Source organism: Rattus norvegicus, chromosome X, assembly GCF_036323735.1.
Source record: "Rattus norvegicus strain BN/NHsdMcwi chromosome X, GRCr8, whole genome shotgun sequence".
Lineage (NCBI taxonomy): Eukaryota > Metazoa > Chordata > Mammalia > Rodentia > Muridae > Rattus > Rattus norvegicus.
Window position 1 is genome coordinate 150,421,473 of NC_086039.1, and position 144,179 is coordinate 150,565,651.

At 37.0% G+C, this 144,179-nt stretch overlaps 2 long non-coding RNA genes, 14 other non-coding genes and 2 pseudogenes across 20 annotated transcripts; 1 reads left to right on the forward strand and 17 right to left on the reverse strand.

Moving 5' to 3' along the window:
* Nucleotides 1-3,679: 3,679 nt before the first annotated feature.
* LOC134484010 (large ribosomal subunit protein eL15-like) lies at nt 3,680-8,912 on the reverse strand (annotated as a pseudogene).
* Nucleotides 8,913-11,124: 2,212 nt separating this feature from the next.
* Nucleotides 11,125-12,459, forward strand: LOC134484223 (alkaline phosphatase, tissue-nonspecific isozyme-like; annotated as a pseudogene).
* Nucleotides 12,460-22,615: 10,156 nt separating this feature from the next.
* On the reverse strand, nt 22,616-22,691 carry Mir743a (microRNA 743a). Its single transcript, NR_032293.1, has one exon. It is a non-coding gene; the product is annotated as a microRNA 743a (primary transcript).
* A 414-nt stretch (nt 22,692-23,105) lies between these two features.
* On the reverse strand, nt 23,106-23,182 carry Mir743b (microRNA 743b). The gene has a single exon (NR_032254.1). It is a non-coding gene; the product is annotated as a microRNA 743b (primary transcript).
* Nucleotides 23,183-30,084: 6,902 nt separating this feature from the next.
* LOC120099202 (uncharacterized) lies at nt 30,085-45,342 on the reverse strand. Of its 2 annotated transcripts, none has more exons than XR_005498162.2 (6): nt 40,888-45,342; nt 40,508-40,656; nt 37,711-37,796; nt 36,755-36,877; nt 32,414-32,488; nt 30,085-31,791 (listed from the first exon to the last, which is right to left on the reverse strand). It is a non-coding gene; the product is annotated as an uncharacterized LOC120099202 (long non-coding RNA). The 2 variants fall into 2 exon arrangements; XR_005498161.2 differs by having other exon boundaries at nt 30,088-31,934.
* Mir742 (microRNA 742) lies at nt 30,100-30,176 on the reverse strand. The gene has a single exon (NR_032292.1). It is a non-coding gene; the product is annotated as a microRNA 742 (primary transcript).
* On the reverse strand, nt 30,490-30,566 carry Mir883 (microRNA 883). The gene has a single exon (NR_032263.1). It is a non-coding gene; the product is annotated as a microRNA 883 (primary transcript).
* Nucleotides 41,424-41,501, reverse strand: Mir471 (microRNA 471). Its single transcript, NR_032281.1, has one exon. It is a non-coding gene; the product is annotated as a microRNA 471 (primary transcript).
* On the reverse strand, nt 42,145-42,226 carry Mir3551 (microRNA 3551). The gene has a single exon (NR_037327.1). It is a non-coding gene; the product is annotated as a microRNA 3551 (primary transcript).
* On the reverse strand, nt 43,677-43,772 carry Mir741 (microRNA 741). Its single transcript, NR_037397.1, has one exon. It is a non-coding gene; the product is annotated as a microRNA 741 (primary transcript).
* A 7-nt stretch (nt 45,343-45,349) lies between the features above and the next one.
* On the reverse strand, nt 45,350-45,427 carry Mir463 (microRNA 463). The gene has a single exon (NR_032280.1). It is a non-coding gene; the product is annotated as a microRNA 463 (primary transcript).
* LOC108349259 (uncharacterized) lies at nt 45,419-120,888 on the reverse strand. Of its 4 annotated transcripts, none has more exons than XR_010061302.1 (6): nt 120,733-120,888; nt 118,970-119,029; nt 91,726-117,359; nt 61,784-91,183; nt 56,494-56,573; nt 45,419-45,789 (listed from the first exon to the last, which is right to left on the reverse strand). It is a non-coding gene; the product is annotated as an uncharacterized LOC108349259 (long non-coding RNA). The 4 variants fall into 4 exon arrangements; XR_010061301.1 differs by having other exon boundaries at nt 61,784-90,024; nt 91,051-117,359; XR_005498163.2 differs by having other exon boundaries at nt 61,784-61,903; nt 62,194-117,359.
* Mir880 (microRNA 880) lies at nt 51,308-51,385 on the reverse strand. Its single transcript, NR_032261.1, has one exon. It is a non-coding gene; the product is annotated as a microRNA 880 (primary transcript).
* On the reverse strand, nt 52,781-52,857 carry Mir878 (microRNA 878). The gene has a single exon (NR_032259.1). It is a non-coding gene; the product is annotated as a microRNA 878 (primary transcript).
* Nucleotides 53,230-53,306, reverse strand: Mir881 (microRNA 881). Its single transcript, NR_032262.1, has one exon. It is a non-coding gene; the product is annotated as a microRNA 881 (primary transcript).
* On the reverse strand, nt 57,107-57,183 carry Mir871 (microRNA 871). Its single transcript, NR_032255.1, has one exon. It is a non-coding gene; the product is annotated as a microRNA 871 (primary transcript).
* On the reverse strand, nt 64,942-65,022 carry Mir3580 (microRNA 3580). The gene has a single exon (NR_037373.1). It is a non-coding gene; the product is annotated as a microRNA 3580 (primary transcript).
* On the reverse strand, nt 66,694-66,770 carry Mir465 (microRNA 465). Its single transcript, NR_032762.1, has one exon. It is a non-coding gene; the product is annotated as a microRNA 465 (primary transcript).
* Nucleotides 120,889-144,179: the final 23,291 nt, after the last annotated feature.

The window sequence follows — 144,179 nt, forward strand, 5'->3', positions numbered from 1 at the left end:
GGCTTATATAGGAGAGCTCTCACATTAATCATGTATCAAGAAAATTCACTGCAGCCTAGCCCATAGGAAAGTCTGGTGGGGGCATTTTCTCAACTGATGTTCCCTCTTCTCAAAACACATAAAAAACTAGCTGGCACACAGGAATTCCAACCAGCTTGTGAAACAGTAAGAAGCCCAATACAATATGCCTGTTTTCAAATTGGAAATGAATATTTACACAACTGTGTGGCCCCCTTCAAAGCTGTGAGGATACTGAGGATGTCTACTTAATAAGTGGCTGAAAATTTATTTCATAATTACTATCCTTTCATTTAAAATTTTTGCAGTGAGCTAAGGTTTGGTACGATAACCAACTGGTCTTGAAGTTCCCCTCACTATATTTACTAAGAAATTAGGTTTCACAAGCGAACTCAATTTATCTCAAGGGAAACAAGCTTCTGGATGACCCATGCTTCTTTGCACTCATGAAGTCTTTCCCCAATATTCTGAAAAGAATGCATTTGTGATGATTATACATTATAAAATACAAGATGTGCTTGCAAGATCTCTCAGAGGACATCAATGCCAGGCCCTTGTCTATAAGCAAAACATAGCGTCAGTAACAGTAACAGTCTTTGGAGCTTCCTCTTGATCTGTATCCCAATTTGGATCTGACACTGGACCTCCTTTCTCTCAGTCTCTTCTCCAGTTTTGTCCCTGCAGTTCTTTTAGACAGAACAATTCTGAATCATAGTTTTGACTGTGGGATGGCAACCCCATCCCTCCACATGATGCCCTGTCTTTCTACTGGAGGTGGACTCTCCTTACTGTTGGGCATTTCATCTGAACTCTCCGTTTTTGAGTCCTCTCTAGTACATTCAAGAAAGTTGGTTCTCCCAGCTTCTACCTCCCAAGGTTGCCTGTTTCCATTTTTTTCTACTGGCCCTCAGGACTTCAGTCCTGTTTCCCCACCCCTAATAGCTGATAATGCTTCCCTTTTCCCCTCCCTGTCTGCTCTCCCACCCAGGTCCCTCCCTCCGTCTCCCCCCTTCCTCCATGATTGGTTGCTTTCTTTTACCTCCCAAGTGGAATTGAGGCATTCTCATTTGGACTCTTTGCCTTCGTAACCCTCTTGGGACTATCCTTTTAATAATGCGTTTTAAAAACTTTTCCTTTACTATAAGAGTTTGTTTTTGGTCTTGCACTTGCCTCTCACTATCTGGTTATCCCTGTTGTTTGCTGCTCTGGGTGACTCTCTGGAGTCTGCCTCTTTTGTCCCTGGGTTGCTTCAGGTCTCCTGATAGTCCTGAAGTCCTGGCTGTAGCAGAACTCCTGTGGAGCCTTCCAACTGGTGGGTCATCAGAGGGGCAGAGAAGCTGCTGATCTGTTGTTGCCTTTGCTGCAGCAGCTCTCCTGGGAGGCCTACAGACTGTGGGGTCTTCAGAGGAGCAGTCAAGCTATGGTCCTGTGTGAAGCTGTTCTCTAGGGGTGTCTGTGAACTGTGGGGTCTGTTTCCCTGTGTGCAACAGAATTCCAGGAAGGCTTTAGTCTTTTGGATCAGTTGTCCTGTATGCCACTGAGCTCCCTGGACATCTTTAGACTGTGGTGTCTGTTGCCTAGTTGCCCTGTGTACAGAGGTACTACTGGGACGCCTTCAAGCTGTGGTGTCCTGAGTGCAGTGGCTTTCTTGGTATGTCTGCAGCTGTGGTGCCAGATGCCCTGAGTGTGGCAGATCTCTGGGATGCCTCAGGATATGGTGTCTTTTGGGGAGCAGAGTAGCTAGCAGTTTGTCCCAGCAGATAGGAATGGGCAGAAAGTAGAAATTTTTATATTTTTTCATGGGCCTCAAAAATTCTTCTTAAGCATATTTTTGATAAACACTATTTCTGTTATGAATTAAAGCATTGTCTAGTATCATTTTAAAATTAAATACCAACATAGACAAAGGTGTGGTAATATTTATTTATATATTTTTTAATAATTTATAATCTGCTTCCTATTTTATAAGGAATATAAATATTTCTAGTAACTCATGTGTATAAATGAAATAAAATACCCTCAAAACATGAATAAGGTATGCTTGCTTTATTTTTACATCTGTTAAATCAGTATCCTCACCATAAAATTAATTTTTATTTCTAAAGACTTCAACTGATTAGATAAGGCCCACTTAACAGAATGGAAAACAATCTGTAATACATAAAGTCCATTAATATAAATGACAATTGCATCTAAAAATTACATTTACAGAAGCATCTACAAGTAAACATCATAGCCTATAAAACTCATCAAATTAAACATGTTAGAAGAATGATACAGAAAATGTGGTTCATTTATACAATGGACTACTACTCAGCTACTAAGAAAGACTGAACCCCCAGTGAACTAGATTGTTGGGGGTGGTCGGCAAGGGGGGGAGGATGTGGAGGGGAACGCCCATAAAGAAGGGGGGAGGGGGATGTTTGCCCGGAAACCGGGAAAGGGAATAACACTCGAAATGTATATAAGAAATACTCAAGTTAATAAAAAAAAAAAAAAAAAACTGTATGGTATTGGTACAGGGGCAGGCAGATAGACCAGTGGAATAGAATTGAAGACCCAGAAATGAACCCACACACCTATGGTCACTTGATTTTTGACAAAGGAGCCAAAACCATCCAATGGAAAAAAGATAGCATTTTCAGCAAATGGTGCTGGTTCAACTGGAGGTCAGCATGTAGAAGAATGCAGATCGATCCATGCTTATCACCCTGTACAAAGCTTAAATCCAAGTGGATCAAGGACCTCCACATCAAACCAGATACACTCAAACTACTAGAAGAAAAAGTGGGGAAGCATCTCGAACACATGGGCACTGGAGAAAATTTCCTGAACAAAACACCATTGGCTTATGCTCTAAGATCAAGAATCGACAAATGGGACTTCATAAAATGGCAGAGCTTCTTTCTGTAAGGCAAAAGACACTGTCATTAGGACAAAACAGCAACCAACAGATACCTGAGGAAAAGAAGGTCCAGTGACAGGCCCAACGTGGGATCCAGTTCAAGGGGTGGCCCCAAGGCCTGACACTATTACTGAGGCTATGGGCCATTCACAAAAAGGGACCTACCATGACTGCTCTCCAAAAGATCCAACAAGCAGCTGAAAGAGTCAGATGCAGATATTTACACCCAACCAATGAACAGAAGCTGCTGATCCCTCTGTTGAATTAGGGAAAAACTGGAGGAAGACGAAGAGGAGGGTTACCCTGTAGGAAAACCAGCAGTCTCAATTATCCTGTAAGGCAGCACACACCAGCTCATATGAGGCCTCCAATACATATACAGCAGAGGACTGCCTAGTCTGGGTTTAGTCAGAGAAGATGCACCTAACCCTAAAGAGACTGGAGGCCCCAGGAAGTTTAGAAGTCTGGTGGGGCAGGCTGGGCGGGGACATGTGGGGACATCCTCATCAAGACTTGGGGGGTGCATATGCAGGGAGGAGGGATGGGATGTGGAACAGTCAGAGGGTGAACCGTGGACCTGAAGGGAAATAAAACCTGGAGTGGAAAAAAATTAATGAGTTTTTTTATTGGCTATTTTATTTATTTACATGTCAAATCTCCTTTCCTGGATCCCCATCCATAACCCCCTATCTCACCACCTCCTTCTCTCAGGTTGTTCCCCCTCCCCAACCACCCACCCCTTCCCACTTCCCCTTCTTGACATGCTCATACACTAGGGTGTCCACCCTTGGCAAGGCCAAGGACTTCTCCTCCCATTGGTATCAACAAGGACATCCTCTGCTACATATGCAGCTGGAGCCATGGGTCTGTCCATGTGTACTCTTTGGATGGTGATTTAGTCCCTGGGAGCTCTGGTTGATTGGTATTGTTCTTATGGGGTTGCAAGCCCCTTCAGCTCCTTCAATCCTTTCTCTAATTCCCTATTCTCAATTCAATGCTTTGCTGCTAGTATTCGTCTCTGTATTTGTCATGCTGTGGCAAAGTCTCTCAGGAGACAGCTATACCAGGCTCCTGTCAGCATGAACTTCTTGGCATCAGCAATATTTTATGGGTTTTGGTGGCTGTATGTATATGGACTAGATCCTGAGGTGAGGCAGGCTTTAAGTGGCCATTCCCTCAGTCTCTGCTCCAAACTTTGACTCCATATCTTCTCCTGTGAATATTTTAGTTCTCCCCTTTAAGGACTGGAGCATCCTCATTTTGGTTGTCCTTCTTCTTGAGCTTCACGTGGTCTGTGGATTGTGTCTTGGGTAATTCGAGCTTTGGGGCTAATATTCGCTTATCAGTGAGTGCATACCATGTGTGCTTTTCTGTGATTGGGTTATCTCACTCAGGATGATATTTTCTAGTTCCATCCATTTGCCTATGAATTCCATAAAGTCATTGTTTTTGATAGGTGAGTAATATTCCATTGTGTAGATGTGCCACATTTTCTGTATCCATTCCTCTGTTGAAGGGCATCTGGGTTCTTTCCAGCTTCTGACTATTATAAATAAGGCTGCTATGAACATAGTGGAGCATGTGTCTTTGTTATACGTTGGGGCATCTTTTAGGTGTATGCCCAAGAGAGGTATAGCTGAGTCCTCAGGTAGTTCAATGTCCAATTTTCTGGAGAACCTCCAGACTGATTTCCAGAGAGGTTGTACCAGTTTGCAATCCCAGCAACAATGGAGGAGTGTTCTTCTTTCTCCACATTTTCACCAGCATTGGTTGTCACCTGAGTTTTTGACCTTAGCCATTCTGAGTGGTGTGAGGTGGAATCTCAGTGTCCTTTTGATTTGCATTTCCCTGATGACTAAAGTTGGTTTGTAAAATCAGAATGGAGAAATAACATCTTAAAATTCTTAGCATCAGCCACTCACTTTGTGACTTTACAAAAATTCCAATCTTCTTTTACAGTCATATTTTCTATGAAGCAGTGGTGGTAATAACAAAGATAGAAACATTTACTCAAGTCTCAATTCACTGTCAGAAATGTGAAATTATCTTTATAGAAATGGTTGTATATGTATGGAAATCATATATATGGAATATATAAAAATCATGCATATCTGATACCAAAGTTGGTATTTAGTCTATTTTGTAAGATTCACACTAGTATTATATTAAGCAAAATGTGAGAAAATCAAACACTTGCAAATGAAAATGTGATTAAAAACACAAGTAAAATTTCAGTATTTACATTCTTCTTGATTCCACCCAAATATATTCATTGCAAATTTTATTCTTGAGTTCCCTATTCTTCAAAAATATAAGTAACACTTGCTTTAAGATAATTGGTGGGGTGCAGAACTCACTCAGCAACACAAAGTTTTATTTGGTTGGGAGTAGGAGAAGAAAAAGAAACAACTTAGACAACTGTAATGGCTATTCCTGGTTGTCAACTCAACTATATCTGGAATGAACTACAATCCAGAATTGGAGGGCTCACTTATGAACCAGATCTTGAGGCTGGAAGACACAAATTTCTGACCTGGATCTTGGTATGGAGATCTTGACACAGTGGCCAAGAAAAGGTTAGGCCCAGGCAAGGTAGTACATTCCTTTAATCCCAGGAGACTGAGACAAGCAGATCTCTCTGAGTTTAAGGCCAGTCTGAGCCAGAGCAAGTCCCAGATCCAGGTGTGGTGGTACACACTTTTTTTTTCTTTTTTCTTTTTTCTTTTTTTTCGGAGCTGGGGACCGAACCCAGGGCCTTGCGCTCGCTAGGCAAGCGCTCTACCGCTGAGCTAAATCCCCAACCCCGTGGTACACACTTTTAATATGGGCCACACCTTCTGTTGGAGGCTTACATAAGGACATTGGAAGAAGGAAACTTCACTCTTTTTGACTGCACTTACTTACCAGCACATCTGTTGAAACTTACAGAAGACCAGCTGAAACAACTAGACTTGTGGGACAGAGTAACTATTAGTTTCTTCCCATTTACATCTGTCCATAGTTGGACTGCAGACTGTAAGCCATCATAAATTCTGTGACTCTAGAAAACCAAGACTAATACAACTTTTGTTGTTTCTGAAAATTTTATATCTAAAGACACAGTTTTCAAGCTCCCTCAAATACAAGCATATATGGGTGACTAAATGTATAGGACAGATAGACAGTAAATGATCAACAATATTAAACTGTGAAAACCTCAGAAAAATGTAGAATGGAATGAGGGGGTTGGAGAGCATAAGACACTGATAGAGTTGAATACTGAGATCAAGGTAAGCCTGGGTGAGCAGTTAACATTGGGCTAAATTCTTTTACATTATAGGAATCAATTTAATTTCCCCTGGGAGAAACAGGTAATATCTGACTAAAATTTGGAAGATACTGGCAAAAATCCTACTCTGAGAAGATTAAGGGCTTAGATTCCACAGCAGTTCTAGTAGTTGGAGTGTGACAGTATGGCAGCCTGCAAGCAAATAAGTCTTGTAACTTTTTGAATTTAAATTACTCATCAAGGTAGTATGAAAGGACAAATAAGTTTAATTTAGCAGTATATACATAAGAAGTTTATTACTAACTTGGAAATGTCCCCATTAGCCAGAAAGAAAAATCATTAAACAAGTTATATTATCATAAAATAAAATATAGAATAAATAGACAAGCAGAAAATAAAAAAATAAAAAATTCATTTGTGACTTTTACATATTTTACATCATTGTCTGAAGACACCACAGCCTATAAAAACAGTACTTAGAGATACTGGGCTGGAACTAACGTGAAAGCCTTCTCCGTGAAAACTAGTCCTCATATTATATAAACGGTCTAAGCAAGCTGCCAAGGAAGAAAAGCAATTAATAGTCCTATCCAGTTGTAAAGCTGAAGTCAAAATAATAATAGTGACAGTTTTATCTTAGGGAAAAACCAAAAAAGGTCTAATAATATTTAACGTCTACCTAGTGGGAAAGAATTCATGCTTAGTACTGTAAACCTAGCCAAAAAATGGGCAGTGAAATCATAAACACTAGAAGAGAGTAGACATTGGAAATGCATTGAAATAAAAATGTAAAAAGAACATTCGAGTTTTTTAAAAAGATGAACAAAAATGATAAAATGAGCTTAGAAAAGAGAGATCTGAAAGAAGTGAAACTACAAATGAATGAGGAAACAACTGATAGCTCAGAAATACAAATGATCAGAAGAATCTATTAGGAAAAGTTCTCAAATTTTTGGATACCCAAGGAAAATAGATAAATTCCTGGAAAGATGTAACCTACCATGACTACATTATAAAAAATTAACAGACTAATAACAAAGAAACTAAAGCAGAAATTTTAGAGAAAGAAAACTCCAAAGAAAAGAGAGTTTCAATGGATAAATTGTACCAAATATTTTTACTACAAATCTTTTTTAATCTTCAAAGACTGAAAAGATACTACACTACTAAACTCATTTCAAGAAGCCATCTTTACTCTGATAGTAAAGCTAGACAGGGACACTACATTAAAAAAAATGTTACAGACCTGTGGTCCTTTGTAATACCAAAACATAAATATTCAACAGTAAATGCACAAATTGAAGAGATCATAAATTATCAAAGATATCTTGAAAAATATGAATATTGAGATATCAAAGTTTTCATATTAATTTTGAGACTAACATAAATGTAAACAATGTGTTTTCACCAAATCTAACCCCCATTTCCTCCTTCCAAATCTTCCCATAGCACTTCCACTGTTTTCCCCTAAACTTCATGTGCTATTTTTGACTGTCCTAAATTATTTATTGGATATGAATTTTACAAATATTACATGTATTATCAGTAATGGTGGAACTGGAGAGTACTGTGCCTTCTCCAGGTTGCACGGTTAGATCCACCAATAGTGTGGTGAAACTTGTGGCCCTTTCCAAGGCTCCTGCGGCCAGCAGATGTCAGCCCACACATCTCTCTGTGCTTTTGGACTGGTTTGGTGATCCGCTGGGTATCCGTAATTTTTTCTGATAACTTTATGAAATGGATCAATGAGGATAACCTAAAAAATTTTATATGTGGAAACTTCACCAATGCAGTAGGAACTCAGGACTCTCAAAGCCCCACAATGATGCCCAGCTCTCTCCTCAGCAACAGATTGAAGTCTTCGGGCAAGTTTCAGCTGGTTAACACCATGGTGGACAGGCTTGCCGTAAATTACACCCTTAGGAACCTGGTGTTTGCTACCACCACGGCAGACAGAAATTCTATAAAGGACATAACCTTGCTTAGTCTTGTATCCCAGCCTTTGCATTTTATCAGGTTGGGGGAGCCCTGTGCAGCACAGAGAGCTGGCTATATTGCCAGCAGCAAACCCTCACATCGGACTTCTTCCTCCATAGCTCCTGGATATATTTGTATGTACCCATCTTGGCTCACCTGATGGTTGCCATCAGAGGAAAGGAAAAAGGCTTTCTCTCATACGCTATTTTAAAAAACTCATAGAGCTCATTTAATGTTACCAATATAACTGTGGGTGTAATACGAACCTCTACTGGAACATGGGTAGTGTTTCAGAGGATGCATCTCTGGGGTAAAATGCTTCCTTTCAGAACATTCCCCAGTTGTCAAAGATAACTCAGGTAGAGGTGAAACTTCATGACTACCTCCTCCTTTAGCTCATATATTTTTTTTTTTTGGTTCTTTTTTTTGGAGCTGGGGACCGAACCCAGGGCCTTGCGCTTCCTAGGCAAGTGCTCTACCACTGAGCTAAATCCCCAACCCCATTAGCTCATATTTTGTCCTGCTTGATTTCCTATGGATCTTCAACATACTGTTATTAATTTCAAACTATATTACTAACATCAATGTGGAAATGACATGAAAAGGATGCCAGGACCAATAGAAGAAAAGAGAGAGATCAGAGGTATAGTACATATGTATAATTCAATTTATTGAAAATGGATCCATGTAAACATTTTAGGAAAATAAAAATATTCTTAAATAAAAATAAATGCACACACAATATATACATGTCTATCTATCTATAAATTAAAAATGTACTTTATACTTCACAGAGAAAAATCTCAACATAGATTAGAGACTTAAACATTACAACATGAACCCTTCAAAAAGGCAAGATAGAAATGTGGGGTAATTTTTTGATAAGTATTTTTTTTCTGAAATAGCACTCAGGGAATAATAGTAAAAATAAGTAGTATTACATCAAACATACAAGCCCTTGTACTATCAAGAAAATCAATGAACTGAAGAGACAATGTATGGCATGAGATAACATTTGCAAACCATATATCTAATAAGAAGTTAATACATAAAATGCATAAGGAATGCACATAACACAATAACAAAGAACAACACTTAAACTGTGGGCAAAGGTTCTACATGTATAATTTTTCAAAGAAGATGTATGAATGAACAATACATACATCAAAAGATGATGAAATTAGACATCATGTAACTATAAACAAAGGACAAGGAGTGTTGAGGAAAGGCAATCTTTATACATTGCAGTTATCAGTTTAAATTGATGTATTTATATGTAATTCACCGTATGTCCTATTTAGCTTTAATTGTAAACTTGACACAGGCTGGGTTCATCTGAGGAAAACCTTGAATGACAAATTTCCTAGATCATATTAGCTTGTGAACATGTCTGTGGGTGATTGTTTTAATTGTTAATTGATTTAAGAGGGTTTAGTCCACTTTAGGCAGTCCCATTCTCTGGGTAAATGGTCCTAGGCTACACATAAGCTTGTGAGGGAGTAATCCAATAAGTAGCATTCTGCCATAGTTTCAGCTTTGACTTTCTGCTTAATTTCCTGTCCTGACATACCTAAGTAATGGGTTATGATTTGAAAGCACAAAGCAAACAAATCCTTTCCTCTCTTAAATTACTTTTTGTTTGGAGTATTTTATTACAGCAAAAGAATGGGCTAGAACATCATAAAAACTAACAATCCCACCTCTGAGTATATATATGAAATCATTTTAGTTTAATGACTTATATGCATGTTCATATTCATAACATTATCCACAGTACCCTCTATGGAAATATCCCAAGTATTTGTCAACCGAGGTATAACAAAGAAAAACACTGCAAATAAGCCCACATACTTAAAAGGATACCATGGCATTTATAAAAGATACCATAGCATTTATAAAATGTTTTGACCTAAATAAAGTATCTTATGCTAAGTGAAACAAGCAAAGCACAGAAAGCCAAGTATTTCATGATCTCACCTATAAAATGCAATATTGTAAGTTTGAACTCATAGTAGCTCAGATAAAAGTAATGACTATCAGATGCTAAACGTTAGGAATAGAAGAAAAACGTGCTGGTCTAATAGTAGAAACTTCCATTTAAGTGAGCTGAAAAATCACACATAACTATTCTTGCAATCTTTAAATGAATATATTTTTCATTAGAGATTTTTGGCATAATCAACGTGAAAAATGTGGCCATAAACTGTTTTTGCATTGATCAAACCAAACATAAGGAGAAAAATTATTTGAAAACAACACTAGCGCTAAGGAGTAGAAGAAGAGAGATAGATAGGAACACCCTTACTGGAGTCAATGCTAATAGATAAAATGTTTCGAGGTAAATGATCTGACTTTAATGTTAATAGCAAATAGCTCCAGTTTGAGATTAATATCAGTAGCAAGTAACTTTCTTATGAGATTAAGAAAAAGAGAATGATGGCAGGTGCAGGCTTGGCTTCCATGAGAGGTAGCCACCAGAGTATGCTCCCAACACTGTGCTCCCTAGGGCTACCACTGGGACAGACCCTCCTCAGGAGTGCCTGCAGGATAGGAACTTCAATTAACAGATGAAACAGCCAGCTCACCTCTTCCCACCAATCTGGGTTCTAGCAAGGTACGAATCTTGGGGTATGCCATGATCTCACCATTTCGAGCAATGCCCATCTGCCTTACCACCACTTTTATGACAGAAAAAGACCTCAATTACTGGCGACAACAACCCCAAGAGACCTTGAAAATTGCCCTGAAACTACAAAAGCTCAACACCAATATGGCCAAGAATGTCATGTTCCTGGGAGACAGCATGGGCATCTACACACTGATGGCTGCCCTCATCCTGATGGGCCAGCTACACCACAATACAGGGAGGAGAAAGGGGGAGGAGACATGGCTGGAGATGGACAAGTTCCCCTTTGTGGCCCTCTCCAAGTTGATCATGGATGGCAGTTGGAATTAAATGTACCCGAAGAACTGATGTGGAATATGAACTAGATGAGAAGACCAGGGGCAGAAGGCTGGAAGGTCTGGTCCTCAACAGCATTTGGAAGAACTTCAAACCCAGACATAAATATTACCACTATGTCTGGAACTACACTGAACTGCTGCCCCTTGAACCCTCCAGAGTGGACTACCTCATAGGTGTCTTGAGCCCAGGGACATGCAGTAAAGTTGAAACAACCTGACTGAACCTTCATTCTCTGATTGGTATAAAGTTACGCTCCAGATCCTGACAAAAGATCCCAAAGGCTTTTTTCTAATGGAAGAAGGCAGAATGGACCATGGGCACCATGAGGGCAAAGCCAAGCAGGTACTGCAGTGGTGGTGGACCAGGCCATCAGAAAGGCAGGTGCCTTGACTGTAGGCCAAAACTCCATCTTTGATCTAGCTCCCATGATGAGTGACATGGACAAGAAGCCAAGGGCCCTATTGCACATCTGCCTCAGAGTCCCTAAGCAGAAAAATATTCCTCACATGATGGTGTATGCCTCCTCCATTGGGGCCAGCTTTGCTTGACTACTGTGCCTGGGTAGGCTCTGCAGGCAGCCCCTCCCCAGGGGACCTGTGGCTTCCATTGGCTCTGCTTCCCCAGTGCACCATTTTGAGGGTCCAGATCCTATGAGCCCACAATGGATAGCCAGCTCCTCTTCCTTTGTAGCCTTCCACCTAGCATCCCAAACTCAATGGAATGGCCCAGGCAACCTCAAGCAAGAAAAGGAGTTTGCTACCTGCACCAGTTGAGTACAGAATCCTTCATGGCCCAGCTTCTTGGCTCTGCCTTTATTCTGTACTCACTGCCCTTTGGCCAGCAGGACTGGTTTCTTCTCTTGGGCAGTCAGGACAGATTGCAGATTCCCAAAACACCTTATTTTTCTACTAAATATATATTCTCCATCCCCTGCAACCTCCATGGATTCCAGATCTGACCTCTCCCGGATTCCTTTCCTCTGGAACACTTAGCCCCATAGTCACAGCCAGTCCTTAAGCCCAACCTTCTCTGGAGGGAAGACCAGGTCTGCAGGGCAAGACACACACCACAGACACACCCACTCTCTCTACTCCCCTCCCCCCATCTCTCTCCTTCACTCTCCCAATCACAGTTTTAAAGACACTGGGCAACCCTTCTTGGAAGTGGCTCTACTGTTTGGAATAGAAACAAAAATTGTTTTTTTTGGTTAAAAGGGAAAACAAGACATTTAAATAAAATGTCCCAAATATTTCTGAGGCCAGAGCTGAGTCTTTGGTGTTAGTGGGAATGAGCAAAATAAGCTCATTGCGCAGGAAGGCACTGAAGTCAGGGCAAGGGCAGAGATGTCAGGGTTCTGCCAGACAAGGTGGGGGTCACTGAATACCAGCTGTGATCCACTGTTTCTGTGCCCCCGATTATGGCAATTCGAGAATGGGAGACAATCCATTTGTGGGTCACTGTGGGGAGGGAGGGGAGTGAGGGAGGTAGGGGAGAGAGGAGGGGGAAGGGTGACCTTTGTAGCTAAACCCAGTCAAAGGTTTCAGTGATGACCTGGGGGTACCCTCACAGCATGACATTTAACAAAATATACTGTATAGCCTGGTGCAATATAGTTACTCACTCCTGCGTTTATCAGCAGATCCTGAGCGCATGGCAGGCAATGATGTATAAAGGATTTAGTTGCCTGGCAGTGGCTGGTGAGAAGGCACTTTTAGGCACTGGCCACTACACAAGCATACAAACTTGAGTTTGATTCACAGAATCCATGGAAGACAGGAGAAAGCTTACTCCACAAGGTTGTCCTACCACCTCTCATATTTGTGCTGTAGTTTATATTCCCTCACATACAATCATACTAGAGGTTCTTCATGAATGAAGTGGACCTGTCTTCTCTTGCAGCGCCTCTAGCAGTCTAGGAAGTAATCCTCCCATGTCTACTTCTCATGGGAATGCTACAAACAATGCAGTACAGTCTCTCAAGTTTGCCCTTCTTCCCTCAAGACCCTTTGCTTGTGAGAATGAACACTGACCCCTACCTACAGACAATAACTCTGACCTGTATATTCATTCAGCATCTTCCTTGATCTTTCCCACCTCCCACTTTATGAATGAGGACACCCACAGTGTGGGTGGTGGTATGATTGTCAAGGTCTCTCAAGACTTGAATCCAAATTTGCTTCATGCCAATGTTCCTACACTTAATGACATATTTTATCTATATTTCCAAATTGCTGCCCAACCAGTTTCAGCAAATGCTTCACAATTCTCTCCAGTTAAACAGGAGCCAAAACTTTACACCAGTTAAACAGGAATTAAGAGTGACTATGTGGCATGGACACCTTTCTGTTCTGAAAGGACACTGAGCAAATTTTCCTGAGCTTCCTAGCAGTCAAAGCAAAAAGGGAATTACAGCTAAGATGACGCTAGGATGAAAAATTTAATTGTATGCATTCTCTCTTGAATGGAGATATCTGACTCATCTTCAGTTGTAGATCACAGCACCTTGAGGTGCTAGGATACTTTATAGTCCTTGGTATCTCTCTGGACTGTCATTTAAGCAGTTCCTTACATTCACAGGGAAGCACTTTTTAAAAACTTACATTCCAGTCATTGCCCTGATCTCAGTCCCCCACCAGAGTTCCTCATATCCCATTCCTCCTCTCCCTTGCCTCCAAGAGGCTACTCCCCCACCATCAAGCCTCCCCCTTCCCTGGGGCCTCAAGTCTCTCAAGGATTAAGCAGCTCTTCTCCCACTGAAACAAGACCAGGCAGACCTCTGCTATGTATGTTCGGGGGGCGGGAATCCGTGAACTAGCCAGCCTTTGTATGCTTCCTGTGGCTCACATTCTCTGGCAGTTTCCTTAGGTCTGGTCTAGTTAACTGTTGGTTTTCCCATGGGATCACTCTCAGGTCTTCAATCCTTCCCCTAATTTAACCATAGGGCTCCTGACTTCAGTCCAGTGGTTGGGTGGAAGTATCTGTATGTCTGAGTCAGCTGCTTGTAGGGTCTCTCAGAGGACATCATCAGTAAGTGTCAGGCCATGGTGCCCTTCCATGGAATGGATCCTAGTTGGGCCTGTCATTGGACCTTCTTTCCTTCAGTCTCTCTCCAGTTTTGTCCCAGTTTTGTTCTTTTAGACAGGAATAATTCTGTGTCAGAAATTTTGACTGTAGGTTGGTAACCCTGTCCCCTCCACTTGAGGCCCTGTCTATCTACGGGAGGTGGGCCCTCTCCCCACTGTTAAGAAATTGTGGCTAAGGTCACTCCATGTTCTACCATATACCACGAAGACATGTGTTCCACTATGTTCTGTCTATTATTCATAATAGGCAGAAGCTGCTTGTTTTTTTTAAATGTTCCCTAGTACTGCCTGCAATCTTTCAATGTTAATATCTAAGAATATGATTACCATGTGAGACAAAAAGGATAAAAGATAAATCTTTATTAAATGGAAAAGACAAATTTAATCAATCCTACCCCCAAAATGTCTGTCCAAATGTGAACAAGGATGACACCAAGGGACATGTCAAACTAGAGGGGAAAATGTTCTTGAGGCTTTATCCCTAACATAAAGAGCTATAGGCAACTAAGGAACTGCGGGGGAGATGTGATAATATTTTACAATTTGCTTGTGATTTCAACTTATTTATAGTGAATGATAGGGATTCAAACTCAGGTCCTAATCCTTGCAAAGCAAGAACTTTTACCCAGACACGTCTATCCAGCTCTCCAATTTATTTATAAACAATAATCTGTATATGTGATGGGCAGACTATATATTGAAAAGTGACAATAGAAAACATAAATATAAATAAAACACAAAAAGTTTGAGGCTTTACTAAGAAAATTAAGGCTTTGCACTATAATAAAATATCAAGAAAGGTCATACTTGGGTTTGTATGTGAGACAATTTCAATACACACTGTTAAGTTTCTGAAAAAATTACATTTTTATGTGACATATAGAGAAGAAAAATATAAAGTTTGCCATTATTGTTATACATTACAATACAATAGGAAGATTAATTAAGCTTACCACAAAAATTATTAACATTAAGGCATGAAGTGCTTTTTGAAATGTTCCAGCAACATGGCCAAAGGACTCAACAGTTTATTTCAGATACTGGCTCATTATGCTTTTGGCTTCTTGTTTCATAGTACCTTGGAAAAGGAATAAAAAAATAAAATAATAAATATCTTTTAAACAATTCAATACAAAAATGTGGTATATAAACACTTTAGTCAGAACAGCCTTTGATCAGCTGATGCTCATCATCTTTCAAATAGCAGATAACACTCAAGTTCAATTAGTCGGTGACAAAGTATCCAGAAATCTACCAAGAACGTTTAAGAAAATTCATTGACAATGATATGAACACATATTTTTAGAATGAAAAATGTCAAAGGAAACCATGTAAAATATAAAACCATGACATTTTATATTGATCTACTTTTTACTCACTTGAACTAGAACAGTGAAAGCATCTATAACCAGTAAAACACACACACACACACACACACACACACACACACACACAATAAATCCCAGATGGTAAATTAGTGCAATGATGATGTTGATCAAAGAACAACCCTATTTCTATTATGTAACTCTTCAGGCTTGGTAAACATCAGGAAGATTTAATGTTAAAGATTAGGAAGTGCATGTAGGGGTTAGGTGATACAGTTGAAAGGCTGTTTAATGAGAAACAAAATAATTCCCCTCTCCTCAAATTGCTAAAACTAGTAGGTTTTCCTACTCAACCACACATATCAGGACTGCGTATATAGAGTGAAGGTATGGTGTTCCCCAAACACTCTTAAAAGAAAGACAGTTAAAGGAAGAGTTCAATTGACTCCATAACATTTCTTTAACTTGCTAATGAACATGCCATTTAAAGATTTGCTGCTATGATAAAGAGATAACAAAATGACTAGGGGCTTTTTTTCTTTTTTAAACAAAAGTCTTTAATTTTCTTTCTTATTGACCCTTCCTCACTATCAAAACTAACATTTGAAACCTTAATTTTTTGAGATTTTGGATTAGTGAGTCTTAAAGCATTGAGAGAGGTTCCAGTTACTGATACTACACAGTGACTAGAACCTGTCTCCTCAGTACTGCAGAGTATACAATGTGTTGGATGGAAAATTGCTCTATCAGTTGACTCCTAGAATCTCCAATAGATCTAATGAATCCTCACAGCTATCTTTACATAAATGCTACATTTTTTATTTATATTTCCTGGGAAAGAACAACTACATTGTCATTTACTTTCTATCTCTCTCCTGGTTCCTGTGATCTACCCTTCTTATATCTCATTTTGTTTTTATCTTTTTTTACAGTCCAGACTTTATGACCCTCCCGGTACACACCCAGATTGTTCCACATCCCATACCTTTTCTTCTGTCTGGATGAGGATACAGGTATTGGGTGGGGCAACAGGGCTGGAGCCCTAAGGGATGGCAGAAAGAATGGAACAGGAAACCTTACACAGGTACGAGGTGGGGGGACCCTCTAGAATGTACCAGAGACTAGGGAGGTGAGAGGCTTTCAGGAATCAAAGGGAGGGACCTTAGATGAAATGCCTTACAGTGAGGAGAGGGAACTTGTAGAGTGCACCTCTAGTAGAAAGACTAGAGGAATGAGGTTGCTTTCCCACAGTCAAAAATTCTCGGACCTAGAATTGTTCCTGTCTCAAAGAACTGCAGGGATGGAAATGGAGAAGAGCCTAAGGAAAAGGAGGTCCAGCGATAGCCTCAAAGTGGGATCCAGCTCATGGTGATGTCCCACGGCCTGATGCTATTACTGAGGGTACGGGCTGTTTACAAAAAGTGACCTAACATGACTGCCCTCTGAAAGACCCAAAAACACCTGAGTCAGATGCAGTATTTGCAACCAAACAATGGACAAAAGCTACTGACCCCTGTGGTTAGATTAGGGAAAAGCTGGATGAAGCTAAGGAGAGCGACCCTATAGGAAGACTAGCAATCTCAATTAAATTGGACCCCTGAGATATCTTAGACACTGGACCACCAACCAGGCAGTATACACCAGCTGATATGAGGCCCCCAACACATATACATCAGAGGACTGCCCTGTCTGGACTCAGAGAAGATGTAACTAATCTTCAAAGAGATTGGAGGCCCCGAGGAATGGGGAGGTCATTTTATGTTTAGTATTTTCTTCTTTATTTATACACTCTAACTTACATTCCTGAGAAGGGGAATTAGCAGGTCAAGTCATTTAAACAAAGGTTAGGCCATGAGGTGTCAAAGGTCTACTTAAGCATAAAGATAAAGGTCCTTAACAGTATCTACGGCTATTGCAACAGCACAATCCCCAGGTCATACTGAAAGAAAAACTTGTGAACCTTATTCAACCCCGAAAAGCTTAAGCTACTGTGACCCCATCCTTAGGATGCATAGATCCTAGAGGCATAAACCAAGATTAGGAAGTCATATGAATGGTAATTAGACAAACACATTGATCATCCAAGCCCACAAAAAATGTGGAAGTCAGTGCCATGCCCAACGGTTTTCATCACTGGTTCAAGTAATACCATGAATGCCTAAGTGGTAAACTTATATCTAATTCCCAGAAAATTCAAACTATATTATACATCACACGGCAATTAATTTTTCTTGCTGTATTCTAATAATATAGATAGCACCGAGGACTAGTAATGTTTAATCATATTCAGTTTAATTCACTTTCCTTCCATTTGTGCTAGGATGTACGTCACATTCAGGGCAAGATTGTGATCTATCTATTCTACATATTGTGCCAAGAATCCATGACAACATAGAATCAAAATCAGGGCTAATGTAAATTAAACAAACAAACAAACAACAAAAATACAAAGATTCAATGAAGTGAAGACTTGTTTGAGAAAATTCACAAAGACTGATCAACTATTAGCAAACTAGAGATGAAAAGTGGACATCACAACAGACAGCAAGGAAGTTTAAGTAAGAACATACTTCCGGGAGTGGAGATATCTCTGCAGTTAAAAGCACTGATTGCTCTTCCAGAGGTTCTGAGTCCAAATCCCAGAAACCACATGGTGACTCAAGCCACATATAATGAGATCTGATGCCCTCTTCTGGTGTGTCTGAAGACAGCTGGAGTGTACTTTTATTTATTATATATAAAACAAACAAACAAAAAAGAACATAGCTTCAATGTTTATTATCCTAAGTGGAAAATATGGAAGATCTGGATAAACCTAATGATCTATATATAACCTAACACAGTTAAATAAAGACATAGCCCTTAGTTAAAAAAAGCAGAAAGTAAGTCAAAAAAAAATTCAGGGCCAAACACAAAGAGAACATAGAATTCAATGAGACATTCAAATAAAATTTAATGTCAATAATCCTCAAATTATTCCACAAAACAGAAACTAAAGCAACAATTCCTAATTTTTTTTTTACAACTCTATAATTACAATGGTACCTAGCCATAGAAAAATCCAAGAAACAAATTATAGGACCAATTTAGCTTATAGATATAAGTGTACCAATTTTCAATCAAAATTTGTAAACTGACACCAAGAAAACATCAATAATATTACCAAATTAGCCCCAAATAATATAAAATATGTTGTTGTGATTCTAAAAACAAGTGAAAGATCTGTATGACAAGAACCTCAAGTCTCTGAAGAAAGAAATTGAAGAAGACTGCAGAATATGGAAAGATCGCCCATGCTCATGGGCTGCCAGGATTAATATAGTAAAAATGGCCAAAAGCAATCTACAGATTCAATGCAATTTCCATCAAAATTCCTACTCAATTCTTTATAGAAATAGAAACATCAATATGCAAATTCACTTGGAATAATAAAAAAAACAGAATAGTGAAAACTATTGTCAACAATAAATGAATTTCTGGGAGAATCATCCTCACCAACCTCAAACTGTACTGAATAGTAACAGTGATAAAAAATGCACAGTATGGGTACAGAGACGGGCAGGTTGCTGCATAGAGTGTGGCATAACTAGCAAAGGCCTAAATACTAGCATCCACATATAAGAGAAAACATAACACATTTGCTTTGGGGAACTAGGTTAGATAATCAGCATATATTTTAATTCAAATCATTTACCTATGAATCTTTTTTTCTACATGTGAACAATATTCCATTGTATAAGTGTACCAACTTTATTGTTAATTAATCTCCTCCTTTCTCACGCCTGTCTACCCCTATTCCCATTCTTCTCATCTCCGTTTATCCCTTCTCCCTTTCTCCTCAGGAAAGGGGAGGCCTCCTGTGGATATCAGTCATACTTGGCACTGCAAGTTGTGGTAAGATTACACATCTTCAGTTGAGGCTAGATAAAGACTACTTGCAGGAAAGCAGTCCAAAGCCAGACAACAGTCATAGATAGACCCTGTTCTTGCTGCTAGAGGTCTCATATGAAAACTAAGCTGCCTATCTTTTACATATGTTTAGGAGGCCTAGGTCCATCCTATGTATGGTTTATGGTTAGTGGTTCAATCTAAGACCTTTTGTGTTTTGTGTGTGTGTGTGTGTGTGTGTGTGTGTGTGTGTGTTGTATGTATATGTGTGCGTTGTGTATGTGCTATATTTAATAGGTGTGGAGAGAAGGGATATCTTTGTCATGTTCCTGATTTTAATGGAAAGAATTTAAATTTCTCTCCATTTAATTTGATACCTTCTGTAAGTTTGGTTTAAACTTCCTTGATTGTGTTGTATTTTGTCACATTTATCCCTAGTCCCACAATACATTTTATCATGATGCAATGTGAGATTTTTCTTAAAGGTCATTTCTGCATCTAGCAACTGGTCATATGGTTTTATCTTTCAATTCGTTCGTGTGGTGGATTGTGTTCATCAACTTTAGTCTGTTAAACTTGATTATAGTTGATATTTTTTCATTTTTATGGGATATTTTATTTATTTGCATTTCAAATGCAAATTCAAAGTCAAATGTTATCCACTTTCCCTGATGACACTTCTAAAAATCACCTATGTCATGCCCCTCCCCCTGCAACTATGAGGGTGCTCCCCTACCCACCCACCCTCTCCTGCCTCACCACCTTAGCATTCCCCTACCCTGGGACATCAAGCCTTCACAGGAACAAGAGCCACCTGGCCCATTGAAGGTATAGGATAAGGGAGCAAAGTTCTACCATTAATCATATGAAAACATACCAAGACAGGATCTTCTTAAAATATAAACATATAGGAAACAAATCTAAAAAGGCAATAATGATTGGGGAACCATGATCCAAATAGAAATCATTTGTCTTAGTGTCAGACAAGTGTTACATTTAAATTATAACCAAGTTAATGGTCAATAGGACCCCAGGAAAACCCTGAAGCTTAGGCTATTGCCAAGTCTCTTGGTTATTCTCCACCAACTGATGCTAAGACTTTATTTTTATAGATAGCACTTACATATTTCATTGAATATGGAGTCATCAAGCTTGGGCCTCAGTACAGCATTCACCTCTACTAACTAGTGTTGATGATAATTGAAGGTGATCTACTCTGCAAGCTATCAAAGGAAAAAGATGACCATTAATCCAAATTAAAGACCAAATAACCAATAACAAAGACATGCCTGCATGATATGCTGGTGAGAGGTATTACAAATGTTGTGGGAGAGTACCTCTTTTTAATTAGATTTAAGGCCTACTGCATGGAATAGAACTCATGCCCAACACTATACAGTTAGCCAAGGACCTGAGACTAGAAAGGCCTAGAGGAAACCAAGCACTATTTTTCTGTAAAGGAACATAACAACAAAATGACTCCTAATTACATTCTACAATATGCATTGACTACTAGTCTTTTCCTCAGATATCATCAAAGATGTTTCTTTTTCCTTCGGACGATGTGTAGAGAATAAGGGGTATGAAACACTCATTCTGAAATGGGGAGTCTTTATGAAAACGTTCCCTTGGGGCTCAGTGAGATTTGCTGAAGATGAAGCTGAAAGATTTTGAGAGTCAGAGGTTACGGATATTAAGGAAATGAAATCATCTATGTACAACAGGACTGGTGCACATTTGAACTCATGCAGACTGTGACAGAATGCACAGGACCTGAACAAGTTCAAACCAAACAGGTTCCCAGAAATGAGCATGGAAAATGGATGTGAACTCCCATCATTACCCATTAAGTAATTTCCAATTGATATCCACCTGCAAAGGATTAAAATATTTGTTTTCTTCAATTTCATCTCACTGGATATAGAAAGCACATTTAATTGTAGGCTCTATGCCAAGAAGTATACAGCCAACACAAAATGAATTCAATTCCGTTCTGTGGGGGGGGGGTGTTTCTTGGGATTTTTAGTTATTTTCCATTCATTTACTTACTTGTTTATGTTGATGACTGTTAAAGAACGATAAATCTGGAAGTGAAGGTGGGGAAGATCTCAGAGAAGATGGGGGATATGAAACTGTGATCAGGATATATCTTAAGCATTTTTTAGAAAAAAGAAACAAAACAAATCTGTAAGTGCTGACTCTATCAACTCTACAACCTCCAATCATATTCATCCCTTGTCCAAGTGATCACATCAAGAAGGATGCCAGAATCCTGAACATACCTCAGAAACGCAAAACTCATTGTACATCACCTTGCATATGTAATTTGACATCTTCTTCCTGCGTTCCAATAAGTTGAATAACTCTGAGTAGCAGTAATGGATCTCACGGTCAGTTTAAAATCCCTTTCTTCATTCTTGCCAGGCTGTGTGTCAAACTTAGTGCCTCAAGCATGCAATCTCATCATTCTAAAGACTGTGCTTTTTAGGCTCTTGTAAGAATTTTTTTAAGCATATAACTCATTTGAACTTTCCTTCTGTGTCCTATCTGACCTACATGGATTTTTGAAGAATATAATGAGTATGGCAATAACAACAACAACAACAACAACAACAACAACAACAACGCCACCACCAACCTGAAGGTGTTCTAGAAATATCAAAGGACACAATAATCAGAAATTATCATGCTAGGATATTTGCAGTTACACAAAGATCACTATGTGAAAGGTAATGAGACAACTGGTTAGACCTACTCTATAACACAGAAGAACTGGTTACAAGTTTAAGGAAATATGGCTCTGTACAGAACCTTAACATGGAGTGTTGGTTCTAATCATATACTCACAGTAACCCATTTAACAATCTGCCTTAATGAGTTTGAAACCTGAACATAGATCATATTTGTTACTATTTTAGGAAATATTCCGTGTACATACAACATTCTTTCTTTCTATCTATCTATCTATCTATCTATCTATCTATCTATCTATCTATCTATCTATCTATATCCTACTGCCTGTCTACATGGTTGACTGTCAAAATTTGTGTTAATTATTCACTCTATACATGGCTCTAAAGTTAACACTGGGCATCTAAAATTATGCTTAGTTAACAGATTAGGACTGGAGTCATTAATTACCCAAACACCATGAACATATAAGACCACTCTGAATGAAGAACACAATGAGCTCCACTCTACCCAGTTTGGCGTCTTTCATTCTTATAAACATGACAGGCACCAATCTGAATACAGCACTGCACAGCACATCACAACTTTAATGTGGATCCTTCACCTACATGTGACACAAATCATTTGGCCACACTCAATGTGAAGGCTCACTCCTGTTTATGGTAATATCTTAGAAAACATTCTCACAGTAGGCTATGACCTTCTAGTTCCCCACAGTATACTGTGTCCTGGTCTCTATTTTCAGTGTTGATTCTCAAAACTATAGGTAAACGGTGTATAATTTGTTCATTCTGCATTAGTTTCTTCTAAGAATTTCTCTTTAACCTACATTTTTTAATCCTGTAAAAATTGAACATCTAAAATTATACTCTGATAAATATTGATCCTGAGGTTACATATGACTAATTTCAATGAGGGATCCATGTCAGGTATAACTGCACAGCACCACCCTGACCATTTAAGGGACAATAAATGAAGAATATCATGAGCCTTACTCTATTCAGTATGGTGTCTTTCACAAATATTTCACATGATGGACACCAGTCTGAACACAGCACTGCACACTAAATACTTTAGATAATTCTAATGAATTCAGAAACTCTGTAATACTTTAAATCTTAACTTTGGCATGAATAATGCAGATAAATTGATGCCTGATGTAATTTAGTAATAAGTACTAAATAACAGATAGCTACTATTTTTCATCATAGATTCATCATATATACTGCTCTCTCCCACTTTTTCAGTTACCCTGACAATAACCGAAGTACTGTTTTTACACGTTGTATCAGTACAACTGATGCTTCATCTGTTTCCCTACCCTGTAGTAATAACCATCATATTTGAGGGTCCTTATCTAACTCCATCTTCAGGATGTATGCTGTGATGATGGCTACAGTATATACTGGTTTTCTATTAGCTTTCAATTCTTGTAGTATAGTGAAATAGGTGAACACTAGATTTCCTTATTCACAAGTCCAGGAAAAAAAAAACCCTCTACCTTCCTTCTCTTCTTTCAAATGCTGTAATCCCATATTCCTTTTTACCATATTTTTCTGGTATTGAATATTCCTTAACAATAATATTACTCTTATAATGGCATTCTCCTGACATTTTAAGGCATGATTACAACCTTAAGTATCTTTTAAGTCTAAAAAATGGGGAATTAATGGGGGATGGGATAGGGGTATGGAAGGGAAACTGAGAAAGGGGATACTAATTGAAAGTAAATAAAAAAAAATCCCATGGGAAAAAAAGAGAAAAATGATACTTCCAAGAAAGAAAACGACACCCCCAATTGGAGGCATTAAATTACAAGTGAACGCAATCATTTTTCTGTAGCCTCCAACAATTCTTACTATAAAACAATATATGAGTTTAAGATATTTGTCTTTAAAAGGGTTAAATAATATAAATAGAGCATTGGCCCAACCAATCAAATGAAAGAGAGTACCTAATGAACATAATCAGAAATAAATATGAACACACGCTAATAGATAAAAAGGAAATTCAAAATATTGAAAGGGAATGCTTTAAAAAATAGTATTCCTTGAATTTGGAAAGCCTAAGCAAAATGGATGATTTTCTATATTTAACTAAACCACATAAATTAATCCAAGAAGGGTTCACCAACCTAACTAAGCAGAACTGAAACATATGGGTTAATTGAAACCAGAATAAAAATCTTTCCAACAAAAAATATTCAAGATACAGTTGAATTCAGAACAGAATTTTATAAAATCTTTCTTAAGCTACCTAGGACCAGTCTTAGACTGGAAGGGAGTTCTGAAAGAAGGGGTGTCTAGGAGCGGCAACACAAACACTTTAAACTCAAATCTAGGGTCCAAGCTGGCACCCCATGTTCTGCTCAAAACAGCTTTCCAGAGGGCTCTCTCTATGCTCTGCTTGAGACAGTTATCCAAGATGGTTCTCTACCAGGGGGAGGGGGAGACACAATAGTAGGTTTCTGGAAGGGAAAACAGGAAAGGGGTTAACATTTGAAATGTAACTAAAATATATCTAATTAAAAAAAGCCGTTCTCTCTTGCTATTCTATAAGTTCTCTGGATAGCTGATCTCTTGCAGAGATCTTTACCAAAGGCTCCCTTCTGATTATCCCATGTATCAGCATCCTATGATTTCAGCCCCTTGATTCAAAAAAAAAAAAAAAAGAAAGAAAGAAAGAAAGAAAAAGAAAACAAGTATAAGTACAGACTATAAGTAAGATAGCTGGGTGGCACCCTGCCATGAAATTCCTACCCTTACCCCACCTAGAACTAAATTAGTGTTGCCCCTTTAACTCAGGAATCTACCTGCCTTTGTAAGCATAAAAAACAACAATGAAAAAAAAATTAGCTGGGTGGGATCTCCCAAGATCACTACTCCCTTAATCCTTTTATCTCCTTCTTCACTATCTTTTTTGACAAGTTGGCTCATAGTGCAGCTACCTTTGTTCCTTTAGATCTCTGAAGCTCCTTATAGAATTCACATTGCATTCTTAAATTTTATGTACTTGAGAAATTATGTATTTTTGAACTAATGTTTTTAGAATTAAGATGAAATGTCCCATAGTTTACGATTTTTTTTCTAAATACATAGACATACCCTTGACTCCTGGACTTGTGCTGTTTCTAAATATCATGGAGTCATAACTGGTAACAGGGAAAATGTGCATTTATACAAAAAGCTTTATGTCCACAGCAACCATTAACACTCGTGGAGGACTATGCCCTGCTGGCTCTGTTCCAGGTGCAAGGACCATGTCATGCTCTTGCTTACACATGGCCAAGCAGTACTCAGCATTAAACTAGTATAAAAACAGAAAAACCAACACTACCTTAACTCTATCCCTGAAGTCAACATCTGACACCAAAATGAGGTAAGGGCATAAAAATAACAAAAGGAATACTGCTGACTAATATACCTAATGAACATAAAATTAAAATCCATAATAAAATACCCAAAATCAAATAGAAACATCAAAAAGATTATTCACCATGATGAAGATGTACATGCTCAGATGATAAAATGTAAGAAGTCTATAAATGCAATAAGACATATAATACAAATTGACTGAAAGGCAAACCAGAATTAAAGAAAGATTCTTCATCTCAATAATGCAGAAAAATTCTCTAGAAAATTCACATGCCTAAATGATAAACTTATTAGACATTAGGACTAGAGGAAACATGACAACACAATACAATCTCTATATAACAAACCACATTCCTGCTCTGTTACTTCAGTGGGATTGTTTTCCTGATTCTTCAAATAAATTGCAGGGCTACAGTAATACTAAGAATATGCTGGGTTGGGGATTTAGCTCAGTGGTAGAGCACTTGCCTAGGAAGTGCAAGGCCCTGGGTTCGGTCCCCAGCTCCAGAAAAAAAAAAAAAAAAAAAAAAAGAATATGCTACTAGCACAAACACAAACACGTAGACAATGGATGAAAACTGATGTCCCAAATATGTGCATGTATAACTATATCAACCTAATATTGAACAAAGATGCCTAAAACACACAGTGAAGAAAAGGCAGTAACCTACAGAGTGAAAGATAAACTTGGCCAGATATATCTAACAAATGATCACTATCTAGACTATATTAAAAAGTTTTAACCTAAAAAAAATATGATTCTTGTACTTCATCTTAGGCTCTGTTCCATCTGTTTAGTTTTTCTGGTCCAATTCGTTTTCATTTTGTTGGTTTTATTACTAGATCCAAGAACCTTGCTTGTTTTCTTGTGAGACACTGAAAGTGGATGCAGATGGCAGTGGATATGAGAAAGAAGTGGGAGAGTGCAAGAAAGTGAAACCATAATCAAGATACGTTGTCTGAGAGAATATTTATTTTTATTTTATTTTTTTTAATTTTTTTTTTTTTGGTTCTTTTTTTTTTTTCGGAGCTGGGGACCGAACCCAGGCCCTTGCGCTTCCTAGGCAAGCGCTCTACCACTGAGCTAAATCCCCAACCCTATTTATTTTTATTAAACAATAGTATGACCTAGACAAAACATGGTCTTGGGATCTACACAGAATTCTCAAATGAAGAAAATTAAATTGACTATGAAATATCTCAAAAACAAAGAAACATCCTTAGAGATTAGAAAGAAGAATCAGAAGTTTGACATTCCTTCTTACACTATGTCAGAATGTTCATATGTAAGTGCTGGAGAAGATACAGGGGAATGGAAACAATTCACCGTTGGTAGAATTACAAACCTGCTCAACCACTCATTATCACTATAGAGAACCCTCAAAAGACTAAGCAATACTAATTAGCTATAAAGAAAAATAGAATTATAAAATTAATATACAAATATCTATTTAAAATAAAATAGTATATATACATTTAAATGTATCTATGCATACACATACACATGAAATGAAAATATTTCAGATACGAGTTGACAAGTGTCCCTTCAAAACCCTCTTTTGCATTGTTGATCAGAATGTCCAAGAGAACTTTACATTATTGCTTTGGTCCCTGGCTACCTTTCAAAACTTGAAGCATAAATCCAAAAGTGCTGAAGGCATTATATACGTCTGACTCACGATCCAGAAACTTTGAGCTGAATATAACCCACAAACCTTTTATAGTGCCACAGGTATGGTGCAAGCTTCTGAGACAAGGAAACCACCTATATTCCTACACAATTCTGATGCCTATAAACTACAATGACGACCAGCATAGCATTGCAGCATATACCGGGTGCAACAGAAGAACACAACCACTGGAGGTAACCAATAGCTCTCTAGTTGGACTTAACAAGAAGGAAAGCATGCATGGTACAAGAAACCTAGTCATACATGCATACGATTATATAGCAAGGCCAGGCAATTACCATGAAAACTATTGTCAGTATTCTTGCATGGAGTAAAACTACCAAGAAGCTATCAAAATAACTGAATTAATAAGCAATACTTTACCTGGAAGATTTGGAGGCAGTCCAATTTTCTAAGAGCTCCCTGAGTGAAACATTACAGAATGCACGAAGATAAGGAGGTATCATCCATGTAGCCCAATCATCCAAGAAGTTTTCATCATTTCACCAAATACAGCATGACATACTATCATTGATTTATTTATTCTTAACTGTTAGGGAATACAAAATACACTTTGTCACCTTGAATGATAAAGGAATATATGACTCTAAGAGTCAGTAATATATTTTACAAATAACTTTTAAAAACTAGATAATAAAAATCTAAAACAATCAGAATATTGGGAGCAGAGGATGAGAATAAAACACAGTTGTACCTTGTATATCACTGTCCAATTATTGGTAAAACTTACAAAATACAGAAGACAAGAACTTGGTATAATTAAATTCCAATCACTGACATCCTTATATAGTAATTCACATAAACTCTTTGATTATAGTTTATGTTCAAACCCATATCACAAATTTATCATTGTTCATAATAAATGGTAGGAAACCAGAACCCTAAATGTATTTATCTATACATTTCTTATAAAAATACTCACAACTGTCATTTTCTTACATTTTCTATCCCAATACTGTAATCTGTTATTTGTCTGGATTATATCACTAATAAGCATGTAGTAAATTTATTCACATAAAGAATGAATTTTATTCTCTACCTTCTATGCTCCCATATTTACATGTATTCCTGAAGGGAATACTTAAAAATAAAATATAAATATTTATATTATGATTCATAATAGTAGCAAAATTAGTTACAAAGTAGCATTAAATTATTTTATGGCACAGATCACCATAACACGAGGAACCATATTAAAGGGTCACAATGTTAGGAAGGTTGAGAACCACTACATTTGGAGTAAAGAACTGTCACTGAGGTTGGACATGAAAGGCAAGAGTTGTTTATGAATTTAAAGTCTCTTTCTCTTCTCCCATTCTTGCCCTCATGCCAAGCTGATAAGAAATCCTTGTGATTATTAGGATGGGGAAATCATTGGATTCAACAGCTCTTCCAAATTTCAGATAGGGGGCTTCAATTAACTCTGTAGAGTACATCAGTCAAACTTGCATGGTGGCAGGGAAAGGACTCCTTTTGACATTTTCTTTTATAAATATGGCCCTAAAGGAAACAAAAACAAATACTAAAAAATATTATCAAGAAAAGTCAATGAAAACCCAGAAAAATTTGCAACCAGGCCTTGCAAATCAACAATTTATGTTATTAGTATTTGGGAGTATTAGAGCCACAAATAAATAAACAAAAGGGGAATTATAAGTGATTGCAGTGTTTGGCGGTTTTAGCTATACCACATGTTTCTAATATCATTTTTTCTCCTGTCAATTTTCTTCCATACTGTTAAATAGGAGGCAATCAAGGAACACCAGTGCTACCAAAAGTAGCCTATTTTCAATGCTAAGGAAATACCTTTAAGTTTACCCAATGCATGTACTCTTAATCCCAGATACAGTAAGTAATTGGCATAGATGTAGGCCAAACAAAATAGTCTCTCCACGGATATGTAATACATTTCATAATGACAATGTTCTGTCTTAGAAATATTTCTGTGTTTGCTTGCTTTGTTTTCACAAAATCGTATGTTAATTAGCAGTGTTGATAAAGATGTTAGCATACCCTGGTAGCTCCATGGTTTACCACAGAAACATTTATTTTTTATTCTAGGTTTTGACTCTATTTTGTGGCTAAGTTTGGCTTCTTCTGTGTGTTTTATTATTTCAGTATCCAAGTTAAAGGAGAAATTTCTATTTGAGGCATGTTATGGACCTATAACAGAACAGGAGAACAAGAGAACAGTTAGAAACTCATGTAAAACTAGTAAAGACATATGGGAAACCTGTTGTAAATAGCAAGAGAAGATAGTTAAACTGGAATAAACAAGGACAGAAAAGTAAACATGCTTTTTACAACAATAGCACCTGCCAAATGTTACATTAAAATCTCACCATTAACATGCATTACTATATACCTTTGGTTATATTAATATGTATTTTAATTATATTCACAAATTATACCATTGAAGATGGAATATAAAATTTGCTTGTATCATGTATGTAGCGAAATCTATCCTATTTATTGCGGCATCATTCACTGTTCTTACTTCTAGGTTTTCAGTCCTTTCTTGGTGCACTTATCACCCAAGTTGTTACAAGATTCTGGAACATACCTAATAAGTTTAAATAACCCCCTACTTAAAACTGCATATATGAACTCAATAGAGTTGAACTGATTAATTCCGTAGGGCATGAAATCATTGGTTGGTTTCATTTCTGACACTTATAACCATAATCCCTGGTAACATTGGAATTCAATTTTCTGTTCTTATATTTGTATAATTTGGGTATTGTGCAAGCTAGAATAAGGGTAACTTCTGAAACATTGAAACATTAAGAAAAAAGAAAATTCCCTTAGATGCCATGGTTTCTTCAAGTACAAGCAAGCAGACTGTGGAGTCATAATAAAGCTATGTAGTTTCTTCAACTTTACTATCCAAGGTCACAACAAATGAGGAACATGATGAGCTTTACTTTACCCAACATGGTGGCTTTCACTTACATTTCACGTGATTAGCAACCATGTGAGTAAAGCACTGCCCAGGCGCTCTAGAACCACAACATCTGCAGTCTTCATGTCAACATTTGAAATAAACAGGACTGGAACACTGAAGTAACTTGTAAATAAGTTCTAAATAATAAATTATTTTCTTTTACCACACATTCCTGAATGATGCTGTCCTCTTATGTTCCACTATTAGGATGTTTCTTAGTGTACTTTTGAAGTTCCCCAACCTTTCCAGAACTGAAATCATGACGTCAGATATTAAGATGAAGAATTATCCAGAATTAGTGCATTTATCTTCTCTATGGAAGCACAATGGTTCCATATGGTTATCACTCCTGCATTTGTAGAGCCTTACAATACTGAGAGATGTTGCAGTTACTTAAGAGTAAAAAGTAACTGCTACTTCTCTCAGCATTGAGTGCACACAAATTATTAGATGTGAGATCACAGTTTCAGCTGATTTCAAAATATAACTTTCATTATTCCTCTCAGTGTAACATGAGACGAAGACAATGTATTTCTTTATACATAATTCCTCAGGAAGAATAGTCATAATTTCCATTATCTTCCATCTTCATTCCAAGATGTAAGGATTTGTTTCTTCCTTCTTCAACCTCCTAAAATCTGTATTAGTTCAAGAGATTAAGAATTAACGAAGAAAATCATCTTATAAGTCAGGTGACACCAAAGACTAACAAATGAACAAGGCAGGATCTCAAGATAATTTAGTCACCATCAAATGAAGACTTCAGTATATATTAATATGTACTATGAGGTAACATAGACTGATCCCTCGTATATCATATTAACAATTTGATTAACAATTGGTATCCAACAGTTTTTATAAGTACATGATTAAGAATCCTTCATTATACCCTTCACATTAAATCGCACCCCCACTAAACTATGTCTGTATATGTCTGATTTTACACTGAAGGTGATGATATTGAACATCTCATAGATTTTCCATGTGGCCCATTTCATACGAAGCAAAAACGGTTATTATTCAAACTTAAGAGGATTAATCATCACAACAAAGAAAAAAATTCATTATCGTAATATACTTGATTACAAGTACGAAATTGTAAGGAATTAATAAAAACATTACTTAAATAAGAAATGAAGATTTAGGGTCAAAAGTTTTATGGGTGGGTTGGTGTCCAATTATCCCTTCACTGGTGGCAGCCTCTTCAGGTTCTGTATTCCCAATGATAGACATCTCAGTTAAGGTCACACAAACATAATCCTGGGAGCTGCCTTCCTTCTCCTAGGTCTCAGGATCTGCCTAGAGATTACCACCAGCCCCTAAATCCCATGAAAGATGCAGATTTCTATTCATTCTCCTGGCCTGCTGGGCCTCTTTCTTTTCTCACATCTGATCCTTCACACATATTCTTCTCCCCTCCTCTCTCCCAACCGCATTCTTTCCTCCCTGTCTCCACTGACAATAGTGTTCCCCTTTGTACATGTGATTCAAGCATCCCAATTTGGGTCCTCCTTGTTTAACTTCTTGGGGTTAGTGAGGGTATATCTTGAGTATTCTGTACTTTATGGCTGATATCCACTTACAAAGTTGAATACATACCATGCACGGTCTTTTCTGCCTTGGTTATCTCACTCAGGATTTTTTCTAGTTCTGTTTATTTGCCTGCAAAATTCATGTGCTTTTCTTAAATAGTTATATAGTATTCCATTGTGTAAAACCACTACATTTTCTGTATTTATTCTTCAGTTGAGGCATATCTGGGTTGCGATATTGCTGCATCTTAAGGTAGAACTATTTCAAATTTTCTGAAAAATGAAACCCACCAGATAGATTTCTAAATTAGTTCTAAAAGTTTGCAATCTCACCAGCTAGCTAGCACCACATCCTAGCTAGCATGTGCTGCTGCTTGAGGTTTTGATTTAACAAAATCTGATTAGTCTAAGGTGGAATTTCAAAATTTGTCCTGTCTAAAAAAATGCAGAGACTAAGATGGAGCAGAGACTGTAGGACTGGTCAACCAATAACTGCTGGAAGGTGAGATTCATCACATGGGAAAGTACAATCTCTGACACTATTCATGATACTCAGTTATGCTTGCAAACAGGGGCTTAGTATAAGTTTCCTTTGAGAGTCTCCACCCACCCAGAAGCTAAGAAAATAGATGCAGAGATGCAACTCCAAACATTGAACAGAGCTCAGGGACTCTAATGAAAAAGTTGGGGGAAGGATTGAAGGCCTTGAAAACAACAGAAAGCCCACAGGGAGACCAAGAATGTTTACTAACCTGTACTCCTGGAAGCTATTAGAGACTGTATCAAAAACCAAAACATAAAAGGGACTTCATAAAATTGCAAAGTTTCTGTAAGGCAAAGAACACTGTCATTAGACAAAATGGAAATTAACAGATTGGGAAAAGATCTTTACCAACCCTATATTAGATAGAGGGCTTATATCCAATATATAATCCAAGAAGTTAGACTTCAGAGAATCAAATAACCCGATTAAAAAATGGAGTACAGGCTTCTCCATGAGATAGGAATAAAGTATCACTCATAGCAAGAAAAAAAATGGAGTACAGAGCTAAAAAAGAATAATCAGCTGACCAATACTGAATGGCTGAGAAGCACCTAAAGAAATATTCAACATTCTTAGTCATCAGGGAAATGCAAATCAAAACAACACTGAGATCCACCTCACAAGAGTCAGAATGGCTAAGACCAAAACTCAGATGACAACAGATGCTGGCGAGGATGTGGAGATAAAGGAACACTCCTCCATTGTTGGTGGGTTTGTAAACAGGTACAACCACTCTGGAAATCACTCTGGTGGTCCCTCAGAAAATTGGACATTCTACTACCTGAGCTATACCTCTCTTGAACATATATCCAAATGTTGCCCCAACATACAACAAAGAGATATGCTCCACTATATTCATAGGAGCCTTATTTATAATAGCCATTAGCTGGAAAGAACCCAGATGCCCTTCAACAGAGGAATGGACATAGAAAATGCGGTGAATCTATACAATGGAGTACTACTCAGCTATCAAAAAACAATGACTTTATGAAATTCGTAGGCAAATGGTTGGAACTGGAAACTATCATCCTGAGTGAGGTAACCCAATCACAGAAAAACATACATGGTATGCACTCACTGATAAGTGGATATTAGCCAAAAAGCTCGAATTACCGAAGATACAATCCACAGACCACATGAAGCTCAGGACAACCAAAGTGCAGATCCTTCAGTCCTTCTTAAAAGGGGGAACAAAAGTATTCATAGGAGGAGATATGGAGACAAAGTTTGGAGCAGAGACTGAAGGAATGGTCATTCAGAGTCTGCCCCACCTGGGGATATATTCCACATACAGCTACCAAACCAGGACACTATTGCTAATGCCAAGAAATACATACTGACAGGAGCCTGATATAGCTGTCTCCTGAGAGGCTCTGCCAGAGCATGAATGATACAGAGGAAGACACTCATAGTCAACCATTGAAGTCAGAATGTGGTCACTATTGGAGGAGTTAGAGAAAGGATCAAGGAGCTGAAGGGGTTTGCAACCCCACAGGAAGAACAACAGTATCAACCAACTACACCCCACCAGAGCTCCCAGGGAGGAAACCACCAACCAAAGAGTACACATAGAGGGACCCATGACACCAGACCTGAGTGACCTGCCTAGAGCTCTCAAGAGCGTAATCCAGGAACAACCTGGGACAGGATCCTTTCTGATTCTGCCTGCATCTGAAGTGGGCTCTGTGCCACAGCTGTTTATACCCATATCCTTTGGAGAAAGAGCTGGTCTCCCAGTGGTGCTGACATACAGGCTTACAGGAGAGTCAAGCTACTGTCAGAGACAGTAAGACCAGCTAACACCAGAGACAACCTGATGGTGAAGACAAAAATCTAAATAACAGCAAACGAAGCCACCACATGGCATCACCTGAAAACAGGTTCCCCACCACAGCAGGCCCTGGATACTCCAACACACTGAAAAAGCAAGATTTTGATTTAAAATCACAACTCAGGATGATTTTAGAGGACTTTAAGAAGTACAGAAATACCTCCCTTAAAAACATACAGGAACACACAGGTAAAGAGGGAGAAGTTCTTAAAGAAGAAACACAAAAATTCAACCAAACAGGTGAGGAAATGAACAAAACCATCCAGGATCTAAAAATGGAAATAGAACCAATAAAGAGAGACACAAAGAGAGGCAACCCTGGAGATAGAAAACCTAGGAAAGAGATGGGGAATCACAGACACAAGCATTACCAACAGAATACAAGAGATAAAAGAGAGAATCTCAGAGGAAGATACCATAGGAAACATTAATCCAACCATCAAAGAAAATGAAAAATGGAAAAAGCTCCTAACCAAAAACATCCAGGAAATCCAGGACACAATGAGAATATCAAACCTAAGGATAATATGTATAGGAGAGAGCAAAGATTCCTAACTTAAAGAACCAGTAAATATCTTCAAGAAAATTAAAGAAGAAAACTTAACTAACCTAAACAAAGATGCCCATAAACATAAAAGAAGCCTACAGAACTCCAAATACATTGGGCCAGAAAAGAAATTCCTTCATTCATATGGTAGTAAAAACACCAAATACAAACACAAAATAAAGGCATTCAATTTACATATAAAGACAGACCTATCAGAATTACACCAGACTTTTCACCACAGACTATGAAAGCCAGAAGATCCTGGAAAATTGTCATATAGACTCTAAGAGAACAGAAATGATGCTACTATATGCAGAAAAATTCTCAATAAACATGGAGAATCCAAGGTACTCCATGACAAAATCAAATTTACACAGCATTTTTCTACAAATCCACCCATTCAATGGATAACCGAAAACTTCAACACAAGGAGAGAAACCACACCCTAGGAAAAGCAAGAAAGTAACCTTCCTGCAACGAACTGAAAAGAAGATAATACCACAAACATATTTCCACCTCTAACAACAAAAATAACAGGAAATAACAATCATTGGTCCCTAATACCTCCCAACATCCATGGACTCAATTCTCCAGTAAAATGACAGACTAACAGACTAGGTATGTGAAGAGGACACAGCATTTTGCTGCATACCGGAAACACACCTCAGTGACAAAGACAGAAAACTACCTCAGAGTAAATGCCTAGAAAACAATTTTCCAAGCATATGGTCTCAAGAAACAAGCTGGAGTATTCATTCTAATACCTAATAAAATCTACTTTCATACAAAAGTTAAGAAAAATAGTAAGTAAGGACATTTCATATGCATCAAAGGAAATATTCAATGGGCAGAAAAGCCCTTGGTCTTTCCAAAGCTGGAATCCCCAGAGTAGGGGAATGTCAGAGCAGGGAGGCGGGAAGGGATGGGTGGTTGTGGAGTGGGAAAACCCTCATAGAAGAAGGGGGAGGGGTGGGATAGGGGCTTTATGGATGGGAAATAGGGAAAGGGGATAACATTTGAAATGTATATAATAAATATTCAAAAAAGGAGAAAAAATTAAATTCCAGGATGGCTGAAACATTCCTAACTAATAAGTACTGGAACTGTCCCCATCCTTGAAATCATACTGCACTACAGAGCTATAGTAATTAATAAATATTGCATGATACTGATATAGAATAGATACATTAATCTATGGAATTGAATGAAGACCCAGACATATATCTGCTACCTATAAAACCTTTATTTCATAAAGTATTCAGAAATACACACTGGAAAAAAGAGACAGCATCTTAAAAATGGTGCTGGTCAAACTGGACCACTTCATATAAGAATAGAAATAGATCCTTACTCATTAACTTTCACAAAACTTAATTCAAAGTAGACCAAGGACCTTAACCTAAGGCCATGTACACATAATCTGATAGAATAAAAGGTGATGTATAGGCAAATTCATTATATAGAAAAAAATCTTCTGGACTGAACACCAATAGCAAAGGCAGAAAGATTAAAAGTCCCACATAGTATAAAGTACCTGATGATTACTTAACAGGGGATTTCTACTTCATCTCTAGGAAGACATTATTCTTTTCTGAAAATCACCAATTACTTTAACATTTTACAACTTCATAGGAAGGACTTTCTCATAGAAAAAGTTATCTGAACCTCATATATATTTACTCTTCTATCCTTAGAAATGAGTTATAGTGTCCTTCACCATTGCATGTGTTCACATTTTTTTCTTGGTCTACCCGGACTATCCAAGGCAACAGTAAATGAATATGAAGAGCTTTACTCAGCATGCCATCTTTCACTTGTCATTCATGTAATAAATAACATTCTGAGTAGATTACTTTACAGGAGATGTATTCTAAATTATTTCTAAATGCTCAGCTTCCATAACATCTTTCATACTTATTTCATAATCAGGAATAGAGAGAGAGGAGCTGCATTCCACTGTAGTTAAGTTTAACTGTGAACTTGACACAACCTAGAATTACACAAGTTCAGAGCCTCAGTGAGAAAATTTCTACATTAGGTTGGACTATAGCAAAGTCTGTAGTTGATTGCATCAGTTGTTAATTGAGTGGGTCTGATCTACCCTGACCTTGGATGGCACCATTTCATGAGCTAAGCTCTGGAATAGATAAGTAAATGTTAAGAGAACTTACTGTTTCTGTAGAAGACCGAGGTTGGTTGGGTTCCTAGCACCTATACCAGGCAGTTCACTACTTCCGGTAACTTAAGATTTCGGAGATTGAACATTTCTTCCAGCTTCTAAGGCACCATCGTGCCTGTGGTACATACAAATAAATATATGCAGGAACATATATATTCATAAAAGTAAAAAAGGATTTTGCTAAGAAAGGAGAGAAACTACATATTATGCAAGAAAGGATGTATTTATCCTTTGTTCTTGATTGTGGATGTGCTATCACAAACTCAAGTTCTTGCCTTGAATTCTCCATAATGGTTAACTAGAACCTAGAATCATGAGCTAAGATAAATCCTTTCCCTCTTAAATTTCTTTTTGTCAGGACACGTTATCATAGCAACAAAAATTAAATTAAAAACCCACTCTAAACTTATTTCCCAAGTCTCATAGAAAACCTAATTACTGTTCTTTGCTTCACATTCCTGTTAACTTTGTGAATAGCTTCTTCTACCAAGACTTTAAGCTCATTATCTTTCTATTTTCATATTAATATATCTCTTAAGATGTTTCATATTCTTCTAACACTGGAATTAAAAATATGAACGCAACAACAAATCTAACATGGGGTGTCTGTTTTAAAATGACTGCAATGCATCTTGGAATCAAGAAACTCAATCACTGTGAAGACCATATCTCCATGTGGTTACTGTCCTTTCATGTGTGGAACCTTATAATACTGAGAGATATTTCAGTTACTCATAGTACAATATAACTGTTACACCTCCTCAGTAATGTATTGCACAAAGATTATTGAGTGAGGACATTTAGCTTTCTGAAGCAGGTGATTTACAAACTATTTGCAAGATTTCTATTACATTACTACTAACTTTATAGTTATTCACGTTATATTCTCATGATGAGAATAACTGAAAACTCAAAGACTACTAAGGTTATTGGGCATAAAAGGCTTACCTATGGAAAGGAAGATTTCAACATTACCTACATACATGAAATCATTACTATCCCAAAGACAGATCAAGCGAGGAATAGTCTTGATTCTAAGGAGATAAGATAAGATATTGGTTAAATACACTTAATCTCACAAATACCAATATATTACATACCTATAATGTACAAAGACATTCCAAAGATCCTAAAGATCCTAACATTTCATCACTCCACATTTTTTTCTCTAAGAATTTCTCTTAACACTTGTTACTTACCCTGTGTTTTGTATGAACAAGTCATTTAATGTCTAGACTATTCCACTATTGTCACTTAATGATCTACAATTTGTATCTCTCTAAACAGTAATACTATCACATTTTACATCATGTTCAAGGTGACTACTGCTCTACCAGTATCAGTGGAGTTACTTCCATAATCACTGCATTTTAATGAGGCATTTTTCAATTTGTGGACCCAGAAAAAATACTGAGATGAAACTACATTGTGTCAGATTAGAAAGAAACCACAGCATTTTAATATGTCATGTTGCCCATAATAACTACACGGCCTTTTTAACCCAGAAAGAATTATCGCAGTGTATTTTATGATGTTTGAAATTTGAATTATAAACCTACTTATACATTGTCCTGAGACACTGGGCCTACATCTTTTATCCTGTATTTTCTCTCATTACTACCTGCTGTTCCTCTAACTTTTTGCCAAAACCAGGTAAGATTGATTTCATTTATTTATATAAAACGTGCATACCCATATACTCATTGATTAGTGCAGTTCACAGTTCTCTTGGAAAAAAGTTTTTTGAAGATGACAAAAGCCTATTATAAAGAGCCAGAACTTGTCAAAAGGTAAACTACTATCTTTTGTTATAAGGCTATTTTATCAACACACTTTCAATACTTTAACAGTTGCTGCTAATACAAGATTTGTAAAAGACTGATGGAGGAGGATCTACAACCCCACCGCTGATTCAAGAACAGCAGGCTTGAAGGGGCTCGAGACCCCAAAAGTACAACAATGCCAAGCAATCAGAGCTTCCAGGGACTAAGCCACTACCTAAAGACTATACATGGACTGACCCTGGACTCTGACCCCATAGGTAGCAATGAATATCCTAGTAAGAGCACCAGTGGAAGGGGAAGCCCTGGGTCCTGCTAAGACTGAACCCCCAGTGAACTAGTCTATGGGGGGAGGGCGGCAATGGGGGGAGGGTTGGGAGGGGAACACCCATAAGGAAGGGGAGGGGGGAGGGGGATGTTTGCCCGGAAACCGGGAAAGGGAATAACACTCGAAATGTATATAAGAAATACTCAAGTTAATAAAAAAAAAAAAAAAAGAAAATATATAATCAATAAAACTTACATTAAATATGTAGAAGAAGCAAAAGTAGTTTTAACATGACCAATTAATAAAAGATTACCAAATTCACTAACATTTGTTTGAAATCCAAAAAAAAAAAAAATAAAGCACACAGCACCTTCATTGAATCTGTTAGTCACACAATAAACTGACCTGTGATATTTTAAACTGAAGAAAAAAAAAAAAGAACAGCAGGCTGATGAAGGAGACTTAGCAAGTCCCCTGATCAGTTTTTTGTCCATGCCCAAGTAATAAGTATGGCTTAAATTGTTTGTGAGCACGTGAGCGTACACGCGCACACACACACACACACACACACACACACACACACACACACACCCACACACTGTACAGTACGTGAATTTAAGAGATGGCATGAGGAAAGTTGGATATGATAAAAATGTACTGTTGTCTTGTATGGAATTCTTATCAATAAACGACCCATTACTCAAACAGAAACTAAATTCTGAGGTTAGAAGCTATGCAAACTGATCATGGCACTCACGGCACTCATATTCTGAGGTTAGAAGAGAAGTTGCTTGTCCTGAGCACTTCAGTACCTGTACATGATTTAGAAAGCATCTTTTGAGGTCAGAAGGAGCATAAAACTTTATCCTGACCACCAACACTCTACTGCTCATGTACACCAAGAATCCTAAAGCCATAGACTTCATGAAATATAACTACTGCTACTGGGTACCTACACATAATGTCACTCTAGACTTTAGAACTCAAAAGTTACATAAAGGCAGAACACCATGGTGTCCATGGACTGATTTCAGGGCTGACATAAAGACAGACATATGGTGATCATTACTCGTGAGAACCATGCTGAGGTTAGATGCAAGAAAAATTACCAGTAAGCCAGATAGCTTACATTGTACAACTAGAATATTCTACCATCATTAACTCTTGAAGTAAAAGGCCACATGAAACTATATGCCCAGAAACTGGTGTCCATGTGCAGGTTCTTCTTCCACAGGCTGTTTCCCAAGGAAGTATGTACTAGCTCATGAAGTTTGGAATTAAGCTCCTCATCGACGGTAAGAACACTTCAACTCCCTCTCCCAAGAATTAGTATCAAGTATCTTCATGATTTCATAGTCCCTAACTGAGACACGATAAGCTAAACTGAGGAAACACTAAACACAGTCCAATTGCCCAGTTAAGTATAAGTACAAGAAACACATGTTTACATTGAAGACACTACAATACATGAATAAGAAATATGGTGAGCATTTTTTTCATCTAGAAAAGTAGCACACACATCTATTTTACATGAAGGAATCCAACATAAATGGAATGCAATTTTTGTGGAGCTTCATGTTAAATTACAAAAATCTCATTTCAAAAATCTTAGTCTTCACATTCCACATCATTATTTGCAAAACAAGATATATATACATATATACATACATACATATATATATATACACACACATACCTCGATCTGATGTAATTGTAAATTCTACAGAAAGAATAATAAACTCATATTCCTTCATCAGTATCATTCTGAATTCAGGTGTTTTTGACCTGTCAAATCTTCAGGTGAATGTCAATACCAAGAAGAAAAGCTTGATTGCATTTTCCCTTCTGGAATTGAAAACATGGTCATGCCTTTTACTTATTTAATTATCCTTGAACCAATTTCATTATTCTCAGTTTGATTTTATTAGCAGGTTGGATCCAAGAGATCACCAAAACAATACAGAGTATTGATTTCCTCTCACAGCTGGAAAGCAAAACCACGCTCTAGAAGATGCCTCATATTTCAGACACAGGAGTTGGAGGACTCGTGGAGGAATAGAGATGGTACTTACTAACCTCGACTTTTGTCCATGAAGACTGGCTTTCATGATATCAGAAGAAGCATGCAAGCTGCCAAGGGAAAGAACACTTTGTATTCTTACTCAGCTATAAAGCATGCTAGACAAGAACAAGCAGTAGTCACATTTGTCAGAGGAAGTGAAAAAATCCAATCTCCCCCAGATATTTTATGACCTCACAATCTTTATAAGCTTGAACACATTGTACTGATAGTTCCTATGAAATACAAATCAATTGTCCCTTCCATTGTATTTCCTATGTATTTATAGTTACCTTATATTTACTAGAATGACTGCGAAAACCAAAACTAATTAACATCATATTAATGTTTTGGTTGACATAAAAGGTCTTATAGATTTTTATGTTTGTAAATCCGTGAGTTGTTCCTCAAGGGAATATTGGAGAAATGAAATACTCCTTAGGAAACATAAAACCTAGATGAAGAATTGCCCAATTAAGACCAGAAAACCATAGCAAAGGAATACACTTAAAACATATTGATGGTATAAAGCAACAAGAATTGAGGAACATGGTAAGCCTTCCTGTACATAGTATGGCACCTTTCACTTTTTGTGTAATGTGAAAAGCACTATACTACGTAAAGCACTGCTCACAATATTCTTCATATAAACATATTGCAAATGTATCCTCTATCATTACTGTGAAATTAATGATACATGTTACATGAATTCTTGCCTAATTTATTCTTCAATCTTAGAATATAACTAATTATTGTACAATAATACACATAACTGTAAGCATGTCCTCTAGCTTGCCTTTTATTTATGGCAATTGTTCTCATTTCTAATATATTAAACTGATCTCTTTTCCTTATGTTAGTACACTCCTTTAGGTACTTGATACTCTTTTTCCTGTAACCAACAGAAAATAAAAATAAGGATTATGCCATGAACATATTTTAAATAGGTCTGCTATGATAGTGACTACAGTGCTTTCTGTGATAAAGTAACATAACTGGTTTGTATACATGAATGCCACAAAGTCCACACAGTACCTCTGCAAAATTGTATTTTGTGCACACACATGGAAAAGTGACTTCTTCATACCTGAATAATGCAGAATATATGGCTTATTGGATGGAGTCTTACTTATGATGTAAAGGTTATAAAATTAGCACCTACTTAGGAATACACTTTCTTGATGCACAGATTTCCAACATATATCAGAAATACATGTGAAGTATAACTGCAGGTATATATTCTGTCCACAGAAGTCACAACAAACGAGAGACATTATGAGCCTTACTTTACCCACCATGGTGAATTTCATAGCTACTTATGTCAAAAACACCATGGTGAAGACAGTACTGCCCATAGGATACTTAAAATTCTTTTATGGCAATCCAGAATTCACTTCATCCTGAGCTTTCATTTCAACATACAAACTGGGGAACTTGCAACATGCGTTAACTTAGTCAAAAAACAACAACATGTGATCTGCAGAAAAATAGATGGAACTAGGAAAAAAATCATCCGATGCGAGTTAAAAAAGAAACACATAGTAACATATGGTATGCATTAACCTCTATATAGATCCAATCATTAAATTAAGGGTAACAAATTTACAATCTGTTTACTCAGGTGTTATACAGAGGAGGGGAGTAAGGGATTACACATGAATCTCCCTAGGAGGAAATAGTTTGTTAACAATGATTGAAAAAGACTATAAATTTGGAAAGTGCAAGGAGGACTATTGTAGGGAAGAACAGGCTATAATTATTTAGTAATCTCACAAAAGAAAAAAAAAAGTAAAAATCCCAACTTTCCTATTCCCACCTTTATCTAGACAGATGCCATTGGAAGATGATATTCATATTTATGGTAGCTGTTCTCATTTCAAATAATCTGACTCTGTGCCCTGTGGCTCATCTATTAGTTGAGTCCAAAATCAGTCAAGCTAAGACAAGTGGTCATCAGACCTTGACTACCTAGAAGTGATAAAATTCATTTTGGCTCCTTGAGCCCTAACCCTTAGACAAATATATGAATGAATGAATGAATGAATGAATGAAAAAAGTAAAACATAACCAAAAAACCAACAACACCAAAAAAATCAAAAAAAAGTAAAGCAAAACTACAATTAAGCAGTGCTGAGACTCTCATATTTATATGTGTGTAGGTGTGCGTATGTATAAAACCAATAACAACTAATGATAAAGAATCCAAGAATGGGGAATAGAAAATGGTCCATATGAGAGGTTGGAGGGTATGAAGGAAAGGGAGTAAAAGTTGTATTTTAATTCAAAGTCTTAAAATTGCAAAAGTAAAAAGACAAATGCTAATATTCTCAATATCTACTATAAGAATTCAAGAACAGTTTACCTCATGAAAAGATCTCTATAGATCATCTAAAATGAACATAAATATCACTATTCAAAAACAGTAGAAGATACAGGATGAAATTTATAATACATGTACAATGAAAGTTCTCATTTAAATCAAGTCATTAACAATATCACAGCATAAGGAAGCATACAAGAATCTTATTGAAGCATCATCTTATGCCTGTATGTCATGCTCTCTTGCTTATCTGGAAGATTTGTTAAACAAAATATAAAACTATATTCATTTTATTTGTTCGTATTAGGAGTAAAATTAATAATTTACATATTTGTATTAACGTATTTAAACTTGTTCCAAAGGTTTAAATTAAGTCCTCCTTAGAGCATATAGTTTTTGAAGACCCAAGGTCCCAACAAAGATCAGGAAGCATATCAGACAATTTTACTTACACTACCATGACCTTCAGAGGCGACAAAAAAGGAGGAATGTCATGAGCGTTGATCTACATAGCGTGGCATCTTTCACACTTATTTTACATGATAGGTACCAATCTATGTAGACCAATGCACATGAGACATTTAATGTATGTACTTCTGATAGAAAGCTGGTCTGTCAAAATTTCACCTTAAATTAGGAATCATAACTTCACAACTTTTGCAGCTTTACCTCATTTAGTAATGAATTTTAGGGAATGCTAAACACTCCTATTTTACCATGATTTTTGTTCACATTATATTCTCTTAACAGTCGACATTTCTGTAAATAGTTCCCATTATCAACTCAATAAGCTTTTTTTCAAGTGAACAAACCCAGGAATTTTTACTTACTGGAAATATTCTTTTCTTCAACAATATATTCTGATAAAGCTTTCAACTCCCCTCAGATATGCCCTACAACCTCACTCATCAACCCCAGGTCTCTTTCTCTCACTTAAAAGAAAAAGAACAAAACAATCACATCAAAAGTCAAAGAAAAGGCAGAACACACAATGACCATCACAACAATGCATGAAACTTACATTTGTTATCTCTAAATAAAAAGCATTTTTAAACATTATTTATACCTGGTCAATATTATTCCCTAGCCTATATCATATTCTGATTAACACTATGGTGGGAATGTTATGCGTACATAAATTACATAAACTTACTTTTATAAGGAAATAATTTAAAACCTCCATTTATATATTATGAAAAATCAATGTGAACTGAATGATGATAAAATATTATCATATAAATATATAATATTTTCTACAAGATCAAATGGCCATCTAGGATCCTAGAAGCACAAAAACTTTAACTTTGAGAATACCATTTTTATATTCATAAGTGCACAATAAATGAGTAAAGTTTTCTTCCACCTAAAAGTAAACAAATTTATTTTTGAAAATGGGAAAATTTCCCAGTTATAAATACGATAATATTAGATTACCTTAAGGTTAAAAATAAAACAAAAATGTGAAATCATGTTTAAAATGTTTACCATCACTCAAAATTTATCAATCCAATGTACAGCATAAAATATGAACCTTATTACATTTGTGTGTCCTTCTAAAATAATTAGACAATGTTCTGCCACATTTTTATATAGATATTGTAAGCAGTTATTTGCATGGATGACTGTTAAATTTCAATTACATTTCAAAAAAATCCCATGATTCCTCAATCCTACACAAAGAACTATATGCAACTGAGGAAAGCCAGAGGAAAGCACCTCTGGAAGAACACACCACTTGGTTATCTAGCACCAATCAGCAATTCTATAAACACACAAACAAGTAACAGTATAGAGGCTTAGCAGAATATATTTTGGGAATAAATAGGTATATATAAATACATGAATACATTCAATAACAATTATTGAGAAATAGTTCATCAATTTGAGTGAAAGGAGGGAGAGTATGCGAGTGTTTGGAGGTAAGAAATTAAAGGTATAAATACTATAATTAAATTATAATTTAAAAACTAAATCTGTAAGTTTAAGAATATGTAAGGTTTATCTATATGCTTATGAATCTGTATATGTCTCTAAGGATAATATTTAAGAATAAATTAACCTTTCCAAATTTTGATGCTTTAGATACAAATCAGTTCAGCAAGCTCCAGCAAGGGTAAACTCTTCTATACCACAATGATGTTCCAAATGATGAACATAGTGAGCCTTCCTCTACCCAAATTGGCGTCTATCATCACTTAAATTTTACATGATGGACAACAAATTAGGTAAAACAGGGTACACCATAGTTTAATATGAAAATGTTGCAAATGTAACTTGCATGATCCACTTTAACTATCAATGTATCAACTGAACATAACAGCTAAAACCTGACATACTTTATAATTCTCTCTCTCTCTCTCTCTCTCTCTCTGTCTCTCTCTCTCTCTCTCACACACACACACACACACACACAGTTCTTCACCATAAATTCCTCTGATGCGTCTTCTGTTTCCATGAATGGTCTTCTCAAAACAAGAGGGAGTGCAATTTCACATATGTGAATACGGATTTATCATTCAGGTTGTTTTTCTTCTCTTGTAACATGTAGGTGTTAATTATTTTCCATTTAATCTATCTTGATGTTCTATTACGAAGCCATCTACAATAAAACCAGAAATTGAAAAACACATGTAATGCATTTGTATATGTACATCACCATATTTATACAGGACAAACATATAAGCAAAACAAATTGATGCTTGAAATTCCTTACTCTACAAAGAGAGGATGGAGTAACATGTAATTCAAAGTGACTCACACCAATCTAAGTATTGCAGTGCACACTTGTTCAAAGAGGTCTTGGAATAAAAGATTTCCACTCATCTTATTTTTTATGTATTTACATTTCTAAGGTTATCCCCTTTCCTGGTTTCCCATCCTTAAACCCCCTATGCCATTCGTTCTCCACATCCTTCAATGAGGGTGTTCTTCTACCCATGTAACCCGCTTCCCACCTCGCCACCCTGATATTCTCCTACAATGTAGGAGTTGAGCCTTGCCAGGACCAAGGGCTTCCCCAACCATTGGTGCCCATAGAGGCCATCCTCTGCTACAATGCAGCAGGAGCTTGCATCTTTCCATGTGTACCCTTTGGATGGTGGTCAAACCAATCATTTCATTTTTACATGGTTTCTTTATTCACCAGTTCAAAGGAAATTATAGTATACTTTATTTTGCATCTATTTACACTTTTAATTGCTTATATTACTACTATTATCCTTAATTCTGGATGATTTGAAAATAATTCATTCTTCCTTTTGTTTCTGTTCTTTAAGCTATACAATACCCTATGAGGTGATGAATGGATAAACCCAAATATTTTTTGTTTTCTTTTGACACAGGGTCTGTCCCACTTGCTCCTCTAACCCCATCCGTTGCAATAATGGATATCCTGGAACTCTATGTAGACCACGCTTCCCACAAGCTTACAGAAATCATTCTGTGTCTGCCTCTGAAGTGCTGGGATTAAAGGAATGCACTACAATGTCCAGTTTAACCCAAAATGCCTAGGTCATAAGAAATTTACAAGGCCTGTAAGAATAGGAACCACAAGTGGACCTTGGCTACATCTGCGCCACCTAAAGACCAAATCGCACCAGTTTCTTGTTGGACCTTTCTTTATGAGATCATTACCTCCTTAATAAAAATATTGCCACAAAACATTCCTCATCCCTGAATATTTTATCATACTCACAAAATCCATAATTTTTGCACCTTTATGTATGTTTAAGTATTAAGATCTTAAAACTGAGTTTTTTACTTTTCTCATGCATTCCTTATCAAACAGTTCCTCCTCTCACTTGCCCTTTTACAATGGGAACAAAAATTGAAACAGAGGCACAAGCTTTTTCAACATTTTCTTGTATCAGGAAGAACATTAATATCTACTATGTTTTTGTTTTCTAATCTACATTCTTGCTAAAAACCTAATTCTGACAATTCAATAGTTTATCTAAACCATGAATATCATGGATTTAATAATATACATTAATTGTGAATCATTACTCTTGTTAAAGAACCCAACTGAAAAATGAAATGTGACTGGCAATAGATTTGAGTAGAACTTGTGTATAACACAGAAATAAAAAGATATTTTACCTTAGTGAACTCTATTCAGTTCTGCATCTATCATTCTTTACCACATAGACTGATATCTGAATCTTCCTTATTTAAACTATTCATTGATTCCTTGTGAATTTGACATGTACCCCAATCCCATTCATCTCCCATCCCTCCCTATTTAACCTCCACCATTGCAATCTTCCCGGGGTGGGAAATGGGACACAGTCAGGGGTGAGGGAGGCCACATTATCAACCTGGGAAAGACGCTGCAGGAATAAGCATTGAATGCAGATCTAATGTGCTATGCAGAAGCATTTTTATACAGCATTTGGACCAATGAGGGATATGAGTTCTAGGGTATTAATCATGCTATTGTCACTATAAGTAGGTACCATGTTGCTACTACCCAAGGGGACTTCCATACAGATGGGGGAAGCAGCACCACCCACTTTTGGATGCAATCTGAGTCTCCCTAATTTTTGGTGGTTCAGATTTTAAATCTCATGTTTAGTTATTAACAATGTTCCCTTGGAAATGACCTTAATGTTCAGATGTATAATAAAGTACTGTTAGTACCAGGAGATAAATTTCTATGGTACTGAAACTATCATTATTAGTATTATTGTTACACAAAAATCAATGAGCACCATTACAGAAAATACAAACACATATATTACAATTGAATAATATAGATGATGCCTGGCACCTGAGAGTACACACAAACAATCAATGTTAGAGTACTAGCACTGCTGACTACATTATCCGCTGCATCTTTTGTCATTAATCCAAATACAGCACAAGACATGAACTTGCTGCATTCTAAATACACATACATTGTTTTTTTAATCAAACCTTGACTATATTCTAATAGCCCATATGATTCTGAGGAGCAAAAATATATAAATGTTTCAATTTCATTTTTATTGGAAAGTAATTTAATCCATTTTATTTTTTGGCTCTTGACCATATGCCAAAAAGTTTAAGTTCAGAAAGAATTTAAATCATCTTAAGAAAATGCAAAACAAAAAAACCTGAGATTCTGCTGAGAAATAGAGATGAAGCTCCTAGGCAGGGTCAAGTAAGGACTGGTGACAGGTGCAAGTAGGGGCTGGCTGGAATGCTGCTCTTGAGAGGAAAATGGTTTTCTCACTTGGTCTTAAACTATGTTTTGCTGTGTCCTATTTCTCTGGAAGCGGTTCTCACGCTCTCTTGGTAATGGCGCGTATATTTTGATGAGAATAAGGGTGATTTGTTATGTGAATATTTAGTGAAGAAACCTGTGTTTAGTCATATTTCTGTTTAGTCTTGCCACAGTTGTTCCTTGTATTGTGAAAAGAATGATGTTATGATATCTTGCCACAATGGAAATTGAAGTAATGAATATACTAAAGCTTGCAATGGTGTGCAGTTGCTTCTGCCTTTGCTTTGCATCCCCTGTGTCCTGGTAGTCACCAGCCACAATATGGAATGGTAGGCACACAAACCATTGAAGTGCTTCAGCCACTCCTTGATGAATCCTATTTGACAAACGTATGGCATAGATGTGTCAAATGTGTTTTCAGGTGACTAGTTTTTACTACCAACAGAATAAGTAAATTAACACATTCCTGTCTTTCTGTCTGTCTATTAATGCAGTGGTTCTCAACTTATAAGTTGTGACCCCTTTGTGAGTCTGTAGACCCTTTCACAGAGGTCCCGTAAGGCCATCTGTATGTCAAATGTTTACATTATGATACATAACAGTAGTAAATTATAGTTATGTAGAAGCCAGAGGTCACTACAACACGAGGAACTCTATTAAAAGGTGGCAGCATTAGAAAGGTTGAGAATCACTATGTTAACATTATCTTCCAGGTTGTGTTCAATCATAAAAGTTGAAATTATAGACTCAGCACTGAATCAATCTCAAGGAAATTTATATTTACTGTGGCTATAATGCATACCCAAATCTATAGTATGTGCTTCTATACTATCATGTCCTTTTTTTCACCTCCATAAATACTAAATTTTGTAGACCTTTGTCTATTTGTATGTAATGTATTATAAAGCTACTTCTAATCACCCATGAAGATTTGCAGATGTATGTTGTTTAACAACGATTTTCATTAGTTCTACACTCTACAGTGTGATATATAAATATTAGATATTGTTGTGGGTTAGGATTGGGTCGTAGTGGATTCACATTTTACTCCCTACACTTCTTAGACTGGAATTCACTTATTTGCCATAGGGGAAGGTACTTACCCTTCACTTTCATTATATTCTCTATGGCACAATTATTCATGAGTAGAAAACTCATAAATGAAATAATCATAAGAATGCCTAAGTCATGAATATATGGAATGCTTAACTGAGGAAACTTACAAGGTAATTCAAGGGAAGATCTGGACAGATCATTACTTCTCTGAACGCACAACAAATTAGGAAATTGAGAAAAATTACTCCTAACATAGAGGTCCTGGTAAAATAAGATTTCTTTCTCCAGAGCCAATCTGAATAGAAAGACTCAACAGATTTTGTGAACTGCCACAAAAGTCTTCACTATTACCCTCACATTTCATCATACCACTGATAAATTTGATACCTATAACATCATGGATTTTATTATCAATAGCACTATGAGAGTAAATATCTCTTGCAACTTACAGAACAAATCCATACCCTGAGAACTAAACACTGAGAATATTAATGAACCTGAGGATGACTAATACAAGGCTGTTGTTATATAAACTAAATATTTCAGTAGTTATTTCTCTCATATAAATTGATGAATGAAAAATTAAGAACTGAAATCAGTCTAATAAATCCTGCTTCCTGGATCTATGTTTGGGGCACCTAGGCACAGGGCAGACAACTGAAGTTTACTTGAAAAAAAAAAAAAACAAACAACCAACATGCTTCGCCATTGAAACATGGAATGAAAATTAAAATACTGAAACTGTCCTCCATGATCTAAATTTATTACAGAGTAAAGTGATACAAACAACAAAAATTCGCATAAAAAGAATTATAGATCAATGAATAAAAAATAACAGGCTCAGAATTAAGTCCACACAATTAGAACAGCCTGATTTTGACTTAAAAAAAAAAACAGAAATAAATACAAGAGAGAGAGAAAGGTATCTCTGGGAAATAGTGTTTCAAAAACTGGATGTCAAAATACAGAGGGGAATCTTTATCTCTCACCCTGAAAAATTAAAACAAACTCTTAAGTGAATTATACCTCTATGCAAACTCTAAAAACATATCTTACTGTTAATAAAAAAGCTTTGGATGTTGAAAAATTGGCTAGAACAAAAAAAAGATGGGTAAAATACTATAATATACAAGCATACAAAATGATTTTCAAAATATGGATCTATTTTCTAAGCAATTAATGCCAACAATTGACAAGAGTAAATGTAAAGTTAAGTGCTCCTGTACCGCTTAGTTTCAATTGATTTTATTTATTCATATGAAGAATAAACAAAATCTTTTGTATTTTTATGCCTACATACTTGTATGTATTCGTTAAGGTGAGCACACAACAAGAAGTAAAATCTTCATTAAATATTAATTTACCCAATATGGGATATCATCCCTTACGGTTCTCAAGGTGCATAGAAAATTAGGTAAAGCAGCATACATAATACCTTTAATATGGAAATGTGGAAAATCTAGCCTTCACAATCCCCTTTATCTTTAGGTTTCATCAAATAACCAACTCATATGATTATTAAATGCCAATCTATTTATTCATGTTTCATGTGGACTATCTTAAGACTTCTTCATCCTGGATCCCTCCAACAACCTATCTTTCAAACATTTCTCCTGTTTAGAAGAATTGTTTTCACTAGCATGACAGTAAGCTGATTGCCACTTTTTCTGAATAGTAGTATTTCCATAAAGGTCTTTTTCATCCTCCTTAACCCTGTTTACTCATCCAAGCTGTCCAAGGTGAGGTATAATATAATGAATTTGAAGATCAAAAAACACATCTAATATGGATGCATAAATCAACATCACCATATACATACATGAGACATTTACGGATAGCAAAACAAACTGGTGTTTGGTGTGCCTTGCTCTACTCAGAATGAATGGAGTAACATGTTTTAGGAAGTGACTCATACCAATCTGAGTATTGCAGTGCACACAGCTTGTTCAATGAAGTCCTTTGTATCACCTTGATTCCATAATCTTCAATCTTTTAGCAATTATCTAAGTACAGTTAGATACATCAACAATACTTTTTTTATTCATAGATTTAAAGGAAGGCTTACTATTACTACACTTCAACTTCCATCTCTCTTCACATTCTATGATTTACACTATTTAACTTTATACATGTATGTACTAATAACAAAAGTTCCTTATGTTAGCACCTTTCTTTACATTTTTTAACATGAGGCTCATGAGGTTAAGATCAGATTGTCCAAAGTATTTTTAGAGAGTCAAACCATCAGGAATGAAAAATTCCTATAAAAAGAAACCTTGAATTTCCTTGGTTACATATAGAGGGCATTATATGAGTTATTTGCTGAACCTTCCTTTAAGAAAACCAACATGCAGTCACCAAACCTATTGGAGATGACAAGAAGTGCATGCTGACAGGGAGCCTGATATACTCTGTCAGAGCCTGATGAATACAAAGGCCAGTGCTCTCAGCCAACCACTGGACTGAGTCAATGGAGGAGGTTAGAGAAAGGACTGAGATAGCTGAGGGGGTTTGCGATCCCATAGGGAGAAAAATATCAACCTAAGATAACCCCCAGAGCACCACCAACCAAAAACATGGAGAAACCCATGGTTCCTGCTGCACATATAGCAGAGGATAACCTTGTCAGCATCAATGGGAAGAGGTTCTTGGTCCTGTGAAGGCTAGATGCCTAAGAGTAGGGGAATGCCAGCACAGAGAGGCAGGTAGAAGTGAGTGGGTGGGGGAGCACGCTCATGGAAGCAGGGGTCAGGAAATGTGATGGGAAGGGGAAACAGGGAAGAGGGATTATTATTGAAATGTAGATAAAGAAAATATTCAATATGAAAATGAAAAGAAAAAAGAAAAGCCATGGTTGTAAGGATTTCATCTCACTAGTAACAATAATAGAAAATATAGTACAAAACTGAGCATGATTATAATTAAGTTGACAATGTCACAAAAGCTTCCCTCATCTCTGGCACATTTCATTACATAGTTACCAAACCATAATGTTTTAACTCTTCTGCAATTTAATCTAAAATCAAAATATTATAGACCTTTAGTATGTGGTTCTCACACCATAAATCCTTTTGCTTGTATTTTTCTAAAGGAAATGCTTGTCAAAACAAGAAGTAGTGCCTTCATAAATATATTTGTGTACTGGGACATGTGTTAATATACCTTATTTTTTCTTGTCTGACTTAAAAAGATTCTTACTCACCCTAAAACAGTACTCCTTATCTAAAGGTAGCTATGTAGATACTCCTGGAAACGCAGTTCTGTTTCTTTGCAGTCAAATGGTAGCATTCATGTTATCAACACAAAAGCCCACAAGAAATGAAGAACACCGTGAGCCCTCCTCTACCCAGTATGGTGTCATGCACTTGAGTTTCACGTGACTGACAGCCAACTAGATAAAGCACTGCACACAACACTCTATATTAATTTGCCATGCATGCAGCTTCTATAACATACTCCAGCTTTAATTGAAGCCTAAATTAAACAAGCATAGCTGTACTTCCACATATTTGTTCATCTGTCTTTGAGAATAGTTATATTCCTTCACTACACTTTTCCTTAAAGCATGACCTATGATTTACTTTCCCCTTTCAGTGAATAGTTTATACTACCCAGAAAAATATGATTGCATTTTTGTATATTAAGATGACCATAAAATGTTTCTTTTTTAAACATGTAGAAATGCCAATTAAAGTTACCACTGTATCAATCTTGGGTACTGACGGTGAATACAGTGTCTCCTTGGATCTTCAGTGAGTATACCACAAATGCTGAATTTGGTGAACATTACTCTATTCAGAAATGCCACAGTTACTTTAGAATAAAGTGACTGCTACCACTCTGAATATTGTACTGCACACAATTTGGTCAATGAGTATGAGGATTGGCATCAGACAGTCCCAAACACAAGCAACTTTCATATTATATCACACACAAGTTGCTAATGTGAACGTTAATATGACCACAGATTATAAAATCTCATTCCCAAACATATTTATGACAACCATAGGCCCTCTGGCCTACATTCTTCCAAACTAGATGTTTTTGAGAATCAATAATATAACCTTGATCTAATTTTTTTTCTATTTTTATAGGGTATAAATTTAATTCTGTACTCCTTTGGATTTTATAATCTAAGAAAACTAATGATTAAGGATAGGAATCAAAATAATCATGAATCCTGTTTAGTCTATCTTGTAATATACCACTGTATTAATGATAATTCAGAATTGACTACAATCATATTTCTTGAACTTTTAACTATGCATAAAGAACATATAGTAGTACCATTCCTGAGTATATAAACCAGGATGGTAGAAGACAGGAAACTGAGCAAGTCAAGGAGAGAAAGCCAGTAAGCTTCATTATTCTATGGATTCTGTTTCAGTTCCTACTTTCAAGTTTTTAGCATGTATCACTTGAATTTACTTCATGATCATTTTCTTCCCATGTCCCTTTTGGTCTTAGTGTTTTATCAAAGCATTAGAAATATAACCAAGATACAACAAGATCAAAAGAGCAATAAAGTGTCCCAAATGAATAGATCTTATAGCAGATAGACTCACCACAGAATTGTATCTTACTTTTCAAAATCTAAAATCAACACTACTCAGATTTGTACCACAGAAAAAGGAAGAAGTACCTTCAAACACTTTTGAATACCCAGTATTTTTAACATTAGCAAAGCCAAAGGTTCCTGGATGCTCAAAGTGCTAAGAATAAAGTACTAAGGATCGCTAAATGAATGTGAATTATATAAATATAATATTATACATATCATCACCCATTTCAAGTCTCAGGAAGCATAGTAATCAAGCTAGGCTCCCAAGAGGTCGGGCTTGGATACCAACAAAGGTATAAAACCTATGAAGCATAGCCAATCCTGTCTGCCACATGCTCTGGGAGGCAATGGTAACTTAGAGCTTGTGGGAGTGCCACAAATCAAAGCAGGGAATTGATGCCTGACATGGCTTGGATTGTCAGAATCCTGAAGCTAGATGGCCCAGAGACCCAGAGTAGAACCAAACATTATAGGCTTCGGTCAATTAAATTACTCCTAATGATATTGTGCTATAGTCATACATTGGTGCCTTGCTCAATTCTCAGAGAGGCTTCCTCCAGCAGCTGGTGGTAGAAGAGCACTACAGAAAAAGCTTAGAAGAAGGTTTGCAATGGCTAGAGATGTGGAGGAAACTAGGAGAACATGACTCAGAATCAAGTAAGGATGGAGTGAGTGGTAGTCATTAAGCCTGTACAAGGTCTGTACTAGGTCCTCTGAATGCATGCTATGGTTGTTTAGGTTAGGATGTTTGTGAGACTTCTAACAGTGAAAGTGACAGTGTCTCTGACTCCTTTACTGCTTCTGGGTCCCTTCTGTTCCTACTGGGTTGTCTCAAGCCAACCTTATGAGGGGATAAACCTAGTCTTATTGAATCCTGTTATGTCATGTTTATTGATATACCTGGTGGCCAGCTTTCTTTCTGAACGGAAATGTAAGAGCAGAGGTTCTGGGAGAGAAGGGAGGTAGGGGGTTAGTTCTGGGAGGAGGCTGAGGTTGGGATGTATTTTTTGAGAAAAGGATAAAAAGAAAGAGGAAAAAGAAAAATTCCATGGTGTTGATAATTCTATGATTATTATTACTTTTATGCTATGAAAAACACTGGGTTTTCAGTGCCTTACTTATACAATCAGGAATCACATACAGAGTGCTTTAGCCTACTACCTGAATACTGACAAAGCACTTCATGATGAAAAATGGAGGAAGTAACACTACTATCTACATCATCCCCTGAAGTTTTGTCACTACAACAAATATAGAATGATTCATGATCCCGGAAGTTCCTTTCATGTTTCAGAAGTGACAGAAAATGCTAAAGCACTGATGCTAGCCCTCTTCATTTTGATTAAGATGCAATGGTCTTAGGTATACAAGACCATTAAAAATTTTATTTTAAAAGACAGTTAATTATTTACATCTTGAGCCAGAAAATGAAGATCACGAATTTAAGTCATCTTATGAATTATTCCAAGAAACACCAATGAACTGCTAAATAGGAGAATACCATGCCAGGATGCATAAAGCTTTGAAACCCTGTCTAAACAAAGGTAATACTAATGTGATATGCTATATTTGCATTTACATTCACATTTTGTTCATGTCATTGGCAACATTACAGTATTTTATGTGCAGTAGTAATATGAACTATATCTGAACCGCATCACTTAATAAATATGTACCTTAGTGTATGACTCCTTAAGGCTATTGACACTTATTTTCATCACCTAAATACCTTGCATTTCTACTCAACATTTTGGGTCAATATATGATTACTTCTCTAATTGCCAATGCCAACTTAATAAGTATATATTATTTTCTTTTTTCTTTTTTTTGGGGGGGGACTGAAACTCATCTTTATTTTTAGGGTTTTTTGTTTTAGACAAAACAGAGACTGGAGAGATGGCTCAGCAGTTAAGAGCACTGGCTGTTCTTCCAGAGAATCTGGATTCACATCCCAGCATGGCAGCTCACAAACACACACGTAACTCCAGTTCTAGGGGATCCAGTTCCCTCCTCAGGCCTTGCCAGCAGCTTCCTGCACATGGTGCACAGATGCTCGTGCAAGCATAACTCAATAAGTATATATTATTTTCTTTACATAGAGACCCTTCTATATATTTATTTCCAACCTAGATGTGATCATGTGATGAATACTAAATGAAAATAAATTATCCATACAAACTAGATGTGATTACTGGAGGTTCAAATTCCCAATGATGATCAAGAAGCCATTACTAAGAAGCCTGAATGTACACCAACATCCATGAACACAACTGAAGAATATTGTGAGCCTTCTTTTTAAGGCATCATGTTCCTTAATAACTCACCTGACTGCCATCCAACTAGTTAAAGCAATACACAAATGAATTTTGTATATTCCGGGACTGGATAATTCCCGTAAACTTTGATCAGAAAATCAAGTAAATATGGGACCTGTATTCTGGCATAATTTAATCAGTAGTCATAGAAAATAATTAGTCACTCACCTTCTCCACACATATGTTAAGAGTATGTTCTTTCATTTGCACTCTCTTTTTGTGACTGATTTTTACTACATAGCCTCTCACTGTAAAAGAAAAAAATATTGCTTGTTTATTAGGATGTCCAATAATGATTTTCTGTAATGTTTTCTTTAACATTTAAGTAGCATAATTAAGGATGTAACACTAAGTGTCCCTATTGAGAATACCTATTGTGAAGTTGGCCACAATGCCTCTATGGAACTCCTGTGCATATGCATCTATATCATTATGAACACAGTTAACACAACAATTATTACATTTCCTGAACATTACTCAAATAGGTCACAGTTATTTATAGCATGTTTAATATAGTACTGGCATGTTTTCTAAGTACTGAAGTTTACACATATTTTTTACTTGTTATTTAGTTATATTTAGAAAGTTATTTAGTGTCTTCCAATTTTACCTTCTATGATCTGTAAGTGCTCGTGAAATATGATTTCTAGAAAAGAAAATATCTTCTGTAATTATAGATGCCATGGGTATCAAATGACAAATTGAAATTGTATAAGACATGTGACATGTTTTGAATTATACTACCATGAACACTCAGGGCCAAATCACATGAAGAATACAGTGAGCATTACATTATCCAGTATGGTGCCAGTCATATGTACTTCATGTGACCGGCACCAATCTGAATAGGGCACTGCACACAACTCGTGCAACATATATTTGCTGAAGCCCCAGCCTTGATGATACTATCAATTTCAACTAACTCAGAATATAGTATTGCCCATGTTACTTGACCTAGAGCTATTTATGAGCCAAACAACAAACCCAGTTTTTCACCTAAAATTTTCAGAAAATATTCTCTCATGGACCCTATCTTTCTGTCAAGAGTTGAATCATGAGAATAAGCCTGTTGCAGCTTTCCATTTTTTGCACTAGAATGACAAATTTTTTGACCAAAACTTTTAACCAAATTACTTCATTTGAAAAAAAAAACTTTGATTGATATTAACTTAATACTCAATAGTCAAAATGAGTAAATGAGATAATCTGGGATATTTTCTGTGAGTACAAAGGCCATTATCAATAAGTTTTACTTCAGAGGGGGAGACATGCCTGGGAAGCCAGAGGAGACTACTCTCTGCCCACATTTCTGACTCTAGAGGGAAACGCCTAGCATCATCTGGGCCCCCCCTCACAGAGAGCTGAAACCCAGCTCAGAGGAGTGACTCTAGGCCCAAGACCAGAGGTAAGACCAACTTTTCTGCTCCAAGTGACCTGCCTGGTGGACTCAGGACACACGCTCATAGGAACATCTGAAGACCAGTAGACAGGAATGACTACATGCCTGAAAGTAGAACACTCTGTTCCCATAACTGGCTGATGGAAAACAGGAAAACAGGTCTACAGCACTACTGACACACAGGCCTGTAGGACGGTCTAACCACTGTCAGAAATAGCAGAACAACGTAACACGAGAGACAATGTGATGGTGAGAAGCAAGCACAGGAACCCAAGCAACAGTAACCAAGATTACATGGCATCAGACACCAAATTAGGTAAAATGGATGAAGCAAAGAAGTACAGGCTGACAGGAACCGGATGTAGATCTCTCCCGAGAGGCACAGCCAGAATACAGCAAATACATAGGCAAATGCCAGCCGAAAACCACTTAACTGAGAACGGGACCCCTGTTGAAGGAATCAGAGAAAGGACTGGAAGAGCTTGAAGGGCCTTGAGACCCCATATGAACAATAATGCCAAACAACTAGAGCTTGCAGGGACTAAGCCAGTATCCATGGACTGACCCTGGACTCCAACCTCATAGGTAGCAATGGATAGCCTAGTAAGAGCACCAGTGGAAGGGGAAGCCCTTGGTCCTGCCAAGACTGAACCCCCAGTGAACGTGATTGTTGGGGGGGAGGGCCGTAATGGGGGGAGGATGAGGAGGGGAACACCCACAGAGAAGGGGAGAGGGAGGGGTTAGGGGTATGTTGGCCTAGATACCAGGAAAGGGAATAACAATTGAAATGTAAAAAGGAAATACCCAATTTAATAATGATGGAGGAAAAAATAAGTTCTATCTATTTGTCCGTCTATTTTTATTTATTTATTTTATATCTTGAATACTGCCACCCCCCAATCTCTCCTCTCCTATTCCCATGAGAGGGCGGGGGTGGGGGGCTGGTTAACACCCTACCCTAGTGCACCAAGCCTCTGAAGGGTGAGACAAATCCTTTCAGACTGAGGCCACAGAAGGCAGCCAGTTAGGTGGATGGATTTCATAGACAGTAAACAGCATTCAGGATAGCTCCTTTTTCAGTTATTAAGACCCACATGAAGACCAAGCTGCACAGCTGCTACATATCTGTGTGGGGAGGTCTAGGTTTAGCCTATGTATGGTTGTTGGTTGGTAGTTCAGTCTCTGAGGAGTCCCAAGATTCCAGGTGAGTGAATTCTCTTCCTCTTGGTCTTCCTATGGAGTTCCTATTCCCTTTAGGACCTGAAATCCTTACTCCTATTCTTCCATAGAGTCTAAAAACTCCATCCACTGTTTGGCTGTAAGAATCGGTATCTGTCTGAATCAACTACTGGATAGAGCCTCTCAGAGGAAATTCATGCTAGACCCCTGTCTGCAAGATAACGGAGTATGGTGAGTAGTGTTAGTGGTTGTTGCTTGCCCATGGGATGGGTCTGTAGTTATCCAGTTATTGCTTAGCCATTTCCTCAGTCTGTGCTCCATCCTCTATCCCTGCATTTCTTATATACAAGATAACTTTTGGGTTGAAAGTGTTATGGGTAGATTGGTGTCCCTGTTTGGCTGCAGGAGATGGCCACTTCAGGTTCCATATCCCCAATGTTCTCTGTCACAGCTAAAGTCACCCCCACTGATTCTTGAGACCCTTGCTTATCCTACTCTCTGGTACATTTTCTGAGATTTTATTGAGTATATCTGCATCACTATTGATAAGAGAAATTTAGCTTTTTCTTTAAAAGCCTGGTAGAATGCTGCACTAAAATCATTTGGCCCTGGGCTTTTGTCGATTGGGATACTTTTGATGACTGCATCTATTTCCCTAGGGATTACAGGTATGTTTCAATATTTTACCTGATCTTGAGTTAACCTTGGGTGAAGTGGTATCTGTGAAGAATATTGTACATTTTGTTAAAAATCCAATTTTATGTAGAGCAGGCTTTTGAAGTAACAGGTAATGATTCTTTGAATTTATACTTAATTTTTCTATGTTTCCCTTTTAATTTCTGATTTTGTTTATTTAAAAAATGAAACTGGTGAAACTTTACAAATGGCCTGAAGAGGGCCATAGCTGCTTCCATATTTTTATGGAGGTTTCTTCACATTCTGGCAGACTTATACCACCCTCCCAGTATAATTTAAACACTAAATGTACAAAATAAGGAAAAAAAACTGCAATAAAAAAGGCCAAGTATCATATGAAGACAGATTTATCAGCCTTATACCTGACTGATCAACAGAAACAATTCCTTAGACTATATCTTACAGCCTCTAAGAGACAACAGATGTTATCTCAGCAAAACTTTGAACCACCATGAAGAAAGCAAGCTATTCAATGATAAAACTAAAGTAAAACAATACTTAAGCAAAAAATATCCATAAAGAAAATAATAGAAGAAAAATTCCAAAACCAGGAGACAAGGAGGTTAATTACTCCCAAGAGAACTAGACATAATTCCACACCAGCAAAAGAAGGGAAACACACATACAAACAACCCAACCAACATCAAAATAACAGGAATTAATAATCACTGGTTCTTAGCATCTCTGAACATCAGTGGACTCAATTACCTAATAAAATGACACAGGCTCAGAAGAGTGGATGCTGAAATAGGATCCATCATTCCGCTGTATACACATCTCAGTAACATATTACACCCTAAAGGGCAAGAATAAAGACCAAAGAAAAAAGCTGGAGCAGCCACTCTAATATTGAAGAAAAAAAGAGAGATGGGGAATGAACCCTAATACTAAAAGGAAAAGTCTACCAAGATAACATATCAATTCTGAATCTATCAGCCCTAAATGCCCTTTTACATTCATAAAAGAAACAATAAACCATAAATCACATATTAAACCCCAAATAATAAACAGGAGACTTCAACATGCAACTTTGCATAACAGACAGGTCATACAGATGGAAAATAAACATGGAAATAATGAAAAATTACAAGCTATAGCCTTGTTGAAGAAGATATATCACTGGGGGTAAACTTTGAGATTTCAAAATCCCATGACATCCTTAATTGCCTCTGTGGCTGAAGATCAGGATGTAAATTATCAGCAACTACTCCAATGCTATTCTACCTGTTTGCCATTATGTTCCCTGCCATAATAGCTCTGGGTGCTCACCTTTTCAAACTGTAATGTTCACTACCCTTAGCTCCCATTTGTTTATTTTTATAAGATGGCTCCTTTGGCATGGAGATTTGTCTCAGCGAAAGAACCAAGCCACCTTCTAATCAACAGGTCCCACTTTTATGTATTTTATACCATAGAGACACATATTAAAAAACAGACCTTCAAATAATATATAAAATAATAGATTTGGTATAAATGGGGTCTATCAGCTCCATCAGATTTTATCATTCTTCAAAGCTTTATTTTTGAATGCTAACTATTTATTTTAAAAAATAACATGGAAATCTCCTTTATGTTGGATCTCTGAAAAACCAACTTTTTTTGTTTTACATTTTTTCTTCTATAGAAAGAAACTTAATCTACTCTTTGCTCTGGTTCTGTAATATGTTGATGAGGTGAAGAATAAGCAATACTACTCACATGGAAGCCTATGTTTGAACATACTGAAATCTATCTAGCATTAGGATAAGTCTCCTCCAGGGTCATTTAACAGAAGGAGCAGGGACTGTCTCTAGCTCTTTGGTCATGGTTTAGTTTCTCTCCTTTGAACATATGATGAAACAAAGGTTCAAATTGTATAGCAGTGGTATCTTCTGAATGTCTTATAAACTCTCTGTAAAATTACATTTCTAATAAACATATAAATAAAACAGGTTTCTAATTTTTTACATAGATTTTCAGTTTGAGATACCTCACCCCATCCCATGTATTATTATAACAAAGTAACTCATTCCTCTTCCTTAGGAAGACTGCCAGTTCAAAACTAATAGGCTTGTTCCCACTTTTCACCCAAAATATTAGAAGCAACTTGATATCTTCATTCTTTTTCTTTTTTAATCTGTACATCTATATATTAAAAATGAGCTGTGGTGGGACTAGAGACAGATTACTTGTTAAAAAACTTACTGCTCTTGCAGGAGACTGGAATTTATTTCAGTCATATCTTGGCTTATAATCATCCAGTATTTCAGTTCCAGGGAATCTGATATCCTTTACTCTCCTCCATGTACAGCAGCCTGCGTGTATCTTACATAATAGATATTTAGTTAAAACACTTACAATACATAAAATAAAAATAGTGAGAGCTACTAGAATACTTCTTTCAATGTGTAACTAAGAAAGTATTATTCAAACCTATAATAATTATAAATAGTACTGCCATTGAAGTATCAATAAACCCTAATATACTTGATTATTTTGTTTAGAGAATCTGTTACATCCAATCACCCAAATCTTAGAACAACTTGAATGTGAATGTGCTAATGCTTAATTTTGAAATGTTCTATATGCATTGTTAATCATATCTTTAAACTTACCTTGTAGACTATGTTCTCTTGTTATGGTGTCCCAGGAACTTGGGATTCAATACCCATGGCATCCTGACTAGCCTATACATCACTTTGTAGCTCAATTTTGGTGCTTTGATATTCTGTCTGTTCAATGAACTATATAAACACAAGATGGATGGGTTCTTTTGTTTATTTTCATATCACTAAGAAAGTCTTTATGACTTTTTACATGCAACTGTACATGTGATAAAGATTAAACAGAGACCACAACAAAGAACCATATATCCCTGTATGCAGTAGTGTACAAAATGACCATAGAAGGTTGTCAAGGTTGGCTGTACATATAGCACCATTATCACCGAGGTGTATCAAATTGGGAACAGAGTGAGCCTTATTCTACTCAGAGGAGCGCCATACATATTTATGTCCTGGAGTGACACTAATCTGAGTACAGCACGGCACACAACAGTCTGGCATCCAAGTCCTCTTTATCCATTAAACGTTCATCACAGTTTGAAAATGCATGAGAATTCTAGAGTGACATAATTTACTCAATGACCTTAGATGGTAACTTGCATTTCTCTTCGATTTCTTAAAAAATTTAGCTGACTTCTATTTCATTACAATCATTATTTTTTAAATTAATACAATATGTGGAGTAAAATGCATTGTCCTAAAGGTTATCTCCTTAATTCACTAACACAATGGCAAGTACTCCACCCATCCATCTGAACACATCTAGCTATATTCACATTTTCAGTTATAAGGTTTCCATACTTTTGCAAGAATACCTTTGAACTTTCTTTTTTAAAAACTGTTTAAGTTTTTTTAAGTTCGCATTTTGTCCCTCTCCTGGTCCACTCTCTAACTGCGCCACATTCCATATTCCTTTCCCCCCATCTCCATGAGGATGTCCCCACCCTGACATTCCACCAGTTAGGGTCCACGTTTCTTGAGGGCTAGGTGCATCTTCTCTAAGTCCAGACCCAGTAGGCCTCTGATATATATATATATATATATATATATATATAAAACTTTAAACTTGCTTTATAGCCAAAGCTGGTCTTGAAACTGTTACATTTGATGGTCCCAAATAACTGGAATAATAGTCATGTGGTACCATACTCAGACTATCCTTATCCTAATAACTATACCTGCTATAATATGTTCTTAATGATTACAAAATACAAATGCATTTTTCTATGAGCAGAAAATTATTCTCCAAATTTGTGTTATTTTATCTGTAATTATTCATAAAATGGGATACTGCAAGGAATCATACATTCATTAAATCATACATTTATTTATTTATTTTTTTGGTTCTTTTTTTCGGAGCTGGGAACCGAACCCAGGGCCTTGCGCTTCCTAAGCAATCGCTCTACCACTGAGCTAAATCCCCAACCCCTAAATCATACATTTATTAAAAGATCAGAGAAGTTCTGTCATTGGTAAGTGCATATATATCATCATCACTGTCACATGAAACTGAGAACTTGACTCAGACATGTGCCATAGTTATTTATTTAGCTGAGTGGTATTAATCTAAGTAATGCTTTACACACAGCATATTTGATATTAATTTTATGGAAAATGAGCATCATACATTTACTTATCATCCCAGCATTAAAACTGCACGAGGGCCAGCAGGGTGATTCGAGAGTAAAGGTACTTAACACCAAGCCCGATGACCAAGTTTAAACCCAAGAAACCTTCAAGTGGAAGGAGATCTAGAACTGATTCTAGCAAGTTGACCTCTAACCTATATATGAACACAATGGGATACACAGACATGCATATATACACATTAGTTCCATAAAAGAGACACAAGAAGATTCACACACACACACACACACACACACACACACACACACACACACACACACACACACACAGCTTCAATATGTGTCTTAAATACATCTGTTGTTAAGGGTGCATTCTTGTTTAAGTGGCAATTCCACTGTGTTTGTACCTATAAAAAATGGTGAGGTGTGTGCTACAAGAAATATTGGACAGTGTGTTTCTCTATCTAGAACAGCTCTCTGGTCATATGTACTTCATGTGAAAAGCATGTAAGTACAGAAAACTTGGTAGGAAAAACCCTTAGTAAGAGGTGTAGTAGCCTGGTCCTCCAGAGGCACAACAAACATAGGTGAGTTTCAGAGTGCCTTGACTACCAATGTCTGGCTCTGTGTTCACCCTGCTTTCCTGGGGACACTTAAAGGACCACAAAGCATCCACTTCCTTGGGTAATCCTTGAAGAGGGTGGGCAGCAACAATCAGAATGGAACTGTGTCCCACCAATCCCTCACCACTCAGGTATGCCTTAGGTGAGCTGCATACTACCCCTGACTATCCTGGTCTTGGACCACAGCACTTCTTACCTTCCTAAAGAGTCCTGCTGTCATCAGGATCATGCACTGAAAACCAGGACAACCAGATGGCTAAAGAACAGCATAGGAACAAAATTAACAAATCACAATCATACAACTCTGGTATGATGTCTTCCATCTTGCATTTTTTCCACCTGAATTTTATAGTCAAGTTTCTGTTTGCTTCTATAATTGTCAAAGCATAATGAGATCACATTAAATATTTATCTATTATAAAACATTTTAATAACTGTGTTCAATTCTCTGACTTCTAGCTATTTGTGAGATGGCAAATGAACAACTGAAATCATCCAAAGGAAGCCTAAGTTACAGAAGTAACCATAGAACATCTAAATTAAGGAGAAGCCACCATACTCATCATCCAGACTGATCAAATGAAGAATTTGGTGAACTTTACTCTACTCATACTACCCTAGTCACAGATACCTCATGTCACCAGAATAAGTACAAGCAGGGCATAGCACACTATTACATTAATGAGGAAGTCCCATCACACTCCCTCCATCATTTTCAATATTCAAAATAAAACGAATTATCCCAATAAAAAAATCATACCCCCTTTTTGATGTATTTCTTGATGAAAATAGTCATCTAATTGTTTCATTATCAGTTTTACTAAAATCACATCTACTTGCATTCTCTTTTAAAGCCTGACTGGCAAAGACAACAAGCCTTAGGCAGATTTGCATTTATGAATTACATTGATGTTTCTTTAGTCTTGTTTTTCATTTTGAGAAAAGCTCTCCCAAGTACCTTCTTCTCTTTCAAATTCATTACATACGTATATGTTTTAAAGATAGAATTTAAAGTTGTCCACATTTATAGCATACCTTTGAAGGATATGTAGATTCAAAGGACCAAGCCATGTTCTCCTGCAACCATACTGTTCAGATCATACCATACCTGAATATCACTATCAACATACAGGTCACATCATAAGCAGCATGCCTACGGATCAGTACTCTACCAGATAGGACTTAGTTAAGAGGAAAATTAACTCATAGTTATGAGCGTAAAGAAGTGCACATAGCATGGTTATAGAGAATTTAAGCTTCATCAGCTTCTATAATTGCCCAAATATTTCATCAGATCTCTAAATCCAGCATACTTGCAACCCAAAATTATTTAACTGTTAAGTCCAATGGGCTTTCGACCACATTGGCTTTTAATATATATCTCTATAGATCCTTTGTTGTAGTCTCTGTTTATATGCACAACTGCAGGAATGATTAGGATATACTTTGTTTTTCTGAAACGACTTACTAAGACTTTATGTTCACTAGGTTTATTGTATCTATACACTAAATGGGCAGTTGAAATTATCTGTCATCTATTACTCATGTAGTCCACATGGTTGCAAGTTAACCAATTAAAGGAGTATTCACAGTATTCTAAATATATTCATTTTTCCACATTCCCTCTTCTTTGCTCTTACTCCTAAACCATAATGGCAACTAAAGTATCCTTTATTTATCTCCCTTGTTCATTACTCTTGATTTTATTCTGGGTTATTTCCATAGTTACAATTACTGTGGAGTTACTTAATTCAGGGATCAGGTTAAAAAATCTCTAGTGAATTTGATGATACTGCACCATGCTCATATACATGATACTTCCAGAAACACTGTGTACTATCTAAACAAGTTGTTGGCAAAAGGGTCCCCTTGGGAAGAAGCTAATGCTTCCCTGCCATCAAATCTAAATAAAAAATATTTTTAAAACGAAATTACACGCAATAATAGTAGGTTCTCTCCTAGTTTTGTAACCTTTCCAGTCATTAAAAACATGACCAGCTTTACAATAACAAAGATGCTTTCTTTCCTGTTAAGTAGGTTAAGTCAACCAAAAATGCAATAAAAATGTTTTGTGTACCACCATCAAAAGAATAAGGAAAAGAAAAAGAAACCAAAAGATATAAAAGAAGAAAACAGATTCAAGATTGTAGGTTACAAGATAATAGGATTAGTAGTAGGGAGGTACGGAGATGAAGAATAAGGACAACCTACGAAAACGCACATCCAAAATTGAATATGATATTTAATATTTGTATGGTTTTAGAAAATACAAGAAATATTTAGCTCATCTATGATTATACAGAAGGCACTTCACTAGAAATCATATTAAATGTAGAATGTGGTAAGCCTTACTCTACTCAGAAAGGCACTGATCAAACTTCATTCATCACACCAGCACCGTTCTAAATAGGGCACTGCATCCAAGCCCTTTGATGAAATGTTCATACATTAGATTCTAATAGTCTTCTTAACTTTCTTAACTTTCCAATCCATAATCATTAAGGGCCAATTAAAGTGTCATATGGTAGCTCGTGACTGTATATGTTTCTTAAAATATATATATATATACACAACACGGAAAAAATCTAATGGAGTCAATAAATACTGAAGGAAACAATTCTCATAACTATCTATATAGCATTCACCACCAAGTGAAATATGCCGTGCCAGGAATTGTTTATATCTAGTTGGGTCACTGGCCAAATGGATAACTCCAAACAACTTAGGCTATGGAAAAGGCTTGTAAGTTGTAAAACCTGTTGGTAAGGCCACACTGTTGAACAAGGAAGTCAAACTGGTACCTGTACAACCTTTATCCCTACTGACTAACATTCAAGATACTGGAAGTTACTCTTTATGATACTAGAAGAAAAACTGTAACCATCAACCCAACTACAAGCCATGTTCTGCTCCATAGTAGCAAAAACGCTATGCCAGTAAACAATTACTCTCTCAATGGGTTTAAGGCCTGCTGAATAAGATGAATTCATGTCTAACATTAATCAGGGTATCAAGGCTCTGGGCCATGAGCCTAGGAAGGAAAACCAAACACTATTTTTCTCCTAAAAGAACAAAGCAATTAATTAAATGACCCCAAATGATGTTTCCCTCTATAGTAGTTTCCCTCTGTAAGTGTTTTGCTCAGCCACCATCAAAGTTTCCTCTTACAGAGGATGGAAAAACACAGAGACCTAAACTGGGCTGCATACAGAGAAAGAGAGAATTTGAATCAATACCACAGAATTTCCAAGTTGGTATTACTCTAGCAAATACATCACTCTTGATAATTTTATCACTATTCTCTGTACTAATGTTTAATGTTCCAGGGTAAAAGATAGAATTATACATATAATCTTAAGTAAATAGTCACTGGGTTAATTTAACCTACACAAATACAGGCAAACACTCAACTTCGGGTGGCTTTTCGATAGTAACTGCATATATACTACTATTTACCCCCGGAGAAATCATCAATTTAAGTGCATGATGATCCTTATTTTACATAATAAGTTGCTTTTCATGTTTTTATAAGACTGAAACAAATCAAGAGTATAGTCTAGTATACAGTGTGGATTTTAGGAATCTTTACCCTCTATTATACTTTCTCCTAAAAATAGTAAAAGCAATGTACAGTAATCCAGTAGCCAACATTAAACTAAATGGAGAGAAACTTGAAGCAATCCCACTAAAATCAGGGATAATAAGGCTGCCCACACTCTCCCTACTTATTCAATTTAGTACTCGAAGTCCTAGTCAGAGAAATCAGACATTGAAAGGTCAAAGGGATAGAATTGGAAGGGAAGAAGTCAACATATCACTATTTGCAGATGATAGGATAGCATACTTAACTGATTACTAAAGTTCCAGAGAAATAACTAATCCTGATAAACAACTTCAGCAAAGTGTCTTGGTAAAAAATTATCTGAAACAAATCAGTAGCCTTCCTCTACTGAAAGGATAAACAGGCTGAGAAAGAAATTAGGGAAATGACGCCCTCCATAACAGTCCGAAATGAAAAAAAAACAAAAAAACAAAAAAAAACAAAAAAAAAACAAAACAAAACCTCATGTGACTCTAACCAAAGAAGTAAAATTTCTATGTGATAAAAATTTGAATTATTTGAAGAAAGAAAATGAAGATCTAAAAAGATGAAAAGACCTAGCATGCTCAGGGATTGGCAGGATTAATACAGTAAAAATGGCCATTTTGTCAAAAGCAATCTACAGATTCAATGCAATCCCCATCAAAATCACAACACAATTTTTCAAAAAATAAGAAAAGCAATTTGCCAATTTATTTGCAATATTGAAAAAAACAGGATAGTGAAAATTATCCTCAACAAAAAAAGAACTTATGGGGGAATCACCATTACAGACCTCAAAATGTGTAACAGAGCAATAGTCATAAAAACTGTATGTTATTGTTACAGAAACAGGCAGGGTGATCTGTGGAATAGAAGTGATGACCCAGAAATGAACCCAGGCACCTATGGTCACATGATCTTTGACAAAGTAGCTAAAACCATCCAGTGAAAAAAGGATAGCATTTTCAACAACTGCTGCTGGTTCTACTGGAGGTCAAGGATGTAGAAGAATGCAAACTGATACACTCTTCTCACCATGTATAAAGCTTAAGTCAAAGTGGATCAAGGACACCCACATCAAACCAGATACACTCAAGCAAACAGAAGAAAAATGGGGAAGACTCTGGAACACAAGGACACTGGGGGAAATTTCCTGAACAAAATTTCAATGGCTTATGCTCTAAGATCAAGAATGGACAAACAGGACATCATAAAACTCAAAAGATTCTGTAAGGCACATGACACTGTCTTTAGGATAAGCAAACAACACATTGAGGAAAGATCTTTGCCAATCCTAAATTTGATAAAAGGGCTTATATCCAATATACAAAGAACTCATGAAGCCAAACAAACCTATTAAAAATGGGATGCAGAGCTAAAAAAATATTTCTTACCTGAGTAAGAATATCAAATAGCTGAAATGTAGCTAAAGAAAACCTCAAAATCCTTAGTCATCAGGGAAATGCAACATACACAACCCTGAGATTCCACCTCACATCATTCAGAATGGCTAAGGTCAAAAACTCAGGGGACAACAAATGCAGGCAAGGAGCTGGAGAAAGGAACACTACTCCATTGTTGACAGGATTGCAATCTGGAACAACAACACTAGAAAACAGTATGGAGTTTCCTCAGAAAACAGGACATTGCACTACACCAGTACCCAGCCATACCACTCTTGGGCATATAGCGAAAAGATGCTCAAATATATAACAAAGGCAAGGGCTCCAATATGTTCACAGAAGCCTTATTTATGATATAGGCAGAAGATAGAAGGAATCCAGATGCCCTTCAACAGAGGAAAGGATACAGAAAATGTGGTACATCTACGGTTTTAGAATAATATAAAAAACAAAATGCAACCTTTTATCTCAGAATAGATCCAAGCAAGGCAATACAACAAGATAACTGCTACATAGGTGACCTGATTCAGGAAAGCTATCCATGGCGGCCTACAATAGTGGCCCCACACTCTCTTACTTTTAAAAATGTACATGAGGGAACACACAAAACAATAACCTTTGATACAATTTATGGGATATAATTCCCCACCTAAACGTACAAAACCCTATTGTCATCCATCCCTCAGGACTATTGATAACAACCTGTAAAAGCAGAGTGGAATCCTAAGGTCACATTCAGAGTTCTCTCAATATGGCTTTTCCAGACACCTCCCTCTCTTACATTCCCTTCCCTTCCAGTCTCTTACCATTCCCTCAAACTTTCCCCCTGCACATCCTTCTTTCTCTTCCAATGAAATGCCTCATTCTTTCTAGTAACAGCCGAACCTGTGAAATCATCCCACATTTCTACAATACATCTACACTGTGGAATACTATTCAGCTATAAAAAGCAATGACTTCATGAAATCATAGGCAATTGCTCCACTATATGCATAGCAGCCTTATTTATAATGGGCAGGAGCTGGAAAGAACCCAGACGTCCATCCACAGAGGAATGGATACTCAACATGTGGTAGTAGCTCTGGTTTTGAAAAATATAAAAAACAAAATGCTACCTTTTCTCTCAGACTGAATCCAGCAAGGGAATGTCCCAAGATAACTGCGACATCTTTTACCTCATTGAGCAAAGCCTCTGCAGGGCGGCCCAGAATTGCAGCCCCACAGTGCCTAACACTGAAAAATGCAGGTGAGGAAACACACAGCAAAATAACCATTGATACAATTTATGAGATATAATTCCCAAACTAAAAATAAAAAAGCACTACACAAACCCGTCCCTCAAGAGCATTCATGACAACCTGTAAAAGCAGAGAGTGGAATCCTAAGTCACCTTCAGTGTTCTCGCCATGTGGCTTCTCTGCACTCCTCCTTCTCTTCTGTTCCCTTCAGTTCCCTTCCTTTCCAGTCCCCTCACCTTCCTTCAGACTATCCTCCTGCACATTTTTCCGTCTTCTCCAATGTGAGGCGTCATTCTATCTTGTACCTGCCTCACCAGTGACATCATCCCGCATTTTAACAAGACATCTATACAGTGGAATACTACTCAGCTCTAAAAAAACCATGACTTCAAGAAAACATAGGTAACTGCTCCACTATGTCCGTCGCAGCCTTATTTATAACGGGCAGGAGCTGGAAAGAACCCAGAAGACCATCCACAGAGGAATGGATACTCAACATGTGGTAGTAGCTCTGGTACTGTAAAAATATAAAAAACAAAATGCTACCTTTTCTCTCCGATTAAATCCAGTAAGGAAATGCTACAAGATGAATGACTGCTAGATATCTGACCTCATTTAGCAAACCTTCTCCATGGCGGCCAAGAATAGTAGCAGCAAACTCTCTTACCTTATAAATGCACATGAGCGAACACAGAACACAATAAACTTTGATTCAATTTATAGGATATAATTTCCCACCCAAACCCAAAGGCCCTCTAGTCATCAATTCCCAGGAACATTCTAACAGTCTCCTCCCCTTCCTTCAGACATTCCTCCCACACATCCTTCCTTCTCCTCCAATGAGAGGCCTCATTCTATCTTGTACCTGCCTCACCAGTGACATAATCCCACATTTCTACAGCACATCTACACTGTGGAGTACTATTCAGCTGCAAAAAACCGTGACTTGAAGAAATCATAGGTAATTGTTCCACTATGTTCATTGTGGCCTTATTTATAATGGGCAGGAGCTGGGAAGAACTCAGATGCCCTTTCACAGAGGCATGGATACAGCAAATGTGATACACCTCTGGCTCTGTAAAAATATAAAAAGCAAAACTCTACCTTCTCTCTCCGAATAGATCCAGGAAGGCAATGGAACAGCATAGCAGCTAAGTAAGTTACCTCATTCAGCAATTCAGCAAAGCGTCAACATGGCGGCCTTGAATAGGAGCTGTACACTCTCTAACCCTTAAAAATGCACATGAGGGAACACACAATACAATAACCTTTGATACAATTTATGAGATATAATTCCCCACATAAACATACAAAGCCCTATACAAATCCATCACTCAAGGACATTCATGACAACCTGTAAATGCCCAAATTGGAATATCCATGTCAGCTTCACTTTTCTCTCAGCCTGGCTTCTACACACTCCTCCTTATCTTCTGTCCCCTTCCTTCAGACTTTCCTCCTGCACTTCCTTCCTTCTTGTCCAATGAGAGAACTCATTTTATCTTGTACCTGCCTCCCCAGATACATCATCCCACATTTCAAAAAGACATCTATACAGTGGAATACTATTCAGCTCTAAAAAACCATGAATTTAAGAAATCATAGGTAACTGATCCACTATGTTCATCGCAGCCTTATTTATAACGGGCAGGAGCTGGAAAGAACCCGGACGCCCATCCACAGATTAATGGATACTCAACATGTGGTAGTAGCTCTGGTATTGTAAAAATATAAAAAACAAAATGCTACCTTTTCTCTCCGACTAAATCCTGCAAGGAAATGCTACAAGATGAATGACTGCTAGATATCTGACCTCATTTAGCAAACCTTCTCCATGGCGGCCAAGAATAGTAGAAGCAAACTCTCTTACCTTTAAAAATGCACATGAGCGAACACAGAACACAATAACCTTTCATTCAATTTATAGGATATAATTTCCCACCCAAACGCAAAGGCCCTCTAGTCATCAATTCCCAGGAACATTCATAACAACCTGTAAAAGCAGAGAGTGGAATCCTAAGGTCACCTTCAGTGTTCTCGCCATGTGGCTTCTCCACACTCCTCCTTCTCTTCCTTTCCCTTCCCTTCCAGTCTCCTCCCCTTCCTTCAGACATTCCTCCCACACATCCTTCCTTCTCCTCCAATGAGAGGCCTCATTCTATCTTGTACCTGCCTCACCAGTGACATCATCCCACATTTCTGCAGCACATCTTCACTGTGGAGTACTATTCAGCTGTAAAAAACCATGACTTCAAGAAATCATAGGTAATTGCTCCACTATGTTCATTGCAGCCTTATTTATAAACTGCAGGTCCTGGAAAGAACCCAGATGCACTTTGACAGAGGCCTGGATACAGAAAATGTGGCACAATTCCTGGTTTTGTAAAAATATAAAAACACTACTTTTTTCTCTCTGAATAGATCCACGAAGGCAATGGAACAGGATAATGGCTACATAAGTTACCTCACTCAACAATTCAGCAAAGCGTCTCCATGGCGGCCTTGAATAGGAGCTGTACACTCTCTAACCCTTAAAAAATGCACATGAGGGAACACACAATACAATAACCTTTGATACAATTTATGAGATATAATTCCCCACATAAACATACAAAGCCCTATACAAATCGATCTGTCAAGGACATTCATGACAGCCTGTAAATGCCCAGATTGGAATATCCATGGGAGCCTCACTTTTCTCTCAGCCTGGCTTATCCACACTCCTCCTTCTCTTCTGTCCCCTTCCTTCAGACTTTCCTCCTGCACATCCTTCCTTCTCCTCTATTGAGAGGCCTCATTCTATCTTGTACCGGCCTCACCTGAGACATCATCCCATATTTCTACAGCACATCTACACTGTGGAATACTACTCAGCTATAAAAAACCATGACTTCAAAAAATCATACATAATTGCTCTCTATGTGCATAGCAGCCTTATTTATAATGGGCAAGAGCTAGAAAGAACCCAGAAGACCATCCACAGAGGAATGGATACTCAACATGTGGTAGTAGCTCTGGTACTGTAAAAATATAAAAAACAAAATGCTACCTTTTTTCTCCGACTAAATCCAGCAAGGAAATGCTACAAGATGAATGACTGCTAGATATCTGACCTCATTTAGCAAACCTTCTCCATGGCGGCCAAGAATAGTAGAAGCAAACTCTCTTACCTTTAAAAATGCACATGAGCGAACACAGAACACAATAACCTTTCATTCAATTTATAGGATATAATTTCCCACCCAAAGGCAAAGGCCCTCTAGTCATCAATTCCCAGGAACATTCATAACAACCTGTAAAAGCAGAGAGTGGAATCCTAAGGTCACCTTCAGTGTTCTCGCCATGTGGCTTCTCCACACTCCTCCTTCTCTTCCGTTCCCTTCCTTTCCCTTCCCTTCCAGTCTCCTCCCCTTCCTTCAGACATTCCTCCCACACATCCTTCCTTCTCCTCCAATGAGAGGCCTCATTCTATCTTGTACCTGCCTCACCAGTGACATCATCCCACATTTCTACAGCATATCCACACTGTGGAGTACTATTCAGCCCTAAAAAACATGTCTTCAAGAAATCATAGGTAATTGCTCCACTATATGCATAGCAGCCTTATTTATAACGGGCAAGATCTAGAAAGAACCCAGAAGACCATCCACAGAGGAATGGATACTCAACATGTGGTAGTAACTCTGGTATTGTAAAAATATAAAAAACAAAATGCTACCTTTTCTCTCAAACTGAATCCAGCAAGGGAATGTCCCAAGATAACTGCGACATCTTTTACCTCATTGAGCAAAGCCTCTGCAGGGCGGCCCAGAATTGCAGCCCCACAGTGCCTAACACTGAAAAATGCAGGTGAGGGAACACACAGCAAAATAACCATTGATACAATTTATGAGATATAATTCCCAAACTAAAAATAAAAAAGCACTACACAAACCCGTCCCTCAAGAGCATTCATGACAACCTGTAAAAGCAGAGAGTGGAATCCTAAGTCACCTTCAGTGTTCTCTCGGCATGGCTTCTCTACATTCCTCCCTCTCTTCCTTTTCCTTCCATTCCAGTCTCCTCCCCGTCCCTCAAACTTTTCTCCAGCACATCCTTTCTTCTCATACAAAGTCAAGCCTAATTCTATCTTGTACCTGCCTCATCTGAGACATCATCCCACATTTCTGCAACATATCTACACTGTGGAGTACTATTCAGCCCTAAAAAATCATGACTTCAAGAAATCATAGGTAATTGCTCCACTCTGTTCATTGTGGCCTTATTTATAACGGGCAAGAGCTAGAAAGAACCCAGAAGACCATCCACAGAGGAATGGATACTCAACATGTGGTAGTAGCTCTGGTATTGCAAAAATATAAAAAAACAAAATGCTACCTTTTCTCTCCGACTAAATCCAGTAAGGAAATGCTACAAGTTGACTGCTAGATATCTGACCTCATTTAGCAAAGCTTCTTCATGGCGGCCTAGTATAGTAGCAGCAAACTCTCTTACCTTTAAAAATGCACATGAGCGAATACAGAACACAGTAACCTTTGATTCAATGTATACGATATTATTTCCTACCCAAACGTAAAGGCCCTCTAGTCATCCATCCCCAGGAACATTCATAACAACCTGTAAAAGCAGAGAGTGGAATCCTAAGGTCACCTTCAGTGTTCTCGCCATGTGGCTTCTCCACACTCCTCCTTCTCTTCCGTTCCCTTCCCTTCCAGTCTCCTCCCCTTCCTTCAGACATTCCTCCCACACATCCTTCCTTCTCCTCCAATGAGAGGCCTCATTCTATCTTGTACCTGCCTCACCAGTGACATCATCCCACATTTCTACAGCACATCTACACTGTGGAGTACTATTCAGCTGTAAAAAACCATGACTTCAAGAAATCATAGGTAATTGCTCCACTATGTTCATTGCAGCCTTATTTATAAGAGGCAGGAGCTAGAAAGAACTCAGATGCCCTTTGACAGAGGCATGGATTCAGAAAACATGGCACAGCACTTGTTTTGTAAAAATATAAAAAGTAAAACACTACCTTTTCTCTCTGAATAGATCCACGAAGGCAATGGAACAGGATAATGGCTACATAAGTTACCTCACTCAGCAATTCAGCAAAGCATCTCCATGGCGGCCTTGAATAGGAGCTGTACACTCTCTAACCCTTAAAAATGCACATGAGGGAACAAACAACACAGTAACCTTTGATACAATTTGTGAGATATAATTCCCCACATAAACATACAAAGTTTTATATAAATCCATCTGTCAAGGACATTCATGACAGCCTGTAAATGCCCAGATTGGAATATTCAGTCTCTCTGCCTGGCTTCTCCACACTCCTCCTTCTCTTCAGTTCCCTTCCTTTCTCTTCCAGTCTAGTGTCCTCTCCTTCCTTCAGACTTTCCTCCTGCACATCCTTCCTTCTCATCCAATGAGAGGCCTCATTCTTTTTTGTAACTGCCTCACCTGAGACATCATCCCACATTTCAACAACACATCTACAGAGGGGAATACTACTCAGCTATAAGAAACAATGATTTCATGAAATCATTAGCAAATGGATTGAACTAGAAAATATCATACTGAGTGAGGTTTTACAGTGTGAGAGAAACACACATGGCATGCACTAACTGATAAGTTGGTATTATCCCAAAAGTTCGAAATATCCAAGCCATAATTCTCGAACCTCAGGAAGCTCAGGAAGGATGATCAAAATGGGGATGCTTCACTCCTTCTTAAAACCGGGAACAAAAATATTCATTGGAAGGGATATGCAGGCAATTTTTCGAGCAGAGACTGAAGTAAGAGCCAAAACCAGGTGAGAAAAATAATGCCAACCAACTAAGCTCTCAGGGACTAACCACTACCGCAAGAGCATACATGGATCGAACCATGGCTTCAGCTACATATGTAGCAGTGGATGGCCTTGCTGGGTGCCAATGAGAGAAGCCCAAGGTTGGACCCCCCGTGTAGCAATATGTTGCAGGAGGGAGGAGGAAGGGTTGGTGGATGGGGAGGAAACCAGGAAATGGTGTAACATTTTAAATGTAAATAACTGCATCCAATAAAATTAAAAAAATAGATTTAAGTCATCATTATCATAGAGAACTGTTTTTTATTGCCAATGCGTCCATCATGTCTTAAGAGACTTTGTCACATTCCCAGAAAATAATACCAACTATATCCTCATAATATTTACTGTAAAGAAAATAAGTATCACCCCACCCAGTGTTTCTAAACAATGGTATTTCTCATAACAAATTTAACTTGCATTCTCCTTAGGTGAATGTTTACAGGACAAAGGGGTGAAATTCCATACTTCCAAGTATTATATTGTAACCTAATGTTTTTCTTTAATTGCCTGATTTTTATAATAAAAACATACCCCTGAAGTTACTTAATGGATATCTGATTTACAAGTATGTGGGAAGACATTTCTGAGTTCTTTGAACGCATGTATAGGGTACTTCTGGTTTTACTACCATTATTTTTCATCTCTCATCACAAACATTTTATCTTTGAGCATGACTTTTCAACCATCTTTGAGATGATCTATATATGTAGTAATAAAATACCTGTAATTGTTCAAATCAGAAATTATAAAGCATGTTGAATATAGGTCTTTTCCAAGCTACTAATCTCCACTGCATTACATCTTTAATTCTTTTTCCTAGTCTCTATTAATCTTAACGACTGATTACTAAACTTATGGTATAAGCTCTCACTAGCCTTTTTCTTGTAGCCAGAACTTAAATCTTCATGATCATGTTCTCTTTAATTCTCATGAGTTGGAAAAAATGGACATCATAAGTAAAGAATGTCTATCTTAGAGACATCAAAACTGCCTATTTAACGAGAAACCAATTCAAGGGAAACTTCAAGTGTACTGACACTACCACCCTGAGATCACAAAAACTAAGCAACACAATATGAGACTCGTGTTTAAAGCTGGGCCATAGGCGAGATAACACACAGATAAATAGCCGCTTTAAAATTTTCTAAAACTTCATTCACCATCAGCTCCTCTAGATTTTAATACATGACAAAGAAAAATTACTACTACCATGAGTTGATTCAATCAATAGTCATGCAAAATAACAAATTCAGTATTCTTTACCATATATTTTATTAAAGAAGATTCTATCAATTGTATTCTTTTTAGCTAAATGATTATAAGTACTAAGAGAACAACATGTTTGCTACTATTTTTGATATTACAATATATTTATAGGCTAAACAACAATTTCACCTTCACCTTCTCAAAATTTGATGAATCTACATTGAGAATTATCCATGAAAGTAACCTTAAGAGTGCCCAATAAACTGAGCACTGCTGCCACACACCTTTAAGCCTAGCACTCTGAAGACAGAGGGAGGCAGATCTCTGTGAATTTGATACTAGTTGGGTCTCCAAAGTGAGTCCAAGCCAGCCAAAGCTACATTAAAAAATTCTGTATCAATACCAAGCCAAACCAAGAAACTATAAATTATGTCTGATAAAATAAATGTTTGGCAGGACAGTTTTGGTACTAAAGAACATGTCCACAAGTGGTTTTAATATATAACCCTCACTATCCGTATGTCAACCCTCACTATCCATGTCACCATATATATTGTAATTTTGGCATCTTTATATACAGAGAGAAACCAGTTAGATGCAGTTCATTGGCTGCCGCCCAACTAAAGTAGAGCACTGAACATAGACTCTGCTGACTCTAATGTCCCCTGCAGATCTTGCCATTTCTCAAAGGACAGAATACAAGAATTCCCAAATCATTTTTCAGAAGTCCTGTTGAGTGCCAAATATGATATTTACATTGAATTTATAACTGTGTACTCTGCGCTACATACTGTTTACCTGAGCTTTTTCAGAAACTATAGGATAAACATATGATTAAGCTGGTCTTTTTTTCTCTTAGAGTGAACATTAATCTCGTCTTATGTTAAATAACCTATGTGAGTTGTTGAAGTGAAAATTATAAAGAATTCATAACCATGTAAATAAAGACCTACATAACACAAGAGAAAACTTCTCTAGGATGTAGAGCTGGAAATCTGCCACACTCAGATGTTAAATGAAATGGATTCAGCATGTCTTTACACTCTACAGAGAATGTGTTTCAGCCACCTAGCACAAAAACTGATAGGGTGCTCCATGTAGTTATTCATGTCATAACTCAGACAAAACCATTTGTTCTGTCTCATATACTGGCCCTTGCATGTGATGAAAAAGTGTGTGTTTGTGTGATTGATGTGATTATGCCTAAAAATATCTAAAAATGAGAACAAGGTAAATATAAGTAATGAGGAAAGATAAGCTATACAAAAGAACACATAGGATAAGACATAGGGGAAAGTTAGAAAACTGCATCAGGGCTAGCAGAGGGTCGGGTTTTTTGAAGGGTAAACCCAACCTACTTAAACAGAATCTGAAAACACAACTCATATAGATGACACCTTATACATACATATTACATTCCACACAACATTCTGAATAGAGCACTGCACACCACATGCTTTGTAGGGAATGGAGGCAGATGTAGCATTTCTTTCTGCCAAATTTGGTTATTATTACAATGAAAAGGATATGTGCAGTCTGACCTACTTCCTCCTTTGTCCTATAGATTAACTAATCCATAATCCTTTACCAGAAATTTCTCTCAGTGTAAATCCTACTCAGTGTTTACTTTGTGGATGGTTGAAGTGCTCATGAATTAACTTTGTACTACCTTTTCTGACTCCTATCATCTTCTGAATACTTCAACAATCTTCCTAGAGTACTCTGATATCAAAATGCTGAAAGAATTTAACTTGAGTATGTAGATTGTTAGAATTAACATGCTTTCAAAGTTATATGTCATTAAATTACTATAAATAGAGACTTAAACTTGCCTCATTTCTTTTATTCACCTTTGTATCATATGGTCGGTATTTTCTTTGCTAATCTTAGGTATTAATGTTAAGACTATACTAATGTGATAGTTTAGAGAAGATCTATACAGATGGTTATCAAGTCACTCCTGTAAAGACTATGTCTTCAAAAGGCACAAAATTTATACCAATTTCTCAGGAAAAACAGCCAAGAACTGTCTCAGTTACACAAGTACCTAACATTTGAGTAGGAAATTGCATACAATATACTTAATATGGAGGTCTTACCTCAGCCAGGACTCAATGAGAAGATCAAACCTAAGGATAATAGTTATAGAAGAGAGTGAAGATTTCGAGCTAAAAGATCAGTAAATATCTTCAACAAAATCATAGAAGAAAATTTCCCTAAACAAAAGAAAGAGATTCCCATAAACATACAAGAAGCCTACAGAACTCCAAATAGATTGGACCAGAAAACAAACTCCTCCTGTCACATAATAGTCAAAACAGCAAATGCACAAAACCAAGAAAGAATATTAAAAGCAGTAAGGGAAAAAAAAAGGTCAAGTAACATATAAAGGCAGACCTATCAGAATCACAGCAGACTTCTCACCAGAGACTATGAAAGCCAGAAGATCGTGGACAGATGTCATACAGACCCTAAAAGAACACAAATGCCAGCACAGGTTACTGCATCCAGCAAAACTCTCAACTAACACAGATGGAAAAACCAAGATATTCCATGACGAAACCAAATTTACACAAGATCTTTCTACAATTCTAGCCCTACAAAGGATGAGTGGCAAAGTCCAACATAAGGAGACAAGCTACACCCTAGAAAAAACTAATCATATTGGCAACAAAACAAAGAAAGGAAAAGCACACAACACAATCTCACATCCTAATACGAATATAACAGGAAACAACAATCACTACTCCTAAATATCTCTCAACATCAATGGTCTCAACTCCCCCCCCCAAAAAAAAAAAGACATAGATTAACAAACTGGATATGCAATGAGGACCCTGCATTCTGCTGCCTACAGGAAACACACCTCAGAAACAAAAACAGAAACTACTCCAGAGAGAAAGGCTGGAAAACAAATTCCCAAGCAAATGGTCTGAAGAAGCAAGCTGGAGTAGCCATTCTAATATCAAATAAAATCAATTTTCAACTAAAAGTCATCAAAAAAGATAAGGAAGAACACTTCATATTCAACAAAGGAAAAATACACCAAAATGAACTCTCAGTCATAAATACCTATGCTCCAAATACAAGGGCACCTACATACATAAAAGAAACCTTACTAAAGCTCAAAGCACACACTGCACCTCACACAATGATAGTAGGAGATTTCAACACCCCACTCTCATCAATGGACAGATCATGGAAACAGAAATTAAACAGAGATATAGACAGACTAAGAGAAGTCATGAACCAAATGGACTTAACAGATATTTATAGAACATTCTATTCTAAAACAAAAGGATATACATTCTTCGCACCACCTCATGGTACTTTCTCTAAAATTGACCATATAATTAGTCATACAACAGGCCTCAACAGGTACAGAAAGATAGAAATAATCCCATGCATCCTATCAGACCACCACGAATAAAGCTGGTCTTCAACATCAATAAGGGAAGAACGCCCACATATACATGGAAGTTGAACAATGCTCTACTCAATGATAACCTGGTCAAGGAAGAAATAAAGAAAGAAATTAAAGACTTCTTAGAATTTAATGAAAATGAAGGTAGAACATACACAAACTTACTGAAAGCTGTACTAAGAGGAAAAGTCATAGCTCTGAGTGCGTGCAGAAAGAAACAGGAGAGAGCATGCACCAGCAGCTTGACACCACACCTAAAAGCTCTAGAACAAAAAGAAGCAAATACACCCAGGAGAAGAAGGCAAGAAATAATCAAACTCAGAGCTGAAATCAACCAAGTAGAAACAGAGAGGACCATACAAAGAATCAACAGAACCAAAAGTTGGTTCGTTGAGAAAAAAACAACATAGATAAACCCTTATCCAGACTAACGAGAGGACACAGAGAGTGCGTCCAAATTAACAAAATCAGAAATGAAAAGGGAGATATAACTACACAATCAGAGTAAATTCAAAAAGTCATCAGATCCTACTACAAAAGCCTATATTCAAAAAAATCTTGAAAATCTGGAGGAAATAGACAATTTCCTAGACAGTTACCAGGTACCAAAGTTAAATCAGGAATAGATAAACCATTTAAACAACTCTGAAACTCCTAAAGAAATAAAAGTAGTTATTAAAAGGCTCCCATCCAAAAAGATCCCAGGTCCAGATGAGTTCAGTCCAGAATTCTATCAGACCTCCATAGAAGACCTCATACCAATACCATCCAAACTATTCCACAAAATCGAAACAGATGGAGCATTACCGAATTCCTTATATGATGCCACAATTACTTATACCTAAACCACCCAAAGACCCAACAAAGAAAGAGAACTTCAGACCAATTTCCCTTATGAATACTGACGCAAAAATACTCAAAAAAATTCTGGCAAACCGATTCCAAGAGCACATCAAAACAATCATCCACCATGATCAAGTAGGCTTCATCCCAGGGATGCAGGGATGGTTTAATATACGGAAAACCATCAACGTGATCCATTATATAAACAAACTAAAAGAACAAAACCACATGATCATTTCATTAGATGCTGAGAAAGCATTTGACAAAATCCAACACCCCTTCATGATAAAAGTCATGGAAAGAATAGGAATTCAAGGCCCATACCTGAACATAGTAAAAGCCATATACAGCAAACCAGTTGCTAACATTAAACTAAATGGAGAGAAACTTGAAGCAATCCCACTAAAATCAGGGACTAGACAAGTCTGCCCATTCTCTCCCTACTTATTCAATATAGTTCTTGAAGTTCTAGCCAGAGCAATCAGACAACAAAAGGAGATAAAGGGAATACAGATTGGAAAGTACCACTATTTGAAGATGATGTGATAGTATATTTAAGTGATCGCAAAAGTTCCACCAGAGAACTACTAAACATGATAAACGCCTTCAGCAAAGTGGCTGTATATAAAATTAAGTAAAATAAATCAGTATCCCTCCTCTACACAAAAGAGAAACAAGCCGAAAAAGAAATTAGGGAAATGACACCCTTTATAATAGTCCCAAATAATACAAAATAACTCGGTGTTACTTTAACCAAGCATGTAAAAGAACAGTAAGAACTTCAAGACTCTGAAGAAAGAAATTGAAGAAGACCTCAGAAGATGGAAAGATCTCCCATGCTCATGGATTGGCAGGATTGCCATAGTAAAAATGGCCATTTTACCAAAAGCAATCTACAGATTCAATGCAATCCCCATCAAAATACCAATCCAATTCTTCAAAGAGTTAGACAGAACAATTTGCAAATTCATCTGGAATAACAAAAAAACCTAGGATAGCTAAAGCTATCCTCAAAAATAAAAGGACTTCAGGGGGAATCACTATCCCTGAACTCAAGCAGTATTACAGAGCAATAGTGATAAAAACTGCATGGTATTGGTACAGAGACAGACAGACCAATGGAATAGAATTGAAGACCCAGAAATGAACCCACACACCTATGGTCATTTGATTTTTGACAAAGGAGCCAAAACCATCCAATGGAAAAAAGATAGCATTTTCAGCAAATGGTGCTGGTTCAACTGGAGGTCAGCATGTAGAAGAATGCAGATGGATCCATGCTTATCACCCTGTACGAAGCTTAAGTCCAAGTGGATCAAGGACCTCAACATCAAACCAGATACACTCAAACTACTAGAAGAAAAAGTGGGAAGCATCTCAAACAAATGGGCACTGGAGAAAACTTCCTGAACAAAACACCAATGGCTTATGCTCTAAGATCAAGAATCGACAAATGGGATCTCATAAAACTGCAAAGCTTCTGTAAGGCAAAGGACACTGTGGTTAGGACAAAACGGCAACCAACAGATTGGGAAAAGATCTTTACCAATGCTACAACAGATAGAGGGCTTATAACCAAAATATACAAAGAACTCACGAAGATATATGGTAGGGAGACAAATAACCCTATTAAAAAATGGGGTTCAGAACTAAACAAAGAATTCACAGCTGAGGAATGCAGAATGGCTGAGAAACACCTAATGAAATGTTCACCATCTTCAGTCCTAAGGGAAATGCAAATCAAAACAACCCTGAGATTTCACCTCATATCAGTCAGTATGGCTAAGATCAAAAACTCAGGTGACAGCAAATGCTGTCGAGCATGTGGAGAAAGAGGAACACTCCTCCATTGCTGGTGGGATTGCACACTGGTACAACCATTCTGGAAATCAGTCTGGAGGTTCCTCAGAAAATTGGACACTGAACTACCTGAGGTTCCAGCTATACCTCTCTTGGGCATATACCCAAAAGATGCCCCAACATATAAAAAAGACACGTGCTCCACTATGTTAATCGCAGCCTTATTTATAATAGCCAGAAGCTGGAAAGAACCCAGATGCCCTTCAACAGAGGAATGGATACAGAAAATGTGGTACATCTACACAATGGAATATTACTCAGCTATCAAAAACAATGACTTTATGAACTTTATAGGGAAATGGATGGAACTGGAAACTATCATCCTGAGTGAGGTAATCCAATGACAGAAAAACACACATGGTATGCACTCATTGATAAGTGGCTATTAGCCCAAATGCTTGAATTACCCTAGATGCACAGAACACATGAAACTCAAGAAGGATGACCAAAATGCGAATACCTCACTCCTTCTTTAAAAGGGGAACAAGAATACTGGTGGGAGGGAATAGGGAGGCAAAGTTTAGAACAGAAGCAGAAGGAACACCCATTCAGAGCCTGCCCCACTTGTGGCCCATACATATACAGCCACCATAGTAGATAAGATGGATGAAGCAAAGAAGTGAATACCAACAGGAACGGATGTAGTTCTCGCCTGAGAGACACACCCAGAATTCAGCAAATACATAGTCCAGGAAACCACTGAACTGAGAACGGGAGCCAGGTTGAAGGAAGCAGAGAAAGGACTGGAAGAGCTTGAAGGGGCTCGAGACCTCACATGAACAACAATACGAACCAACCAGAGCTTCCAGGGACTAAGCCACTACCCAAACACTAATACATGGACTGACCCTGGGCTCCAACTCACAGGTAGCAGTGAATAGCCTAGTAAGAGCACCAGTGGAAGGGGAAGCCCTTGGTCCTGCCAAGACTGAACACCTAGTGAAAGAGATTGTTGGGGGAAGGGTGGTAATGGGGGGAGGGGAAGCCCATATATAAGGGGAGGGAGATGTTGTCCAGGAAACTGGGAAGGGGAAAAACAATCGAAATGACAATAAGAAATACTCAAGTTAATAAAGATAAAAAAAGATGACATTAGCATAAAAAATCTCTCCCATCATACCACTACATCCCAAATCCCATGAAGAGAAGTATTAAAAACTTTCTTTGGCATAACTTGAGAGCAAACAGAAATTTGTACTCATATCAGTGAATTACAAAAGTGAAGTAATCTTAGACCAAAAAGGGCTTTCCTTTTCCTCCTATCAGCTTAGCATTTCCTTAGACCTCTAAGGTGAAATTTCTCTTCCTTTACATTCTGAGATGTAATTCTTGTGCTCTAACTTTAAAGCTCAGATCTATTCAGTAAAGTCAGATAAAAAGAATCTTCAACCTGTTCTATTCATAAGCCTATCCTATCTCGCACTTCTATGAGAAATTAAAATTCATATAGCATTTCACCTATAATCAAATCTTGACTTGAATATGAGAAACAACCATTTCCTTTCTTCTTGAAATTAAAGATCGTAATTTATATAGAGAAGAAATATGTTTGTTTTCTTAACCTTATGTGTCTATGGAATTTTGAGGGTGAACATATGAAAAACAGTCCATATTAAAGAAGTTCTTCCACTATTTAAGTATGTCACTATCCTTATATTATTTAACTTAGAATCAGGAAAAAATAGGTCTTACAAAGACACTCTATAGAACAGAAATCCACTAATACATCTTTAGTACTTTGTCTTGGGTTATAAGTTGGTTGTAAGCAGCAGACAAGCAGAAACAATAGCAAACAGTGTCTATACTTCTAAATTGTTTACTTACACAATGGCAGTACACATGGAGCCCTTATGTAGATTTCCTCAAACTCAGAACTAACCATTATCTTTATAACTACTCATACTCACACAGAGGAGCCAGAAGAATGCTTCAGAAACACAGGAAGTTGTGTTAACATCCTCAATGCAAAAATAAAAAAGGAAAACAATTACCTAAAATAAATATTTTCTCCATAGAAGCTACAAAATGGTTTGCGATAATCTTATATATTACCTACAACTCTTTACACTATCTATAATTACCACTAGTAAAATGTTTTCCTTTAAACTCAAATGATCACAAAGATCTTGTTTCCATTGACGCAGGAGGAAATCTAGAAGAAGTTGGAAGTAAACTTTACCTACATTCATGGTGGCAGAGTTATCAGACATGGTCCTTTAACTCACTTATTTTTGACACAGAAAGTGAAATTCTTTAACTGAGTCATGCAAAAAAGTGGAGATACCATTAAACAATTTGAAATTAAAATGTTAGGCAATGTTAACCATAGTAAACAAAGACTGATACATTAAATATGCTTTCAAACTGCGGAGCACCAAGTTTAGTCTATTTCTAAACTGAAAAGAACTTTAAAGAATTAAGGCAACCCCTCACTTGATACCCTGTCTTTCGGCTGGAGGTGGGCTCAACAAGTTCCCTCTTGCCACTATAGGACATTTCATCCAATACACTCTCCACTGAGTCTTTCTTGTCGCTCACTTCCTAGGTCTCTGGTACATTCTGGAGGGTCCTCCCCTACTCCTTCCTCCCAAAATCGTGTTTCTGTTCTTTAAGCTGGCCCTCGGCTTCAGTCCTTTTCCCCTATCCAATATCCAATGCTCCCTCCAATTCCCCTTGTGATTGCCTTCCTTCTTCTCCCTCCCAAGTGCACCCTCCTCACTTGGGCCCTTCAGCTTGTTGACCTTTTTGAGTTCTGTGGACTATATCTTGGGTATTATGTACTTTTTTGGGCAAATATCCACTTTAGAACAAACAGTGCAGGTCCTTTTGGGTCTGGCTTGCTACCCACAGTCAAAACTCTGACCCATATAATTCTTCCTGTCTGAAAGAAATGCAGGGATGGAAATGGAAAAGATGGTCCAGTGACAGGCCCAAAGTAGGATCCAGCACAATGGGAGGCCCCAAAACCTGACACCATTACTGAGGCTATGGGGCACTCACAAAATGGGATGTGTCATGACTGCCTGCCAAAAGACCCAACAAACAGCTGAAGGAGTCAGATGCATATATGTGCACCAAAACAATGAACAGAAGCTGCTGACCCCTGTGGCTGAATTAGGGAAAAGCTGGAGAAAGCTGAGAAGGAGGGCAACCCTGTAGGAGAACCAGCAGTCTCAACCTGGACTCCTAAGATCTCTCACACACTGGACCATCAACCAGGTAGCATACACCAGCTGAGATGAGTCCTCCAACATGTATACAGTAGATGACTCCCGGGTCTAGTCTCAGTCAGAGAAGATATACCTAACCCTCAAGACATTGGAGGCCCCAGGAAGTTTAGAGGTCTGGTGGGGTAGTTGAGGTGGGGGAGATGTGGAATGTGGAACAGTTGGAGGCTGGACCAGGAGAGGAATAAAATTTGGAATCTAAAAGCAATTAAAGTGATCATATACATTAAAAATATTCATCACAATTATTTTGAAACATCATAGTCCATAGAGCAGAACCTACTAAAATTATTAGGCTCCATGGGGATAGTATTAAACTGACTCCCAGTATTTTACCTCACATCAAAGAAGCTACTTCTTCCACTGGACAATAACAACATGAAGAACATCTATTTACTAATGTGCAGACAGTAAGATATTGCAGTGAACACAGCCCTAAATTGAGTATCTATATATCGCACCCTTCCCACCAAGGTTCAAGGATCATTGTATAGCTAAAGCAAATTGGAACTTAGCTAGAAGCTTCCTATTACTATTTCTAAAATTTTAAGTACATACTATACAATCTGCTGGGATGGATAAGATGTCAATCTCAAATTTAAATCCCACGACCTAAAATATCATCCTGCTGTAAATAAGCAAAAACAAACAGCACATCAATGTTTCAATCTGCATAAGAAGTAACAATATCATATCCAGAAAGTAAAAAGTGAACATGGTCTTTTATTATTACTAAAATAGTGACTGAATATTAAGATTTATAGCAATGGTCACATTAACGATAAGAAGTAAGTTTTGCAAAATAGACTTCACGCTTAAGCCATTAAGGCATCTAAGACATTCAGATATTTTTTTATGCTTGACACTCCATAAAAAACAAAAAACTGTATATAAAAGGTTTTATAAAAATGAAGATCTTTTAAACATAAATATTACTAGATTTTTGCCAATTTAATTTAATTGTTCATGCCATGCTTATGCCTAGGAAATGTTCTTTTGCACTATTGGTCCTTGACAAGTGTCAGAGTTTACCCATAGTCCTTAAATTTTGGATCTGAAAATAGTTTTCAGATGCCTGAGGCCTTCTTTAGACACGTAACCTAGGAGGTCCAACATACTTGTACATGTTTTTGCTTTGTTCCTGATATTGACTAGTTTACCTCAGTTGTGTAGTTATTGCATGTCTAAATGACTGAACTAAAATAAAACCTTGGACAACTATGTTCAAGTAGGTCCCTCTTACCACTAATATTTATAGATATTTTCACACACTCATTTGAAGAATAATACATTCTAGGTAATTCCATCCAGAGAAAACATATGGAAATTTAAGTTTGTTTTTACAAGAACTCACTTTATGCCTCTTATCCCATTATACTATTGAATTATGTATCTTTTCACTGCAGTGGAATGCACATTAGGCACAACAGCTTCTGTGTACCTTTAATGAAGTATTCAGCCTAGGAATGCTCTTAAAGAAACTGAAAGAAAAATATTTGTAATTACTAGAGATCAGCTAAAAATGACAACTGTAATTTATATCTGAAAACCATTTTCCTACAGATGAAGATACATGTCATTATTAGAAAATATACTCAGCATATGCAATGACACTGAAAAAAAAAACTTTCCAATCAAGAAGTTGCTTCAGAAATAGTCAAGAGCAATCATTATTTTACTTTAATACTCCCAAATCTCATAGATGTTAGAACTATTAGGAACACTTTGAAACTTGGCAAGGAAATATGAGGCAAAATTGCTACCTATAGAGATTTTGAACTGAGTTTTCTTAAAAAGGTAAACAATGATTTATTTATTTTTCAGTTTGTTGATCTTCCTTTTCTTCCTCTTTATGTTTCCTTGTTACAGACTTGAACTAATAACCATCTTTAAGTAAAAGTAACACATACTGAACATACACAATTCAATGTATTTTTGAACCAAAAGAACAATGTTTATTACATTGTTTTAGTAAGGTTGATTTGTCCAAAACAGTGCCTGAAAACAAAGCCACATATTTTCTTCTTTAGATTAACAATCAATTCCTCTTCTGCAGTTGAATACCTTGAATTAGAACCATAATTGTAAAAGCCCAAGTCCTACTATTTTCAAGATGTAAAAATGGCCTTCCAAATTTATAATTTATAGATACTGAAAAAAAGTCTACTTTGGAAGACATTTCTCATAATTCATTTTCCCAAATAGTTTCAGTTCTCAAGACTAAATAGTGTTTACTCTCTTTTAGACCTGAAAATGTACTGAACTATATATGTAGCACTGATTTGAAAATCATATACGTTACAAAGTTGAAATAGTTAATGAGGAGAAATTTGGCATCAATGGGGGAACCTTAGACATGAGTATTTTGTGTCTCCATTTCTAACTAGAGAAGATCATGCTGACTGCTGCATTATTTACATAAAAACAAAGCAGAATTCCTATTTCTACCTATTACATATATTGTTTAATAGAAATGGAAAATCAGGACTGAATTATTTAATCAATCTGATATTCTGGCTAATCCTGAGTAATTCGTTGGTTCTGGTGAACTAGTAGGCTAAGCAAAGAGGAATTCACCACTCAGTTTATCATAGTTATTAGGTAAGATCAAAACCTACTTCATGAATATTAATTTCTCATTCACAGCAGCAACACATGGTACAGAACTGCAATCCCAACATTCAGTATACTAAGGCGGAAGCAGCACAAGCTCAAGAATTTTCTCAATTACACAGTAATTTGTAGGCCACACTATGGTACATACCAAGCTTCTAATTCAAAACATACAAAAACTTATAGTATATAACTTCAATAACATGGTATCTATTGATAGGACCAACATATAGTTTTTACTCCAATAAGAAACTCTGTTTTTACATAATTTCTCTTTAATATCAGTAACTGCTATTCATAAGTAGCAAAAAATGAGAATCCTGGAAAAAGAGACTTTTACCCCAATAAGGAATTACCTTTTTAAGTGATTCCTCTATAACCTCATTAGAAATTTCTACATTCATAGGTACCAGACTAAGGTAATCCTGTAACAACAACAACAAAAAAATAGGTTTCATCACTTTAATGATTAAAAAAAAAAACTGATGAGAACAAATGAAACAAGAGAACTTTTTAGAGATTGATCAAAATACAACAGCAAAACATGTGCCAACAATTTCAGTGACCAAAATAACTACACATGGGGAAGCTATATAGATGATAGTAAAGTGAAAAATTATTAGATATAATGTCCTAAACCTTGGCTCTGGACTTAAGTGTTTCCCACAAGGATTCATGACCTGATCAGACTACAATGTTTTAAAAGTATGCCTTTCAGAAGTGACTGAAATTGATTAAGGTCATCGTGGAAGAATACCATGATTGAAAATTAATGTTATTTTTAGATGGAAAGAGTCTAAAAGAAACATGTACATGTCCTGGCCTTGCCACATGATGCACTATGCCTCTTTCAGAATCTTCAGCCAGAAAACCATCACCATATATGCATCTTAAACCTTCCAAAAATGAAGGTCTAGCTTTTGTCTTTTCCATCAGGGTAAATGTGTATAAATATAGGCCAGGTGGTGATCCATGACTTTAATCACAGCACTTGGAACTAGAGCCAGATGGATCTCTAGTTCATGGTCAGCCTGGTCTATTAAATTTGTTCAAGGACAGCAAGAGATAACACAAAGAGAAACCCTGTCTCGAAAATAAGAGGTGGGTAAATCCATTGTTGGAGACAAAGGTTTATGGTCTGTTTTAAGAGGATGCTATATGAAAATACTGTGGAATCAAAAGCATCTGGTTTCTAAGAAAGGGAAACACAAAAAGGAATCTAGAACTATGAGGCCTCACACGTGGGGAATGCTATTTGCTTGTATAACACAAATGATGAATGTGGCAAATAAGCATAAAAAGCTAAATGCCATTCTCAAAGTCACTCTGAAAGAAAAAAAGTTAGGTTACACTTTCTCAATGTAAGTCATAGTCATGAAAAAAGGGGCTTAGTCCTGTGTGAGATTGGATTCTTCTAAGAAGTTATATAGGATTTTCACAAAATTACCCACCTGACTAGGTATGTAGCTGAATTGCTAAGTGCTTGCCTGTCATGGATGACTTCTTAGGTTTGATCTCCAGTATCACAGTAAAAAGAATCCACTCAAGTGACAGTAGCATTGAGTCTGTCAAATGGGCCATTTCCTGTAATGGTCAGAAGTTGCTTCTTTTGAATATTAATGTAAAGAGACAGCTTTACAAGTAAAGTTGCCAAAATTTAATAAATGTAAAAAATAGAAGGCACCAAATTAAATATGAACTAAACACAAACCACAAATTTAATTAACACATGTGAATACCTTACAGTATTTGGTGCACATATGTTTAAAAGAATAGTATCCTATATGAAATACAATTTTTACTGGGCAACAAGTCACTTGACAGAAAGGAGAGGTACATGGTATAGTTGAAGTCAGTTGCCCTGAGGCCTGCAGCTGGTTGCCACAGCAACAACATTAAAAAGTTGGGACAAGAAGATGTGGAGCACTATACACATGCTATTTGTGCCACTCATTCTAAATATTAAGCAACTGAAAAAGGTATCTCCAGGTTATGAAAACTTTATGTAATCATAGTTCAAATGAAATGCTAAGGTTTGGGGAAAGGTGAAAGATGAAAACAAAAGAGTTTTCTAAGACAGCAGGACTGTTAGAAAGACAGTAAGGGGAATAAGGAAGGACACTTACTCTATGAGCCACCTGAGTTCAGGGACTATACCTTGAGTCATCTTTATATTTCACAATATTTATAATATGCCTGTCACCTAGAAAGCAAATAAATATTTACTGATGAATCACAAATAAGTGAATTGATAAAAAGACAAGAAAAATGTATTTTCATAAAATAAAAATTAACAAATATATTAAAACCAAAATTGAATTTTTAATTCTGACTTTTGTATGAAAACAGTCATAAAGCAGTGGAAGTGTTAATCCAGAGACTTTTTAATATTAATATTTGAAATACAGCCACAAACCAAGACATTTTTAAAGGTTAGTCATTGATAACTATAATAATGATTATTCTTATCTCCAGAGAATTTCTTCGGAAATTATAGTCAGGGACAACTGGGAGTATCTCTTAGAATTGTGATCCTTAGGGTACTCATTGTTATCTTTTACAAATTTATTCAGGATTATTTAATTCAGTATTTGCAAAGTACTAAAATTTCAAAAAAAATCTGATTACATAGAGAGCTAGTCTACAACAGACATTAACCAAAGATAAGTTAAAAATATTATATGGGAAAAGATTATTTTACTATCAAATGATATATAGTTTAGGCACTGCGTACTGTCTTATTGCATCCTATTATGGGTTAAATGTTATCACTTACAATGTCTCTTTTCAGAGAGCCCATGAGAAATTTGTCTCTATTAACCAAAGAAATAAACCAATCAAGAATCAGAACATGAGACATAGAATGGGATCATTGCAGTTAAAAAGGTCTTAAGGGAACTTTCAAAATAAAAGAAAGAGTATGACAAGGAAGAGGAAAGGGACTTCCAAGAAGGACTAGCACAAGCAGGAGTTGTGGCAAAGGACAGGAAAAAAATTCCACATAAAGTCCACATAAATGATATTATGTTAAAATTTACTCCTTTGTAAGCTAATACCAAAAGAATGACAAGAAGAACAATGGATGAGCTTTCCCCCTTTTGCTCTTTTCTAACCCATTACTTATGTCACTTCCAAAATTCCTATCAGTCCATACATCTGATTGAATGCTAAAAAAAAAATTCAGCAAGGACACATGTTCCACTATGTTCATAACAGCCTTATTTATAATAGGCAGGTGCTAGAAAGAAACAAGATGACCTTTGACAAAGGAATAGATACAGAAAATGTGGTACTTCTATGGTTTTGTAATATAAAAAACAATATGCTACCTTTTATCTCCGACTAGATCCAGCACTACAATGACCAAAGATAACCGCAAGATATATGACCTCATTCAGAAAAGTATCTCCATGGCAGCCTAGAATAGCAGCAGCACACTCTCTTACCCTTAAAAATGCACATGAGGGAACACACAACAAAATAACCTTTGATCCTATTTACAAGATATAATTCCCCACCTAAACATACAAATCCCTATACACATCCATCCCTCAAGAACATTCATAACAACTTATAAATACAGAGTATAATCTTAAGGTCACCTCCAGTGTTCTCTCAGTATAGCTTCTATACACTCCTTCCTCTCTTCACGTCCCTACCTTTACCTTCCATTCCAGTCTCCTCCCCTTCCCTCAAACTTTTCTTCTGCACATCCTTCCTTCTCATCCAATGACAGACCTCATTCTGTCTTGTACCTTTGACAGTAACCCACATTTCAACAACACATCTACACAGTGGAATACTACTCAGCTATAAAAAACAATGACTTCATGAAATCATAGGCAATTGCTCCATTGTGTTGATAGCAGCCTTATTTATAATGGGCAGGAGCTGGAAAGAACCCAGACGCCCATCCACAGAGGAATGGATACATGTATAGTAGCTCTGGTTTTATAAAAATATAAAAAAACAAAATGCTACCTTTTATCTCCAAATAGATCCAGGAAGGCAATGGAACAGGATAGCGGCTACATAAGTTACCTCATTCAGCAATTCAGCAAAGCGTCTCCAGGTGGCCTTGAATAGGAGCTGTACACTCTCTAACCCTTAAAAATGAACATGAGGGAAAACACAACACAATAACCTTTGATATAATTTATGAGGCATAATTCCCCACATAAACATACAAAGCTTTATACAAATCCATCTGTCAAGGACATTCATGACAGCCTGTAAATGCCCAGATTGAAATATCCATGTCAGCTTCACAGTCTGTCTGCCTGGCTTCTCCACACTCTTTCTTATCTTCTGTTCCCTTCCTTTCCCTTCCCTTCCAGTCTCCTCCCCTTCCTTCAGACTTTCCTCCTGCACATCCTTCCTTCTTGTCTAATGAGAGGCCTCATTCTATCTTGTACCTGCCTCACCTGAGACATTATCCCACATTTCTACAACACATCTACACAGTGGAATACTACTCAGCTATAAAAAATAATGACTTCATGAAATCATGGGCAAATGGACTGAACTAGAAAATATCATGCTGAGTGAGGTAACACAGTCAGAGAAAAACACACATGGCATGTACTCACTGATAAGTGGATATTAGCCCAAAAGCTCAAATTACCCAAGATATAATCCACAGACCTCATGAAACTCAAGAAGGATGACCGAAGTGTGGATGCTTCACTCCTTCTTAAAACGGGGAACAAAAATATTCATAGGAGGGGATATGGAGGCAAAGTTAAGAGCAGAGAGACTGAAAGAACAACCAAAACCAGGTAAGAACAACAATGCCAACCAACCACAGCTCCCAGGGACTAAACCACTACCCAAAGAGTATACATGGATTGATCCATGGCTCAAGTTGCATATGAAGCAGAGGATGGCTTTGTTGGGCATAAATGGGAGGAGAAGCCCTTTGGTTCTCCCAAGGTTCTCCCCTGTGCAGGAGAATGTGGGGGGGGGGGCAGCAGGAAAGTGGGATGGATGAGGAAGAAACAGGAAAAGGGAGTAACATTTGAAATGTAAATAAAAAAATACCCAGCAAAAAAATTTAAGATGAGGAAAATAAAAAAGAAAATTATTTTAACATTGCTTGCTTATTATAAAAATTTATAAAAGACAAATAATAAAAAGAAATTCCCTAATCCTATACTCAGAAATACTTAACATTAACATATGAGTCTGGATTGTTTTGAATCACTAATGATCTAAATTCCCATATTACAGTGCTTATCTTAATAAGTACACATGAGATGCCATGCTTGACTTCTTCAGCTTTGCAATTCATGAAATGTAATAAGCATTCCTGACTATAAAACCATATGGAAGGGACACCTACACATTTACAATTTATCCAGGAAAGTCTATCATGAGTTATTAGGAAAGGTTTTCATTTACTTTTGTATTAATCCCATAAGCCAGAACAAATAAATACTTGGTTAAAAATGAACATTTATGTGGCCTGTACATAGATAGCATTCTAACAACAAATTTTTATTTCTTTTCCCTACTTGTTTTACACAACAGAAAATCTGAAGTGATACACATGTAACATTGAAATACAAAAGTATAGATCTTACTCCTGTGGCTACACTGATATGAGTAACAAGTATTAAAATTTATTCCTTAGAATATAAAATTAAACCTCTAATCTTGAAGATGGTATACATCTTTAGTTAATCAAAAAGTTGAAAATATAGATTAAAAAATATGGGAAAAATAATTTCTGAGGGAGGAAACAAAAAAATAAATATACATTTTGTCTTCTGGAAGTATTCCATGTTAAACAAAAACCTATATCCAGAAGATTTTTGCTGGGTACAATGTCATTGAATTTAAAAGGGTGCAGACGCTGGTATAGAGGCCAAGGCCTAAAACTGGCTGGTAAATAAGTATTTCAAATCCCCAGATACTTAGCCCTGCTTCTTTGAACTGCTTCAGAGTGTTCTCTATTTCTGTTGAAAAGGAACTGAGAGATATGAAGTGAGCACAATCTGCTTCATGAGAAATTGTGGCAGGAAAATGAAGGACCTTCCCAGGGCAAGAAGGAAGAAATGGAGCTGCTACTACTAAAAGACAATAGCTGTTTTCTTGGTACAGCAGAGCTACCATGTATGTCCAAGATTTTTGACATATGTCGAAGATATTATGCCATTAGTAAAAATTAAATAAAGTTCATTCAAGAATTTAAAACTGGTCTACTTTCATAGGATTTGTGCAAAAAAGTAATGCTGTGAAATACATTATTCATATATCATTTCTGTGTACTTTTTGGCCACTTAGTATAAATATCAGCATATTGTATATTGAATTTACTATTCAGAATGGTAATATCTATTTGATTGACTGATTAACTTTCTGGCAATTTTTAAAGTTCTTAGCTGTTTTTGCCTCTCAAAAGTGGTTCTGTTTCTTGTCTCATGAATATACTGACTCATAGTGTGAACAGTTTCCATTTCAATATTTTTACTCATTTTGTGGTCCACATGTGTTGTTGTAAAATTATAAAAAAAATGGACTTTTACCATTCCCCTCTAGACCCGGCACCATAGTGCCCCAATTTAACTGCTAGATATCTCAGTCTCATTCAGCAAAGTGTCTCACCCGCTCAGCTCCATCCCATATCACACTGCTGAAGGCCTCTCTCTGAGCCTGGCAGCATCTCAATCTCATTCAGCAAAGTGTCTCACCCGCTCAGCTCCATCCCATATCACACTGCTGAAGGCCTCTCTCTGAGCCTGGCAGCAATCTCTCTACCTATCTAGTTCCCAAGGCACGTTTCCAGAAACACACATCCCAACTCTGTGGTGGCCTAGACTAGCCTCTGCACTCTCTTACTCTTAAATCTGTACATGAGGGAACACATAACAAAATAACCATTAATACAATTTATAAGATATAATTCCCCACATAAACATACAAAGCCCTATACACATCCATCCCTCAAGAACATTCATAACAACCTGTAAATAAATGCCCAGAGTGGAATCCTAAGTCACCTTCATGTTCTCTCCGCATGGCTTCTCTACATTCCTCCCTCTCTTCCTTTTCCTTCCATTCCAGTCTCCTCCCCGTCCCTCAAACTTTTCTCCAGCACATCCTTTCTTCTCATACAAAGTCAAGCCTAATTCTATCTTGTACCTGCCTCACCTGAGACATCATCCCACATTTCTGCAACATATCTACACTGTGGAGTACTATTCAGCCCTAAAAAAACATGACTTCAAGAAATCATAGGTAATTGCTCCACTATATGCATAGCAGCCTTATTTATAACGGGCAAGAGCTAGAAAGAACCCAGACGCCCTTTGACAGAGGAATGGATACTCAACATGTGGTAATAGCTCTGGTACTGTAAAAATATAAAAAACAAAATGCTACTTTTTCTGTCCGACTAAATCCAGCAAGGAAATGCTACAAGATGAATGACTGCTAGATATCTGACCTCATTTAGCAAAGCTTCTCCATGGCGGCCAAGAATAGTAGCAGCAAACTGTCTTACCTTATAAATGCACATGAGCGAACACAGAACACAATGAACTTTGATTCAATTTATACGATATAATTTCCCACCCAAACGTAAAGGCCCTCTAGTCATCCATCCCCAGGAACATTCATAACAACCTGTAAAAGCAGAGAGTGGAATCCTAAGGTCACCTTCAGTGTTCTCGCCATGTGGCTTCTCCACACTCCTCCTTCTCTTCCGTTCCCTTCCTTTCCCTTCCCTTCCAGTCTCCTCCCCTTCCTTCAGATATTCCTCCCACACATCCTTCCTTCTCCTCCAATGAGAGGCCTCATTCTATCTTGTACCTGCCTCACCAGTGACATCATCCCACATTTCTACAGCACATCTACACTGTGGAGTACTATTCAGCTGTAAAAAACCATGACTTCAAGAAATCATAGGTAATTGCTCCACTATGTTCATTGCAGCCTTATTTATAACGGGCAGGAGCTGGAAAGAACCCAGATGCACTTTGACAGAGGCCTGGATACAGAAAATGTGGCACAATTCCTGGTTTTGTAAAAGTATAAAAACACTACTTTTTCTCTCTGAATAGATCCACGAAGGCAATGGAACGGGATAATGGCTACATAAGTTACCTCACTCAACAATTCAGCAAAGCGTCTCCATGGCGGCCTTGAATAGGAGCTGTACACTCTCTAACCCTTAAAAAATGCACATGAGGGAACACACAATACAATAACCTTTGATACAATTTATGAGATATAATTCCCCACATAAACATACAAAGCCCTATACAAATCGATCTGTCAAGGACATTCATGACAGCCTGTAAATGCCCAGATTGGAATATCCATGGGAGCTTCACTTTTCTCTCAGCCTGGCTTATCCACACTCCTCCTTCTCTTCTGTCCCCTTCCTTCAGACTTTCCTCCTGCACATCCTTCCTTCTCCTCTATTGAGAGGCCTCATTCTATCTTGTACCGGCCTCACCTGAGACATCATCCCACATTTCTACAGCACATCTACACTGTGGAGTACTATTCAGCCCTAAAAAAACATAACTTCAAGAAATCATAGGTAATTGCTCCACTATATGCATAGCAGCCTTATTTATAACGGGCAAGAGCTAGAAAGAACCCAGAAGACCATCCACAGAGGAATGGATACTCAACATGTGGTAGTAACTCTGGTATTGTAAAAATATAAAAAACAAAATGCTACCTTTTCTCTCAGACTGAATCCAGCAAGGGAATGTCCCAAGATAACTGCGACATCTTTTACCTCATTGAGCAAAGCCTCTGCAGGGCAGCCCAGAATTGCAGCCCCACAGTGCCTAACACTGAAAAATGCAGGTGAGGGAACACACAGCAAAATAACCATTGATACAATTTATGAGATATAATTCCCAAACTAAAAATAAAAAAAGCACTACACAAACCCGTCCCTCAAGAGCATTCGTGACAACCTGTAAGAGCAGAAGAGTGGAATCCTAAGTCACCTTCAGTGTTCTCTCGGCATGGCTTCTCTACATTCCTCCCTCTCTTCCTTTTCCTTCCATTCCAGTCTCCTCTTCGTCCCTCAAACTTTTCTCCAGCACATCCTTTCTTCTCATACAAAGTCAAGCCTAATTCTATCTTGTACCTGCCTCACCTGAGACATCATCCCACATTTCTGCAACACATCTACACGGTGGAATATTACTCAGCTATAAAAAACAATGACTTCATGAAATCATAGGCAATTGCTCCACTATGTTCATAGCAGCCTTATTTATCACGGGCAGGAGCTGGAAAGAACCCAGATGCCCTTTGACAGAGGCATGGATACAGAATATGTGGTACATCTCTGCTTTTGTAAAAATATAAAAAACAAAACTCTACCTTTTCTCTCCGACTAAATCCAGCAAGGAAATGCTACAAGATGAATGACTGCTAGATATCTGACCTCATTTAGCAAAGCTTCTCCATGGCGGCCTAGAATAGTAGCAGCAAACTCTCTTACCTTTAAAAATGCACATGAGCGAACACAGAACACAATAACCTTTGATTCGATTTATACGTTATAATTTCCCACCCAAACGTAAAGGCCCTCTAGTCATCCATCCCCAGGAACATTCATAACAACCTGTAAAAGCAGAGAGTGGAATCCTAAGGTCACCTTCAGTGTTCTCGCCATGTGGCTTCTCCACACTCCTCCTTCTCTTCCGTTCCCTTCCTTTCCCTTCCCTTCCAGTCTCCTCCCCTTCCTTCAGATATTCCTCCCACACATCCTTCCTTCTCCTCCAATGAGAGGCCTCATTCTATCTTGTACCTGCCTCACCAGTGACATCATCCCACATTTCTACAGCACATCTACACTGTGGAGTACTATTCAGCTGTAAAAAACCATGACTTCAAGAAATCATAGGTAATTGCTCCACTATGTTCATTGCAGCCTTATTTATAACGGGCAGGAGCTGGAAAGAACCCAGATGCACTTTGACAGAGGCCTGGATACAGAAAATGTGGCACAATTCCTGGTTTTGTAAAAATATAAAAAAACAAAATGCTACCTTTTATCTCCGACTAGATCCAGCAAGCGAATGTCCAAAGATAACTGCTACATGAGACCTCATTCAGCAAAGCCACCCACGGCGACCTAGAATAGCGGCCGCACACTCTCTTACCTTTAAAAATGTACATGAGGGATCACACAACACAATAACCTTTGATTCAATTTATGAGATATAATTCCCCGCCTAAACATACAAAGTCGTAGAGTCATCCATCCCTCAGGAACATTCACAAAAACCTGTAAATGCAGAGAGTGGAATCCTAAGGTCACCTCCAGTATTCTTGCCATGTGGCTTCTCCACACTCCTCCTTCTCTTCTGTTCTCTTCCGATCCAGTCTCCTCCCCTTCCCTCAGACTTTCCTCCTGCACATCCTTCCTTCTCGTCCAATGAGAGGCCTCATTCTATCTTGTACCTGCCTCACCTGTGACATCATCCCACATTTCAACAAGGCATCTACACAGTGGAATACTACTCAGCTATAAAAAACAATGACTTCATGAAATCATAGGCAATTGCTCCACTATATTCATAGCAGCCTTATTTATAATGGGCAGGAGCTGGAAAGAACCCAGATGCCCTTCGACAGAGGAACAGATACAGAAAATGTGGTACATCTCTGGTTTTGTAATTATATAAAAAACAAAATGCTACCTTTTATCTCCGACTAGATCCAGCAAGGCAATGACCCAAGATAACTGCTAGACATATGACCTCATTCAGCAAAATGTCTCCATGGCAGCCTAGAATAGCAGCAGCAAACTCTTTCCCTTAAAAATGCACATGAGGAACACACAACACAATAACGTTTGATCCAATTTATAAGATATAATTCCCCACCTAAATATACAAATCCCTATACACATCCATCCCTCAAGAACATTCATAACAACCTGTAAATACAGAAGAGTGGAATCTTAAGGTCACCTCCAGTGTTCTCTCCACACTCCTCCCTCTCTTCTGGTCCCTTCCTTTCCCTTCAGTTCCAGTCTCCTCCCATTTCCCCCAATCTTTTCTCCTACACATCCTTCCTTCTTGTCCACTGACAGGCCTCATTCTACCTACCTGTCTCTCCTGTGACATCATCCCACATTTCAACAACACATCTAAACAGTGGAATACTACTCAGCAATGAAAAGCAATGACTTCATGAAATCATAGTCAAATGGATCAAACTAGAAAATATCATCCTGAGCGAAGTAACACAGTCAGAGAAACACACACACGGCATGCACTCACCGATAAGTGGATATTAGCCCAAAAGCTCAAATTACCCAAGATATAATCCACAGACCTCATGAAGGTCTAAAGGGAACAAAAATATTCATAAGAGGAGATATGGAGGCAAGGTTTCAATTAGAGACTGAAGGTTCCTTCTGTCCTGTACCTACCGCACCTGTATGATGACATCATTCCTCATTTCTCACTTTTTGTCTAACTAAAAAAACCTTTTCTCTCAAATATAAGCTAAGTACAACTATTATCATTTTGTAACTAACAGCATAAAATATATCTAACACAATCCAATACTTTGTCAGTTAATCAGAACATTTAGTTATATATTCCAGCTTAGGAAAGACTTAAAATCTATGTTATATCCTGGCTAGCTTGTTTACTTTCTGTTAACTATCTAATAAAATATGTGTTTTCAGAGTTAAACAGCCTGATAGGCTATGAAACTCTAATCAGTCTTTGACCCCTCAGATATCTGAGAATAACTAAATATCTATACATATAGGAAGCCTAACATGGCTTTCAGAACTCAGAGGTTGTAGAGACAAATCTCCACTAGCACAGTCCTCTGTTAGTAACATGTGAGCTCAAGTCTTCAGTCTTCTCGCCCAAAATCAACTGACAGACTTTTGAATTGCAGATTTTTGAAGGGCTGATCACCCTGTCTTCTCAGTCAACTATTCTGCATAATTTGTCCTATTCTGGACAGTATTCATCTGTAGATGAAACAGGCAGTTTTGTCCTTGCCTCACCTGGAGTTAGAGATGTTTAATTTCTTCATTAAATCCGTCAAAGGGGAACTATTAGGAGCAGATATGTCTCAACAAACGATAAATAAATTTCGTATTTTTTGGACTTCTGACGTTTTTGAAAAAAATTATCTACATAAGGTAATCTGGAATGTTGTCTTTATATCTTAAATATTATCTTGAAAGTACTCTCACAAACTCAGAGCCATGAATTTGCTATTTGGCCCTTAACTCACATGTGTAATCAACTCAGAAATTTGTAATGGCATCAGTAGAATGATTGGCTCTAAACCCTGTACTTTTACTGTTTTTTAACAAACATATTCTATACCAAAGCAAAGATATGATTTTAGCTTGCTTACCAATTGAGATCATGACTGCACAACTCATTCTAGCTAATTCCTCCCTGTTAAATTACAACCATTTCTAAATTCCTCATTAAAAACAACCTTAGAATAACCACTTTCAGCCTTCCCAAATTCCAGGGAATTGGGGTGACAACACTTCTATAACTTCTTCAATCTGTACATGGGTGTTGAGATATCCTTGTGGGTAGGGGATAGGAAGTATGAATCAAACACTGTAACATCATGTGTCCTCACTGGACCCAGCTGAAAGTCCTTGTGACCAGGAACCCAAGTAGGCACACTCTGCAAAATACAACTCTCAAGACAAAAATTTAGAATTGAGGTATCTTTTTGTTTGATTCTCCTGTATCTAGCTTTTCAGACCGTCTCCCTCTCTCAAATCTGATCAGTATGACTCTGTGAGGTTTACAGAGCTTAATCACACTTTTTAAAAACACAAAGACAAAATCTTTCTCCCAAAATACTGTGTGTTCCTTAGTCTGTAACCAGAAAACCTTGTGTCTTGCACTCTCTTCCGGACTAATAATATAACCGTAAAACTCAAAGTCATACCCATTATGAAGATTAAACAATTTTGAAAAAGGAAGTAAGCTAAACAATGAGCCTGATAGGCTTTTGTAATCTGTACTATCAGGAAATTAATCCAAAATTCCTGTGAAGACCAGTTAAGAGAATCTGAGCTTCCTGTTATGGTAAATATAAAAAATAACCACAAACCCTCACTAGCCAGCATCATGAGGCATATGGCCTTTATTGAGGTAATTCATATACAAACTAAACACTTTCTATCAATTCCAATATCAATAAGTAATTTATCAAACTAGGGCTTTAGCCCAATTAAACTTAATAACTTGTAAGTACCTTCTATTAATTCCAATATCAATAGGTAACTTAGCAAATGAGGACTTTAGCCCAAAATATATCCATCTGTTAAGCTCTCTACCCAGGGCCACAGATTTTTATTTGACCTTAATAAATAACCTTGTAAATATCACAATACTTCTTGGAGTCAGTGACTAATTCTCCCTAAATTCCAAAGCCTGGGTGAAAATCTCCATGTGATTCGGGTAATCTCTGTACTCTTTTCTTAAAAACAAACTTAAAGCACCTTTTAATAAAACCTGTCATTAAGATTTCAACCCAAAATTCCTGTGGAGCCTATGTTAGAAGGAATATGAGTATCATGAGAGACTTTTTGAACAACTTTCTTTAAAAACCAGCTTTTAATCTCTAACTCTCAGAGCTGCCATTACTTATCACACAACAGGAGACTGACTTTTGTTTGTTTAAGGTTCCCAGGCTTGGGTGATCAGGTGATTATTCAAATTTATTTTCCTCTTAGAAAATAAAACTTTCTCTCAACTCTTAGGATTACTAGTAGATTCCTGCCCATCAGGCTGGCTTGCCATCTGTTGTAAAATTATAAAAAATGGGCTTTCTTTTACCCGCTCTAGATCCAGCACTGAAGTACCCCAAGATGTCTGCTAGATATTACAGTCTTATTCAGCAAAGTCTCACCCACTCTGCTCCATCCCATATCACACTGCTGAAGACCTCTCTCTGAGCCTGGCAGCAATCCCTCTACCTATCTAGTTCCCATCACAGGTTTCCATGCCAGAAACACAGAGGAGGGACGGAGGAGCAGCTGTAACTTTACAGGTTGTTATGAATGCTCTTGAGGGATGAATATGTAAAGGGCTTTCTATGTTTAGGTGGGCAATTATATCTTATCAATTGGATTAAAGGTTATTGTGCTGTGGGTTCTTCCATGTGCAGATTTAAGTTTAAGAGAGTATGTGGAGGCCGTGACACTGAGCTGACATGGATGTATATTTCTGCCATGGTGACAGCCTGCCTTGGGAACTGGATGGGTAGAGAGATTGTTGCCAGGGTCAGAGAGAGGCTTTTGGCAGTGTGATATGGGATGGAGCAAAGCAGGTGAGAGGCTTTGCTGACTAAGATCAGATATCTTGGGAAACTGCAGTGCTGGACCTAGTAGGGTAAAAGAAAACCATATATACAATTTTACAACAACACACATAAGCAAATCTGTACTGCAAATGATATAGCCCTCTTCATATTTTTTATCTAGGGGGAATTCAGTAGAGGTCTATGGTCCACTACTCTTTCACAGTTTGTCCTATTATATTCAAAGACAGCTTCTCTGTTACCACAGCATAGAAACAATTCAGTGATCATCTGTGGTGACAAAATCTCTGCCAGAAAAGCACTACTTAAAGGGCATGGAGTCTATGCAATCCTGAAAAGCCAATGTGCTGAGTTCCAACAACTCCTGAAAGCTATAGTTGCATGTCACTATATGCATATCACATGTATGCATAGTTCAATAAAAACCTTCAGTAAAACAATGCATTACATAGACAAAAGTGGACGCATGACATCTCCAGACTACTGACGAATCCCAGTGGCCTACTGTGAAAAAATATGAATCTATGGACATTTATAAGCACATATCTATCATGCCTTTACTAATAGAATTCTATCATTTAATTATAAAAATTGCACATACTAGCTATAAACTAAGGATATTTTCACCTCAACTTCCAACTCCAATTTCCTCAATAAAGGGTAGCAAATACACTCTGTAAAAAACTGATTATCAGAAGCCTATTAACCAATAGGAGAATGGAATAGAGAATTTCTGATGTTGGCCAAGGCATCACATGGTTCTAAATACCTAAGCTTCCTATGAACACATGTGGCATAAAAGGAAGCATTATTAGAACTGATGAGAGTTTCAGAGTTTAGGACACCTGTTGTGATTTTAGTAAGAGATTTACATTGTTCAATTAGAGCCTCAAAGGAATAATGCAAAGAGGCCACTGATTATCTTTCTCATGAAACACAGGGTATCTTCCAAACTATAAAAAAAACAAATTTGCATAATAAAACAACCATTTCCTGAAGCTACAAAAGAAACTCCTATCTTTTGAAAGCAATAATCTTATTTGTTACTTGTTCTATGTCTGCTCCAAGACTTCCCACTCTTGTTTATAGTATCAATTTAAATATCACTATCTGTACTAGTGACATTTAAATATCAATATCAAATTCCATAATTTTAGAATATGGAGACCTTTAAGAATATGTGGCCCTTCAAGTTAATGAGTGTAAAATCCCAGATCAGATTTCCATGCTGGATCACCACTATTTAACATCAGATAACAAAATAATGTTCATTTGAGTTTGTTTTTATATCATTTTCTGAGAAGTAAAGAAAAATGTTTATGTAAACTATCTAATTAGCAACAATTAGTATTACTTTAAAATCTATACCTATTGCTCAAAGTAGGATAAATATGAATGCAATTATTAATCAATTTGAAATTCACTAATTCATTGGGAAAACATTACATTATAGAATTACTACATTATTGAATTTCAATTAAATGTTTCCAAAAGTGTTTTTCTTAGAAATAAAAAATAAACACATTTGTTTTTGCAGGCAAATGGATAGAACTAGAAAAGATCATCCTGAGTGAGGTAACCCAGACCCAAAAAGACATGTATGGTATGTGTTCAGTGAAAAGTGGACATTAACCAAAATACATAGAATACCTGTGATACAAACCACAGAGAAAAGGAAGGCCTGAGTGAGGAGTTTCAATCCCGCTTAGAAGTGGGAACAAAATAACATTGGTAGGTAGAGGGAGAACAGGACCTAGGTGGGAAAGGACAGGGAATGGAAAAGGAGGACAGGATTAGTTATGGGGGAGACAGGACAGAATCCCAGAGGGTCAGGAGAATGAATGGAAATATGTAGCTATGTGGGGGAAACCTCTAGGAAATTCCAGAAACCTAATATGTTAAAGTTCCCAGGACTCAATGAAAATGACCTCCGCCAAAATGCCCAACAGTGGAGATATGGAACCTAAAGAGACCTTGAGATCCATTAAATAGACAGGGCCTTTTGTGCAGTGATGGGGTTACCAACCTACATTTAAAATTTTTTATACAGAATTGTTCCTGTGTTAAAGAAAACAAAAATGGAACAGAGAATAAAGGAATGGCCATCCAGTGATCACTAATGGCCCATCCCACCACTATTGCTGATGCCAAGATATGCTTGCAGATGGGAGCCTGGCATGGCTTTCTTCTGAGAGGCTCTACCAGCAGCTGAGTAAGTCAGGTGCAGATACTTACATCTGGGATGGGATGAAGAACTCTTAGAGGGGAAGTGGGAAAGGGGCAAATGTGTGGAATGTAAAAAAAATAAAACAATTAATTAAAAGCTCGCATCTTTTAAGGAACAACTATGAGACTAGAGATGGATCAGCAGAGTGCTCTCTATGTGTACACCACAGAACCCCCAGTTACTTGGTCTGTAATCTACAGACCCTAAGAACCTGGACTGCTGACTTCACCAAGTACAAGCACCTGGCAGCTGGGCACTTTAGGCCATAACTGGTTTTGTTTAGGACAGGTAACCTTCATAAAGTAGAAGTTGAATTTCTAATAGAAAAAGGTCAATTACAGCATTAAAACAATAGTATTCTATCTCACTGTGTGTAACATTAATCTGGCTAGATTTGAGAAAATACCATAGTTCACAGTCTACACTTCAAATTAGAATCTCTGGGATGGGTCATATTTGCATATTATACATTGCCCATATTATTTTATACTGAAGTCATAGTTGAAAGTTACTGTTCTGGGTGGTACCTAGAAGCCTTATTAAAGGGAAGAATGCTCACATCTATAACCTTATTCTTAAAGGTTACCCAAGGAGACCAATATTTAAAGGTGCATTAAAAGTAGAGGACATAAAAAAAGCAGAAAGGTATTTTATCATGTTTTTAAGCAAGCCACACATTCAACTAGAAGCAGCCAAATTTGAAATCTTAAGGGTGAATTTCCTTTGACCTCTGTAAATTGACCTATTTCTTTGTATAGTGCTCTATAACCATACATTTAAAACGGCCAGATTCCACCCCCCTGTGTTGTGTTCTTCATACTTGAATTTAAGAAGAGATTGATACTTGCCTTAGTTTCAGATTTGTTGGCATAAGAGGGGTAGTATTTTCCAAATGTAATTAAATAATAGATAAAATCTGAGTGAAACTTTTCTCCAACTTCCTATCTACTTCCTCCTGCTGAATTACCCTGTCCTTTGGAAACAAGATGATCTCTTGGCTCCTGAACAACGTCCTGACAAATGGGTACTCTGCCTTTGGCAGTGACATCTTTTTACTCGGACAAAGCAGCATGTGTCACAATAAAGCCTTCCAGCACTGTGTTTCCTTTGACAAATTAACACTAATCCATTGTGGTGTTCTTAGAAAGGTTTTGAGTATAAGAAAAGTCATGTTTAAGATTCACCTATTGGCTGACAGAGTGCATAGAAATAAGACACAGTTTTGGTGCCAGAGAACTTTTAGTTTTAAAGGTAAGTGATCAGGTAAAAGTAGTGTAGGAGGCAAACATAAGAGGGCTGATTTTTCTAAGCTATTGCTATTGCTATCAAGATAAAAGTAAAAAATAGAATGGCATTTTCAGAAAAGAATTATTTGTAAACAATGTGCGGGGAAGGTGGGAAGACAGAGTGAAGAATGGAGAAGAGGTTGTAGAGTATAGAGGACACAAGTTTGAGAAGCACAAAGAACAAGGCAAAAACTGATGAGCTTAACCTAGAAAAGGAGTAATAACCAAAGGGAGATAATAATGAAGGAGTGCCAAAAGCAAGGCATGTAGTCTCTAATATGCCTTTCTTTTAAGTGTATGGCTGGAAGAGAGGAGACATGGTTTTTCTGACTCCCAGAAATGGGAACTTAGCAAGTATTACACTTCAGGTAGGCTTTCCATGTAAAATAATAGTCTCAACTTTAATTTTAAGATAAATAATAAGTGTAATGTGGAGTATATGGCAAGTACAGTAAAGAAATCTCAACATTTGGTGTCTTATTGATGGGAGAAAAGATGAGAAGGAAAGGCAGGAGTAGTTCTGAGCCAAGAGAATTTTTTCATAGAAACAAGACTGTAGCAAAAAAAAAAAATCAACAAAATATATTTTCTCTTTGACACATATAGTGATATCTTTACTTACTATGTCACATATATACTAGAAGTTTTCTATCTCAGGCTTATTCAGGATAATTTATTTCATGTTGCTATAGTGAAATATTCAGCTTGGTCTTAAGAAACAGGACTGTGTAAGTGAGGAGAAAACAGAATCTTACTGACAGCACATTTATGTTCCAACTTGTTTTTCAAGATATTCTGTTTATATTTAGACCTAGGAAACTATGATTTCTTTAAAAATGTTTGATTGGATTAATGTTCTTCACTATACATTTAATTCTTAAAATGTTAAGCTCATGATTCATTCAGTATGCTCATTAAAGTGACATTTTTCTTCTTAGCAATTCTTAAATATGGACTGGAAAATGATTTTTTTCATAATTTCAGGAGGAAGATGCTAGATTGACAAAAAAGCTTCTTTCTTACAATGTGCTCTAATTTCTAGAAAAAGAAACTACCTATCTGTTGTAACTAAAATTATCTCCAAATAAAATTAAGACTGTTTTCTTCTATTTGCTCTCGACATTGATAACTACATTTGTATCAGGTTAAAATACTTAAATAATAACAGAAGAATGAAATACCAACAAAACACCACTGATTGCCATCCTCAGGAGTTAGAGAAAAGACAAAATGAAGGAGCTGAAAGGGTTTCCATGGCTCCAGCAGCATATGTAGCAGAGGATGCCCTTATCTGGCATCAATGAGAGCAGAGGTCCTTGGTCCTGTGAATGCTCCATGCCCCAGTGTAGGGGAATGCCAGGGCAGTGAGGTGGAAGTGAGTGGGTGGGAGAGCACCATCAAAGAAGCAAGGGAGGGGGGATGGGAGAAGGGGGGGGAAGGGATAACATTTGAAATGTAAATAAATAAAATATCCAATAAAAAATCCATTAAAAAAAAAGAATGGTCCTCAGAATAAGACTTTTATAGGGTAAATTGCTAAAAAGAAAGATCTTACAGAGTCTTGGCTAATAGGTAATTCAACCAAGGAGGCTATAGCCTATAATCCCAGCTACTCAGGAATCTAAACAATTAGTTCCCACATTCTAGCCTAGCCTGAGGTACAGGGTGTGTTCAGGGCCAGCCTGAGCAACTTATTTAGAATTTTGTCTCAAATTTTATAGAAAGTAATAAAAGGAATTGGAGATATAGTTCATTGGTAGATCATCTGCCTATTGTTCACAAATCTCTGGATTCAATCTTCAATACCACCAAAGAAAGAGCAAGAATGCAAGAGAATACCTGAGAGCTGGAGAAGGGGTAGGGGATGGGGAATGGAGAAAAGAAGGGGAGGATAATATTTAAAAATACATTATTTAGAGAATAAGATCATTCTGAGAGAAGATATAATTTAGTCAAACTCATAAAAAGAGGATAACCTCACTATAACTTACCCTCAGGAACCCTGCTAGGAAAAGAGGAAATCAGTTTTGATAGATATATGATAATAGGAATTAATGAAAGCCAGAAAATACAATACTGAATAAAAAGAAAATCTCCTTAATAGCATTTCCATAAGAAATTTCTGGGATAGCGATAGTGGATTAGAAGCAAGAAATGAAAGAAATATAGGAAAAGTAGCTTGATGAAAACATGTATCTATCTGGATCCATTAGGCTAGACCAAAGGGAGTTTAGTGAACCATGTGTTCCTAGAAAAGTTGCTAGGTTATTGACTTATTTTTTCTATAGAAGGGGATTCGCAAACTATTTCCTAAAAGGAAGAAAACAAGTGTTTTAGACTTCTGAAATCTACAAAGAAATCTTTGTTGTTGTAGCAACAAAGCAGTGAAAAGATAATGCCAAAAACAAACGGACTTTGTTCTTTCAACAAAATATTATTTACAAAACCAGACAATGTGGGAGGATTTGTCTTGTGGGCTGCTTGCTTGTCCTGTGCTAGGTCATTAAAGAACACAGATTTATGAAATTCTTTAACAATCAGAATGGAAAGTCCAATTCTGTAATTCTGCTTATTAATTTCTTTGTTACTCAGCCAGAAAAAAACTTCTATAAACAGGATATATGAGAAGAGAATTTTTTCTTGGATTCATCATCTTGAAATAACATTATTAATACTCATAGCACTGTAATCATGACAATAAATGGAATTAAAATGAACAAAATAGAAGTATGGACAACTTGGGATACATGGTTAGAGTCATTCTATTCTGTATTAAAACTTACGTAAAGACAAAAGTAGGACCATATGCACTTTGATAATAAATAACTAACTTCTCTCTGAAGGTATCTGTCAAGTACACGAATATATGAGTTAAAGAAGAACTATACTTTTCAGCAACTCCCAGCCCAAGAAAATGTACTACACACAATTGGTTATCAGAATTAACAATTAATTAAATGAGAAAAAAGAAAATATAAGAAAAAGATGGAACAAAACTAAGAGGATAGAGATTACAGAAAACAAGGTGAGTGAGCAACCAGTTTTTGGTTTCTTTGGTGCTATAAAAGGATTTATGTATTTGCTTATTAAAATGTTCTTAAGGAAGTGAAGCAGAACTGATAACAAGATGATGTAAGAACTTCTATTCACACTCCTATATAATTGTGCCAGGATATACGCAAGGTATTTGTTTATAGCAGCTATCTTCGTATATACCTTGAAGGAGGTAATGTAGTTCCTGAGCCTCAAAAATCCATCAAAACTGCAGTCATCCCCTCCTTCCTGCCCCAGCCTATGGTAGTAAAATGTTCGCACAGGAGATCTCAAAATGGTGGCCCAAGATCTCCTTAGCCTGTAATCATCATAGGGGCAGTTCATGGTAGTGTATCTCCTTTTCTGCTTCAAAAATTGCTGCCTCTCACTCAGCTGTGCACCTTTCCTGCCTCAGCCTACAGCCTTTGTAAATTGCCACTGCAGGAGCTGTTGAACAGGAGCTCTTCAGCTTAGCTAGGGATACTCTCCCCCTAGGAGATGCTGAGGATGCCTCCTCTCAGAACTATATGTTTCCTGGGTTACCATGTCTCATCTCACGATGCCCTTCCCTTAGGACACTGTCCCACCTCAGAGCTGTGTGCTTCCTGGGTCCCAATGTCTCTGCATGCACTTCCACTGGGATACCTTTTCCATTAATAGCTGTATAGTTCCTTGGCTTCTATCTAAGCAGAAACACTGGTAAGTCAGTATGCAAGCTATGTAATACATAGTACAAATATGGGGAATTCAGTTCTAACCATCAAGAAATTCTAGTACATGTATAAATCAAATATATAAATATATCATCAATGAAAGAAATATTAAGGGATAATATAAATGTACTTCAAATACACAAGTAAAAAATTTCCTGAATAGATTGTCACATATAATACCATGTATGTGAAAGCAAACTTAAATTCTATAATTTTAGTGCTATTTTATTAACATCCTTTAGGTTTCTCACGACATGAAACATTGATAGATTAAACATTAAACAGTGTTCTCTAGAGGTACAGAAATGAAACAAATAGATACTTTTACAGGGAGAATACTTGTTTGTAGTATTCATGAAATTAAAATAACTTGAAAAGAAGAAACAGGCTCTAGGAAGAATGAAGTTAAATAAAAGTTTTTCTTCAACTAACAACAAGGGGTTGTGCTGGCACAGAAGATTCACAAACACTGAACCTCAGAGTGGTCTCCAAAGACGGAATTAATGTGTACCCCGGAAAATGTAACTTTTCTGATTTACAGTTTCATCATTGTGAACAGTGAATGCTAAGCGATTCTTTACTGCCTTACATCACACAATAAATAATACCGGGGGACTTCAACACCCTACTCTCATAAGTAGACAATGAAAAAGAAATTAAACAGACACATGCAGTGAAACTAACTGAAGGTATGAACTAAATGGATTTAATATATCTACACAGAACATCCCCATTCCCCTCAAAATAATATACCTTGTTCTTAGCACTTCATGGAACCTTTTCCAAAATTGACCATGCAATCGGACACAAAACAAACCTCAACAGATAAAAAATTCAAATAATCCCATGCAGTGGATCTAATCACAATGAACTTAGGCTGCATTTCCTAACAAAAAGAAAAGAGAACTCACATACTTATGGAACCTGAACAACTCTCCAATCAACTATAAGTTGGTCAGGGAAAGAAATTAAAATCTTTCTAGAATTTAGTGAAAATGAAGGCACAGCATACCCAATCATAAAGGACACAACAAAAGCAGTTCTAAGAGTAAAATCCATAGCACTAAATGCTTTAATAAAGAAATTGGAGATATCATATACTAGCAAATTAACCACATATCTGTAAACTACAGAAGAAAGCAAACACACCCAAGAGCAGAAGGCAGAAAAGAGTCAAACTCAGGGTTAAAATCAACTAATTAGAGGAAAGGAAAACAATACAAAAAGAATCAACATAAGCAAGAGCTGGTTCTTTGAGAAAATCAACAAGATAGATAAGCACTTAGCCAGACTAACCAGAGGGCAGAGAATGTATCCAAATTAACAAAGTCAGAAATGAAAAGGGAGACATAACAGAATCTGAAGAAATTAAAAGAATCATCAGATCCTACTACAAAAGCCTATATTCAACAAAACTGGAAAATCTGGAGGAAATGGACAATTTTCTAGACAAATACAAGGTACCAAAGTTAAATCAAGATCAAAAAACTATCTAAACGGCCCCATAACTCCTAAAGAAATAGAAGCAGTTATTAAACACCTCCCAAAGAAAAAAAAAGCCCAAGGCCAGATGGTTTTAGTACAGAATTCTATAAGACCTAGAAAAAAGAGCTAATACCAATATTCCTCAAACTATTACACAAAGTAGAAACAGAAGAAACACTACCTAATCCATTTTATGAAGCCACAATTACACTGATATCTAAATCACACAAAGACGCAACAAAGAAAATTCAAAACAATTTTGCTTATGAATGTAGATGGAAAACATACTCAACAAAATATTCATAAACAGAACATCAAAACCATCATACACCAGGATCAAGTAGCTTCATACCAAGGATGCAGGGATGGTTCAATATACAAAAATGCATCAATGTAATCCACTATATAAACAAAGTCAAAACAAAAATCACATGATCCTTTCATCAGATGCTGAAAAAGCCTTTGACAAAGTACAATACACTTTAATGTTAAAAGTCTTGCAGAAATCAGGAATTCATGGAACATACCTGAACATAATAAAAGCAAAAGCAAAGCAACAGCCAACATCAAATTAAATGGATAGAACCTTGAAGCAACACCACACAAGACACAAGACAAGACTGCCCACTCTCTCCGTATCTATTCAATATAATACTTGAAGTCCTAGTTACAGCAATGAGACAACAAAAGGAGATTAAGGGAATATAAGCTTGAAAGAAAGAATTCAAGCTATTACTATCTGGAGATAACTTGACATCATACATAAGCAACCCCCAAATTTCTACCAGAGAATGTCTACAACTAATAAACTTCAGCAAAGAGAATGGATATAAAACTAATTCAAAGAAGTCAATAATAATCCTTTATACAGATAAATGGGCTGAGACGAAATTAGGGAAACAACATGATTTATTAGAGTCATAAATAATATAAAAACTTTGTGTAACTCTAACTAGGCAAATGGAAGGTCTATATGACAAGAACTTCAAGTCCCCGAGGAAAGAAATCCTAGAAGAACTCGGAAGATGGAAAGCTCTCCCATGCTCACAGATTGGTAGTAACATAGTAAAAATGGCCACCTTACCAAGAGTGATCTACAGATTCAATTCAATCCCTATCAAAATTCCAAGCACATGGAAAAAGGAATTCTCATTTTCATATGTAACAAAAAATGAAAAGGCAACAAAAACAATTCTTAACAATAAAAGCACCTCTGGGGAAAAACACCATCTCGGACCTAAAACTGTACTACAGAGAAATAGTAATAAAAACTGCACGGTTCTTAGTACACACACAGACAGGTAAGTCAATGGAATTGAACTGAAGATCCAGAAATAAACCCACACACTTACATATACTTGATCTTCGACAAAAAAGACAAAAACATGCAGTGGTAAAAAGAAAGCATCTTCAATAAATGGTCCTGGTCTAACTGGACAAAGCTTGCATGTAAAAAAATCAAAATTGATCCATATTTATCACCTTGCACAAACCTCAGGTCTAAGTGGATCAAAGACCTCAACAAAAACTAGATATACTAAATCTAACAGAAGAGAAAGAAGGAAAGAGAGAACCAGGATGTGAAAGTCTCCCAGGATTCAAAGGGGACGACTTTAGCTGAAATTCCCAACAGTTAGGAGATGGAACCTCAAGAGTCCACCTCCAGTTGATATACAGGGCCCCCAGTGGAGGGATGGGGTCACCAATCCACAGTCAAATCTTCTGACAAGGACATCCAGTGACTGGATCAACTTGGGATCTATTCCCTTTTAGTAAGCTTTCTGAATTATACTAGAAAATGCTTACATAAAAATAACTCATGTCTCTGTACCCAAATCCTGTGGGGGAGAGACCTGGACTCTCAGAAATCTGAACAGTCCTGAGAACTTAGGGGAGAACACTTCTGCTCATTCTTGGCACAAGAGGAACCAGCCTAAAACCCTCTGGACACAGGAACCTAGAAGCAGTTGGAGAGAGGATCCTTCCAGTTTTTTACTGTGCCCAGAGGTGAAGGCCAGTTGCCAGAAGCACTGACACACCTGAGATCAGAGGTAAGACCACCACTTCTGCTCCAAGGGACACACCTGGAGCCCTCAGGACATAGGAAGCCAGGAGCAGTCTGGGAGAGTTTCTGCCCATGCCCTGAGCTGGCTTGGCCCCACAGCTCCCTCTACCCAGTTCTGTCTGGGAGAAAACAGGCCTACAGGAGGACCAAGCCACTGTCAGAAACAGCAAGACCAGCTAACACCAGAGACAACCAGATGCAAGCGCAGGAACATAAGCAACAGAAACTAAGGCTAACTTGGCATCATCAGAGCCCAGTTCTCCCACCAAAGCAAATATGGGCTATCCAAACACACCAGCAAAGCAAGATTTGGATTTAAAATCACATCTCATGATGATGACAGAGGACGTTAAGAAGGACATAAATAACTCCCTTAAAGAGATAAAGGACAACACAGGTTTCAACAAGTAGAATCCCTTAAAGAGAAAACACAAAAATCCCTTAAAGAATTACAGGAAAACACAGCCAAACAGGTAAAGGAATTGAACAAAACCATCCAGGACTTAAAAAATGGAAATAGAAATAATAAAGAAACTACAAAGGGAGAAAGCCTTGGAGATAGAAAACCCATGGAAGAGATTAGGAGTCATAGATGCAAGCATCACCAACAGAATACAAGAGATAGAAGAGAGAATCTCAGAGGCAGAAAGAAGATACCTTTAAAACCACTGATAAAGAAAATGTAATACACAAAAAGCTCCTAACCCAAAACATTCAGGAAATCCAGGACAAAATGAGAAGACCAAACCTAAGGATAATAGGTATGGAAGAGAGTGAAGATTCTCAACTTAAAGGACCAGTAAATATCTTCAACAAAATTATAGAAGAAAACATCCCTAACCTAAAGAAAGAGATGCTCATAAACATAAAAGAAGACTACAGAACTCCAAATAGATTGGGCCAGAAAATAAATTCCTCCTCTCACATAATAGTCAAAACACTAAATGCACGAAACAAAGAATTTTAAAAGCAGTAAGGGAAAAATGTCAAGTAACATATAAAGGCAGACCTATCAGAATCACACCAGACTTCTCACCAGAGTCTACAAAAGCCAGAAGATCCTGGACAGATGTCATGCAGACCCTAAGAGAACACAAATGCCAGCCCAGGCTATTATATCCAGCAAAGCTCTCAATTAACATAGATGGAAAAACCAATATTCCATGACAAAACCTAATTTACACAATATCATCCCAGAAATCTAGCTCTACAAAGAATAATAGATGGAAAATTCCAACACAAGAAGGTAAACTACACCATAGAAAAAGCAATAACACTCTTTTGCAAACAAAACAATAAAACAAAACAAAAAGCAAAAACAAAACCAAACAAAAAAACCCAGAAGAGAGCCATACAAACATAATTACACCTCTCACAACAAAAATAAGTGTTAACAATCACTAGTCCTTAATATTTCTTAACATCAATAGTCTCAATTCCATGCTGATTAGAGGCCTGATACAGCTGTCTCCTGAGAGGCTCTGCCAGAGCTTGACAAATAAGAGGCCAATGCTAACAGCAAACCATTGAACTGAGAACAGGATCCCCATTGAAGGAGTTAGAGAAAGGATTGAAGGAGCTGAAGGGCTTTTCGACCCCATAAGAACAACAACCAGAGCTCCCAGGGACTAAACCCCCATCTAGAGAGTACACATGGATAGACTCATGGCTCCAGCTGCATATGTAGCAGGGGATGGCCTTACTGGGCACCAATGGGAGGACAATCCCTTGTTCCTGCCAAGGATGGACACTCTTAGTGTAGGTGAATATCAGAGCGGTGAGTCTGGATGGGGTGGATGGATGGGGAGGGGGAACACCCTCATAGATGGGGAGGGAGTATGGGATAGGGTTTATGGATGGGAAACTGCGAAAGGGGGTAACATTTAAAATGTAAATTAAAAAAATCTAATAAAAATATAAAAAGAAAGGCACATTGAAGAAAAAAGAAAATTACTCATGTATATTAATAAATGTTGACAAAACAAAATTAATAAAACCCATAATTAAGAAGAAAATAGTTAACAGTTCAAAGTTTTACAAAATAATACCTTCAAATATAATTTGGAAAGATGGGTCAGTGCTTTTAGAGTATATCAGAGTTTGGTTCCCAGGTCAGGTTGCTCACAACTGCCTGTATCTCAATCTCTAGGGTTCCTGACACCTTCTTCTTGTTTATACGTGCACCTACATTCAAAAGTTATTATACAGAGATACAGTTTTACATTTCTGAAAAAGAAAAATCATAAATAAATGACACAAATAGGTAAATGAAATGTGGTTATACATCTCCATTGTTGAGTTTCATTGGATTTGGAAATACCTAGGACACTTACCTCTAAGCATGTCCATAATGGCATTTCTAGAGAAAATGAGGACAGAAGATCTATCCTAATATATATGGCCCCATTTCCAGGCCTTGAGATCCCAAAATAAAAATTAAAAAGGAGGAGAAAGCACAGGGCCAGGAAGATAGTTCAGTTGGTACAAGCACTTGATATTCTAGCATGAGAATACAAATTCAAATACATACCACTCACATAAAATATTAGAAGTGAGAGTACATACCAGTCTATTTGAGACGGAGACAAATAAATACCAGGGACTTGCTGACCAGCCAGCCTATCTTCAAAAGTGGGCTTATAGTTCAACCCTATGAGAAAGGAAAAAATAAGGTTAAGAGTGATGAACAAAGTTACTTCCACTGTCCTATGCCTGTATGCACCCACACACTAAATTCACTCCCTCATATACACATGTACTACATGCTTAGACGCCCAAACTAAAATTAAGATCAAAAAACACCAAAATAAATAAAATAGGATAGAAAGTGAACTAAATAGTATTACTTCTCTCCTTCCTGATTGAAGATGTAATGTGACTATCCAGGTCACCAATGTTCCTGCTCCCACACCTTCTCTGCCACATTTTTTTCTGAACATTTTCTAAATCTCCACTTAATTGTTTTTTCTCAGATATTTGGTAATAGCAATGAGAGAATTAATATTTATGAAAACTAAAACTATTATTTACAATGGCACAAATACAAAGATAAGAACTAAAATTTAAAAAGCAAACTTTTCTAACATGTATGCTCATTCATGCATGTGTATGTTTGTATGGAGACTACATAATTTACAAATATATAAAGGAAATAAAGCAATAAAAGACTAAACATTGAAAACAGACTTCATATAAATTAAATGGGTGCTGATCTTAATGCAAAATCCTTTTAAAACTTCATTCACAGAGCAAAACTTAACTATCTTTAATATGAAAAACATCACACATGTAATTTTATTCTACATAATCCAAAAATTATACAAGTACAAAGGAAGGAGAGATGTTGTACAAGGCAAAAAAAAATTTAGGATAGTGAAAATTAAAAATTGGAAACGGAAGACAGCACAATATCCTCAGATCAGCATACAGAAATCCAAGCTCCAAGACACAAAAGACAAAAGAACACATTTAGTGTGAAATAGCCAAATGCAGAATGATTCTATAATATTCATGAAATTTTATTAGGATACTGGGTAGATGATTCAGTGGGGAAAGGTCAATTCCAGAAACCCACATTTAAAAAATTAGAATGGTACTAAAAACTTATCCCAGCCCTGGGGAGATAGACAAGAGAATCCCTGAATCTATTTCTTGAGTGCTAGATAGCCTAGCTTACTATGTGAGGCCCAGGTCTCAGGGAAAGGTCACAAAAAAACAAAAGAAAAAGCTCTAAAGGAAGCATACCTGACGTTGACTTCTGGCCTATGTATATACAGCTACATACATGAAAGTGAACCTGTATCTGCACACATGTAAACAAACATACAAGAATGCTTATTACCAAATAACTTTTATGAAGTAAAATTACAGAAGATAATGAGAAAAAAAAAACAGAAACTTGGTAAATTTAGGACTTTATTACTCCTATTTTTATGTGGATATGGGGAATTGAACTTTATAGTAGAAGACAACTATGTAGAAAAAAAGTAAGAATTACTAGCAATATAATCGGCAGTGTAACATTACTAATATATTAAACTCTCAACTGAAATAGAAGAGTTTTTTCTATCTTCCATTGCAAAACATTAAATTATAAAAATAAAAATTTGAAAGGGAGATACTTTTATGTGAAACTTCTCTGGTCAGCAAGTAAATAAGAAATGGTTAATAAAATTAAAATGTATTCTATTTTTCAAAGATTAATAACTACAATGCTTCCATAATTGGGCAATGATATATTCAACAAAAATAGATACCTACCATGTACTTGGCATAGGATATCAGAAATTTTATTTGGTCCTCTCTTTAAAAACAAGAAATCTGGCAAATACAAAGATATAAAACATTTCTCAATGAGTTTTGCAATATTTATTATTTGTGCAATATAATGCTATGACTTGTCCTGGAAATTAACTTTCTACAGTGTTATCTGAGACAAAGTCATTATACAGCCAAGGCTCAGAGGCCTGTTATACCATTCACCAGCAGACAAGCAAGCCAGCTTTCTGATTAAACTCCCCACTCCCATTTTTATCTTTTTCAGTTTCTCAGGAAAGCACCAAGAAGAACAAGCTGTCCACCCTCTCACTAGGCACAGAGCTCAGGTTCCTCCCTATCCTCCCACTCCTCCTACCACTTGTTTAGACAGTCCCTACAGCCCAGTGTGAGGCTCAATCTCAACACATTGGTAACATTTTGTCTCCACCAATGAGTCCTTGGTTAACACTCCTATGGCTTCACAATGTCCACTTAGCTATCATACCAATTTCATTTTTAAAATCTGAGGTATCATCTCATAAATAACTGACTTGACTTAAAGTTGCCATGCTCATGCTCCCTTCCCATCTCCGTTTCCCAGAGCTAGGATTAAAATCTTGCACAAGCACAGTGCTCATCAAACCACTCTGCCTGATTTACATCATCATCCCAAATTCACAATTTTTATTCCCAGTCTACACCTCCTAGTGCAGAGACTGTTGGACTGAGCCAGTACATTACTGGCCATCTCACAGTGCTAGGTTTTCTTCTGAATATTTATTAAAACAATCTCTCTGTAGGTCATGGTGGTACATACCTATAATCCTAACACTTGGGAGGCAGAGGAAGGTAGTTCTCTGAATTCAAGACCCATATCTGATTTTTCTACGAATCGAGTTCCAGAACAACCAGGGGCACAGAAAAGTCCTGTCTCAAAAACCAAACAACAACAACAACAAAAGCAAAAAACCCTAACCCCCCCACCCCCAAACAAACAGAAAAAGCCAAAAAACCACGTGGAGTTAGAGACAAGTAGCACTCTAGGGAGCGCAGCGTCTCTCAACCCCAGTGGGCGGGGCAGGGTTCACAGGGTTAAATCTCGCGATATTTGTGTACTCCCGTCTCGAGTTTTCAAGGGAGAGGCCGGTACATTCGCAGGTTAGGCTCAGCCTTCCTCTCATCCTAGGCCTGAGCCAACCGGCTTTTAACTCTTTTCCTCCCTTTCTCTTCCCACGCCCTCCCCCTCCAGGTTCTAACAGTACAAGCGCTTCTGCGAACCAATGCTCCTCCACAATACCCAGCACAATGCCAGATTTTCTACATCTAGTCTGTCTTTCCTTTCTCCACCTCAACCTCCTCCCTTCATCTCTCCTTTCTCCCTGCCTCGGTCCTTTCCTCTTTGCCTGTTTTTTTTTTTTTTTTTTTGAGCTAAGACCCTATAATCTAGGAAGGGCTTAGACTTGTGAACTTCATGCCACCCCATCTCTAGTTCTGAATATTGGGAGTTACATGAGTTTGACATCGAATAAACTATGGCCAGTCATGCCACTGTGCCAGGCTCTGCCAGGTTTAGATTTTAGAAAAGACAAAAAAAAACCCAAACCAAACTGAATTTCTCTGTGAGCCTAGAACCTTCCTCGGAGTGCCGCCATTACAGCCCTACCCCTACCACACAGATACCCTGTCTTATCACTACGCCTGCTTTCACTTTTAATTATTTCTGAGACACAATCTCTCTATACAGTTCAAGAGAAGCTGAAACTCACAATTCTTGTCTCCTCAGGCGTCTACTGCAAATGGCTGGAGTTACAGAAAACTGCCAGTAAGAAGAGAACCAGCTCTCCTCCACGCCGCAGCTTTTCTGAGTTTTGAAAGAGCGTGTGTCTCATTATATAGTCCAGGAGCAATATCAGATCTCGCGATATTTGTACTCTTGCATCTCCACCAATCAGAGTGCATGTCTCTATCTGTAGCCCGGGGGGGGGGGGACACACACGCACACACACACACGCACAGACAATATCAGATCTCGCGATATTTGTACTCTTGCGTCTCCACCAATGAGAGTGCATGTCTCTATCTAAAGCCCAGAGCAATACTAGATCTCGCGATATTTGTACTCTCGTTGGTTAACACTTTTGCATCATCACAGTGCCTGCCATCTTAGGACTGGTTTTACAGCTTTTTTTTTTTTTAAATCTCATCTCAGACTCAAATCTCAAATCTCGCGATTCTTGTTCGCTGTCTAGTCACATTTCTCTGTGCTAGAATGACAGCCCAGTGCCAAAACAGCTACCACGCCATTTTTAATAGCAATATCACTCTATATATTCTAGGCCATTCCTAAACTTGAAATCCCTAGACCTTTCTTCCCCCCACTTCAGAATAATGGTGTTGTGTATATGCTGCCGCAACGTCTGACATTATGATAGGTTTACTTTTTATTTTTAAAACAAGACAGTTTCTCATTAGTTCAGGTTGGTATTGAATGTGTAGCTCTCATGCCCTGCAACTCCACGTCTCATTTTAGCGATTGCAATCCTAAACCTAACCACCATAGCACCAAGCCCGTTTTGGTGGTTTCAGAGTGTTTTGGTGGTTTCGGAGTAGGGAGCAGGGGAAGTCTTTGCTGCTACTGTTGATTTTGTTTTGTTTTGTTTTTTTTCTTAGACAAGATTTCCGTTATAGTTCAGAGATCAAACTTAGAATCTTCCGTTCTGCCTCCATCCCTTTGTTCTGCCAGTCCAGAGCACAAAAACAAAACATCTATGTCTGAAGGAAAACTTTAAAATTTGAGAAAGTACAAGTTTCTGCTCTCAAACCCCAAGTCCATGAATAGCTTAACATTCAATAAAGGAAGAAAATGTCAAAAATATTTTTAGGGAAGTTAGGAGTAACGTTATGTAAAATTAGAGAACTCTGCTTTGAGGAACACGTGAAAATTCATATAAGAATGGGAGGGGGAGGTAAAACTAAACATGTGTTTAAAAAAATAAACAGCAGACTTACAAACAAAACTAAATAACTCCACCCGCAGAACTCCCTCTTTTTCACTTACCAAGACAAACTTCTTCCCACAGGTGGTCTCGTGCATGTCCTACATACTGAAGTCTCTGATCTATAATATTCAGAAGCAAAGAGTTTCTTCAAAAAGTACAACATCTAACAAAATCATTACATGGGTCTTAAGACCTCGTTCCCCAAAATGGATGGCTCTAAATAGGACCCGTGGACTCTTTAGGAAAACCAACTCTCCTCAGGAGTGAAGACCGAGGTCTCCTCAGCAAGATTTTAAAAGATTGGTTGATCTGAAGTAAAAGAAAGAGCTATGTATTCCCACCTACTCCTGACCTTCAAGTACATCAATTTTCCCAGATAACCAATGAAAGAGGGAGGAGGAAGAAGTCTGTCCAGATATAAGCTGCGTACTTTGTTTCAAATCTAGGGAACACATTCTACCGCATATATTACAATGCCGGTCTTAGAAAACACTACTGTCTGGGAAAATAGCTAAGAGCTATCCAACTTCTTTTTTCTCTTTTTCTGCAAAATCAATTGCAAAGTTCCCAGATTCTGAGATTTAAAACACTGATAGAGCCACAAGAATGTGTTGCACTATAAATGGCAATTAGCCAGTTTTTGTGAATGCTTTTTTATTTCTTTTGCTATTGTTTTTAGAAATTGGGATTTAATTTAGAACTTCAGGATGCTAAAAAGGTGACTTACCACTGAGATACACCCCCAGTTTTCCAATAACTTGTTTACATTTCTCATATCCTATTAATGTTAATAGCAGTCAGAATTTAGATTGATCTCCAAGGACCTGAATCTAGAAATAGATTCTGAAGTTTTTGGTTGTTTTAATGATATAACGCTGTTTTAATGATTAATTCCATGGGAAGAAATGTTCTAAATTGCTTAAGACATTTTTTCTTCTTGTGTCACAAAGGTATAATGAAATAATATGGAAACATGGTTAATGATAACTAAGGAGGTGAGATTCTTTAGCAAACATTTTACATGTAATTTGAATGTGTTTCTAAGGACAAGAAGTATGCATAAAAATTAAAATATATTATACTATATAGTATATAAAATATATAATTATGCACATGCTTTGTTCAGTATAATACTATATGAGTGCTATTAAGCATGTGTAGGTATTTGTGTGAAGATATAAAACTTACACACATCTCTATTGCATATAGATAATTATATTTTTATGTAACATTTATGGAATAAAATAAAATAAAGCAAAAACTAACATATCAGAATTGGACAAATAGAAGGAAAAGCGCCTAAGAGAAGGGGCAAGACACAGAGACCAACTCCTTTACCCACTAAATAATCTCATAAAAGATTAATCTGGAATGCATAATGACATGTGCAAAGCACGCTCTTTCTATTTCCCCTTCCTTGAGCTCTAGGGGAGGAATTCATTGAAGACAACCTGTTTTCAGCTAATAATCCAGGTCATTGTTTTTGATAGCTGAATAATATTTCCATTGTTTAGATGTACCATATTTTCTGTATCCATTCCTCTGTTGAAAGACATCTGGGTTCTTTCCACCTTCTGGATGTTATAAATAAGGCATCTATGAAAATAATGGAGCACGTGTCTTTTATTATATGTTGGGGCATCTTGTGGGTATATGCCCAAGAGAGGTATAGCTGGATCTTCAGGTAGTTCAATGCCCAATTTTCTGAGGAAACTCCAGACTGATTGCCAAAATGGTTTTACCAGTCTGCAATCCCACCAACAATGGAGGAGTGTTCCTCTTTCTCCACATCCTCGCCAGCATCTGCTGTCATCTGAGTTTTTGATCTTAGCCATTCTCACTGGTGTGAGGTGAAATCTCAGGGTTGTTTTGATTTGCATTTCCCTTATGACTAAAGATGTTGAACATTTCTTTAGGTGTTTCTCAGCCATTCGGCATTCCTCAGCTGTGAAGTCTTTGTTTAGCTCTGAACCCCATTTTTTTTCTTTTTTCTTTTTTTTTTATTAACTTGAGTATTTCTTATATACATTTCGAGTGTTATTCCCTTTCCCGGTTTCCGGGCAAACATCCCCCTAATCCCTCCCCCTCCCCTTCTTTATGGCTGTTCCCCTCCCCATCCTCCCCCCATTGCCGCCCTCCCCCCAACAATCTAGTTCACTGGGGGTTCAGTCTTAGCAGGACCAAGGGCTTCCCCTTCCACTGGTGATCTTACTAGAATATTCATTGCTATTTAATAGGGTTATTTGTCTCCCTGCAGTCTAACTTCTTGAGTTCTTTGTATATTTTGGATATATTTTGGATCTGTTGTAGGATTGGTAAAGATCTTTTCCCAATCTGTTGGTTGCCGTTTTGTCCTAACCACAGTGTCCTTTGCCTTACAGAAGCTTTGCAGTTTTATGAGATCCCATTTGTCGATTCTTGATCTTAGAGCATAAGCCATTGGTGTTTTATTCAGGAAATTTTCTCCAGTGCCCATGTGTTCGAGATTCTTCCCTACGTTTTCTTCTATTAGTTTGAGTGTATCTGGTTTGATGTGGAGGTTCTTGATCCACTTGGACTTAAGCTTTGTACAGGGTTATAAGCATGGATCGATCTGCATTCTTCTACATGCTGACCTCCAGTTGAAACAGCACCATTTGCTGAAAATGCTTTTTTCCATTGGATGGTTTTGGCTCCTTTGTCAAAAATCAAGTGACCATAGGAATGTAGGTTCATTTCTGGGTCTTCAATTCTATTCCACTGGTCTACTGTCTGTCTCTCTACCAATGCCATACAATTTTTATCACTATTGGTCTGTAATACTGCTTGAGTTCAGGGACTGTCCGAACTTCTGGTTGTTCAGCTCTCTCCCCCACAGGATTTGGGTGCAAAGAGCTGTTGGGTCAGTTCAGTTCAGTCAGGATCTCATTTTTTAAGTGGATGAGTAGTAATATACTTCATGGTTTAAAGATGTCACCTTTCCTTTTCCCATTCTTCTGTTGAGGGGCAGCTAAGTTCTTTCCAATTTCTGGCTATTATGAATAAAGTATCAATGTATAAGGTTGAGCAAGTGTCTCTTTGGTAGAATGTAGCTTTCTTCAGTTATATATCCAAGAATCATATGGTTAGATCTTGAGGTAGATCAATTTTTATTGTCTGAGGAACTGCCACACTGATTTCCATAGTGATTGTAAAAGTTTGCACTCCTTGCCAGCAATGGAGGAATGCTGTCTTTGATCCACATTCTATTCAGCATGATCTGTCAATTGTTTTATTAAACTTAGTCATTCTGACAGGTGTAAGACGAAATCTCACAGTTTTGATTTGCATCTTACTGATGGCTAAGGACATAGAATATTTAAGTGTTTCTCAGACTAATTATATATTTTCAATGTTTATCCATCAAGTAGTATGTATTAATATAGTTTCTTTTGCATATTAAATATCATATATTTATAAGCATGTCAGTACTATTGTTTTCTCCATCCATTTATCTATTCATTGATGGATTTTATTGACTTTATACCTTTGCTGTTAGAATAGTTCAGTAAATACTTTCTATATAATTCCACAGATTGTATATGTGATAGATTCCATTCTCAATCTTTGATTCCTTTAAAAAAAACCCTATTTTGTGTGTGTGACTGTTTTGCCTGCATATATGTATGTATGTATGCATATATGTATGTATGTATACATACATGTGTACATGGATGTAACATGCATGTGTACATAAATTTAAGAAGAGGGCATCAGATCTCCTAGAACTGGAGATTCTGTGCAGCCATATGGGTGTTGGGAAGGAAACCTGGGTCCCCTGCAAGAGCAACAAATGTATCTCTACATTTAATCACTAGCTTTGTTTGATTTTTATAAAAGAGCATTTTCTGGATAATCCTGACAACTATAAAGTAAATTCAACCAAGAAGGAAAATGGAATGAGACTTTCAGTTAGAACCTACAAATGAAGACTCAATCCTGGCTGCTAGATATCTAGAGCAAAACACTGGCACTTTGTTACAGTTGGTTTTGGTGGTGGTGTGGTAGGAGATTTGGAGAACTGGCCCGGCCCCTTACCTGATGTGGAATTGGGTGAGCTATCACGGTCATGCTGATATGGGTGTAGAAGAGCTGGTGGGATGACCAACTTAGCTACCACTCAGGTCCAGATACAGGTTTTAGAGTTGGCCTATTCCAACATCTATCCTATCTATGAACTGCTGGAGCATGTGAACGGGCTGCTCATGCAGATCCAAAGCTACAGTATCCCCATGACAGAGTACAACAGGATATCCAAGAAGAATCCTGTGGGGATCCAGTATTAATGGTGTAGCCTATGCCAGAGGCCTGGAACCAGAGCAATAACTCATGGAAATGAACATTTATTTGCAAGTAAGGATGTATGGACAAAAGGGTATACTGCGTGACACTGTGTATACAACAGCTACCATAATAAAATGTTTTCTTTGTTTTGTATTGATTTTTATTATCTTTATTTTCTTTTTTTGTGGGGAGTTATGAGTGCAAAGAGTAGATGCAAAAGTAGGGGAGATAAGTAGAACCGAAATGCATGATATGTAATCCACAAAGAATCAATGAAGAGAAGTAAAAATGCATCCGTTATTAAAGCAGTATGTACTTATTTTAGAATTTATGGAAAGCACAGTTTGGAAAAAAGAAAGAAAGAAACAAAGGAACAAACAAAGGAATGAAGAAGGCAAAAGGAAAGAAAAGGAAAAACTAGACACTTTCACTTCATTTGGAGAAATCCACTCAATATTTTGTATATACTTTTCTGCGTTTTACTATATTATTTCCTTGTTTCTCATATTTTATAATATGAGATAATGTTCATATTTTAAGTGAATTATTTTAGTAAATTGCCTCAAACCTTAGAGGAGAAAAATACAATATAAACTATCATATTCTTTGGTGTGGGGACATTTTGAGCTGCTGATTGTTTAAGTCATCATATAAAAATCTTTTCTTTTGGCTTCTCTCTGTTCCTGTGATAAAAAAAAAACCAAAGTCAACAAAGAAATAATGTAATGATTAGAGATTCTAAACTCAATGAAACATTTCAAAGTGCTTCCCCAATACAGTGAGAAACATTCAATTCTTCCAACATTGAAGACATGTATGAATGGTATCTATTTGAGAAATTCATTATTAACTCAGAGTTCAAGTTCTATTAGGTTTTGGCACCTCAGCATTCTGTATCTCAAATCTGCTAGAATTTCAAAACTAGCATTCAGCATAAAGCATACTGTTTGAACAATCCTATGGATAATGAGTCACTGCTCTTACTAAAGGAGTAATAAAAGCCCTTTGGAAGTATAAGTTCCAATCTCCAGCCGATAGTCAACTCTGATAGAGGTAAAGTGTGAGTGAAAATCAATTAAACTTCTTTCTTTCTCCATTTTATTTATTTATCTTTATTTACTCAGTCCTTTCTTTTTTCTCTCTTTTTGTTTATCTGTTTTTCACTGACTGAGAACTGAGTATTATTGTTGTTGTTATTATTATTATTATTAATGGTTATTGAAGTTTTGATTGCATTGTGTCTGTGCAAGAGTCTGGAACTAGAGTTACAGACAGATGTGGGTGTTGGAAACTGAACTCTATTCCTCTGGAAATGCTCTTAATTGCTAAGCCATCTCTCCAGCCCTGAGAACTGACTCTTAAAAATAATAACTCTACTTCCTCAAAATCTCAATTAAAGGACACTCTACATTCATGATGTGCACTACATTTAGGATTGAGATATTTATTCAGAGCTTTGCAGAGAGGTCTGAACTATTATTTTGATACCCCTGTCTCCTATGATCCAAGCATATGCTGACTATTTCTTGAAAGAGAGGCCAAAGAGGAGAAATAAGTATGCGTTTTCTCTCAGTTTTCCAGAGATTTTGACTGGCTGAACATGCAATTGACTTACAAACATGCAATTTTGTGTGTCTCAAAGTTGCCTTTAAATCCTGAAAGACTTAAAAGATAGGAGATACACAAAGTTAATATTCCCTCATTCAAGAATTGCTTTTGCTATGACATTAAGATGTCCCTTTGGAAGAAGGAGGGATCTGCTAGTTAACAGAGTCTTTTATGAATCAATAAAAGCCACCCCTCCTGTGCTTATGAAGCTCACAGGAAGCAGTGCTTTTTTGAGTGTCCTTGAGTAGAGTGGCAGAGAAATCTTTCCTGTGAGAGCAGTAACATCACTTCCTTGTGCAGAGCAAAGTTGCAGCTGAATTTCTGTCCACACTTGCTCCTTCTGCTTGGCCCATTTGTGGTAATACAGTTCATCACAGCTGTGGACTATCTGTATATTAATGTGTTGTCACATGGCACAGTTCTCCTTGTTTTTTCCTTTAAGAACTTAAAAACCATTTTCCTTCTCACCTACAGTGAAGTGAACCAGTTCTTAACTGACCTAAGTCAATACTCAAAACTGGAATCATAAGGGAGTGGATACTTGGCACAGAGAATTTGCCTGAATCCTCGATTCATTTCTTCATGGATAATATATAAAATGCATTGAAACCTTGTACTTGAGGGCTCTTATAACTAGCTTCAAAGAAGATGATAAATTAATTTAAATCCTGAGACATGGAATAGACGTTTAGTTTTATAAAGCAGGTTAAAATGTTTTGTACAATTTAAAGCCACTGCAAGCCTTCATTTCTTCATCTGTAAAATGATAGTTAAAAATAATCCTTCACTGAGGTTATTTTGTAGAATAAATGAGATAGAAAAGTAGTAACTAAATGTCAATTCTTCTCATTTCTGTAATTGCTCATATTTTCATAATAATCAGAACACAAAGCACTTTCATATCCAAGATCATCTAATGCTTATAACTATCTTTAATGGAAGCAGCACACAAAGAAATAAAGGGCCCCAATTTTCAGCAGGCCTAATTTTATTTTCATATGACTGAATATCAGTTTTAGATTCAACCTCAATTTTTCTCTTTCATTATTCTCCATATTATTATTATGACTGAATGAGACTCTTATAGAAAAACTACCACATACAAAATATCCCTCCTGTATCTGGGGAAGAGCTCACAAAGTAGCAACTGGGTTTCAATACTCAGTAAAGATATGGGAACGAAGACCTGTTATCTCGTTGAATCCAACCTCTTCAGTAGAATTTTACACAAAACGTAGTCTTTCAGATACAGCTGTAGAATTTTACACAAAATGTGGTCTTTCAGATACAGCTGGATCTTATTTGATTCAATTTTTCATGATTATTAATTCCTGAAGATTAAATTCAGACTTAAAATAAGGATTGAAACATAGTATACAGTATAGAGCATAATGTCCAATCAAAGTGATTAAAATCTTGTTTTTTAATATTTTTATATTCTGAGAACTAAATTTTGTTTGTCTCACAGTATATCAAGGTCAGAATTTACTGCTGTGAGTGAAACAAAGTATTAAGTCAAGAGTCTGTTGGTCCATTGTAGATATGCTTCTGTAAGGTCATTGTCCCTGTTATTCTTTTGGTCCCAAGGGAAATTATTTTGTTTGGAGTTAACTGTAACTAAAATGCCAAATTAATATACAACAAACTCCATATGAGGAGTTTCATTATTAAGATATCTGGGGTATTGTATAGAATACAAGAAGAGAGGACACAAAAGTAGTCTAGAAAGGCTTTGGGAGACCTTGTTTTAATTTGCCATCGCTTTTTTTTCTTTTTTAGCTGCTCCCTCCTTTTCTTTTTCCTCCTTCCCTTCCTCCTCCTTCTTTGTGACTTTCTCCCCTCTCTAGGCTTTTCCTGACTCATTCTTTTCAAGCTGTCTCTCATTGCCTTGGCATCTAACATGTCAATGATTGCTGTGGTTAAGAAAACTTACTACTCAAGCATGGGAACCTGAGTTTAGATTACAGTACCCATGTAAAAGCTGACTTGAGCCAATAATCCTGGATGAGGAAGACAGAGAAAACTTATTAGTATATGATGGATGCCAGGTGAGCTTCTGGCCCATTGAAAAATCATTTCTCAGGGTAATAAGGTAGAAAGTGACAGAAAACAGGAAACCTGACCTCCTCCTCTGGCTGGCCACATCATACACACACACACACACACACACACACACACACACACACACACATGCATATACCATTGATACCTGCAAAGATGTACATATACACACGAAGATGAACTTTGCTACTTTAAATTGGAACACATGACTAATCTTCATCCAATAAGCTGATTAGAAGAGGTGGCATCAGATATAGACCTTAGCAGAGCCAATAAGACAAGCTATGAGTTCCACCTATAGGTGTTTGAACAGAAACCATAAAAATTTGGAAGAAAAACTTGGCCAAGCCTATTTAAATGGTCACTCTTCCTTCTTTTCTCTATCTTATTCATGCTCTCTCTTTATCATTGCTTCTTTTTGCATATCATTTCTGGCATCCTCAGTTTCCATTTGTCTATACATTTGCCACTTGTGGCGTGCCTACTTTAATCTGACTGGTTCATAGTTTTTTAATGTTTCATGTGTCTAGTAGCAGAAACTGAATGGTGTCTCAGAATCCCAGTTCAAATTTCTCAGGAAAGGAGGAGTGACTTAATTGTGCTTAAATGGGTTAATATGAACAACCACTAATCCCACAACAAGCACTTTAGAGGAGTTGTAGCTATTATATTATTCTTTACCCAGCTTGAACATTCTTATTGCAGACATTGGCCTCACTTGTCTCCATCCTTGATGATGAATCTTATGCCTACTTCATTTTGCATTGTCGTGTTTTCTGTTATTGTAGTTACTTTTGGTATATCTGTCTCATCCTACACACATGATTCTGAGAGGTAAGGGTCATGGATTTCTGGAAGTGAATCCATTGTTATGGATGAGGTTTCCTCCAGTGTCTTACTATTCTAAGTGCTCCAGACATGCATAATGAGCAGAATAGAGGATATGCATTTAGAATACTAACTCAACCTTGAATTTAGAATAAAATTTCTCTTACTCTCTATAGTAGAAACTTAGTATTTTTGTGACATATAACATTTGTTTTATGTCTTGCATATTGCCAATAAACAGATAATTTTTTTAAAATGTGGGGCAAATGTCTCCTGGGTCATTTTAGTAACTCACCATTGGGAAAAAAAAGAAAGAGAGTTTCTTTCTTTCTTTCTTTCTTTCTTTCTTTCTTTCTTTCTTTCTTCCTTTTTTCTTTCCTTCTTTCCTTCCCTCCCTCCCTGCTTCTTCCTTCCTTCCTTCCTTCCTTCCTTCCTTCCTTCCTTCCTTCCTTCCTTCCTTCCTTTCTTAGTTAGGGTCTTACTGCTGTGAACAGACACCATGACCAATGTAAGTTTTACCATGACCAATGTAAGTTTTATAAGGACAACATTTAATTGGGGCCGGCTTACAGGTTTAGAGGTTCAGTCCATTATCATTAAGGTGGGAGAATGGCAGCATCCAGGCAGGCATGGTGCAGGAGGAGCTGAGAGTTCTACATCTTCAACTGAAGGAAACCAGGAACAGATTGAACATCCCCAGGCAGCTAGGAGGAGGGTCTCCAAGCCCACCCCTACAGTGACACACTTCCTCCAACAAGGCCACACCTTCTAATAGTGCCACTCCTTGGGTCAAGCATATGCAAACCATGACACTTCCTTCCTTCTTCCTTCCATCTTTCCTTCCTTTTCTTCTCCTTCTCCTCTCCCTCCTCCTTTTTCTTCAGCTTTAAGGATGGTACGCAGGGCTTTTTGTATGCTAGGCAAACCATAGATCTCTAAGCTACTTTCAAAGCTCTGATAAGTATTATTTTGAGTTAAATCCCTTTGGGCATCAAAAGATTACTTTGAGGTGCCCATGTTAGTTTCAAGTGTTTATGCTTATATAAAAAATGGTGTATACAGTTAAATCTACAAAATGGTGTGAATTCAAGTGTTATTTAACAAAGGGACTGATTAAATACTGGTCATCAATTCCTGTTTCTGGCTTTTTTTCCTAAAACTCCATTTACTTTGCTAATATGATACAAAAATAGAATTTGAAGTCTGTATCTTTTACTTCTCAGTCAAAGCATTTTCTGTATTATTTGGATGTTTCTCAATACTGCTGCTGATGTTCAATAAGTACAGTCTGCAGACCAAGCCCAGCCTGACACATTTCTTTTGATTTTTTAAAAATAGGGTTTCATATATTCCAAGTTAGCCTTGACTTTCCTATGAAGCCTAAAATGACCTTGAAGTCTTAATCTTACTGTCTCTATCAGGATTATCTTCATATACTTACAAAGCTGTGTCTTCAGTCCAAGTTTTTCTTTTGACACTATTACTGATGTCATGTTGTGCTTGCAAACAAAACCCTAACATGGCTGTCCGCTGAGAGGCCTTAATAGCATCCAACTAAGAAAGATGCAAATAAATACTCACAGCTAACCATTGTACTGACGCTGAGGACCCCTATGAAAGAGTTAGGGGAAGGATAGAAGGAACTGAAGGAGATGGCCACCCCATAGAAGAACAACAGTGTCAACCAACCTAGACCCCCTGGGAGTTCTCAGAGACTGAGTCACCAACCAAAGAACATACATGAAGGGGCTGATCAGAGGACCCTGACACATATATATGTCTGCCTTGTCTAGGCTCAGTGGAAAAGGATGTGCCTAATCCTGTAAAGACTTAATTTTCCAGGGTGGGAGGATACAGCATGGGGCAGGGCACCCTCTCAGAGGTGAAGGGGAATGGGTATTGGGAAGAACTCTGTGAGGGGGCAGGGTGGGGAATAACATTTGAGATGTAAATAAGAAATTAATAAAAAAATGAAGAAATCTCAGCAGACCTGAAGACTTAGTACTCAGAAGCTATATTTTAATCAGAATGCCCAATTATTCATGTGTACATGTGACATTCACTCAGTGACACTCAAGTATGTGACACTCAGGAGACACTGATAGGTATTTTCTCCTAGATAAGCTGTGTAGATTATTGGAAATGGAACAACATTGGGATCAAATAAGTATATTTAAAAGCTCTTTAAACTGGTGATTGGCTTCAGTTTCCTTACCAGTAATGTAAGGATATACCTATGCTTACTTAATAAATGTGTTTTGTATTTTATACTACATTGATTTCCAAGTGCTGCCCTAACAAATTATCACAAAATTGGTATCATAAACAACAGAATGATTTCTGTTGCAATATTAGCTCTTAGAAGCCTGACATCAGGTTTGTATAATTATTTTCCTACTAAAGACTCTCAGAGAAATTTTTTCACTGCTTCAAGTTCTTTTATGGTCCTGAGGGTTCCTTGGTTGTTCCTTCATTATTTCAGTCTCTTCTTCATTCTCAAATGACTATTCTCTGTGTTATTTTGTATCCACTTTTTATAAGGAAAATACTCATTGGATCTAGAGATATTGTACAGCTAACAACATATGCTCTTTAAAATATTAATATATATGTTTTCTTCTTTTTAACTGTTAAGTGTTAGCTTTATATTATATGTATATTTAATAACATTTCCTTTTGGCATTTTCACAAATACTTATTATACTTCATTCATATTCAACACTTTATTTCCAAATAAGAGAATATTCTGGAATTCCAGGTAGACTACTGAAGAGGAGATGTAATCTAACCTCACACATAATATACCAATATAGGTAAAAAAATATCTAGCACAAAATATACACTTAAAGTTTAATTTTTAACATTTTTGTTTCCTTTCTTGGTTTATTGAGGATTGAACTCATGCAAGAGTTTAGAGGCTGAGCTACATCAAATGTCCTTCATATTTATTTTGAGGCAGGGTCTGGCTAAGTTGCTAAAGCTGGCTCATGAATTTGGTCCACAGCCTACTGAGGGCTGGAACTTGTGCTATTTCTGTATCTACCAAGTTGTTTGATAAACCTGTCCTAATAGGCCTAGTGATTCTTGTACCTTTTTCGTGCTAAGGGTTGAACAGGGAGTTATTACAGCAATCTCAAAGGGTCCCCTAATCATTTGGGTCAAGAACTTTCTATTTTACTAGGGCACATATGACAGATATTTTTCTTTTCATGATATGCATCCTGGTGCTCCCTCAGTTCAGCATTTACCTCTCTGCAGTGTGGAGCAAAACCTCCTTTCAAGTAAAGTAACAGATGCATGTGAAGAAATAAGCATAGTAGTGGTTGGTACTGAAAAATCTAATTCTTTCCTCTCTGCTACTGGTGTACCTGCCCGGGGAAGGGATTAATATTCTTAATAAAACTCCTATAGGCTATGACTTTCTGTTGTATCCCTGAAGAAGAGACTTGCATTGACTGTGAAATGCATTTTTATCTCAAGAGAAAAGTAAGAGGAGTACAAATTTTGAAATCTCTTTGGAGTAAATCTTGACAGGCACTAGGTTTAGGGTGAATTGCATTTGGGAGTATCTTATCAGATACCATGGCTCTCAATTTTGAGATTGGCCAGGTAAAGTGACAACCTCATTTCCTATAACTTTTGTGTCTATAATAGCAATATCTCCTTTCTAAAGAAGTTCTGGGTTGCGTTGTCCTCTTGTATTGTACTCCCACTACACGAATCTGCCCTATTCTACATTAATCACCCAATTATCCATGAGTGGTACACGTTGCAATTTTGAATTTCCACTAAATAGTCTCTCTTGGAGAGATGGGAAATCGCTGCAGTAGCCAGCAAGTGAGTGGTGTAATTCTCAGCACAGCACCTGTCTCAGAGCAAACAAATCAATAGCTAAATGTGACTGAGGCTAGATTACTAACTCAATCTTCCAGTCTCTAAGGAGGAAAAGGTTCAACCTTTAATAGCAAGTAGCCTGCCAAATAAGTGTGGAAGTTATCTTACTGGCAGGAAGAAATCTGCCAAGAAGTGGAAATCTTGGTCTTGGCGAGGGATTTAGTTTTATATTTTTCCCATTTTATTTTAGTTAGAATTATTTTCTATTTATTTTCTCATTCTGTGTTAGGAATTGATTTTATATATGGAGCTTACATAAGAAATCTCTTTTCACTTCATTTAGTATTGTAAAATGGATAGACTTGTTTTTGTTATAGAATTTGAAGGACCAAGATATATCATCTCTCAAGTAGACAACATAGTTGCTATGGTGATTTGAATGAAAAATGTCCAAAGTGCATTTGATCACTTGGTCTTCAGTTATTGGTGGTATTTAGGGTGGTTATAGCATCTTTAGGACATACAGCTTTGCTAGAGGAAGCATTTCACTGAAGGAGAGGTTTGAAGACTTATGACCTTACCCCACTACTATGATCCCTCTCTATATTTTCTGCTTATGGTTGGTATGTGATGTATCAATAGTTTTTCCTGTCATGATAGAATCTTATCCCTCTGGAACTGTAAGCCAAAATATCCTCCTTCATAGATTTGGTTTTTATCATAATGTTTTAGCACATGGATAAAAGAAAAGGAAAAAGAAATTAGTACAGTTGCCTTTGAGGTATCCAACAGATTCTAGTGCTATCTGGTTCAACAGATAATGAATTAAAGCAAAGTCATCATATAGTGGTAAGGTGACTCTGAATCCTAACTATACATTAGAATTATCTGGAGAGCTTTTCAAAACTATTGATTTGCCCCAGGCTGATCATCAGAGATTCTTATTTAATTGGACCAGAGGAAGAAACAAGTATTTTAATAAAAGATCCTCAAGTGAATTCTGCTATCTGGTTGAGAAACATTGCTTTAAAGAGACAAAACATCTTGAAGGCTTCAGGACCAAACAATGTGACTTTCAAAGGAGGGAGAAGAAAGGCTATATAAGGAGGTTTTGGAGAAGTCTGGACATGCCCAATATGGTAGTCACTGACTACTTTTAGCTGCTGAATACTAGAAAATGTGGCTAGTATAATCAGGGAACTAAAATTTTAATTGAAATTACATCAGTTTAAATAGGAATAGGCATATGCTTTCCGTGGCAGTCATATTGAACTCTGTACCTATAGACTAGTGGCCAAGTAGTAAATATTTTATAAAAATAGCCAAAGAGTGACTTCCATGAACACTGCCATCAGTATTCAACTGTATTATTAGAATGTGGGAAAAAGCATAAATGATTCATAAATATTCACAAAATCAAGTAGGGACTTGAATTCAGCCTTTGCATTGTGCTTTGCAGATATCTGCTTTAGAAAACTATTTGTTAATTTATTATTATTATTATTATTATTATTATTATTATTATTTAATCTTTTTTATACTCCAGTCATTATCCCCCTCCCAGACTGCCATGAACCTGGTTTTCAGACTAATGCCCATGTATTTATTAAACTTTGATGTACACTGAATAAAGCATTGCTTTTGCTTTTAGTGATTTTATTTGTAATTATTTCTGTATATGTATGTGCTGGGGGAGGTGCATATGTTCTCATGTTTGCAGGTGCCCATGGGTGCAGGACACATCCAATTCCTTGGAGATGGCATTATGCATAATTGTAAGGTTCCTGGTGTTGATGCTAGGAATTGATCTGAGCTCTTCTGGAGGAGCAAAACATGCTCTTAAATGTTGAGACATCTCTTCAATCCCTAGTTTTGCCTTTAATCCAAAAAAAGGTTATAAGAAAATTGTCTTGTACTCACTTATATGTGGACATTAGCTATAAACTTCAGGATAACCATGGTACAATTCACTGACCCAAAGAACCTGTGTAATAAGGAGGGCCCAGAGGAACATGCATGAATCTCAGAAGGAGAAACAAAGTAGTGGATGAAGAGAGGGAAATAGGTTGGAGAAGAGGTGAAAAGGGGAAAGGAGATGACAATGAAGTGTGTGAAGAGGGCTAGGAGAGGGCTGGGAGTGAGAATGGAAATTTGTGGGATCACCTCTGGGACTAGATGGAAAACCTGGACTGAGAAGGTTCCAGAGAGTCTATTGGAGTGACCCTAGTTGATACTCCTACCAGTGGGGTATACAAAGACTGAAGTGGCCACCTCTTGTAGCCAGGTGGGATTTCCAGTGGAGGGGGGATATCAACTCACCAATAAAACTTTCAAAATTTCTTCTGCCTACAAGATGTGGAAGATTAAAATAGAGTAGAGATTGAGGGAACAGACAACCATGACTGCCCCAACTTGAGATGTATCTCATGTTAGAGATCCAATCCCTGACACTATTAGTGGTACTCTGCTATGCTTGGAGACTGGAGTCTAACATAACTATAACCTTAGAGGTTTCATCCAGCAGTGGATATAAACAGATGTAGGGATGCTCAGCAAAACATCAGGCAGAGCTTGGAGAGTCTTGTGGAAGAATGGGGGATAGAATTGAGCAAGCTGGACAAGTTAACAATGCCACAAGAAGACCTACAGAGTCAACTAATTTGGGCACATTGGAGCTCACAGAGACTGAACCTCCAACCAGGGAGGACACAGAGCTAGACCTAGGCCCCCAACACAAGGCCCCCCTACACAGTTATGACAGATATACAGCTTTGTCTTCATGTGAATTCCTTAACTATTGGAGTGGGGGCTGTCTCTGACTGTTGCCCGTTATTGGATCTCTTTCCCTTACCTGGACTGCGTGGTTGGGCAAAAGAGGATGCACCTATTCCCGCTGGGACTAGCTTCCCTAGAATGGGTAGAGAGCAGGATCCACCCTCTCTGAGGAGAAGAGGAGGGAGAAAAAAGTGAAATCTAAAGTTTTATATTGTTACATAAAATTAATTCCATGACAGCAATTTATTTCTGCCACTTTGTTGGATAGCTGTTTTACACACCACACCACACACACACACACACACACACACACACACACACACACACACACACCAAGTATTTAACATATTTTATATTTGTACTACCATTCTTATCTTAGAATTAGGCTCTGTGTTCCAAAGGCAGTAAATATTTTAAATAGTTTAATTTGGTGAGTGCAGTAGTGGTGCTATTTTATTTTGCATGTGTATTCTATCAAAACATTGAAAAATGTAAAATCAGTCTCTATTGATTTATTTTTGCTATTGTGTTCATAAGCACTGTATAGTCTAATTTTTATGTACATTTTATTAAGTTGGCAATATTTCCCTTGTTATCTATCTATCTTGAAATGATGGATGACATGCTGGTGCATTATTAGTTTGCATCATTCACTAATAGAAACAATAGGGAGTTTTATCATAATCACTCATTATACTAAGCACAAAGTGATTTTCTCTAAAATGAGCAACCTTAAGATAATCACATTTTATGGACATAAATGATTTCACATTACTTATTAATATAATCTGAGTAAAAAAATCATTATTGTGCCATTTTAGCAATCCATCATTGTGAAATAGCTGTAAATATGCTGATAAAGATGATAAACATTAATGGAACACTAGCCAGAAGCTAATATCTTCTGGAAAAGAGCATTAGGGAACATAGGTACAGCCAAAAAGGCTTTGGATAAGGAACATGGTAAGACTTCATAATAAAGACTATAATAAATCAGTTTCCATTTTTATACTCAAGGAACCCAATGGTTCCAATAATTCAAAGAGGACACAGTAAACACAATGAATTTTCATTTCAGGATGAAATTGGTATTTAATATCTATCCATGTATATATGTATCATACATGAATACATCCATGTATAAATATACATATCATACATATGATGGAAGGAAGAAATTACTTGGGCAAAGCTATACTTGTAGTCTTGAGAACTACATTGTCATGGCTAATTAAATAAGAGGAAGACATTCAGTTGTAGAACAGGAACTGACTAGTGATTTTTTGTATAAGTATCAAAGGAGGAGAACCAGGCCCTTCTAAGAGTTCAAGCCTCCCATGTATATATTACATATTACTACATATATAAATATTTATGTGTATATATTTTTATATATTTGAATATACCACCATGGATATGAAAGTGAGCAGGGGTTGTTACATGGGAGGGTTTAGAAGGAGGAAAGAGAAGGAGTAAATGATATTTACTATAAACTCAAAAGGTAAAAAATTATTTTTAAAAAGACTACACAGTTCTTAGGACCCTAAGCCAGGCATATTCTAGTAGCAAGTTCCTTGTTGGAATGTAGATTCAAACACCATATCAAGGTAGAGGTCAACCACTGCAGCATTGTTAACAGTATCTCTACTCCTTCTCACCTTCCTACCTCTGCTTACCCACTGTATATATGGCCATCTACTATCTCCCATTGTATATGATATGCGCCTCCACTGTCTCCAATTGTATATAATATGCCCCACTACTGTCTTATCATTTTATACTTGCAAACTTCCAACTGATCTTTATTTGTTTCTCATTGTATTGTGAATTTCTTTCAGGTTAAGAGCTAATTTGATCATTTCTGAATTCTCTTTGCCTGACTCAATATGTAGAACAGCATACATAGCAACAAACAGAAAAATAAACTTGGATTAAAAACCCAAAGAAAATGACAATTATCTGTACATAATTTTATGAAGGGGATCTGCAGGAAGAGGGGCAAAAAGTCAATAGTAGGAATAATATGATCAAAGTATATGTACAAATATAATAACACAACCAGTTACTTTATTTTAGTATATGCTAAGGAAAAGTAAGAATCTTTTCATTTAAATACATTTTCAAAATGAATTAAGTATATAGATATATGAGATTATTCCACACACAGCAGCTCAGCTTATTTTCACTTATGTCTCATGAGTATTAAATCACCTAATAACACTACAAAATGTGCTTTTATAACTGCTATAATGAAGCCATTAAGCTTTAAAAGCACTCACCTTTACCTTCTACATTCACTAGCCCATTCTTGTCAGGCAATATTTCACAATTAATTCTCCCAATGAGCATCAGCATCATGGACAAACACTACTTCTTGGCATATGGAAGAGCTGACATGTGCCACCATTAATTTCATTCTTTTCTGCTGAGAGACAGTGGACCAGAAAGAACACTGTGGCAAAATTTCTATCAATCTTAGTGTCTGAGTAACCATATGGAATTAAGACTTTTCCCATTTCCAGTTTTACTGGGAGAAAAGGGGACAAATAAACTTTTCCTTTAGTAAGCAATTAGAATTGTAAAGTAGTTTTTATATAGATATAATTGTGTTCCACCTTTAGAAATACAGATACATAAAATAATATGCATTGTATGATATTTTAATAGTTATTTTTGTTTTGCTTGCATAAAAATACTGTGATGACTATCATTATGTATGTCTTTCTGAAAAGTCATATTTTCCTTAAGAAAAAAATCCTGGGAATTAAATTAGAGAATTTTAAAGATTTATATCTTATAAATATTCTCTCCATAAATATAGCATCAATTTAGACAATACAATTAGACATACACCACACACACACACACACACACACACACACACACACACACACAATCTTTGATATGATCATAAAACTGGGTATTGTTCTTTAGTATACCTGTCAATCTGGTAGGTAAAATGGCATTGGCTTAAAGAATGACTCATTTTAACAAAAAGATTAATTTAATACTAACATTGTTTTTAAGTATTCTTAAGCATTAGTATTCTTAATCATATTTCATGATCTGAAGCTTGGTTATGCACATGCTTATTCAATACCTTAACATTTGGAAACACAGCAGAGAATAATCCTTTAATATAAATGTTATCTCAAGAAACTATGTAAAGAGCTATAGTAAGATAATTGAATTATCTTTATGATATATATTTTTTTTTCCTATATCCAGACGTTTCTATACTGAAATTGTGAGAAAACAAAAATAGCTGATAGATGATATTCCTGAAATATTCTATCAGTTTTGGAAGTCTAATCATTATAGCCTGTGCTCATGATAAACAAGGTGATTCCTGATTCCACACAAGTGACTCAAAAACTGTTTGAAATTGGTAAAGCAAAGGATTCATATATTCCCATTAAAATAGGTGGTCTTGATGGGACTATGTTTCAGGCCTACATACACATTAATTATTCCATGAGTGCACGGGAACAAATGAGAACTGAAGGAAAGATTAAAAGGATTAAAATGTAGTATAATATATTTATATTTAGAAAATATTTAGAAATATTTATACTACTAAATTTTATATTTATAAAATATATTTTATTTAAGAAATATATATGTTTATAAAAATAAGGAACAAACATCAACCTACCAAATCTCTTTATTTTAAAGTGAACTCAAAATAATGGAATAGGTATAAGTAAATAGGTATTATAAAGTTTCAAGCTCAGGGCTTTTAGTCTTTATCTAATGCTTTGATTCCATTAAATAGTCATTTGTTATTTTTCTTCAAATTTAGCTGATAATCATTCATGTAACAGTTATTAAGCATCTGCATGCATACGTGGAAGGTGGGAGATGTTACAAACCCACTGGGACAGAACAGTTCAGGAGGGGAGACAAATGTGAAATCAAAAAGGGTGTCTGATAGAGATACATTAAAGATTATGTCAGAAAAGGCAGGGGGACAGAGAAGCATTCCCGCTGGGCCACTAGAAGAAGTTTTTTGATGAATTGGCTTTTGTGTTACATTTCCAAAACAGAGTAAGATTTTAGTTGAAGAGGAAAAGCAGAAAGGGATATTTTTAGACTCAGAATATGCTAAACACAAACATTTGAAAATATAAAAAATTAAACACTGTCTTTTAAGGAGATAGTTGTGTTCAGTGGCTATGAGCTGAATGAATATGAGGACTAGCTATGTTACTAAATAATATTTTGACTCTATAAATTGACTAGATTAATTGATCAAAAAGAATAACTTGATGTTTTATCAAGAAGACAAGTTGTGACTTTAGATTTTAGAAGTATAATATTTTCTTTGCATGGATTTAAAAATATCAAAAAATTCTCCAAAAGGACTTCATTACAATAATTTATAAAAGATTCCGTTTTGTTGTATTTCTCATGTAAACAGTATCAAAATTCATTATATTTATCAGAATAGTTTATATGCTTAAGAAGTATTACATTAACTAGAAAAAGGAAAACATACTAACCACAATTGATTATAAATAAGAACATATAATTTTTATTAAATTATCAGAATTTTCTTTGTGCCAGAAATTAGTAAAAGAGAAATGTGGAGTACGGTGACTGCTCAGGTTCTACACAAGCATGAGATCCTGAGTTTGATCTCCTGTACTCATTTAAAAAGCTAAACACAGTGGTGAACACCTCTATTCTCTAGAGCTGGGGAGACAGGAAACAGGGTAGCTGCAGCAAATTCACCAGCCAGCATAGCCTAATCAGCAATCCCCAAGTCCCATTGAGACTCCATCTCATAAACCAAGGGGTATAGGAACTGAGAATGAGACCTGAGATCTAACCCCCAAACATGCACACATACTCCACTCAGCTGCCCACACCAACACATAGGTATACAAACAAGTAAGAAACGTTTTTTAAAATTAGGAAGGTAGATATGTTGAAAACCTAAGCAGGGTATTAATTTTATAAAATAAAGATATTTCATGTGTCAACGTGATTAGGTCCTAAGGTACCAGATATCTTAGCAAACATTCTGGCTGCATTTATGAGGAATTTCTGTGGATATTAATATATAAAAATATGTTAAGTAGATTTCCTTCTCTAATGTGAATAGCCTAAAATGAAAATGAAGGCACTATACTACTGAATATGTTGTAATCATCTGTAGATTGTCAGCTGACCATGCAGAATGAGGCAAGTCTCAGCCCCCATAATTTCAAGAAACAAATTAAATTCTCTCTCCCCTTCCCCTCTCCCTTCCTCTGTCCCTCCCTCTGTCTCTGTGTCTCTGTCTCTGTTTCTGTCTCTTTCTCTCTTTTTCTCCCTCTCTCTCCCCTGTGTATATGTGTGTGCATGTGTGTGTTTCTGAGACTCCAAGCAACTTTCACACGTCAACACAGACTTAAAGATATGGTTCACTACCTAAAGACTATACATGGACTGACCCTGGACTCTGACCCCATAGGTAGCAATGAATATCCTAGTAAGAGCACCAGTGGAAGGGGAAGCCCTGGGTCCTGCTAAGACTGAACCCCCAGTGAACTAGTCTATGGGGGGAGGGCGGCAATGGGGGGAGGGTTGGGAGGGGAACACCCATAAGGAAGGGGAGGGGGGAGGGGGATGTTTGCCCGGAAACCGGGAAAGGGAATAACACTCGAAATGTATATAAGAAATACTCAAGTTAATAAAAAAAAAAATCAAAAAAAAAAAGATATGGTTCTAAACAATTTTTAGCCAGGTAGTGTTGGCACATGCCCTTAATCCCAGCATTCAGGAAGCAGAGGCAGGCAGATCTCTTGAATTTGAAATCAGCTTACCCTATAGAGTAAGTTCCAGGACAGCCAGGGCTTTGGCAGGGAAGATATTAAATATATTGATAGGTAGGTAGTGTGAACATTGGTGATACTTTGCCCATCTCTATTTCTGAGTGTTTTCATGTTTTCAAAAGGCTTTCATTTGGCATCTGAACTACATAGCACTTAGAAATATTGGAAGTACTTGTATAATTTTTCTTCCTCTGCTATGGATAGCAGAAAGGGAAGGGCTGATTGGTATGAGAAGAAAGCAAAGGTTTTTTCTGAATATGGGGCAAACACTATTATAATTTATTCTGTATGTTCTTCTAAGGAACATAGAGAAGTTCAGATGTCATCATAAATTTCTATTCACTTTCTCACACCGCTTCATCTATTCCTTTACTCTTTCCTCTTGTAAAATATCTTCAATATCTCCTTCTGTGGGATCCTGATCCAGGACCGTATATGGTCATGAGTACTTCATAAACTAGAAATATAGTGTCCACATGCTCTTCCTTGTCTCTGAAAGTCTTTCTATATGTGTTTCCTGATGTACTTATTAATCATACATGCTTTCATTTACATCAAGATAAATTTTATTGTTATGTTACCTTTGGTATAAAGTACTCTAAAAATGTTGTATCCAATAAAAATAAAAAGATAGTGATAGTGGTTACAGTTGGTCAAGCAACTAATTTGCCTAATTTTGCTTAGTGAAGTATTTGATTAAATGTGTACCCCAATTTCAAGATGAGTTCTGTGATTTCTTTTTCCCTTTTTAATTAGTTGAATAGACTCTTGTTATATAATACATCCTAACCACAGTTCCTCTTTTCTCCTCTCCTACTTCCAGCCCTGCCCTACCCACCCCAAATCTGTCATTTTCCCCAGATCTATTCCCCTCCCATTCCTCTTCATAAAAAATCAGGTCTCCAAAAGACTGCCTCCAAACAGGACAAAACAAGATACAATAAAATGTGACAAAGCCCTCATGTTGAGGCTGGGAAATGTAACCCA